Source organism: Pseudophryne corroboree, chromosome 1 (assembly GCF_028390025.1).
Source record: "Pseudophryne corroboree isolate aPseCor3 chromosome 1, aPseCor3.hap2, whole genome shotgun sequence".
NCBI classification, from domain to species: Eukaryota; Metazoa; Chordata; class Amphibia; order Anura; family Myobatrachidae; genus Pseudophryne; species Pseudophryne corroboree.
The window spans coordinates 977,782,104-977,926,282 of NC_086444.1; the positions used below are offsets into that span (position 1 = coordinate 977,782,104).

The 144,179-nt window shown below is 45.0% G+C and overlaps 1 protein-coding gene across 2 annotated transcripts; it reads right to left on the reverse strand.

Moving 5' to 3' along the window:
• Positions 1 to 38,175: 38,175 nt before the first annotated feature.
• Positions 38,176 to 107,781, reverse strand: FHDC1 (FH2 domain containing 1). Of its 2 annotated transcripts, none has more exons than XM_063920533.1 (12): positions 107,500 to 107,781; positions 96,970 to 97,575; positions 82,297 to 82,358; positions 72,492 to 72,594; positions 63,615 to 63,700; positions 61,897 to 61,997; positions 56,712 to 56,782; positions 56,490 to 56,597; positions 55,207 to 55,277; positions 51,490 to 51,607; positions 44,463 to 44,627; positions 38,176 to 42,929 (listed from the first exon to the last, which is right to left on the reverse strand). In XM_063920533.1, exons 2-12 carry the CDS (start codon positions 97,456 to 97,458, stop codon positions 40,956 to 40,958), a joined length of 3,348 nt encoding a protein of 1,115 aa, XP_063776603.1. In that variant the 5' UTR covers positions 97,459 to 97,575; positions 107,500 to 107,781; the 3' UTR covers positions 38,176 to 40,955. The 2 variants fall into 2 exon arrangements, with proteins under 2 accessions (XP_063776603.1, XP_063776604.1); XM_063920534.1 differs by lacking the exon at positions 107,500 to 107,781 and adding an exon at positions 106,565 to 106,691.
• Positions 107,782 to 144,179: the final 36,398 nt, after the last annotated feature.

Below are 144,179 nucleotides of genomic sequence, written 5' to 3' on the forward strand. Positions count from 1 at the left end.
GACTCCTGTATTTCTTCTAATTCAAGCTGTGAGTGCTGCCAATACGGTCTATATTGTACATTATTCAAGGAGGGCACCGGCAAGTTGCAAGCTAAGAGGCGAGTGCTGAATATACATCAATTTATTGTATTCCTGCATATTTGCACATTAAGGTACCCCTGTGTGACACTCTGAACTGGACCCCCTTAATTTGTACTACAAAGGGTATGCATTGCAGGCAACTGTCGGACTGGATAAGACATGAGTAAGGTCCCCTATTTTTCCCCTTGCTGAGCTTCGATAACTACACCATCCTGTTAATGCTGAAGGGGTTAACACTCCCTTCTGCTGTTGTCTGGGAGACATCAGCAGGACCAGTGAGCAGACAGGCACTAGGACCCTTGGACTTACTTATAATGGAGGAGTGAGTGAGAAGGCTAATGGAGTTTTGATTGGCTGTGGCAGAGTGGGAAAAAGGGGAGGCGGGGTTCGCACCAGTGTGTGTTAAAGGAGACACGCTGTGGAGAGTGGAGCTGCCGCTGAGGAGCCTACTGTGAGGAGAAAAGCCGTGGAGAGCGGAGCCGCTGCTGAGGAGACCCGCCATAGAGAGCCGAGCTGCCGCTGAGGAGACCGCTGTGAGAGCCGCCAGCGCTGCAGTGACACTAGCCTGGCCAGTACTGAGAGAAGCTGCCGGGAAAGGTCTCAGGTGATAGAGAGGAGTGGGTGAGGCCGCTGATAGCAGGTACCTACCTCTGACAAACAGACACTCCAGCCAGTTAGAAACCCAGAGTCAACCAGCTCCGCATACACAGCTGAATAGGGGTCAGGAGAGAGAGAGAGAGAGAGAGAGAGAGAGATATCTCGGCAGCCAGTACACTGTGAGGCTGTGACTACAACCCCAGCCCCTACCAGCAGCCACAAGGAGAGGAGCGAGTAGCAGGTACCCACTGTTGTTACAGGTACTCAGGGGTGTATCTTCCTATTGGCCAGGATGGCACTTGCCAGGGGCGCCGGCCAAGAGGGGGGCGCCGCCCAGCAGTGCCACCCGTGCCAGAGGGTAGAAAGACATAGTAGTTCTCACTGAGTACATCCCTTTGTAGAGATGTGCCCTGTGGGCACATCAGTGGTGCTGTCACTGGCTGGGGACAGCGCTGGGGCAGCTTGTCTGTCCCCAGCGCTGGGTGCGTGGCGGCGGTGGGTGTCCAGTGCGGGGATTACCCTTTTCCCTGCACCGGACCGGAGGCTGCGGAGGGCTTTGAATGTTGGCGCCCTCTGGGAGCCAATCGCGGCTCCCGGAGCGGCGGCCAGTCAGAGAGGGACGCGGCGAGCCAATCGGCGCTCAACGTGTCATAGGCCCCGCCCCCGGCGTCTGACGTCAGATGCCGGGCGGGAGCCGAAGAGGTGCAGAAGCGCGCCGAAGAGCGGGAGAGAAGTGGCCGGGACTCGGAGGGAGAAGACCGCGCGGGTGAGCGGAGGAGACGCCGCGAGGAGAAGAAGAAGACGGCCGTGGAAAGAGGAGCTCCGGTGGCCACTGAAGAGGCCGGAAGACGTCGGGCTCCTGCAAGAAGATGTCCAGCGGTGGCTGGACGCGGAGGAGCGGAGGCGACGATGCTGGCCAGGACGGGTCAGCGGCACAAGAGGGCACCGGAGATCCCTGGATCAGGTGAGGCCTCAGTGAGGCTACCCTCACCCCCTCCCCTTTTCCTCCCTAGACCATCAGGGACGGGCATTAGGCCCGAGGGCACAATTCGGGCACTAGGCCTGGGCGCAGATAGGAGGTTGGGGGTCATCATTGCCTTAGGTGGTTTGGGCATTAGGCCCAAGCTACCAGGAAGCGGCGCAGTAGGCGGGCACCAGGCCCGGGGACAATTCAGGCAATAGGCCTGTGGGAACATTAGAGGGCATTAGGCCCTAGTGTATTTGGGCAGTAGGTACATATAAGGTGACCCTGGGCACAAGGCCCAGGTCACCCAAAGGGTAACAAGTTAGGCGGGCGCTAGGCCCGTGGGTGAAGTCAGGCCTCCGGCCTGTGTGCAGCTAGGGGGCGCTAGGCCCAGTGAATAAGACCCCCGAGGTGAATAAAGGTGGCACTGGGCGCTAGGCCCAGGCCACCCTGAGGTATTTAGGTAGGCAGGCCTGAGGCCCACATAAGGGAAGGTACAGGAGGTGGGTAGGCCGTGCGGCGCCCATCCCCTTTCCAGCGGGGGGGGGATTTAAAGGGACAGCACCGTGTGATCTTGTATTCCGATATTGTGATGTAGGTTGTTACCGTGCAGGGCAAAGTAACATAGTAACATAGTAACATAGTAACATAGTATCTGAGGTTGAAAAAAGACAATTGTCCATCGAGTTCAACCTATTTGTGGTCTCCTATGCATGATGATTTGACTAAAATTTCTGACTGATGCTGCTGTCAGCCGTTGCATTTTATCCCTATTTATAGTAACTATAATGCATAACTATGCACCATACCCCTGGATATCCTTATCCATTAGGAATTTATCTAACCCATTCTTAAAGGTGTTGACAGATTCCGCCATTACAACTCCCTCGGGCAGGGAATTCCAAACACGTATTGTCCTTACCGTGAAAAAGCCTTTACGCCGTATTGTGCGGAATCTCCTCTCCTCTAACCTGAGCGAGTGTCCACGAGTCCTCTGTGTTGATCTAACCAAAAACAGGTCCCGCGCAAGATCTGTGTATTGTCCCCTTATATATTTGTAGATGTTGATCATATCCCCTCTTAGTCTCCGCTTTTCCAATGTAAGTATATGCATTGTTTAAGTTGTGCATAGTTGTGTTGCACCACCCACACGAGCTAGTTTGAGTGCTCTGTTTATGTAGCTAGTGTAGCGGACGCACACTAGGGTAGTTCTTAGCCCTGCACGGCTGTTTCTCTTTGCCTCCTTACAGGGACCTGTAAGTGGAGAAGATCGTAGTGCAAGACTTGTGACGGTGAGTAGCATCCGTGTACGTTTGTCCCTTGTCTGTCCCCGAGCGCCGGAGTCGGGATTGCTTACGGACGTGAGAATCCTTTTCATCACACTACGTGCGAGAGCGCGAGTGTGTGAAAGCTGGGTGGCTGAGGCTTTGTGCCAGTGATGACCTTTCACCCAACCGGTGAAGGTCGCGGTCACCCCTGGGGTATCCCCTTTTCCAGTGGAAGAAGGGTCGATACCCCCTTTAAGGTAAACTATTCTCTCCTCAGCTCGGTCGTCGGTCAGCTCCGAAAGAGAATCGCCGTGTCCGGATCCGATTGAAGATTGCCAGGTCCGTTGAAGGTTCCGGTACCTGAAGGTGAGAGAAAGCGGCGCCTGGTGAGTACCGAGACTACACCTGCACGGCAGCAGGCACCACCACACGCGCAGCCACTGAAGAGGCCGGAAGACGTCGGGCTCCTGCAAGAAGATGTCCAGCGGCGGCTGGACGCGGAGGAGCGGAGGCGACGCCGCTGGCCAGGACGGGTCAGCGGCAGAAGAGGGCACCGGAGATCCCTGGATCAGGTGAGGCCTCAGTGAGGCTACCCTCACCCCCTCCCCTTTTCCTCCCTAGACCATCAGGGACGGGCATTAGGCCCGAGGGCACAATTCGGGCACTAGGCCTGGGCGCAGATAGGAGGTTGGGGGTCATCATTGCCTTAGGTGGTTTGGGCATTAGGCCCAAGCTACCAGGAAGCGGCGCAGTAGGCGGGCACCAGGCCCGGGGACAATTCAGGCAATAGGCCTGTGGGAACATTAGAGGGCATTAGGCCCTAGTGTATTTGGGCAGTAGGTACATATAAGGTGACCCTGGGCACAAGGCCCAGGTCACCCAAAGGGTAACAAGTTAGGCGGGCGCTAGGCCCGTGGGTGAAGTCAGGCCTCCGGCCTGTGTGCAGCTAGGGGGCGCTAGGCCCAGTGAATAAGACCCCCGAGGTGAATAAAGGTGGCACTGGGCGCTAGGCCCAGGCCACCCTGAGGTATTTAGGTAGGCAGGCCTGAGGCCCACATAAGGGAAGGTACAGGAGGTGGGTAGGCCGTGCGGCGCCCATCTCCTTTCCAGCGGGGGGGGGGGGGATTTAAAGGGACAGCACCCAGGGCCGTCTTTTTGTATGGGCTCAATGGGCTCTTGCCCAAGGGCCCCAGGAGTATAAGGGCCCTAGGCTGATAGCTGAGGGTCCCCTCTTTCCAGGGGTACCAGATGTTTGAAAATCGGACCTGGGGAACCGGAGATATCCGACTTGAAAGCAGTGGTCCCAATCCAAACCTGTTAATTGCTCCTCCCAGCCACATATCTCGGGTTCTGTCTGACTTAGAGTTTTTCTGAGGGTATACTCCAAAAGCTGAGACTCTTCACTTTCTGTGGACACTGGCAGCTTGTCTCTATTATGGCCAGAACCAGAGATATCAGCCTTCAAGCAGCTGGTCCCTGCTCCAGCTCCAGACGCCGAATATGCAGTTTTAGATTTTCATTGGTGGATTGCTCTGGTTCCTGAACTCTGATCCCCAAGTCCTCAGAACCTTCTGAAAGGTGAGACTCTCTAGTTTTTTAAACCCATTCAAAGCTAAGAAATACATTTTCAGGAACTTGAGATATCTGCAGCCAGGCAAGCTGCTCTCCAACCAGAAAATTATAAATATTAAGCCCACTCCACTATTAACCCCTCCCCTACAACCCTGGAAGTCATGTACCGGAGCTTCTTCATTCAGCCCAATGCCCCCTTTTACAGTTTAGCCCTATCTGTGCAGTAAAGGAGTAATTAGCAGAAATTACTGTTCCAGGTCCTGCATGCTGAGCGGAAGATAGAACACCCACTACGGCCCGCGGGACATCAAAGCTGCCGCTGCTAGCATCCCCCACCCCTACTGCTGGAGGATGGGTAGGGGGCCCAGTGCATTGCTGTGCCCAGGGGCCTACACTGCTGTTAAGACGGCCCTGACAGCACCGTGTGATCTTGTATTCCGATATTGTGATGTAGGTTGTTACCGTGTAGGGCAAAGTGTATGCATTGTTTAAGTTGTGCATAGTTGTGTTGCACCACCCACACAAGCTAGTTTGAGGGCTCTGTTTATGTAGCTAGTGTAGCGGACGCACACTAGGGTAGTTCTTGGCCCTGCACGGCTGTTTCTCTTTGCCTCCTTACAGGGACCTGTAAGTGGAGAAGATCGGAGTGCAAGACTTGTGACGGTGAGTAGCATCCGTGTACGTTTGTCCCTTGTCTGTCCCCGAGCGCCGGAGTCGGGATTGCTTACGGACGTGAGAATCCTTTTCATCACACTACGTGCGAGAGCGCGAGTGTGTGAAAGCTGGGTGGCTGAGGCTTTGTGCCAGTGATGACCTTTCACCCAACCGGTGAAGGTCGCGGTCACCCCTGGGGTATCCCCTTTTCCAGTGGAAGAAGGGTCGATACCCCCTTTAAGGTAAACTATTCTCTCCTCAGCTCGGTCGTCAGTCAGCTCCGAGAGGGAATCGCCGTGTCCGGATCCGATTGAAGATTGCCAGGTCCGTTGAAGGTTCCGGTACCTGAAGGTGAGAGAGAGCGGCGCCTGGTGAGTACCGAGACTACACCTGCACGGCAGCAGGCACCACCACACGCGCAGCCGCACCTCTTACACCTTAGCAGTGCTCATCCACTGCCGGACTCTCAGAAGCGTATTGCACTCTGACACTCTCTGTGACTACAGTCACAATGATGGTGAATATAGCCGGGGAGCGGGGCACTTACAGGTATGGGAAGGGGCGAGGCACCTCCTCTTCCTCATCCGCTCCCCTGCTCATTGGTCCCACGCAGTCTGTTACTAAACACCAGCCACTACAATCAGCACCAGTCAGCAGTGCAGCATGAGCATACCTGTACATTTTCTGCGGTACCATAGCTGCACTGCATGGTCTATCCTCGCAGTCTGGATTACAGGTTACAAAGGGCTCTTTATGGAGAGGTATCTAGACCAGTGACTGCCTGTCCAGCTGTGTTGAGACTACAAGTCCCAGCACACCTTGTCAATTGGATTTGCTGGGACATGTAGTGCAATCACACGTAGAGAGGGGTTTTTAACTATGTATGTGTGCATATATCCCCTTGGTGCCCCTGTCCACACCCTCCTTGTAATTCCCCCTTAGTGTCACTGCTCTCACCATCCCTGTAACTGCCCCCTCCGTGACCCTGCTCATACACTCCTGTTTCTCTTACGTCCTAGAGGATGCTGGGGACTCCAAAAGGACCATGGGGTATAGATGGGATCCGCAGGAGCTTGGGCACACTGAAAAGACTGGGTGTGAACTGGCTCCTCCCTCTATGCCCCTCCTTCAGACCTCAGTTAGACTTTGTGCCCAGGACTGACTGGACACTCTCTAAGTGAGCTCTCCTGACTTTCTCTAGAAAATACTTTTGTTAGGTTTTTTTATTTTCCGGGAGACCTGCTGGCTACAGGCTCCCTGCATCGAGGGACTGAGGGGAGAGAAGTCAGACCTACTTCTGCTTAGTTAAGGGCTCTGCTTCTTAGGCTACTGGACACCATTAGCTCCAGAGGGTTCGATCGCTTGGTTCGCCTAGCTGCTTGTTCCCGGAGCCGCCCCGTCACCCCCCTCACAGAAGCCAGAAGAAAGAAGCCGGGTGAGTATGTGAAGATCCGAAGACTTCAGACGGCAGAAGACTTCAGTAACGAGGTACCGCGCAGCGGTAGCGCTGCGCTCCATGCTCCCACACACATCACCAATGGCACTTGCGGGTGCAGGGCGCTGGGGGGGAGCGCCCTGGGCAGCATGTTACTGGGTCTAGCAGGGCTGGCAGAAGGCATTTCGGTGCCCGGGCACCGTTTTTCAGTACCCCCGCCAGCATTTCAGATTTGAATTTTAGCGGGCTGAAGTGCGCCGGGAAGGGGCGGGGCTTAGCCGCACAGCTCACCAGCGCCATTTTCTCTCATCCACAGCCGCTGCATGAGACGCTGGCCCGGGACCTCCAAGCTCCACTTCAAGTAACAGGGAGCACAGATATTTGGTGCATATTTATTGGATTTAACAGCAGCGCTTTGCATATATATCATTTGGTGGGATATATGGGCACTGGGGTGTGAGCTGGCATACTCCCTCTGTGTTTTCTCTAGCCAGGCTTCCTTGTGGGTCTGTCCCCTGGCTGAGGCAGTGTGTGTGTCGGTACTATGTGTCGGCATGTCTGAAGCTGAGTGTTACTCCCCAGGGGAGGTTGCTGGGGGCACAGATGCGGGTCTGGAGATGGCTCTGTCGGCACAGCCGACACCTGATTTGCTTACAATGTTAAGTGCACTTAATTCAAATGTGGCCTCATTGTCTAAAACAGGGGTGGGGAACCTCCGGCCCGCGGGCCTTATCCGGCCCGAAGAGGCATCTTGACCGGCCCGGAGGCAGCCGCCGAGTGTAAAGCCGTTTGCGGCACACGGCTTCCTGGAAGATGTAGTTTTCTCTACACTGTGCACTGTATTCAATGTACAGTGTGAGTAAACTACATCTCCCATGATGTAGTGCGCGGCAGACGGCTCAGAGAGGTATGAGGCAGCTGTGTAAAGCCGTTCCCGGTGCATGGCTTCCTGGGAGATGTCGTTTTCTCACACTGTGCACTGTATTCAGTGTACATTGTGAGAGAACTACATCTCCCTTGATGCCGCAGCTGCCTTTCCCATGGGCCTTTGCTCCGCGCCCGTCTCCAGCATTGCAGGTAGCAGCGCGGCCACCTTGAGGGAAGACCGGTGCATACTCAGGAGCCGCCGGTAAGAATACATACAGTGCAAGGGGGAGGGAGTGTAACTGTTAGCGTTAGTGTGGTACAGAACAGGGGAGGGAGTGTCAGTGTGTTACAGGGCAGGGGAGGGAGTGTGTCAGTGTGTGGTACAGCGCAGGGGAGGGAGTGTGAGTGTCAGTGTGTTACAGGGCAGGGGAGGGAGTGTGTCAGTGTGTGGTACAGCGCAGGGGAGGGAGTGTGAGTGTCAGTGTGTTACAGGGCATGGGAGGGAGTGTGAGTGTCAGTGTGTGGTACAGCGCAGGGGAGGGAGTGTGTCAGTGTGTGGTACAGCGCAGGGGAGGGAGTGTGAGTGTCAGTGTGTTACAGGGCATGGGAGGGAGTGTGAGTGTCAGTGTGTGGTACAGCGCAGGGGAGGGAGTGTGAGTGTCAGTGTGTGTTACAGGGCAGAGGAGGGAGTGTGAGTGTCAGTGTGTGTTACAGGGCATGGGAGGGAGTGTGAGTGTCAGTGTCTGTTACAGGACAGGTGATGGAGTGTGAGTGTCAGTGTGTTACAGGGCATGGGAGGGAGTGTGAGTGTCAGTGTGTGTAACAGGGCAGGGGAGGGAGTGTGAGTGTCAGTGTGTTACAGGGCAGGAGAGGGAGTGTGAGTGTCAGTGTGTTACAGGGCAGGGGAGGGAGTGTGAGTGTCAGTGTGTTACAGGGCAGGGGAGGGAGTGTGAGTGTCAGTGTGTGTTACAGGGCAGGGGAGGGAGTGTGAGTGTCAGTGTGTTACAGGGCAGGGGCGGGAGTGTGAGTGTCAGTGTGTGTTACAGGGCAGGGGAGGGAGTGTCAGTGTGTTGCAGGGGAGGGTGTGTTGGGGTCAGTGTGTGGTACAGTGCAGGGAGAGGGAATGTGAGTGGAGTGTCAGTGTGGTTCAACGCAGGGGAAGGGAGTGTGAGTGGAATCAGTGAGCGAGGGGTATTTCTGTGGGCAAGAAGTTTCAATGTAGAAAATACTCTTGCTTTGAGAAGGGGATTTAATGCCACGCCTACTTTCCTAGGAGAGTGCGTGCATGGGGGTGGGGGGTGCTTAAAAAATGGCCCGCGAATGATGTCGAAAAAATCCAAATGGCCCTTGGCATGAAAAAGGTTCCCCATCCCTGGTCTAAAAGATTAGATAAATCGGAGTCTCAGACACAGGTGTGGAGGAAATCCATGGAGGATGCTTTGTCTCAGGTGCAGGCCCCGTCAGGGTCACAAAAGCAGTGGTTTACCTAGTTGGTAGATACGGATACCGACACGAATTCTTATTCCGATGTCGACTTCACTGAGGCTACTCTACACCCAAGGCTAGATAAGAGTATTCAGTACATGATTGTGGCTATTAAAGATGTTTTACATATCTCTGACGAACCTGCGGTGCAGGAAACAAGGATTTGTTTGTTTAAAGGGAAAAAACCTGAGGTGAAGTTTCCCCCCTCTCATGAAATGAATGCTCTTTGTGAAAAGACTTGGGAGTCGCCGGACAAGAGGTGGCAGATTCCCAAGAGAATTTTCATGTCGTATCCTTTCCCCTCTGATGACAGGGAAAAATGTGAGTCGTCTCCGAATGTCGACAAGGCTCTATCCCGTTTGTCTAAGAAGGTGGCGCTTCCATCCCCTGACACGGCAGCTCTCAAGGATCCGGCGGATCGCAAGCTGGAGACGTCTCTGAAGTCCATTTTCGCTAATACGGGTGCATTGCTCAGACCTGCTGTGGCGTCGGTATGGGTGGGTAGTGCTATTGCTAAATGGGCTTAAAATTTAGCTCCTGATATGGATACTCTTGATAAAGATAATGTTCTTTTGACTCTTGGTTATATCAAGGACGCTGCAGATTACCTGAAGAATGCGGCGAGGGATGTTGGTCTCTTGGGATCAAGAGACAATGCCATGGCAATCTCGGCCAGGAGGGCGCTGTGGATCCATCAATGGAATGCTGATACCGACTCCAAGAAAGCTATGGAAGCTCTCCCCTTCAAAGGTAGTGTCCTGTTTGGTGACGGCTTGGCTGAACTGGTGTCTACTGCGACTACGGGTAAGTCATCTTTTCTTCCTTATGTTCCACACAGCAGAAAAAGGCACCCCATCAGCGGGTGGTCTTCAGTATGCCGACTGTCGGGGTCCCGGCGCACAGTATACCGGCACCGGGATTCCGACAACCGGCATACCGACACTTATTCTCCTGCGTGGGGGTCCACGACCCCCCTGGAGGGAGAATAAAATAGCGTGGCGTGCGTAGCGTGGCGAGCGCAGCGAGCCCGCAACGGGATCATTTGCGCTCACCACACTGTCGGTAAGCCGGCGGTCGGGCTCCCGGCACCAGTATGCTGGTCGCCAGGAGCCTGACCGCCGGCATATCGTAGTGAACCCCCATCAGCAGATGCAGTCCTTTCGTCCAAATAAATACAAGCGTGGTAAAGCTTCGTCCTTCCTCTCTTCAAAGGGTAGAGGAAGGGGAAGAAAGTCGCCTGCAGTATCAGGCGCCCAGGACCAAAAGTCCTCCCCCGCCTCTACCAAGTCCACCGCATGACGCTGGGACTTCCCTGGGGGAGTCTGGACCGGTGAGGGGCCGTCTGCGGAGCTTCAGTCAGGTCTGGGTTTAATCAGGCCTAGATCCTTGGGTCCTAGAGATAGTATCAGTTTCAGGAGATGCCCCCTCACCGGTTTTTCATTTCGGCCTTACCAGTGTCTTTTCCGGACAGGGAGGTGGTGAAGGCAGCAATACAAAAGTTGTGTCAACAGAGGGTCATTGTTCCCGTCCCCCCGTCCCAACGGGGGGAGGGGTTCTACTCGATCCTCTTTGTGGTACCGAAACCAGATGGTTCGGTCAGACCGATTCTGAACCTGAAATCCTTCAATCCATACTTAAAAGTTTAAGTTCAAGATGGAATCTTTTCGAGCTGTGATTTCCAGCCTAGAAGGGGGGGATTTTATGGCGTCAGTTGACATAAAGGATGCCTACTTACACGTCCCGATATATCCTCCGCATCAAGCTTTCCTCAGGATTGCGATACAGGATTCTCATTACGAATTTCAGACGTTGCCGTTTGGTGAAAATCCTCGGGCCGTGGAAAGCCCAAAGTCATGGCAGAAATGATGGTTCTCCTTCGCAAGCAAGGGATACAATTATCCCGTACTTGGACGATCTCCTGATAAAGGCGAGGTCCAAGGAACAATTGTTGAGAAATGTGGATTTGTCTCTGTCGGTTCTGCGACAACACGGTTGGGTGCTAAATTTGCCAAAGTCTCAGTTGATTCAGACCACTCGCCTGCCCTTTCTGGGCATGATTCTAGACACAGAGTTACGGAGGGTGTTTCTACCGGAAGACAAAGCTCTGGAACTACAGACAATGGTCAGGGAGCTTCTGAGGCCGACAAGTGTGTCGATTCATCAATGTACTCGTGTTCTGGGGAAAATGTTTGCGGCGTATGAGGCTATTTCGTTTGGCAGGTTTCATGCCCTGGTGTTTCAGTGGGATCTGCTGAGCAAATGGTCCGGGTCTCACCTGCACATGCACCGGAAGATAAGTCTATCTTCCAGGGCCAGGATTTCTCTCCTGTGGTGGCTACAAAGTTCTCACCTCCTAGGACGCCGGTTCGGAATCCAGGACTGGGTCCTACTGACGACAGATGCAAGTCTCCGAGGCTGGGGCGCAGTCACCCAAGGAAGAAATTTCCAGGGGAAATGGTCGCTCCAGGAATCTTGTCTCCACATAAATGTTCTCGAGTTGAGAGCCATTAACAATGGCCTGCTACAAGCAAAAAGCCTTCTTCAGGGTCGACCTGTCCTGATCCAGTCGGACAACATAACAGCGGTGGCGCATTTCAACCGTCAAGGCGGAACAAGGAGCAGAGCGGCTATGGCGGAGGCCACAAGAATCCTTCGCTGGGCGGAACAACACGTGAGCGCTCTGTCAGCAGTCTTCCTTCCGGGAGTGGACAACTGGGAAGCAGACTTCCTCAGCAGACACGATCTCCATCCAGGAGAGTGGGCTCTTCACCAATAGGTATTTGCAGAAGTGACGAAGCGTTGGGGAATTCCGCTGATCGATATGATGGCATCTCGCCTCAACAAGAAGCTTCCGCGGTATTGTTCCAGGTCAAGGGACCCCCAAGCCAGTGCAGTGGACGACCTGGTGACTCCGTGGGTGTTTCAGTCGGTGTATGTGTTCCCTCCGCTTCCTCTCATTCCAAAGGTGCTGGGAATCATTCAACGAGCAAGGGTTCAGGCGATTCTCGTCGTTCCAGATTGGCCAAGAAGGGCCTGGTATCCGGATCTTCAGGAATTACTTGTGGAAGATCCTTGGCCGCTTCCTCTAAGAGAAGACCTGTTATTGCAGGGACCATGCGTGTTTCTGGACTTACCGCGGCTGCGTTTGACAGCATGGAAGTTGAGCGCCAAATTTTAGCTCGAAAAGGTATTCCCGGGGAGGTCATCCCCACTCTCCTTAAGGCTAGGAAGGAGGTTGCGGCTAAACATTATCACCGTATTTGGATAAAGTATGTTTCGTGGTGTGAGACCAAAACTGCTCCTGCGGAGGAATTTCACTTGGGTCGGTTTCTCCATTTTTTGCAAGCAGGCGTTGATGCAGGCCTGAAATTGGGTTCCATCAAAGTGCAGATTTTGGCTTTATCTATTTTCTTTCAAAAGGAATTGCCCGTCCTTCCAGAGGTTCAGACTTTTGTGAAGGGTGTGATGCATATCTATCCTCCGTTTGTGCCCCCTGTGGCGCCATGGGATCTTGATGTGGTCTTGCAGTTTCTTATGTCTTCCTGGTTTGAACCTTTGCGTAAGGTTGAGTTAAAGTTTCTCACTTGGAAGGTAGTCATGCTGTTGTCTCTGGCGTCTGCCAGGCGAGTGTCAGAGTTGGCGGCATTATCTTACAAGAGTCCGTACTTGATCTTCCATTCGGATAGAGCGGAATTGAGGACTCGTCAACAATTTCTGCCGAAGATGGTTTCTTCGTTTCACATTAACCAACCTATTGTGGTACCTGTGGCTACGGATGCTGTGGCAGTTCCAAAGTATCTTGATGTCGTGAGAGCTTTGAAAATTTACGTAGCCAGAACGGCTGTTGCCAGGAAAACGGAGGCGCTGTTTGTCCTGTATGCTTCCAACAAGATTGGTCATCCTGCTTCTAAGCAGACAATCGCATGCTGGATTTGTAGTACGATTCAGCAAGCTCATTCTTCGGCTGGGCTACTGGTACCAAAGTCAGTAAAGGCCCATTCTACCAGGAAAGTGGGCTCATCTTGGGCGGCTGCCTGAGGGGTCTTGGCACTTCAGCTTTGCTGAGCAGCTACGTGGTCAGGTTCAAACACCTTTGCTAAGTTTTACAAGTTTGATACCCTGGCTGAGGAGGATCTCATGTTTGCTCAATCGGTGCTGCAGAGTCGTCCGCACTCTCCCGCCCGTTCTGGAGCTTTGGTATAAACCCCATGGTCCTTTTGGAGTCCTCTAGGACGTAAGAGAAAATAGGATTTTAGTACCTACTGGTAAATCCTTTTCTCCTAGTCCGTAGAGGATGCTGGGCGCCCATCCCAGTGCGGACTGTTACTTGCAGTGTATTCTTGCTGGTTAAATTTGTTTACACACGGGTTGTGTATTTGTTGTTTTCAGCTTGTTGCTGTTGTTAATTCATACTGTTATCTGGTTTCTGTTACTCCGGTTGTACGGTATGTTTGTGGTGTGGGCTGGTATGTTCTCGCCCTTAGTTTAAACAAAAATCCTTTCCTCGAAATGTCCGTCTCTCCTGGGCACAGTTCTTATAACTGAGGTCTGGAGGAGGGGCATAGAGGGAGGAGCCAGTTCACACCCAGTCAAAGTCTTTTCAGTGTGCCCAAGCTCCTGCGGATCCCGTCTATACCCCATGGTCCTTTTGGAGTACCCAGCATCCTCTACGGACTAGAAAAGGATTTACCGGTAGGTACTAAAATCCTATTAATTCCCTCTCAGTGTCCCTGCCCGCACCCTTTTCATAATTCCCCCTCAGTATCCTTGCCCGCACCCTCCCCGTAATTTCCTCTCAGTATCCCTACCAGCACCCTAACCGCAATTCCCCCTCAGTGTCCCTACCTGCACACTCCTCGTAATTCCCCCACAGTCTCCCTGCCTGCACACTCCTCGTAATTCCCCCTCAGTCTCCCTGCCTGCACTCTCCCTGTAATTCCATCTCAGTATCCCTGCCCGCACGCTCCTCGTAATTCCTTCTCAGTGTCTCTGCTGGCACCCTCCCCGTAATTCCATCTCAGTGTCCCTGACCGCACCCTCCTCATAATTCCTCCTCAGCAGGGCCGTAACTATGCGTGTGCCAGCGGTGCATGGCACACAGCGCACATGCACTGTGGGCGCAGTACCGCTGGTAACACCCGTAGCTCCACAATGCGAGCCTGCGGTAGTTAAAGTGCAGCCGCGGGCAGTAAAGCTCTGCCCCCACCCTCGGAAACATGATCTTACAGTACAGCCAGACCACTCGCCCACCCTCCACCAGAGGTTATAATGAGCCGCGGCAATACTGCCCGATCCCCTCGGCCGCCGCCACCACCGTAGGTTAAAGTGAGCTGCGGGTTGCTGTAGTACCCGATCCTCCCCTCACCTCGCACCCGCTCCTGCCAGAGTTACAATGCAGTCCATACAACGGCATGTCCTACCCCTCCTGCCTGGAGGTTACAGTGACGATCTTCTGCACTCCTGTAGACCTGTAATCCCAGGGGACATGCCAGCTGAAAATCTCTAGAGCTACAACCACACACAGCAGCAGTAAGCGGCCAGCGAGCTCCTGGACTGCACCTAAGCAGCCCCTCTGCCCCTGCCTGTGCTTGTCAGTGAGCGGCCCGGTCTCCGGGCAACGGATTAACAGTGCCCCATGAGATCAGGATCATGCAGCAGCCACACAACTACAACTGTGTGAGCAGAACAGCAGCAAGTGGTAGGGACTCTTCATGCCAGCCCTTAGAAAGGTGAGAGAAGTACCTGGGTCCTGATTCTGTGGAACCACAAGTCCCATCATGCCCTGACAGACATTACATGATAGAGCATGCTTGGACTTGTGGTTCCACCATAGCTGGAGAGCAGACATTGCCTACCTCCGAGTTCTCATGATTTTTGTACAGGGCCATAGCTAGGTGTGTGCCGAGTGTTCTCGGCCCACAGTACATAGGCACTGAGGACAGAGAACTGCATGTAATGTGTAAAAGGGAGCTCTGTCTGCCGTAACGTGTAAAAGGGAGCTCTGCCTGCCGTAAGGTGTAAAAGGGAGCTCTGCCTGCCGTAAGGTGTAAAAGGGAGCTCTGCCTGCCGTAAGGTGTAATAGGGGCTCTACCTGGAGTAATGTGTAAAATGGGGCTCTACCTGGAGTAATGTGTGTAAGTGGCGTTATTTGATTAATGGAGACCACCGTACAGCGTAATATGAATTGGTATTATTTTGTTGTCACGCCCCTAACACATAAAGCCACACCCCTATAGTTTTGGCGCACACTTACAGAGCGCACTAGCCCTATTTTAAATATGGTGGTGGCGGGGGGGTGCTGAGGCTGTTTCTTGCACACAGTGCTAAAATGTCTAGTTACGGCATTGCTCCGCAGTGTCCCTGCCTGCACCCTCCCCATAATTCCATCTCTGTGTCCCTGCCCGCACCCTCCACGTAATTCCTCTTCAGTGTCCCTTCCTGCACCCTTCCTGTAATTGCCCCTCAGTGTCCCTGACCTCAGCCTCCCTGTAGCCCCTCCCTCTCATTTTCCCTACCCAAACCCACCCTGTAATTCCCCCTTAGTGTCCCTGACCTCCGTTTTCCAGTGACTCCCCGCTCAGTGTACCTGCCCACACCCTACTGTAATTCCACCTCAGTGTCCCTGCCTGTACCCTCCCCGTAATTTCCCCTCAGAGTTCCTGCCTGCACACTCCTGTAATTCCCCCTCAGTGTCCCTGCACACACCCTCCCTGTAATTGCCCCTCAGTGTCCCTGACCTCAGCCTCCCTGTAATCCCTCCACCTCATTGTCCCTACCTGCACCCTCCCTGTAATTCTCCCTCAGTGTCCCTGACCTCAGCCTATCTGTAACTCCCTCCCTCTGTGTCCCTGGGTGGGGGAGGTGGGGGCGCCAGTTCCTTACTTTACCAGGGGCACTCAGACCCCTAGATACACTCCTGCAGGTACTTGTTCATTCTTTACCCCCGGTCGGCTCACACGTGGTGGGGCCTGCTATTACAAGGGTCCCCATAACACCCTCCAATCAGTGACTGACTAGATACAGCGTGGCCACAGAAAAGGGGCTCTGATGAGAACTGTGCAGATATCATTAGGAGTACTTTACTAACGTGTCCCCCTGTTGTGATGTACTGAATTGTAATTACTTGTTGATCCAAAACCCGGCACTGGAATGGAACTCTTGTTCTCCTTCTGCCAGCCTTAGCCGCCAAATACTCCTCAGTAATTGACATTAAGTGGTGTTTTATTCAGACTAGCGTTACCTCCTTTGACTTACCTTTTTGTGGATACAAATACCCCGAACACCATTATTCATCGTTGCTCATATTTAGGAATTACCCATCTTGCACGCCTTCCTGCAAATACTTACCTGGTGTCCGCTGACGCCATCTTAGGAAAACACCATTACCGTGTAGGCTTTATTAAACCCGAGACACTGATATTACACGGAGACCACCGTGCAGGAACTGAACGTTACAACTTGGCGTCCAGCGACACTCTGTGGACAGTCTATACGGGTGTGTAAATTTAGTACCAAACCAGTTCTTACCTGGCAATTCTTAAAGTTGGTAATTATACTGCAATGGTTGATTTTTGCTATTACCACATGCCTTAATACTAATGCTTGTGTTGCTGATGCCTAATGTATATGTTTCACTATTAATGCAATTGACCTTATAGCGGTGACTAATCGATTTGCCTTTCTCATACGTCCTAGAGGATGCTGGGGTCCACTTCAGTATCATGGGGTATAGACGGTTCCGCAGGAGCCATGGGCACTTTAAGACTTTTCCAGAGTGTGAACTGGCTCCTCCCTCTATGCCCCTCCTCCAGACCTCAGTTTAGAAAATGTGCCCAGACAGACTGGTCACACTCTAGTGGAGCTCTACTGAGTTTCACTGAAAGACTTTATGTTAGGTTTTTTATTTTCAGGGAGACTGCTGGCAACAGTCTCCCTGCTTCGTGGGACTTAGGGGGAAGAAGTAGGAACCAACTTCCTAAAGAGTTTCATGGCTCTGCTTCTTGCTGACAGGACACCATTAGCTCCCGAAGGGTACTGAACACTAGCTGCGGCTATGCGCTCACTCCCACAGCACGCCGTCACCCCCCTAACAGAGCCAGAAGACACGTGAGTATTATTACCGGAGATCCGCAGAGGGACCTCCGGTCAACGTGATGGCTCAAGGTACCGCGCAGCGAGCGGGAACGCTGCACGGACATGCTATCCATACACAGCGCACAGCAGGGTGCAGGGCTACTCTGACTGGCAAAAAGGTAGCATATTATGCCGTGGCACAATCCTACACCCCCACCAGTATAAAAAATACCTCATGTTTTCTGAGGGGAAGTGCGCCATTGAGGAGGAAGCCCTGCCCCCTGCAGTCAGCCAGCACACTGCTCAGTGCCATTTTCTCCAAGCAAGCTGCAGGGGAAGAAACGCTGGTCCTCCTCCACTTCTGAATCAAGTATCAGGGTGTATATATAGGGGGGCAGAGTGAAAAGTGGTGCTTAAAATCGTCATATAAAGCGCTAAAGGTCTCTGTAGATACACAGTGATTTTTTACATTGGCGCCGAGTTGTGAGCTGGCAAGTCCCTTCTGTGTCATTCTGACAGATTTTACTGTGGGTCTGTCCCCTATAAGCCCCGGAGTGTCTGTGGTGTGTTTGTGCACGTGTGTGACATGTCTGAGGCAGGGAGTTCTTCCCCTGAGGGAACCATTTTAGTGACACAGTTGTAATGTGGTGCGCTGCCGGCACACCACGAGCCTGAATGGGTGAAAGAATTACGTGATAGTGTGAATCATATCAGTAAGAGATTAGATAAATCTGAGTCTCATGCAGAAAGTTGGAGAAAATCTGTCGAAGATGTGATTTTTCAGAGTTCTGCTTTTTCATCCACAGGGGACGCCTCTGGGTCACATAAAAGGTCTTCTGATGGCAAAAGACAGAGGTGTCTGTTCAATATTAATCCTTCTGGATCTCTCGGCAGCATTTGATACCGTGGACCATGAGCTTCTGATTGAGCAACTGATACATTTCTGTGGTCTGGATGGCACAGTCCTAAGCTGGTTCAAATCATTTCTCACAGGCAGGTCACAGAGAGTATCATCTGGATTATACTCATCACCACCAGTGCCATTGCCATGTAGTGTCCCACAAGGTTCTATACTATCCCCCATGCTTTTTGCAGTATACATGCTCCCATTGGGCGAAATAATCAGGCGCCATGGCCTGGTCTACCACTGCTATGCAGATGATACACAACTGTACTTGTCCTTTGCTCCGGGCACTGATAACCCAATAGCAACCCTAAATGGCTGTCTAGCTGAACTACAGGAGTGAATGAGCGCCAGTTGGCTGCGACTGAACCCGGATAAAACAGAGGTCCTTATGATACGACCGCAACATCAAAGGACAAGACTGCAGCATAGCCAACCAACTGGACTCGGGGATTCAGAATTACATACCAGTGATCGTGTGCGGAATCTTGGCGTTGTCCTGGATGGTGGCTTGACACTTAAACATCAGATATCAGCCACAATCAAATCCTCATTCTTTCACCAGAGGAACATGCCAGAATCAAGCACTTAATACCCTCAGATGATATGCCAAAAGTCATACATGCATTTGTATCATCTCGTTTAGACTACTGTAATGCCCTCTACCTTGGTCTACCAGCAAAAGAATTGCAGCGCTTACAGCTGGTGCAAAACACAGCTGCCAGGCTATTAACCAACCAGCCCCGTTCTAGCCACATAACACCCATGCTCTACTCCCTTCACTGGCTGCCTGTACGATGGCGAATCATCTTCAAGATTGGCTTACTGAGTTTCAAAGCATTACATGACCAAGGCCCAAGGTACCTGAAACAACTTCTGACCCCATACTGCCCCACTCGATTACTGCGATCTGTAGATGAAGGACTTTTAGCAGTACCTAGAATCTACCGTAATTCATCTGGGGGGGTCGAGCTTTTAGTCATGCGGCTCCGACTCTATGGAACTCACTTCCCCGCACAGTGCGAGAGGCCCCAACTATAGAATCCTTCAAAAGTAGACTCAAGACTTTTCTGTTTACTCAAGCATTTCCATAATGTCCCTTTTAGTATCTTCATGCTTCTGTATTTTATGAAAATGTACTTCATTATTTTCTGTACTATATTATGCTATGTATCTGTTAAGCGCCTTGAGTCCTATTGGAGAAAGAGCGCTATATAAATAAAATTAATATTATTATTAATTATTATTATTATTTGCACATGTAGTGCAAACTGATACCGGCACAGACTCTGACTCCTGTGTCGCCACTAGTGATTCCAGGGGAATAGATCCAAAGTTAGCAAAAAACATATAATACATGATTATTGCTATAAAGGAGGTGTTAGAAGTTACGGAGTCCCCTCCTTTACCACAGGAGAAGGATTACTTTTATAAAGAAAAGTAAAGTAACTTTTCCTCCTTCTCATGAGCTGAACAGTCTCTTTAGGCGAATCCTGAAAAGAAATTCCAGATTCCCAAAAGAATTCAGGTAGCTTATCCTTTCCCTGCAGAGGACAGGAAAAGGTGGGAGTCACCCCCCGTTTTGGACAGTGCCCTGTCACGTTAAACAAAAAAGGTGAGATTCTCCCTGCACCTGGGACGGCTTCTCTTAAGGAGGCGGCAGACCACAAGTTGGAGACTACGTTGAAATCTATTTATGTGGCCAATGGGACACTACTCAAACCTACCATTGCCTGTGTGTGGGTGAGTAGTGCTATTGAAAAGTGGTCGGAAAACTTGTCATCAGACATTGACACAATAGGCAGAGACGAGATTCTCCTAAAGTTAGGTCATATCAAGGACGCTGCTGCGTACATGCTAGAAGCAATGAAAAATATTGGTCTCTTGGGATCAAGAGCCGCTACCATGGCGATCTCAGCACGAAGGGCGTTGTGGATTCGCCAATGGAATGCTGACACAGATTCCAAAAGGAATATGGAGGCTCTCCCGTATAAAGGCGAGGCCTTGTTTGGAGATGGCCTGGATGTCTTAGTTTCTGCAGCTACCACAAGGAAGTTGACATTCTTGCCTAACACTCCTGCGCCGGCAAAAAAAAAAAACTCTCTCAGATGCAGTCCTTTCGGCCCAATAAATACAAAAAGGGTAAAAGTTCCCCCTTTCTTTGCGGGTAAATGAAGGGGAAAAGGAAAAAAGTCTGCAGCGACTCCAGGATCGAAGGTGCAGAAATCAACCTCTGCTTCTGCCAAATCTTTAGCATGATGCTGGGGCTCCCTTGCGGGAGTCCGCTCAGGTGGAGGCACGTCTGAAACTTTTCAGTCAGTTCTGGGTTCAATCTGTCCTGGACCAGTGGGTCTTACAAATAGTGCCCCACGGGTACAAACTGGAGTTTCAAGACAAACCCCATGGCGATTTTTCAAATTGGCCAAACCTGCTTCTGTCCCAGACAGGGAGGTGGTAGCAGCAGCAACACAAAAATTGTGTCAGGATCAAGTCATTGTCCTGGTTCCCTTGTCGCAACAAGGAGAAGGGTTTTATTCAAGCCTCTTCGTAGTTCTGAAGCTGGACGGCTCGATCAGACCGATTCTAGACCTGAAAATACTGAATCTCTACTTGCAAAGGTTCAAGTTCAAGTTGGAATTCCTGAGGGCAGTGATTTCCAGTCTAGAGGCAGGAAGATGCCTACTTACATGTTCCCATTTATCCTCCACATCAAGCTTATCTGAGATTCGCAGTACAGGATTGTCATTACCAATTTCAGACGTTGCCGTTCGGACTCTCCACGGCACCGAGGGTATTTACCAAGGTGATGGCGGAGATGATGGTCCTCCTTCGACAGCAAGGAGTCAATATAATTCCTTACCTGGACAATCTCCTGATAAAAGCAAGGTCCAGGGAAAGTTTTGCGCAGCACATTACACTCTCCCTGACAGTACTTCAACAACACGGTTGGATTATAAATTTTCCAAAGTCACAGTCGGAACAGACGACAAGATTGTCCTTTCTAGGGATGATACTGGACACAGAAGTACAGAGAGTATTTCTTCCAGTAGAAAAGGCTCTGGAAATCTAGAGAATGGTCAAACAGATTCTGAAACCAACAAGAGTGTCGATTCATCAATGCATTTGGGTGTTGGGGAAGATGGTAGCGGCCTACAGGGCCCTACAATTTGGCCGATTCCATGCCAGAGTATTCCAGTTGGACATGTTGGACAAGTGGTCCGGATCCCATCTACATATGCATCAGAGGATAATCCTGTCATCCAAACCCAGAATTTTGCTCCTGTGGTGGCTAAACAGTTCTCACCTCCTAGAGGTAACCACGGATGCAAGTCTCCGAGGCTGGGGAGCAGTCACACAGGGGGAAAGTTCCAAGGAAGATGGTCAAGTCAAGAAACTTGTCTTCACATAAATGTTCTGGAGTTGAGAGCCATTTACAATGGCCTTCTACAAGCGGTGCATCTTCTTCAAGATCAACCCGTACAGATCCAGTCGGACAATGTAACAGCAGTCGCGTACATAAACCGTCAGGGCGGAACGAAAAGCAGAGCGGCGATGGCAGAGGTGACAAAGATCCTCCTCTGGGCAGAAAGACATGCAAGAGCTCTGTTGGCAATTTTCATTCTGGGAGTGGACAACTGGGAGGCAGACTTCCTCAGCAGACACGATCTCCATCCAGGAGAATGGGGCCTCCACCAAGAAGTCTTCGCAGAGGTGACAGGTCTTTGGGGGGTTCCTCAAGTAGACATGATGGCATCTCGTCTCAAGAAGCTTCAGAGATATTGTTCCAGGTTGAGAGACCTGCAAGCAATAGCAGTGGATGCACTAGTGACCCAGTGGGTGTTCTGGTTGGTATGTCTTCCCTCCACTTCCACTAATTCCAAAAGTTCTCAAGATCATAAGAAGAACAAGGGTTCGAGCAATCCTCATTGTCCCAGACTGGACAAGGAGGGCTTGGTATCCAGATCTTCAGGAGTTGCTCATAGAAGATCCTCAGCCTTTTCCTCTTCGCGAGGACCTGCTGCAGCAGGGGCCGTGCGTGTATCAAGACTTACCGCGGCTACGTTTGACGGCATGGCTGTTGAGCGCCGGATCCTAGCCCAAAAGTGGTCATGCTGTTGGCCTTGGCATCTGCAAGGAGGGTGTCTGAGTTAGGGCCTTGTCTCACAAGAGCCCGTACTTGATCTTCCATGAAGATAGGGCTGAGTTAAGAGCTCATCAGCAATTTCTTCTAAAGGTGGTTTCTTCTTTCCATATTAACCAACCTATTGTAGTGCCAGTGGCTACTGACACATTCGCTGGTTCGAAATCTCTGGATGTTGTCAGAGCTTTGAGAATTTATGTTGCAAGAACAGCTCGGATACGGAAAACAGAGGCTCTGTTTGTCTTGTATGCTCCCAACAAGATTGGGTGTCCTGCTTCTAAGCAGACTATTGCGCGCTGGATCAGAGGAACGATTCAACATGCTCATTCCACAGCAGGATTGCCGGTACCGAATTCGGTGAATGCCCATTCTACAAGAAAGGTGGGCTCATCCTGGGCGGCTGCCCGGGGGGTCTCGGCATTACAGCTTTGCCGAGCAACTACTTGGTCAGGGTCAAACACGATTGCTAAATTTTACAAGTTAGACACCTTGGCCGATGAAGACCTAAAGTCTGGTCAATCAGTGCTGCAGGGTCATCCACACTCTCCCGCCTGTACTGGAGCTTTGGTATAACCCCATGGTACTGAAGTGGACCCCAGCATCCTCTAGGACGTATGAGAAAACAGGATTTTAATACCTACCGGTAAATCCTTTTTTTCCTAGTCTGTAGAGGATGCTGGGCACCCAACCCAGTGCGTACTTTACCTGCAGTAGTTATTTTGTTATAGTTACATAAGTGTTGTGTTAAATATATTTTCAGCATGTTGCTGCAATAGTTCATGCCCATTGGCATGTGTTATGTTGAATGCCATGTTGTGCGGCATGGTTGAAGTGTGAGCTGGTATGAATCTCACCGTTGGCTTAAAAGTAAATCCTTTTCTCGAAATGTCCGTCTCCTTGGGCACAGTTCCTATACTGAGGTCTGGAGGAGGGGCATGGAGGGAGGAGCCAGTTCACACTCTTGAAAAGTTTTAAAGTGCCCATGGCTCCTGCGGAACCGTCTATACCCCATGGTACTGAAGTGGACCCCAGCATCCTCTACGGAGTAGGAGAAAAGGATTTACCGGTAGGTATTAAAATCCTGTTTTTCCTTTGTCTGCGGGATTCTCTTTGGGGTGTCCATCTTTCTGCCACAGGCTCCTGAAGAATAAGCCGCAAGAGGTCCTGAACCAGCTGGAGAAAGCAGGTATGACTCTACACCATCACAGAGGCAGACATTACATATTTACGATACTATGTTGTACCCTCCCGCTTGAAGGCGATGTTCCCTGATACCTTGGAAATATGCTGGAGGGGATGATCTGATGAGGCACCTTTATCCAGATTTGATAGTCCTATCTGAAGATAGCTGCCATTTGGCAGGAAGTTCTACATAGCCTCTCACATCTCTTGGAGGCCTCTATCACTTCTGACCCCAAATATTTCTTTCTTCCCCTGGGGCTTCCTACGTTATCTTGACATTAAAATAAGCTTGTGTGGCATGTTGTTTCTGCCATGAGGTGTAAGATTGCAGCTGACTGGAAATCACCAACCCCCTCTCCCCTACATTTGGTTTTGGCCCGCATCTGGTACGTCTACAAGATGGACTTTATGACTTGCATAATCAACAATTCGGCCAAATCCTTCAATAAGGTCGGGAGTCCTTGGTTGGCTTCCCAAAATGCCCCGCCCCCATTTTCATAGGCAATGATCTTCATTGATCTCTACTACTATGCATGCCCCCCTACCACCTCTACTTCTTTTCCTGTTATTTTTTATTTATTTTATTTTCTCTATTCTTTAAAAGTACTCTGTCTCTTCCCATTTTATAATTTGGCTACACCATTGTATGCGAGATGTCCTTCTCATTCCTTGATATTCTAAAATTGGATCACATCTAAGTCTTTTACAGAATTGACCTGTTATAAGTTGTGTATTTTCTTTCTGCGTTTTTGATTTATGCACATTGTGGTCAATGTACTCAACTGTGATCTGTCTAATATACAGCATTTAAAAAATAAATAAATAAATGAAAGTAGCAGTGGTCAATGGGATGGCATTGTAATCCCGGCAAGAGGGATCCCGACACTCAGAGTCCTGACTGATCCCGGTGAGTATTTTAGCCGTACCCCTGCCTCTAACGCACCCAGGGCAGTAGAGAGCCTGGCTGGGCCCGGGTGCTTTTCAGAGGGCATGGCATGACGATGTGCGCTCCCACACGCTGTCAGCGGCATCTTCCGTTGGACCTGCATGCAGGCATGATGAGCGACATCAGCAGCGAGGGACATGCTACCGAATGCAGATTGGCCCCACAACCATCATCGGCAAGTATGTATGTACCCTGACGACATCCCGCTGGGTACATATTGAGTTCCCAGCTTAACCCTTCCCCCTAGTGCCTAACCCCAGTACTTACCGTCGGATCCATTGAGATTCTGACCATCGGGATGCCTATGTCGGCATTCTGCCGGGATCCTGACCACATCCCATGATGGTCAACGCCTGCCAAGACAATTTGAAATTACTGATATATTTAAAACTTTATAGTTTGCTTTGAGCAGAGCGCCAGGATACCACAATGTCTGCAAGAAGGAATTGTACTGACCGCATACCTCTACAGACTGCATGTGGATAGTAAATTAGTATGTTTTCATTTACCAATACACCTATATATCACAAAGTCTTCTTTTACTCAGTGGTGCAAGTAGAATTTTTTTTTCTTAGTGGCCATGAGTCACGAGGGGTGTGGTCACATGAAACTAGGGGAGTGGCTACATGACAATAGGGGCATGACCACATTATGCCACACACACTAATGCCCATTACACATTATGCCAGACACCGTAACACCCATTACACATTATGCCATACACCATAATGCCCATTACATATTATGCCACACACAGTTATGCCACGGACACCATTTTGCAAAAGTACCCCTCATAAATTATGCCCCAGCAGTGGCCTGGTGGTACTGCATACCACCACATTTCTTAATGGTACTCCGTACCACCCTACTTTCAGCACTGCTTATACTATTTATAATCTGGATATTGTATACAGAAGACATAAGCAAGAATAAAAAAAATAGCAAATTATATTTACCGATAATTTAGTTTCTTTAAGATACTTCATGGCAGCCATTACTCTAGGATTGCATCCCATCCCCCTAGTTCTAGCCAGGAAGTTTTCACACTTCAGGGACCGCCCACTTAGGGTATATGGACCTCCCCTTCCTCCTCAGTCTTTTGAGTGTCTCCTCACATTCAGTTCCTGTCAAAAAAAAAATCACACTAAAAAAAGGAGGGTATATTATAGGCTGCCATTAAGTATCTTAAAGAAACAAAATTAACGGTAAATATAATTTGCTACTTCATGGCAGCCATTACTCTGGGATACACGAAAGCATAATATAGGAAGGGTAACAAATAGTCCAACAGACAGAAATTCATGCTTAATGACCCAAAGTTATTCCTTCATTGCAATGCCCCTTCAAGGACATCACTGTCAAAGTGGGCGCCGGCCAAATCCAGAGCATGGTGACTAGAGAAAGTGTGAACAGACAGCCAGGTGGCTACTGTACATGTCTTTCGTTGATACCAAAGCATCCTTAAACTAGGGGAGTTGCAACAACACTGGTTGAGTGTGCCTCCAGATTTTATGGAATTTTATGACCACTTTCTTCATACACAAACATAATTAGCTCCTTGATCCACCTGACAATAGTTTGCTTCATGGGTGCAACACCTTTCTTTATGTCCACTTGTAAAACAAAAACTTTGTTTTCCAAAAGATTTTCACTCCTATCCAAATAGACATAAAGTGCTTGTAATAAGTTCAGCATATGCAAACTTTCTTCCTTCTCACTTTTTAGGTTGTGGGAAAGATGAGGACAAAAAAAAAAAATATATCCTGGTTTAATGAAACGCTGACACTATCTTTGGTAAAAAGCTGTATTTGTTCTTAGAACATTTTTATCTGTCAAGATATTAAGATATGGGCAGAAAGGCCCATAACACTAGTAATTCACTGACCCTTATGACTGAAATTCAGATTCAGATCCCATAGGTCTAGGACTGATTTGACTTGAGGCCATATTCCTTTCCATAGCTTGACAGAAACCTTTGACAAAATTATCTTCAGACAGATTCCTATCCAGCAACATGCTCAAGGCTGCTATCTGTACCTTAATGGTTGATACAGTCAGACCCTTCTAAACCCATCATATAGAAACTAATATTTGGGGTGTTTCAACTCTCATGACATCAAATTCAGATTCGGCCCATGAGACAAAGGTATTCCAAATCCTATAATAAATTAGCGGATAACTTCTTTCTTGCTTGCATAAGAAACTGAATAACTTGTTTAGACAATTCTTTCCTTCTTAATAGTTCACATTCAATTTCCATATCATAAAATTAAAAATTTTCAAGTTTAGATAGAATATAGGACCCGGGTATAATAGACCTGGTGTGAGTGGTAACATCCACAGACTCTCTGCTGCCATACTCACCATTGTTGGTAACCACACTCTCCTTGGCCGGTAAGGAAGAATTATCACTTCTACTTGCTTTTTTTTTTTTATATGACAAAAGCAATAGTAGGAATAAAGGAGGGGACATATACTCCAGTGTGAAATTCCATGTTAGGGAGAACATGTCTAATCCGCTTGTTCACAGCAAAGAAGAGGGTTTTTAGTTGTTGTGTGTCCATTAGATCCACCTGGGACCGTCCAAACCTTATTACAATCTCTTGAAATATCTTTGCGTCCACCTCCTATTCTCCTCGCAACACCTCATGTCTGCTGAGAAAGTCTGCAACAAAGTTGTCTTTTCCTAGTACATACAGAGCTTACAGAGAACTGAGATGACACTCTGCCCAGTCTAAAAATTCTTGTCTTGTCTTTTAGATATATTGATGCTGTAGAATGCTCCGCTTGATAAATGACTTGATGGGTAATATCCACCCCATCATAAATGATCCCAAATATATATAATTTTTATTGTGAATAAAGCGACTTGTACCACATTTCTAACAAACAATAGTAAAAGGGAATTGGTGCTTTAATTTTAGATTTGACATCCTCAGTAAATCTTAAAACAGTTAAAATAGATTTCAGTGTTTCCATAGGAAACCTTATCTTCACCAAGCTGTCTTGAGATCCAGATTAGTTCTGAACCCCCTGTATACTTTTCTAAAAGAAATAGGAGTGTAAAAACCTTCATTTATCTTGGATGACTTGACAAAATCTCCACAGCCTTTGAGCTAATTTCTGTATACTGTCATAGCACCATGACTTTCAAGTTCACAACTGTAACTTCAGTTTTCACAAAATGATTCCTTCTTAGAACCCCAGCAATTCCATCCGATATCTTTGAGATACTACAGCCTGAACTCATCTGTTCTGCACAGATTCCTGCCAATGCCTGACAAATTTCAGAAGACTGCCCCCTATTGGCACAGATGCAGGAGACCCATAGTAGTTATCATCAACTGCCTCTTCTGAAGGTTTGGCAAAAGGACTGCCTCAGCATTCCTGTAGAATATCTACCACCATAGTACCATGCGGGCACAAAACGTCTGGCTTCTAAAACATTGCTGCATAGAAGATGGCATAGGATACCTCCTGAGGTAACGTTCAGCCTGCTACCAAACAGCAGGGAACTTTCATAAGCAAAGAAAACATACTATTACTTCCATGTAGATCTGCTGCCCGTAAATGTACCACAGAGCTGTAATTTCAACACATTCTATGAGAAAACATATAGCTATTATATATCTGTATATAAAGTCTTGAAATTTTCTCTTCCAAGACTGTTCATGACAGTCCAAGTCTCAATGCACTAAACTTACAGCACCTTGTAATTCCCAGATGGTCTCCCATCCCAATACTAACCATGCCCAACACTGATTAGCTGCCAGGAACTGAAGAGATTGGGCATGTGCAGTGTATTGAAGCTGTGACAATGAAGCTTTAGTAACATCAGATTTATAAAAAGCCTGTATACAGTATATGCAAATTATATTATATTATATAGACACACTTTTTTAATTGATTTATTTATTTATTTTCAATGCTACAATACAGCCCTGCTGGTTTCGGGGGACTGCGAGGACCAGTTTCCACGATCGGCTTTCCCAGTACTAGCTTATGAAACAACCTCTGCTGCTGCAGCATCAGCTATAGGTATTGTTCATCAGTTTAGGAACTGCTCATCATAAACAGATACAGACTGTATGATAAATTCTCTTGGTATTACCAGGCATTTATCAACATTCTGCCATCATAATCAAAGTCCATACTAACTATGTAGGTTCAGACGTTTTATAATATACACTGCTTAGCTTCTAAGATCAGACAGATTAGGCACATCCAGTTTGGTATGGCTGAAGTTTGGTATATTTTACTTGATGGACTGTACACATGCTGGTGCAGATAAAATTAACAAATCCAGGGTGTAGCCCACAACTCCTTAATTGGTAATTAGCCCAATTAGACAACACACAGAATATGAGGTGTGCTGAATGAACTATAAGGAGAGTGACCTTTAACCACTTCAATACAGTTACAGCTTCTTGCATCCTGGCTTCTATACACAGCACAAATATATGCAGGTGACACAATGCAGCATATGATGGTAACTAGACTATATATCCTAACACTATATTAATAAAGTGCCCTCTATGAGGACTTACCTCTTTTTTTGGGCACATACAGGCTTTTGGGGAGAAGGCTCTCATTCATATTGCCATAGGCTTGTAACATAAATTGGAGGGACAAGTGGCTCTATTATTTCTTGGTGCACGGGACCACTCTGCCTCTGACCCCTAACTTGGGGCGGGCGTAAATTCAGATCATCTTCCTGGGACAGCCACCAGCCATCACATGCACCTCTGCCGGCTGCTCTGCAGTGCCAGAACCAGGAAGCATAGAAATATATGTGGCTGCAAATGGAGAGAGGAAAGCCAGCAGCGATCCGGCTTTGTAAAACATACAGAAAGGCCCTTACTTGACTGGCCTTAAAAACTGCCATGTACCAGCCTCTCCATCCAGACTGCGGCTACCAAGAGACGCATACGCTGGGTATAGATAATGAGGTAAGCCCTTGGAACAAAATAACCAACAACTACACTGTTCTAAGTAGGAGACAGGGAAAAAGACTGAGGAGGAAGGGGAGGAGTAGCTCTATATACCCTAAGTGGGCGCTCCCTGAAGTGTGAAAAAACTTCCTGTCTAGAACTAGGGGGATGGGATGCAATACCAGAGTAATGGCTGCCATGAAGTAGTGCAGAAGAAACAACAGTAATCTGTATTGTTTTACTAGTTTGCAGCAATTAAATATGATGATGAGCATTGTAAAAAAAAAAAAAATATTAGTATTTTTAGAAAAAAGTTTTCAACAACTGTAAAATACTTTTAGGCAACAGAGGCGTAATAAAATATATACGTCACACAATATCCATTAACCTGCATGAACGTTCTGATCTCTTTAAGCTCCTACAACAACCAGGTGCACTCTGTACCATAAATACAATTTTTTTTCTATCACTCATCATACTCGTTTTGATATAAAGGTCTGGTACAAAATAAATGTGTCATTTTTTTGTACAAGGTTCATCTGAAAATCAACCTCACGTGCGTTTTCCTTTATGCTTATTTTAGACATTCTTGGACCAAAATGGCAATCTCTTCTGTATTGTCTCTGAGAATATTATGGTGGTGTTTGGCCATGAAGTCTCAGCTACCCTTCACCATTTCTTTATGCATTTGGGGGGTAATTCAGACCTAACCGCTGGGTAGCAATTTTTGCTGTCCTGCATTCAGATAGTCACCTCCTACAGGGGGAGTGTATTTTCGCTTTGCAAGTTTGCGATCGCATGTGTAGCAGAGCTGCACAAACTGATTTTGTACAGTCTCTGCGTAGCCCAGGACTTACTCAGCCGCTGTGATCACATCAGCCAGATTTGACGTCAGACACCCTCCATTCCAACTCTTGGACACGCCTGCATTTTTCCAGACACTCCTTGAAAACAGTCAGTTGCCACCCACAAAACACCTTCTTCCTGTTAATCTCCTTGTGAATGCCCATGTGATCGGATCCTTCGCACAAACCAATCACTGACCGGCGATCCCCGTTGCTGCAGTCTGTCACACCTGTGCATTGCGGTGAATATGCATGCGCAGTTCAGGCCTGATCGCCCGCTGTGCAAAAATGCACAGCAGCGATTAGGTCTGAATTACCCCCTTAGTGCTACCATCCCATATCATATCTTTTTTGAGAAAATCTGATTAATTACTGTACATTTATAATGTGTTTTTTTTCCATTATAAATACTTCCCTAACAATATTTCAATTAAAAGACCTACTGTACCTTTTGCAGTACTGGATATCTGTTCAGTTTGATGCTGTGTGTTTGTGTCTAGGGGTGTTCCTTGCCAGCCCTGCGCAAAACATGATAAGCTGGGTGTATATTATTAATTTATACAGAATAGTGTACATGTGGTGTTCACACTTGAACAACATGACGTATGTACCACTACCTGTACATTCCGTCACAAGGAATCCTCAGTCCCCTGGCCATCCAGTGTTTGTAGTAAAGCTAGTTCTTGGCCCTATTCCCTAGGCATTTGTTGTCGTACTAAAGTAGAATGTAACTACAGTCAGCAAACATAATGGGGACCCATGATACTGTGACATACTATTAATATCAGGAGGTCATATACTCACTTTTTATATTTCAACAAATCAAAACAACCTTTCTGAATTTGTTCCTTTTGGCGCTTTCGGACATAGGAGGTTATTCAGTTTGGATTGCAGATTCTGCTAAAAAGCTAAATCTGCAATCCTTTTTTTGCACATGAGGGGGGCCGCCCCATTGCAGAGCAAGACCACCCAGTAGCTGTGACCACAATTTAATTGTGGTCACAGCAAATGTGAATGACCTCCTGCCTCTGCAGCCTGACTGTGAAGGAATGCAGCCCGCTGCCATTTTTGTACATCGGAGCGGCTGTATGTGACATCACGCAGCCACCCTGAAAACATCGCCGACCCACCCCTATTCTCCCCGCGCCACCCCTGCAACAGTCAGTCGCTGCCCTCCGTCCCGCCTCTACCTGTCAATCAAGTAGAGGCTATCGCATTGGCCGGATCACACACACGCAGGACAGGATCTGCGCGGACACATTAGCGCCAAGCACAGGGATATTGCGGCCACATTGCTTAGCGCCAGCAGGCGATTATTCAGGTCGCTTAATGATGCGACTTGAGTAACTCCATAATTTGTTTGTAGCATTTTAATGAGTCACATCATGATTTTACTTTTGCAGTTACGGACTCTTTTGTAGCATTTTTCAGCACAATCCATATGCTGTAGACTCTTCTCCACCAGCTGCAGAGACATGGCATTCATGACAGCCATAATTACAACATCCAGGGGCGGATTGGCCATAGGGCTCACCAGGAAGATTCCTGGTAGGCCGACGTGTCTGTGGGGCCCGTTTTGTGTGTTATGTGGCCCCACCTCCCACATAACAGGCAGCCCACCACACTCAGTACACTGCATTGTCCCCATTCATTCTGTTAATCCATCTCTGCAGTACAGCAACTCTGCCATCCAGTGATGCTGCCATATCTACACAGTATGTTATACCTTGTGCTGCCTATGTCAGACCAATTCTACAAAATTTTACAGGGCCACTTTTAGTTCTCAATCCGCCCCTGGTCTCAGACACAACTGCAGCAAGACCACAATTGCGTACAATCAGGCCCTATGAAGAGGGATCCTGCCCCCCTCATCAGGCTGCACCCCCATTAGGGCTGCTTCCATAAATTTCCCAGGCTGGTTCTCCATCCCAGTCCGCCCCTGACAACATCCATTCTAAACGGGTAATATTCATACACTTGCTGGACAACTATCTGGATTTGTATGCACTCATACGTATCTTTCTCAATTACCTTGATTGTTGCTTAATGACTGAGTCATGTATAGGGTAATACCCATTTGCTGAAAAATTATCTGGATCCACATGAACTCACACATCCTTTAAACTAGGCCTGGCTAACTTAAACTATTATGACTGGTCCTTATTGATTGCACTGACTGCTATAATTAGTTGTTTTGGAATAATAATTCTGTACGTGTCTGTGTTTTCGTTTTTTAAGCGATTTTGTTGTTTACAGTACATCATAGTATTAAATATTGTGCTTTTATCAACCAAGACGTATTCTATTGTGAGGTCCTTTTTGCTGTTCTCTTTTTTTCATGATTTCAGCAGTTGTGGCCTTTGTTTCGCACAAAACACGTGGAGGGCATGGTAAAAATAAGCTTCCCTATTAAAACATCATCATTAATCTATGATGGGCTGTATTTGTTTGTGGAGAAGTGTGGATGAAATTTCACAATGTGGATGCAAGATACCAAAAATAGTCTATATTAGTTTCTTTTTTTTTTTTTTTTTAACACATTGAATTGAGAGAATCACAGAAATATAACAGTAGACAAGACATACCAAGAAACCTGGTCAATTAGGTTACAGAAATAGTAGCAATGAACTATATCAACAACAAGATGGATCCAATTTTTTTTTAATTAAAGTAGCAAGAAGGCCGTCTCTCAACGACGGTGTGGTGATCCGTCAAAGAGAGTTGGGAACAGAGAATGGAAGAAAGAATAAAAATAGGAAAGTGGAAACAGAAAAGCAAGAAGGAGGAGGAAAAATAATAAGTCAAGTTGAAGGAACAGAATGGGAGATAGAAGCAGAGGGGTGATCTCCAGTCTCAAGAATTTGAGGTGCATTATTTTTAGTTTATCAGGTTACAAATGGGGAGGAAGTCAGTTAGGAGGTTAGCCAGAGAGACCAAACTTTATCAAATAGTTTAGAGGAATTCCAAATAACAGCAGTCATATATTCCATTTTGTACACATACCAACTTCAGGAGATTATCACCTACAGAGGAGAGGGAGTTAAACTATTCCAGTCCACTGCTATTTGGCATGTCATAGTAGAAACTACATGCCGAAATAGTTTATTTTGGTGTCGATTGAGGTTAGGGAGAGTCAAGGGGAGCAGAAAATACTGGGGCTCAGGAGAAATAGAGGCCTCGAATAGCTGCAAGAGCAAGGTAATAAGCTTCCGCCAAATTTTTACATTTTTTGGACAGGACCACCAAATGTGCAAAAAAGAGCTTACATCAGATCAGTTTATTTCTACTTGGAACTGAAACAAATATTCTTTAAGTTTTATATGTCATTTAAGATTGTCTCCCAAAAATCATCAGTTCTCTACAAACACAATTTAATGGAAAGAGAAAACTGTTAAAATGAAAAAAAGTTTATTCTCATGGAGTTGTACCTGTAGAGTCATTTAATACATTGTTCACTGTTCTAAACGTGAAGTGAAGCATTAATGTCACATATGCCAACGCAGATAACTCAGAACTAGGATAGAAGCTAGTAACATGAAAATAGTCTTTCATGAGGTTCCAGTACATCAGTTTAGATGATCTGCCTGATTTGATATAGTACAATTAATATTTTTGACTCATCAGTGGGTTGCTATAGCCCCGTCCCTTGATATTCTCTTCAGGCTAACATCCCATTGTGCCTCTCTAGCCTGATGGGTGTCTTCTGCAACCTTCCTATCTCTGACGCCCCCCCCATTTTCTTTCATCCCTGTCCCCTTCCACCTCCCCCTTAGCTTTCATTTGGGCCCCTCCTCCTCCCCTCTTTTCTCTTTCATCTCTCCCATCCTAGCATCTCTGTTCCCTTACCCTCCCCTCCTCCTTCCTTCTCTCTCTCATATCACCCTCCCCCACCACTCTTTCCTTAATACCCCTCCACTAGTTGAGGGAGGATGTGACTGGTAATGTGGGGTGGGAATCAGCTCCAGGCAATCAAAGCGATGGCTAGTGGAGAAGTGAGAATGTGTCTAGGCAGGGCCGAATTAAGGCAGGTGGGGGCCCAGGGTCAATTAAATTGTAGGAGCCACCACTACCATACATGGATGACCATCCCGGAGTAGCACTTGAGCAGAAAACATGGCAGGCAGTGCCTGTGTCTCGCAGGATTTAACTTCACTATCCCGTGAGACTGCATGTACACGAAGCTGGAGCTCCTCTGCAGCAGCTGTTAATAAACAAATGAGCCTAACCCACCAATATGCCCAGCTATAATTGTTTTGCTTGATGTTAATACAATTTGGGTCTAATTCAGTAAGGATCGTAGAAGTTATCCTTACTGCATTTTCCCAATGGTCAGGAACTGCGCACGCGCAGGACCAGTTCCTGTAATCGCATCGCAGGATGCGAAAGCCTCAGCCTGTCCTTTCACAAGGAGGGACAGGGGCAGGAACGGCCAGCATGGCCGGAAATGTGGGTGTGTCGCTCCCATTTTCCCGAGAGTGCCGTACCCAAGGACTCTGTCGTGAGATGCAGTTTTCTTGGCCTCGAAAGCTGCCCTGCGACGGCAAGCCTGCCGTCATGATGCTCATCCCATATGCAGTTGCGGCAAGGAGGTGCTGTGCCCCTCTTCCTGCATTTCCATTGCTAAGGATAGCATTTGCAAAGCTAATTGCAATCCTTACTGAATTAGGCCCTTTGTACTCTATTTTTTTAATTCTCAATTTCACTTTCCTTTATCCTGTCAGTGTCCTCTAAATTTATTCCAGCTGGCTAGTACAAAGTTCGCATTGGTGACACTAGTAAGTGTGTATATATTATACTAACAGTATGTACATGGTCAGTTTAATGCCAAAGCCATATTTATAGTAACATACAAGTATACAAATATACCTACATACCAACATCTTGTCTTCATTGGAATTCTAAAATGTGCAACAAAGACCATAACAAAAAATGAAGCACAATAATAATTTGCTCTTGCCAGTGTCTTTACCTCAGTGTTAAGAGTTGTACTATACATAATAAATAGGATATTTTATTATTCTTTATTTATATGGCGCCACAAGGGTTCCGCAGCGCCCAATTACAAAGTATATAAACAAATATTCAAACAGGAAAACAGCAACTTACAGTTGATGACAATAAAGGACAAGTACAGGGTAAACAAACATAGCTACATCAGCAGATGACACTGGAATAAGTATCAGGTGGCAGAAGACCGCTGGATTTTGTGCAGTTGAAGATTATTAAAGTAAGAAAAAGGATAAGCACATGAGGGAAGAGGGCCCTGCTCGTGAGAGCTTACATTCTAAAGGGGAGGGGTAGACAGACAGGGGTGACACAGATGGGGTACATAGAGAGCGTGGAACAGAGGATTAGGATGAGTTTTGTCTGAGTTTGGTGAAGAAGTGGGTCTTGACAGCCCGTTTGAAGTTTTGTAGAGAGGTGGAGAGTCTGAGGGGGAGAGGTAGGGAATTCCAGAGAAGTGGTGCAGCACGTGAAAAATCTTGGAGGAAGTAATCCGTAGGCAGGAGAGTCAGCGTGCATTAGCAGAGCGAAGAGGGTGGGTGGGAGTGTAAAGGGAGGTAAGGTCATAGATTTAGATGGTAGAGGAGTGGGTGAGGGCTTTGTAAGCGAGTGTGAGAAGCTTGAAATGGATTCTGAAAGGGAAGGGAAGCCAGTGAAGTAACCAGCCTCCTCCCATCCCTTACCACCCCTCCCACCAACTCTGACATCTTTCTCCCATGCATCTGGAGAGGAAGTCATGGCCCTCATTCGTTCCTGTGCCTCACCACTTGACCCAATCCCCTCCCGCCTCCTCCGCTACCTCTCTCCTTCTGCCTGTTCCCATCTTTCCCACCTTCTCAATCTCTCCCTCTCATCAGGCACTGTCCTCTCTGCCTTCAAGCATGCACTCATCTCTCCTATTCTTAAAAACCCTACCCTTGATCCACTCTCTCCAACTACCGACCCATCTCTCTCCTCCCTTTTGCCTCCAAACTCCTTGAGTGTATTTTCTACAACCGCCTTACTTCTTTTCTTTCCTCACACTCACTGCTTGACCCATTCCAGTCTGTCTTCCATCCTCTCCATGCTGCTAAATCTAAGGGACACTACTCTCTACTTATTCTACTTGATCTCTCTGCTGCTTTTGACACTGTGGACCATCCTCTCCTACTGCAAATCCTTCCCTCCATTGGTCTGCGTGATACTGCCCTCTCTTGGCTGTCTTCCTACCTCTCTGACCGTTCATTCTCGGTCTCCTCTCATGACTCCACCTCCCCCTCACTTCCACTAACTGTAGGTGTACCCCAAGGTTCTGTCCTTGGTCCTCTTCTCTTCTCTCTCTATACATCCTCACTAGGTAAGCTCATTAGTTCTTTTGGTTTCCAATATCATCTCTATGCTGATGACACGCAAATCTATCTTTCCTCTCCAGACCTCTCCCCTGCTCTCCTCACTCGTATCTCCAACTGTCTCTCTGCTACCTCTTCCTGGATGTCCCTGCGCTTTCTTAAACTTAACATGTCTAAGACCGAGCTGATCATCTTCCCACCCTCCCGCATAACCTCACCTCCTGCAATCTTGTTATCTATTGATGGCACTACTATCTCCTCTAGCCCTCAAGTGTACTGTCTTGGATATGCACGGCTTTAAAATGTACCAAAATTCAGTCAAGTGAACGGGTATCTACTGACAGTGTAGAATTCTTATTGCTTACACACTTTCATAATCAAACGTTGTATGAACACCTCTATAGCATATTATACCCTCCAGTATTAAAAAGGCACCAAGTGATGAAGGCGCTCCACTCCTCAGCCGCCGGCTTACTTTCTTAGCCACTGCGCAAGACCTCTCCGCCACTATAAAGATTAAAGAAATGCCAAAAGTGGTTGCACAGAGTATTGGCTACATGCCTGTGCAAAGCCATGCTGAATTCAAGAAATAGCAGAAGTCTTAGGAGAGAGACACAAACTTGTAGTTCGATAAATAAGGTAACATGACCTCTCATTGCATAAATTTATTCAACTCACACATATATACATATAATAAATAGTACTGTATGGCCTTGGTACAGATTATTTTTCCACATAACCCCCACGTGTCTAAACATTTGTTCCACCAAGGTATCTTGGCATAGAAGAAATCAGGTTCAAGCGCCTAAAGTCAGGACATGACTTCAACATTATGCACAGTACCCCCTGATGTTTATCAGCAATATCACTAACTCAAATGTATCTGTCCTCCTTAATCAGACCTTCAATGTGGCACAAAACGGTCATCTGTGGTGGATGTGCTTGGCTGGCCAGATCGCTGCTCATCTTGAACATCTGTCCTGTCATTATCAATGGGAGTGCATCAAATCCAAACTGGTTTCTGTTACATGACGTTACCACAATACACCTTGACAAGTTGGTGATGAATTTCAGCTGCTGATGTGCCCTTTAGATGCAGAAATCTGATCACACTACGCACCAGAATGTATGACCATGTTTCCACCAGCCCCACCTTCTTACAACTGATGTTAGGACAGTAAGACTGATATGAGGCACAGTATAATGGCCGTGAGGGGAAGCAGTGACCTACCTGCTCTGGCCAGGCGGGAAAATTAGTATAAAACAAAACATTACACCAGAGCCGGCCTTAACCAATATGATGCCCTAGGCAAAATTTTGGCTGGTGCCCCCTAGTACCGCCACTAGTTCTGCAGGAGATGCCTGGCATGAGTCATCTGGCAGCTCTGCTTACGTCTGGCGCCTTTTGTTTATGAAAATGCATCTTATTTGCATTACTATGTGGCTAGGATGCACAAGCAGCTTCTGCTGATTAAAATAATATGCAGCATGCCTATATTCTATGTGTGACTGCGGCTGTATCTGCATACAAAATGTTACATTGCAGTGTATTCCTGGAAATCACTGTAATGTAGCATTTCGTATGCAGATACAGCCGCAGTCACACACCGAATATAGGCATGCTGCATATCATTTTAATCAGCAGAAGCTGCTGGTGCCCCTAAGCATACCAAATGCCCTAGGCATTTGCCTAGTTTGCCTATGCCTAAGGCCGGCTCTGCATTACACACGTGATAGGTTTTATTACCTTACTTATTGAACTACCTCGTATTATTGTGGGTAAATAGGGACCAAGGACAGAAATAGGTGTTAAAAGGAAAACAATATAAGGGCAGTGGCTCTTACTCCGATGGTGGTGGGCGGGGCAGAATGAAAGAAAAACTGAACAATGCAAAAGTATTTTCACTTGAGAAGTTTATTAGCAAACTATTCTGAAATATGTAAAGATCCATTAAATACATCTTGCCTTTGTACAATGTACCTTCTAGTATACAAATTTACAATATTAAACATATTTAAATAATCTTTTGGTCAGTAAATGATAGTAACACATACAAATGAGAGAACTGATGAAGGTAAGTGGATAGAAGAACAACTGTGTATCCTGTTCCTGAGTATCTGCTTTATTTATATACACTTTTATTATGGATAACTACGTTGTAAAAAATAATTTGTAATCTGTAACCTGTAGGTTATATTTTAGCCTGACAGAACAGGGGTTCATCTGAAATAATCATTACGCTTAAATATTTCTTACCTTTTTCTTTACATAACATTTATAATCCACAATCTCATGAGCAAAGGTTTATATATTGTAATAGAAAGATGTTCAATTCATCCACTTCAGCAAAATGAATCTAAACTATTGTAATATATTGGATTAGCATATGCAAATGAGTGGTCTAAATTTAAATAAAGGTGTTATAGTTAAGAAATGCACAGCTCTGAGCCTATGGCCCACCACATAATGCCATTAATAACTTCAACGTTACTCTACATCAAGCTTTCCCAACCACGGTCCTCAAGGCACACTAACAGTGCATGTTTTAGTGATATCCAGGCTTCAGCACAGGTGGCTTAATTAGTAGCTAAGTTATTTTGATTTAACCATCTGTGCTGCAGCCTGGATATCACTAAAACCCGCACTGTTGGTGTGCCTTGAGGACCGTGGTTGGGAATGCCTGCTCTACATATAGCATAAAACTACTCCACCTCTCCCCAACTAGAAAGGGTCCAGAGACCATTGTAGTTCATAAGGCACTCAAACCACTAATGCCTCTAGTAATCATTCTCCTGCAGTAAGAGACAAGAAAACGATGAATTCTCCTTTTTTCAATCAGTCCTTTCAAGTCTTAAGAGCATAGTTGTATTTGTATGTAACAAAATATAGCAAAAAATAAAAATAAAAATCCCAGGCTAGAGAAACAGTGGTGTTCTGGTTTTCAGAATCAGGTCTTTCTGTTAGTTGGGAGAAGAGAGATTTTACAACATATTTACGGCCATGGTGGAGTGCTTCATTAAGTAGTGTACAAAGGAGGTGGTGGAAGTTACATGTAACAGAAGATCAATGGCAGACCATAATAACCAAGCGCTATCCATCTCTAACTAATGATGTTTTCCTCTAAGTGTTTCAGTCTCTGACATGCTTTGTATGTATTCTTTTTTGTACATTACAACCAATATGTGTCTACATAGCAGCATTTTGATGCAATAAAGTAAAAACTGAGAGTCTGAGGAGAACATCTTAATGAAAACTTGTACTCTCATCATTCAAAGCACTATTAAATATTTATAATAGCATACCAAATATACAAACCCTGTCAAGTCAGCTTATAATGCACACTGGTAGCTTTGCCAGCAAAGTTCATAGATAATAAACAGCTCTTGATTTTTAGTTTTTATATTCAGCGTTTTTAAGTATATTTTGGCAAAAGCAAGAAGCATTTGCCCACTCTTTCCAGACTTACAGACACCACTAACATAACAGGATTCACACGTATAATCGTTCCATAATGTACTGTACATTGCCAGTGAAAGCCCACCTAGGTAAGAGGATCCCTCATACAAGTCACATGTGCTTTGGCATTCTGTGTGGTGAGGGTAATGGGTATTACAAGGTGAATATAGGTGTGGCTTCATATAGGACAGCAGCTGGTTTCTTGGGATTTCTTACTGTTCTATAGAGGCCCAATGGCTATGACATCTGTAAACGTATGGTGGGCAGTACCATGTCCAGCACTGTGACAGGAAAACACTGACAACATGCATCACTCCTAAAAATGCAATTCATAAATTCTGAAATACACAAGAAGTACCAACAGAAGGTGAATGGAATAGGATTAGTATTGTGAACTTGTGTGTTCCTCTTTGTTTGGCCAACAGGGAGAGGAAGATGTAGAACAAGGTTATACTGTATTATTATCAAAGCTTAGATGATAGAAGTCTAGCAGCAGGATTCACATGTGACAGAGTACAATTATGGGAAACATGGAATGGTTGAAGTGCTCTCAACAAATGTTCAGGCTTAAAATATCGCCTGGTAACACCTTTCATCTGCATAATAAATCCATGGCACTTGTGTGTTCTTGAAAGCGGATAGCTCGGAATTTAAATTCAGAAGCATCAATGAGTCATCCTCTTGTGTTCCTTTGTGCAGTAGTGAAACACACCTGTGGCAGTCATTACTTTATAACGTACAGCAAAAGAAGAGACTCCACCCAGCAGAGTCCTTATTATCTGAGCTAATGGCAACATAATCAAGTACACCATTAGCTGGAAGCAGCCAGCCATATATAGTCAGTGAGTAACTTGTACTTTTGGGAGGTGAAAAACCAGAGCTCTTTTTGTTCAGCTTAACAATCCCCTGTGAAATGTCAGTTATCCGGTCACTCATGCCTGTAGATGAATATTTATTTTAAGATAAACTCCCTTCCAGCTGAGCTCCAGAGGAGCACATTTTATTACAGCACAAATTCCTTCATGAGGCTGCATAATGTGCTCCCAGAAAAGGGTAATTGGCAATCCCAGTCATCACAGTCTACATCACAAAGATACAAAAAGTTGCTGTACTTCTCATGAGCACAACGCGTCAGAAAAAAAGGGGGGCGTGGTTAAAAAAACCCAAAACCCTTCCTTTGTTCAGTCGCCCAAACAGGGGTTGTCGATCATTTACAAATACCTACTTCAGCAAAGGCTTCAGAATTTTACCTAGTGTTGCTTTTCCTGTATCCTTAAATTTCAAAGAGGACTTTTCAACTACAGTCTTTTCTTTTTGGACAGTCTCTGTTTTATAGGTATTGACCGTTTCGGTCACCTTCCCGCTTGTTCTCATGCTATTTACCCTTTTAAATGTACCCACGCTGCCATTTTCCTTGGGCCCCGAATCTCTAGTTACCAGTTCATACTTTCCTGCAGAATGGCGTAAAGATGATGATCTATTTACTGTTGCCGTTTTTATTGGGGTAGAAGCTGGAGGTTCTGGTATTGCCCGTCGTGACGAGGCTACAGTGTTTCTGGCAAAACTTGGAGTAGATGAAGAGGTTTTAAAGGTGTTGTTTGGTGAAGGTTTACTTGTTTCAGCAGTAGTTGGCTGTTTTGGAGTTGTACGACAGATCTTGGTTTCATCAGGCTTTGGTTTACTTATATTTCTAACTGGTTTAGCTGCCGGTTTTCTAACAGAACTTTTGCGCTCAATTTGGTCCCTTTGAAACCGTGAGCTGTTGGATATAAAACTTGTTCCTCTTTGAAACTTAGGCTCATCTGTAGTTGTGCTGTTCTTGGGAGAGGCTTTTGGCATATTATCAGTTTTTCCTCGGAATGTTTGCTTCAGATCTGACTTTATATCATCACGCATTGGACTCCTGAGTTCTGTACGTTTTATACTTCCTTGCTTGTTGGACTTTGAAATAGGGACAACTTTGCGCATTGTCTCATGCTCAGAGTCATTCAGCATACGCACAGGCTTGGTTGTAGCGGTGTTACTCGATCGAGTTGTCTTTGTGAAGCTTGGGGTTCTTTCTTTCAAAGAGTTATACTTCCTGGGCTCTTTACCTTTCACTGTACTCTCCTTTGAAATGCTGTTTTTTCTAGTGCCGCGATCTATGCCGTTAGGCTGATTTGAAGAAGATAAGTTTGTTCCTACTTCTACACCATTTGACTTCAAACTTTTTACTACATTTGAATTCCCTTTCTCATATATCATATCTTGTCCCTCAGAACAAGAGCTATCTGTGGCATCTTCAACATAAAATGTTCCGTGCTCCTGCTGATCAGAAATAGATGTATTTTCTGACATAGGCACATCGGCACTGGGAAAATGAGCTTCTGTTGTATCAGTAATCTCATTTGTGGTACTTTGTGAATTGCTGAGATTGTCTTTGAGGCTTTTGAATGATGGTAATGTATTGTCATCTGCAAGGCTAAAGGAATGCAAACTCAAATCTTCAAGGTGTTCTAAATCTGTAATGCACGTAGCAGTGTGCTCATTTGAAGATCCTTGAGGCTCAAACTGTTGTAACTTTTTCACAAGTTCTCTTTCCTCAACTGTGACTGTTAAGGGACTTAACCGAGTATTACTGTGCAGAGTTTCTACTTTGTTCTGGTAGGTTGGTTGTTGATTGTTGTTACGGTCTAGATTACTCATCTTATAATGCATATTAGCAATGGGAGTATGGTCAGCTAGCTCATCTTCCATACTAATAAGTACCGTAGGCAACACATGGGAATTTCTGCCCGCTTCATTTTTATTTAAGTGCTTAATGTTTAGGTCCTGATCTTTTATCTCTTTGGAATCCATCCATACTATGGTGGGTCTTGACTGATGAGTGCGAGTTCGTGGTAGGCTGTTAAATTTGTTTGTTTGGTCATCCTGGGGGGCTTCCAAATACATCTGAAGTTCTCTGTCTGCTGTGACGCCTAAGGAGAGGCGGGAACGCCTAGAACTGGAGTTTCTACTTAATGGACTCTGCGGTCTTTGCTGCAAAAATGGTAAAACTTCTTCAAGTCCCTTTTTAGTCAGTAACTCCACATCACTTTCACTGCTACTTCTTCCAAACCCTCCATTCTCTACACAGACCCAGGAATGGCGCTTCATCGGTAATTCTTTCAGTCTCTTCAGCTGTCGTAGGTCTTTCATTTCACGGTCATTATTCTCCTAGAATGATAGTAAAACAAATAAATGTAAAGATTCAGGGTTTGGTAAAAATACCTGCAACTCATTAAACATGCCATCTTAATACACCAACATATATTCTGGAAAATACTCTGATACTGGATATTTTTGGCAAAACTTGAAAAAAATAAAATAAAAAAATAAATAGCATTTCAGAAAAAAAATATACCACCCAAATCAGTTGATCTAGTATTACATTTAAGACGGGATGCAGCAACAATTAAAATGTGGACAAAATGCATTTTTTGGCGGTTTGGCCGCTTACCACATATGCACCAAGCTCCAGACTGCGATACATTCTGGAGCTTGCATGTGATGGGCAATGCCATCTTTAGATGTCGTTGTCTTATAAATGACTATAGGCTTCTCTCCATCGTTCCCCCTGAGAGAGATCCAATCGGAACCATCTCAACATCCCCCACTGTGCGTACATCTGCCGACGCATGTGCAGAAGTCCCCACGCCACAAAGCTCATCAGGAGAGCAGTTCTTTGCTGAAATATTTATGCATACAGCATTAATAATCGCTTATATGCATGCGATGAGTGGCGAGATGCATTGCATTCATAGTGCGTTGCATCATGCATCCTGCCCTTAACTAGAAAACCACTTTCATATGGAAAAGGTTTAAACCAACATCAGCCAGCTCTCAGCATCTGTAACAAATCTACATACAGTATATCTTACAGATGTGTGTGCCTAAATATAAAAGGGCCTGTTTTAGAGCTACCTGCAATGTGGATGTTCAAGTAGCGCACGTGATTTAAAATTCCTAAAAACTCCTACGGCGCATGCATCACACATAGGGCCAGACTCAATTAGCTGCAGGGTTTACAGTGCGGCTAAAGCTCAGCCCTGATCTACTGAAGTAAGTGCCGCATCCTTGTGCGGTATGCCCTTAGACGGTGAACTTAACACAAATCTGTGTTAAATGTACCCTCTGGGACTTAACGCGAAGGGTAATCCATAGGTTCAAAGCACTTAACCTGGAACCTATGGGTTAATGCGCATTAACTGCAGCTAGCTGAATCTGAACCAGTGTATGCACAAAAGGCACGGTTGTGATTAAGATGCAGCAAAATATCTTGGAAAAGTGATGGCCGCTCCTGGGCATTTACTGTGAGATAGCTTATCTTATGGGCATGTTACGGTAGTGTTGCAGGTGTGTCTGGTTGTGTACAGAGATGCTCAATCGCCTACATAGGAGTCTATACACGGATGAAGAAACTGCTGTACCTGCCATAGGGGTGTATGTTGGTGCGTCTGAAGATGCGCCAATTAGTATTTCAGCATCTACAGACGCTGACAGTGGGCATCTCGATCCTTGCACAATCGGATGTACAAATGTAAGCCAGGGAAGGGCTTTCTACCGGCACTTGCATAGAGTCGCAGACAGGCAATTGCCCATAGATGTGTCCACATCTGAATCAGCCCCAAAGTCTACACACAAAGGCTTCTATGTAGATATGTGAAAGCAAAAATCCTTCAGCGCCCAAGAGCAGCCATAGTATCTCACCTTTACAGCTTTGTTGAACTTGTCACAAAAATCTCTAAAAATCTGGAAACATTCATCTAGTTTCATGGTCTCCTTGTCTTCACAGAAGAAATCAATAAGGGCATGCCCCTCTTTCTGTAACTCCAATCTCTGCTTGTCCAGTTCTTTCAGCTCTTTCACAGCACCCTGGAACAAATGAAGACAAGCACACCATTGGTAATATGCACATACAATAAATTGAAATCCTTTATGACCACAGCTATTCACCTATTACATTTGCTGTTTTACTAAACCCCCTCCATCCGTCTGTCAGGGTGAATGGTGTTCATCTTTAACTACCTAATAATAAAATATATATTTTTTAAACACAGTATACCATAAAAATATCAATTTGTATGGCATACTACACATGAACGTGAACTTTAGACTACTGGACATCAAAGGCTGTGCCATAGATGGTTAATGGTATAAAAGCCATTGATAGCGAGTGCTGTTCATGTGCAGACCTCTGCAACTGGAAAGATACCACCAATATATTGTCAACATCAGGCACCCCATTGATAGTAAGTTAATACTGCCACAATATCGATGGAAAACTAGTTACCATTAGGCATAGACCATTGATGGTCAATAACCATCCCTACTTGAAACATTTTTAAACTATTTAGGACTAATATAAATTGACCACTTCTAATCAGTGATCGATGCAGGATGGCCATAATAAAACATATTCCTAAGTTTGCTCAATTCTTAATATTGTTATTTAAAAACTATTGTAATTTTTTGCTATAACGGTGCATCAATATCATTAAAATCGAATCGGGGCACTCTGGGGGCATAGGCTCTGCTATGTTCACATGTCCCTGGCAGCTACTCTGCTCTGTAGCCGTCATGTATGCAGTGGGGCCTGGGCAGTACGGCATTTAAAATTTCCCCAGCAGCTGCTACTCTCTGCATCCTCTAGGAACACACTGGGGGCAGAGGTGCTTTGTGGTGACATCTTCCCGCGGGCTGTCCGATCACAGTCGACACACACTAAGGAAGTATCCGTGTGTGTACGGGGCTAGAAGGACCCTCTGAGACTATGGTCATTTCTGACTGGTTGCATCAGATACAACCATGTTAGGGAAAGCCCAGCACATGGTTAAATAGCTCAAGGCTGGCCTATTGTGAAATAAACTGTTAAAAGGACAAAAAGCACAAAAATATTAATTAGCCTTTCGATAAACACAAAGTTTCTCTAACCCTCTATTCTGACAATTTACTTTAGTACAAGAAAAGAAAAAAATAAATTACGCTGTAGTTTACATCTAAAATTTGAACAATATAAGAACATTGCATTCAGTTTGTTTGATTTGTTTTATACAGAAGGATGAACATTAGTTTAGTGTTCATTCTATGCATGGCATATTCTAAAAAAATTTTAAGGGCAAAATTTTAGCTGTGAAGTGTCGCTACACCTACTATAGCAAAACATCACATCTAAAAATGTTCCCTTAAAAATTAAAATATGTCCTGCTCACTGATTAGGTGCAGGGTGCTAGAATTAACACTATTAGTTGCTCAATTTGAATTTCAGTTGGTGAATTCCTGCTTCCATTGGTTTCCCTCCTCATTACATGTTCCTTGCACTATTCAGACCAGTCCTTATTAAAATAACTGCTATTTCCCAGAAGATCTGACTACTGCTCCGATTGGCTTCAAGTTGTTCTATTGTTGTCTAGGAATAAGAAGATTTATGGTAGACTTACCATGGTTAAATCTCTTTCTGCGAGGTACACTGGATTCCACAGGGAATAACATCAGGGTGTAGAGTTGGATCTTGATCTGAGGCACCAACAGGCTAAAGCTTCGACTGTTCCCAGGATGCACTGCACCGCCTCCTCTATAGCCCCGACTCCAGGCACTGGAGCTCAGTTTTGTTAACCAGTCCAATGCAGTAGCGGTAAGAGACGGTAGAACCACATTCTCACGACAGGAGAAGGGACTAGCAGCTAATGCCATACAAACCCAAAGAAGCTAAGTGCGTCACGGTGGGCGCCCTGTGAAATCCAGTGTACATCGCAGAAAGAGATTTAACAATGGTAAGTCTACCATAAATCTCCTTTTCTGCAGCGGAGTACACTGGTATTCCACAGGGAATAACATCGGGGATGTCCTAAAGCAGTTCCTCATGGGAGGGGACGCACTGTAGCGGGCACAAGAACCCAGCGTCCAAAGGAAGCATCCTGGGAGGCGGAAGTATCAAAAGGCATAGAACCTAATGAATGTTGACTGAGGACCATGTAGCCGCCTTGCACAATTTTTCTGCGGAAGCGCCACGGTGGGCTGCACAAAAAGGTCCAACCGACCGAGTAGAATGGGCTTTGATAGCAGCAGGAGCTGGGAGCCCAGCCTGCGCATAAGCTTGAGCAATCACCATTCTAATCCATCTGGCCAAGTTTGTTTATTCGCAGGCCAGCCACGTTTGTGAAAACCAAAGAGTACAAAAAGGGAATCTGACCTCCTGATACAGGCAGTCCTTTCCACATAGATACGGAGAGCCCATACCACGTCCAAAGATCTTTCTTTGGAGGACAAACCAGAAGAGATGAAGGCCGGAACCACAATCTCGTGGTTAAGGTGAAAAGATGATACCTCCTTAAGTAAATAACCAGGGTGAGTTCGAAGAACTGCCTGGTCACGGTAAAAAATCAGAAAGGGTGGGCGATAGGACAAAGCGCCTAAGTCCGACACCCTCCTAGCAGAGGCAATAGCCAACAGAAACACGACCTTAAAAGGAAGGCATTTAAGGTCCACAGGCTCAAAAGGAGACTCTTGCAGGGCATTTAAGACTACAGACAGATCCCATGGAGCTACAGGAGGGACACAGGGGGTCATTCCGACCCGTTCGCACGCAGCAGTTTGTCGCTGCGGTGTGAACGGGTCTGGAATGCGCATGCGCGGCGGCTGCACTGCACACGCGCGTCATTGCCCGGTGACCGGGGTCGCCGGTTACGTTGCGGACAACGAAGAAAGCGGTCGCAGAGGCGACCGTAAGAAGATTGACAGAAAGAAGGCATTCCCGGGTGTCACCAGACCGTTGCCTGCCGTTTTTCGGAGGAGTGGTGAAGAAAACGCAGGCGTGTCCAGGAGAATGGAGGGCGGATGTCTGACGTCAAAGCCAGCCCCAGCATCGCTGAGATCGTCGCACAGGGCAAGTATGTCCAGGGCTAGTCTTGTTCTGCATGAAATTTTTTTAGCTTAGCAGGGCTGCACAAGCGATCGCAGCCCTGCAAAGCTAAAAATACACTCCCCCATAGGCGTGGACTAGTTGATCGCAGCAGCAGCAAAAAGTTGCTGGCTGCGATCAACTTGGAATGACCACCATAGGGAGGCTGAATCCGAGGTACAGCCTGAGTGAAAGTGTGACCGTCAGGAAGAGATGCAATTTTTCTCTGAAACCACACCGACAAGGCAGATACATGAACCTTGAGGGAGGCCAGATGAAGGCCCAAGTCTAGATCTTGTTGTAGAAAAGCCAAAAGTCTGGAAGTTTTGAAAGAATATGCATCATAATTCTTAGCAGCACACCATGTGAAGTAAGAATTCCAGACCCTGTTATAAATACGAGCCGAAGCTGGTTTACGAATTTCAACATAGTTTGAATGACCGCCTCAGAGAATCCTTTGGCTCTCAGGAGTGATGCTTCAAAAGCCACGCCGTCAAAGCCAGTCTGGCCAGGTCTGGGTAGACACCAGGGCCCTGAACGAGGAGGTCTGGGCGTTGAGGAAGTAGAAGAGGATGCTCTATTGAGATACCCTGCAGGTCTGAGGATCAATGCCGTCTGGGCCACGTTTGAGTGACTAGGAGTAGTCTTCCTCCTTCTTACTTGAACTTCCGTATTACCCTGGGCAGGAGTGACACTGGAGGGAACACGTATGGCAGCCAAAAGTTCCATGGAATTGCCAGTGCGTCCACGAATGCTTCTCGAGGATCCCTTGTCCTTGCTCTGGAAGACCTAAACCTTGTGATTGTGTCGAGATGCCATCAGGTCTACATCTGGTAGGCCCCACTTGTCCACTAGGAGTTGAAAGACTTCGGGATGAAGACTCCACTCTCTGGCGTGTACGTCCTGACGACTGAGGAAGTCTGCTTCCCAGTTGAGGACTCCCGGAATGAACACTGCCGATATGGCTGGCAGATGGCGTTCCGCCCATTGGAAGATTTTTGACACTTCCATCATTGCCATGTGGCTTCGAGTGCCGCCATGATGATTTATGTACGCCACCGTGGTGGCGTTGTCTGATTGTAATTGAACAGGCCTGTTCTGTAACAGAGGCAGGGCCAGTGTCAACGCATTGAACACTGTCCGCAATTCCAGAATGTTTATCGGGAGGAGAGAGATTCCTCCCTGGTTCACCGACCCTGGAGAGAGTGTTGTTCCAACACCGCACCCCAACCTCGCAAACTGGTGTCCGTTGTCAGGAGGACCCAGTTGGAGATCAAGAAGGGATGGTCCATCCTCAACTGTTGGTCCTGTAGCCACCAATTTCAGTGACCGATGAACCTCCGGAGACAAGGAGATCATTTGCGACCTGATCCGATGAGGCAGGCCATCCCATTTGGAAAGGATTAACCTCTGCAGAGGGCGAGAATGAAATTGAGCATACTCTACCATGTCGAAAGCCGACACCATGAGGCCTAGTACTTGCATCGCCGAGTGAATCGACACTCTCTGGCGAGAAAGGAAGCATCTGATCTTGTCCTGAAGTTTAAGGACCTTCTCCGGAGACAGAAACAGTCTTTGGCTGTGTGTGTCCAGCAGCGCCGCCAGATGCACCATGCTCCGAGCAGGGACCAACGAGGACTTCTTCCAATTGATGAGCCACCCGTGGGCTTGTAGGAATTGGCCCGACATCTCCAGTTGACTGAGGAGGACATATTGGGAGTTCGCCAGAATCAGCAAGTCGTCCAGATACGGCAGGATCCCGATTCCCTGACGACGGAGGAAAACCGTCATCATGGCCATGACCTTCGTGAAAATCCGGGTGCTGTGGCCAGTCCAAATCGCAGAGCCCGGAAATGAAAATGAAGGTTGCCAATAGCAAACCGCAGATATTGCTGATGTGAAATGGCAATAGGTATGGTGGGGGGAGGGGCTACAGGTCAGCACCTTATACCCTCTGCTGGACTTCACCACCGGGTACTGTGGAGCATATTACAAACAGATTTTTGGTAAATCAGACCTGTGCTCCCTGCACTGGTGGATATAGTGGGATGCCTGTACGGCCACAGTGCCAACGTCAGCGGTGCGGCCCATCTCCTGGGACCGCGTCCGGATCGTGATTTACCGGCAGGTCCCACCTGGGGGACCCTCTTACCTCCTCCCTGTCGTGCAGCCACGCGATCCAGGAGAGCAGCAGCGGTGGTGGTGTGCCTAGACACCAGTGTGTCCCAGCTGCAAGTACCCGGGAACCAGGCCGCGGGAGTATACAGCGCCGCTGAGGGAGGGGATGGAGCCGCAGCACAGCATGTCAGAATGACATAAACAGTGCTGCGGCCCTTGAAGTCTTCTTAAAAAGCTCTTTTCAGGGATGCCTAGCGCAGCCCCCCGTTAGTGACCTGCACTGCAGGCACCAACTTACAAACTGAGCTCCAGTACCTGGAGGCGGGGCTATAGAGGAGGCGGTGCAGTGCATCCTGGGAACAGTCAAAGCTTTAGCCTGTTGGTGCCTCGGATCAAGATCCAACTCTACACCCCGATGTTATTCCCTGTGGAATCCAGTATACCCCGCTGCAGAAAATCATATACCGTATATACTCGAGTATAAGCCGACTTTTTCAGCACTTTTTTTTGTGCTGAAAAAGCCACCTCGGCTTATACTCGAGTCAGCGTTATATGCCCCACAGTGCCATGTGTGCCAGATATGCCCCACAGTGCCATGTGTGCCAGATATGCCCCACAGTGCTAGATACTTACCCTCCGTCGCTCCCGCACTGTCGTCTGAAGGAGGGACACGGAGAGCGCAGCGCGCGGCTCTCCTGTGTCCCTCCTGCATCTCCGGCGGCAGCGGCGTCTGTGTGGTAAAGGAAGTGCACGAACCGGCACTTCCTTTAACACACGCCGCTGCCGCAAGAGGGACACAGGAGAGCCGCGCGCTGCGCTCTCCGTGTCACTCCTTCAGACGACAGCGCGGGAGCGACGGAGGGTAAGTATCTAGCACTGTGGGGCATATCTGGCACATCTGGCACTGTGGGGCATATCTGGCACTGTGGGGCATATCTGGCACTATGAGGTCTGTGTACGGGTAGAGCTGTATTTCCCACCCTAGGCTTATACTCGAGTCAATAAGTTTTCCCAGGTTTTTGTGGTAAAATTAGGTGCCTCGGCTTATATTCGGATCGACTTATACTTGAGTATATACGGTAGATGAGCATGAGATGAAGAACGATAACAATAAGGGTACTCACCAGATGGCTAAAAGAATCTTAAAAATATAATGCATCACAAAGCATATTAGCCAAAATAAATAATTCTATGAATAACTAAATTTAAATTGAATAGGTGGATGGTATTTCAAGGAACAAAAAAAAAATAGCAAGTTAAAAGAAAAATGCTGATCTCAATATCACAGCTGAAGAAATTGGAGAATGATTCTTCTCCACATACTTTTCCAAATCACTATAATAGGGTGTGTGATTTTATTGTATTGAGGCTTTGCTGATGCTTTTTGTACCTATTTTTAGGCCATTATCTACTGTATAATGAGAAAGGAACATTGATACCTTTCCTTCCTCACACTTAATGTTGCCTTGTGATCGGATTACAAGTGAGTGATAGATAGATGTCATAACAGCCACATAGTTTGTGTCTACTCCCATCTGTTATGTATTTATGTATTTCTACATAGTGTTTGCAATGTGTTCAGGAAGGAAGAATTTGAGGCAAAATAGTGAATGTAACATATGCCACAAAAAAAGAGATGGCATGTGTTTAATGCACATTTCAGTACTAGGAGACAGGAAACATTGTCATTAAGAGTAAGGGGTGAATACGCCAATATACCTGGAGAAAGTCTTCCATTTGCTGTACCAGTTCAGGGTCCTTTTTTATTTGGTCTTTCAGAGTTTTTGTTTTTGTTGATAGTGCATGGAACTCTGCTTCTACGTTGTCTATGGATAACCTACAAGACAGCGCAAAACAAATATCATAGGTAACAGAGCAGTAATTATGCAGTCCATAATGTTTGAATAGGTCAGCAAGCACCTGAATGTCAAACACAGCCATGCCTGTTTGTCAAACCCAAACACTAGATAAATTGGTGGAAGTTAGGTCACAGAACAGGGAGTTTGTTACCAGATTAGCAAGAGCTCATTTTTCACTGACAGTCCTTAGTAAAAATGCTCTGAAGCCATAAAACTTACTGATCCTTGCAGCCAATAAAGGTTTATTTATTTTACAAAGCTAACCAGTAACACATTATCACTTTCAATTTATTTTTTATTTTAGGCCTTTATACCAAATAAGAATGTGTTATAAATACTTTGGTTACTGACAAAACCAATAAAGCATAATTCAATAATGAAACTAATTGTTTTCCATTTTCCCTTGCCTCAAATAACACTACCAGCCTCCCTTAATTACAATGGAACAAGTCTGCTTCCTGCTGAAGGAACAAAAACACACATTAATTTCTAGCATTACAGAGCACCTATACAATTCAACCCAGCACATCTGGCGATATAAATGGACTTCATATCTCCACTGAACAGTACATCAAACAGAATGTGGAGTCTGCGGCTTAGCAAAGTGTGGGATAAAGTGAATTGCTGCTTCTCACCATGCCAGCGAATACTCCCTCGCTTTTCTGAAACATAGTTTGCTCAGTGCCAAGTACAAGCTGAGCTTTTGTGCATAAATCAGCCCTTTGACCCTACTCGCTCTGTCATAGTAACAAGTGAAAGCTTCCCCCAGTATTAATGTGGGAAAGCCAATCACCTTAGGTTACATTCTTGCTCTTTAATTCTTAGAAACTTTTCCGTGGGCCATAAAACCAAAACGTCGTCCTACAGTATCTGAAAATGCTGTACAAGTAATATCTATAACCGCATCTTTGTGAATGACAGAAATGGGCAGGTGTGGGATTTCATGTAGATAGTAACAATAGTTTCATATGCAACAATGAAAAAAATATGTACTACAGACTGGAAGCAGATGCTAAATACCAGGAGAAGTTATGCATTTTATCATAGCGACAATTATACATATACTCTACCTCTCTACAGATTATAAACATAGGAACACCAGTAAAGAAGACAGAACAAAAACCTATTTAAAACATAAAATAACAAAACAAATGGATTAACTAAATAACAAATGTTTTGATGCAATACCTGATATACTCCAAGTAATCTAAGCAAACAAATACCACAACACTAGGCCATTATATGCAATACATGTGTCCTCTTACATCCTTGCTGCAGTCACACTAATGATATGCAGCATGCCTATATTCTGTGTGTAATTGTGGCTCTACCTGCATCCGAAATGCCACGTTACAGTGTTTTCCATGAAAACACTGTAGCATAGCATTTTGTATGCAAATACAGTGGCAGTCACACACAGGATATAGGCATGCTGCATTTTATTTTAATCAGCAGAAGCTACTTGCTCTTACTATTACATTATTTTGCAGAAGAAAACGTAAGACAAGCTGGAGAACACTGTGCTGTATGGCAATATACATTGTACTACCTGTTCAGTAAGACATACTTGAAGTATTCCAAACTGCCCAAAGGTCCAGTAAGCTATAATATAATTCTGTGCTGCTGCTTAACATTACCTAGGCTCCTCAGATAGACTAATGAAGCCAAGTCACTCACAGGTTTTTTGCACTGACATTCTGGTACTCCGTATTATTATTAATAAACTCATGACTCATGAGGTAATGTGTTCAGTTCCTGACAAAGGTCGTATCTGTGCCAAGTTTGTATGTCCACTCTGTGTGTGAGTGGGTTTCCTCTTGGTAATCTAGTTTCTTACCACACTCTACCCCGAGTACATACAGTTGCTAGTGTTCACTCTATCACACTGCACCTAATCATTGAGGAGGGCACATTTTAATTTTGGGCAAAATTTTAGACGCGATGTATAGCACCTGTAGTGATACATCACATCTAAACTTTTGCACTTCTAAATTAAAATATGCCCTGCTTACTGATAAGGTGTAGGGTGCTAGAATGAACATTAAGTTACATAACCGACCATCATATTAATTAGCACCCCATGCATTATACCTAATCTTATGCAATATTATGTGTATAATATAATGACAACAGTGTGTTCCTAAAATAAAAATACAGGACATGCTGGCTGCCAACACAGGTAGTGATCCAGCACAAAGCCAACTGTTCAGGTGAAGCTGGAAAAGAAGAACTTTCCTCCTGTGCACGTGTCCGGCCACACGTGTACTAATCACAGCAATCTTTCAGACTATCCAAGCTCTTAACATAAAACATCCGGATCACTCAATAAAACAGATCACCAAGCCACCCTAAGAAAGCAATATGAGCCCAGAATAAGCTTCCAAAACATTGTATACTGCCATCATTATCAACATTTCTGTAATAACTACTTGCTGGGACACATTGCTGCTGGACAAGGGCATGTACTAACCACGTTTACACATTATGGGCAGAGAAAAGCACATCTGCAGTGGCGCTCCCACTTGTTGTCCATGGCTCTGTGCTCCTTCGTGCGGACTTAACTGGCAGGATCCAGGAGGACAACAAGGGCAATGCACACACCATTCCCAAAGAACACAGGAAGGAGAATAGCTGTAAATAAAACATGCCGCAAAAAGCTCCTAGCCTAATTACTGGACTGGAGCTCAGGAAGAGACCCAACACAGCACCATGCACTAAATACATGGGTGATTCTACTCACAACAAGTCAGGACCACTGAACATGGTCATACTGTAATAATAATAAGATTTTAAACCTACCGGTAAATCTTTTTCTCCTAGTCCGTAGAGGATGCTAGGGACTATGTAAGGACCAAGGAGGTATTAAATACACTGACAAATAATAACCCATATTACTAGTGCCAGAGCCGTAACTACGTGTGTGCCAGGCACACAGCACAGTCGCCCTGAGGACGCAACTGGCTGCACCCCCATGTCTTTAGTCAGCGGCAGTGTAATGAGTCAAACTGACTCCTTACAAGCCGCCTGAGAGGAGAGGAGCAGCAGCTCCGGAGGCAGGGGAGAAGGAGGAGGAGGGAGGGGGACTCGGGAGCCGAAGCAGCGCACTGTAATTGGTGGCGGCGCTGCTGCAGCTGTCCCTCTCCTTCCATATAGGATGGCCGCCACCACTGTGAATGCTGTGATGCGCTTCCCTCATCCCAGCATTCACAGCAGCAACGGCCAGCCAATGTGAAAGGAGAGAGACAGCTGCAGCAGTGCCACCACCAATTACAGTGCGCTGCTGTGGCTCCCGAGTACCCGTCTCTCCTCCTCCCCTGCCCGGGATCTGCCAGCAGCTACACAGAGGAGCCTGACTGCCTGAGCCAGCGGAGAGACAGTAAGTATTTATCGTCTGTCTGTCGTAATGTGTAAAAATGGAGACGCAGTTTTTTTATTTTTTGATTGGTACGAGATGTTCTATCATAGAAGCAAAAATGTAAAATTATTAGTATAAGACAAATTCAATAAAAACAGTGTCAAGTTCCTATGTAAGCACTCCAGAGTTCATGGCAGAATTACTGACAGTCAGCCCTCTTACCTGGCTGCTTCATTAACATGCTGCAGCTGCGCAGAGAAGGTCAGTAGTGCAGCATCTTTCTTTTGTGCTTCCTACAAAACATTACAATAAGAAAAAAGTGGGCAATGAGTGATAATAAATAGTGTTTCGGACTGGAAATTAAATGGAAATGTTTAATAAACAGCAAGCATCATACCAATATCACAGTTGGAATAATATATATATATAGCTTCCTAACAATACCAAAAACCTACAGTCATGAACACATTGCTGCTGAATGTGCAGGTCGATAATCTCTTGTAATGGGGTCACATGACTACTGCACCAATAACGTTACTTTAATAAGTATTTAAAAAATTCATTCTTGCATGCATCTGGGAACAAGGCAAGAGTTAGACAGTCGTGCTGAAGGCTAATGGAAGAACGGAGGGTGCATTCTCATCTGCACAACGCAGGGAGGTCACGATCCGTGTGAAGTAGACAAAGGTTCCAAGCAGGCTCTAGTGGGAACGGTAAGCAGGTAAGAGTCCTATAATGTATAAGACATATAAGGGGCATGTGGAGAGATCTGATGGGCATGTCAGGGACACATGGCTGGTGTCTGATGGGCATGTCAAGGGCATGTGGGTGGGTGGGTGGGGGGTCTGAGGTTATGTGAGAATTTCTGAATGTATGTACATGCCATGTGGGGGAGCTAACAGGCATGTTGGAAAGGTCTGATGGGCATATGAGGAGATCTTAGAGTCCTTGTTCCTTTGTTAGCTATAGACTTTTAAGCATTGCTGATCTATTATATTTAGATAACTATTGTTTCACAAATATTTTTTTACTGCCCTCAGCCCAAGCTATTGGATGGCTGATACTTTACCCAGTACCTATCCTATTGCAAGTAACCCCAACCTCTACTATGTTGACTAGATGGGCTATGTGGTTCTTATCTGCCGTCAAATTCTTTGTTTCTAGGTCACTCTAGCCATTTGATCAGAGGGTGCACTACAAAAGATAAGCATAACCCATCATTTCTACCCAACTTCAGACTGCCTACTTCTGCTCCTTCACTGAGGTAACAAATCCACATTTGGTCCTGCCTGTGTCTCATTGTCTCCTTGTCTAATGAAGCATTGTTCTGTGGGAACTCATTGGGGCTGTGTAGAAATATCTTTAGCAAGAGGGGTTCCCAAAGCAAAATAGTTTAAGAACCTCTGAGCCACATGTATCACAGGTGTCTGTCATTAGTATCAATCAACAAGGTGAGCCATATAAACAGACTCAATAATGGACTCTAAAAGGATGTAAGTACATACCAGAGCCACAAAATGCAAGAGATTCATTCCAGGCTTATTTGCCTTTGTGTCTGCGAGCCTCAGTAAGGATGATAACTTAAAGCCAACAGCGTTTCCAGCATAACCCCCCTATTGAAAACACAAAACATTAGGGTTAGTTAAAAAACAAAAAAACCACAGAAGAACAATTTGAGATTTCATCTGCAGACACGTGCAAGATGAGAGATAAGTCATGAAACTTACCGCATTCATGATGTTCCCAGCCTGCAGGACCAAGAACAAGATGGAATGTAGCTGGTCACATGACATGAGTTCTGCACAGAAAAGGAAACAATTCACTATGGAATGCTCCATATAAGCTAAACATTACTCAGGGCTTCACACCAACTAGCATTTTATCACTGACCAAAGGGGAAATGAGTTTGTGTGATGGCAATTTCATCTGTAACTAATCCAGCACAGTGGAATAGTACAAATATCAGTACTGGAAATGATACTCTTGTTTGTACATGTGTAACGTAATGCTTCACACTGCCGTGGAAACTGTAATTTATACCCATCTTATTATTCTCAGACTCAACAGCAGACAGGATGCTCTAATACTGTAGTAAAAAGGAGCATAAGCATAGTAGGCATTATTTAGTATGTGGTCATCGCCTCTCATATTTCCAATATAAATGCTCACAGAAATGTTATGTATGCTGAGGTAGGGAGAGCTATTTTCAGGGCTAGTAAAGTCCAGGTAGAGACAGACACTAAATATATAATATATAACCCACCAAAAGACTGATCCAACACTCTAATCTGTACAGAAAATGATCCAATACATTGAATGCTAGGATGTATATACAAAGGGTTTTTATGAAGTAATGGTCATGCCTTGATAATTTTATGAATTTGTCAAAGTTTTAAGATGGGGGGATTCAATTGCTGGCTAATGCCTTCGCCCAGCCGAATCGGCGCGGCACTGCAGCGTGATCTTGCACAAAAAAAAAGTGCGCACGAGAAGGGGGTGCTGTTGCAGGCGTTTACATGCAGCGGGAACAACAATTTGCACCCTTCGTCCAGAGATGAATTGCCCCCAAAATATCTTAATGTCTCCCCACATTTTATATCACTTCACTGGTGCTATAAAATATATAAAATAAGGCTATATAAAATAATACTTACCAAGCCAATAATAAGAGGTTATTATTAGGACTGCATTTACACACCACTGTATGTACAAAGTCTGTGTTTTACATGTATGTGTTTTACATATAACGCCCTACATATAACGCCCTACATAAAACTACATTATAATGTATAATTTCCATTATGGAAGTCGCCCTCACTACAGTAATCAAGCAATTTAGTTAAACAGTGTTTACAATTCCATTATGGAAAGAAAGCATTTCTAATCCAAGATATAGATACCGAATATAAATATATGTTCTATGCCATATTTATTTTTTTGCATGTAACCTCTATAAATTTTAAGTGTGATTCACTCTATCCTCCCATGTTATACACACCCTAACAAAATGTGGGTCAGGCCCCTGCCATAATCCCAAATTATAACTCAGAAAGCCATGTAGTCCTCGGCATTGTAATTAATGTGCATATTGTACATGGGTGTGCTTCACTATTTGTAAAGGAGAACTGGATCAGTCTGTCTGCCCAATTGTATTTGAGTAATACTCATTCACTTAAAGTATAAATAAACATAGTAACAGACACCCAAGAATTACAACATGAACACAATAGGCACTGCCTTCATTTCCTAAATTAGTTGATTTGAATTTTTTTTCCATAATCACAGCACTTTAATGTATTGACTTACACCGATAAGTTCTAATAACATGCTTTTTCTTTATATATGGTTTCAGTGCTTTTTTCACCACATTATTGAATCAGGAGACAGATATGCTTTTTGTTACTGCCCTGGGACGTGCAACCTGCTACATACTATTGTAGCAGGGACGTGCAGTCAGGGGAGGCAGTGCCTCCCCTGTCATTAATGATTAAAATAATATAAAGCAGATACTTATGACACATAATTATGTGTCACGAGTATCTGCTGTAGCCTTTACATTATTGTAATAATTTCTACCTTATAAAAAATGGTTTTTAATGTGTTTCAGAGGCACCGCTCTCGGTGCCTCCAGCTAACAACGTGAAAGAGTCGGAAGCGGGGGGCGGGGCCGAGCATCAGGCAGTAAAAGCCCATTAACAAAATCCCTATAAGCGGCACCTACTGGAAGTGCCGCTTTGACACGCCCCTGACTCTAAGTTATATATGATTGGCCAGTGGCAGCGCCCCCACCCCCGTCATCTAAGATTCTTTTTTATTATTTGCATATGCAGCCCCCCCCCCCCCCCCCCCCCCACTAGCCCGTCTCCCAGCAATGCACAGCAACGGGAAGCAGAGGGCAGTCCTCTAAACGGACGGGGAAATGGGGCAGCGCAGTGTCGGTTTGAGGGAGGTGCAGGTGTTAAGTATCTCCTAGCCCCCCTATCAAAGGAGCCCCCGATCGGCTCTGCAGCGCAGAGATGATTACAGGATCCAGCAGCAGCACTCCCAGCAGCGGCCGTACAGAGGAGAGAGAGCTGCTGCTGCTGAAGGTGGAGTCTGGAGAGAAGAACCATCCCCGACTCCTGCAGGCTGAACCCGCGGCGGCTGCGGCTTTTCATGCTCCTCTCCTCTGCTCTGGTGGCGCCGTGACAGCGCTGTGCAGCCGACACTGGGGGATGAGACTTCATGACGTCTCATCCCCTGAGAAGGCAACGAGGATCAAAAGACACCTGCTGGAGTCGGGACTCTGGAGCTGGACTTAGAAAAGTCTGCACCGAGGTCAGTCAGAGGGGAGGGAGGGGAGCAGAAAGGGGGGGGGGGGGGGGGGTCGTCAAACTGGGGGTATCATTACATATATTTGATGAGGTGGGAGTGAAAGGTTGATTAAATATGTAAACGGTGGGAGTGAGAGGGGTTACTAAATATTTATTTTGTGGGAGGGTCATTAAATATATAAGGGGTGGGGTTGAGGGGGGGCACTAAATATATAAGGGGAGAGGGTGTATATATACATTGACTCGCCACTCATATCCAGCATCCTGGTGGGTACCCTCCAGTGCAGGGGTTAAAGAAAGAGATCTGGCGTCACTCATGGTCACAGTATAAATAATAAGGCGGTTACATCTGTATACTACTCAACGTTTCAATTTTATGAAAAAATATTCAGCCGACGTCAAGCTCACTGCGAATAGGCGCCATTCTGACGTCAGTGGCAGTCTGGGACAGTAGGAAGCATAACTGCACATGGGGCTTGGTGAAGAGTATTTAAGGTAGGCCACAGTCATCTTATTTTAATCTTGCTGAATTTTTTTTAAATCAAATTGAAACATTGAGAAGTTTATAGGTGTAACCACCTTATCAATACTTATACACTGACATATATATATATATATATATATATATATATATATATATATATATATATATGACTTGCACAGGGGGCAGAGGCCCGGCGGGCACATCCAGAGGCACGGTGCTGACATGAGGTACAGGGCCCCCTGTCTGAAGTGCCCAAGGCCCCCTGAAGGCTTAATTCAGCCTTGGGGCAGCTATCTCCTCTCCTCTCTTACTCCGGCTCCAGCAGCCTGCGGTACACTCACCGGCAGCCCTCTAGAAGTGGAACAGCTGGAGGACGAGCAGCTCCACCACAGAGAGCAGATTTGTTAATTCCTATCTCTGTTATCGGCATGAGCCGCATCTAGCTGTGATTTATGGGGGAGATATGCGGGTACTTTATTTTGACATGGGCTAAGCTCACCCATGCTGTATTGGGGACCCAAGGCTGTACTGCGTATGTTGTGTGCTGTATGCATACTGCTGACAGAGTCGGACATTAATGTACTCTCCCTAATATCACCCTATCTCAGTCACCCTCAACTGTCACTCACAGCTGGCACCAACTGTTGTTACCACCTCCCTGTCACCCACAGCTGGTACCGTCTGCTGGCACCCTGTCTCTGTCACCCACTGCTGTCACCCTCTCCTGCCATCACACTCTCCCTGTCACCCACAGTTAGCACCGACTGTTGGCACCCTCTCACTGTTACCTTCTTCTTGTTACCAGCTCCCTGACATCACCCTCTCCCTGTCACCCACTGCTGTCACCCTCTCCCTGTCACCAACTGTATCTCCCCTGCATCACTGTCTCCCCATCACTATCTCTCTCCTGTCACCCTCTGCCTTTCCACACGGCACGCCTCTTGTTGTGAGGGCACACTCTCACTGCAAGACCACAACCAGTTTTCTGGGAGCGCGTTTGCCTTCAAGGCATGCAGGGTCAGTGGCGATAGCGCGCTTCAGCTCGGAGGCGGTAGCGGGCATCGTTGGTACTCGGCGGACATTTTGGCTGCAGTGCCTCACCAGTCACTGACCTCACCGCACGCCACTGTATTGTAGTTGTTGTAAACTGCACCGGAAAACTGGGTCTTATGTGAAAACAGCAAAAGTAGAGAACTCCTTTAACAGATACACTAGGCACATTGCAAATGGGATGTTGCTTCTACCAGCAGCAACAGAAAGGGAAAGCTCCATCTCATCTTATTATTTAATGGAGATGCCACGGTATGTCAACAAAACAAGTAGTGCATTCCTCCTTCACTTTTCCAATGCAATGCTTTGTATCCTTGTGATCCACACATATAGCCAATTTACTATTGATTGTAATTTATTTTCCTATTGTACCCAGCTTATTATTTACAGTCCCTATTCCAAATTGTATGGAGTTCCCTCACTCCAATATGGCATCCAATGGGTTAGGTTTACACAAGACTAAAACTTATTATAAATGTATGTAGGTATGATTACACAAAGGAGGACGGCTTTTCCTAAGAGTCCCTGGTTCATTACTACAACACTGCACAGAAGACTCATTCTGTCACCTTTAGGTGTGCTATGGAACCAGATGCGACGGCACTACCAAAGGCATAGATGTGTTTCTTTTATATTTCTATATATTATGACCAATTATTTTTTCCATAACGTTTCCATTAAATGCATTAGGAAGTGTAAGAGCAATGACTCACAGATCTATATTTCTTATAGTTGTTTCTTAGACTGTTTTCAATAAGTCATGTTTCATCACTGTGAGTGGGACACATATTGTACAACAGGTGCCCCAGCAATGTTCCCAATCATCTTTGCCAGTCCCCACATGGCATCAGAAGTGCTAGACACACAATGTGACATGGCACAGTCACACACAATATTCAGATGGGGTTCGGTATGGTTATGATTACAAAATATAACGTGCTAGGTAGTATGTACATGTCCTGAAAGGAAATCTCGAGGAGGTAGTTGAAAAGTGGTGTTCTAGAACACTCAGACGGAAATTTGGAGGAGAAAAACATTTGTTGCCATATTCACTCAATAACTTACCTTTTGTAGCAATCCTGATAACCATCATGTCTTTATTTAACGAGGAATAAGAAGGTGAAAATTCTTTTTTCAGCACCATGGCTTCTATTCGCAAGGAATAACTGGGATAACAAAAAACACAACTATGCATGAGATTCAGTACAAGTAAATCATTATACTGTTACATAGTAGTGAATTTATCTAGAAGATAAGTACATAACTACACTGTACTTACAATGAACATTTTTACAATACACATCTTTATTTGTCTAGTAGGCTCAAATTCAACAAATACGTTTTTCACTGGACCATAAATGCTCTAAATACCGGGGAAGGCTTAACTAAAATATATTCTGTGCTGCTGTTAACATTAAATGCTTGAATTGGCAAAGTACACCTGCACTTGTTGCAGGTTGGGGCTGAAATGCCGGCGGGCCCCTTAACCCTCTTACCTTTACCCTCCTTTACTGTAGCCTAATCCCCTCTCCCTACCAAAGCCTAAACCTAACCCCTCCCACATACATACATACATACATACATACATACATACACAGCCTGAACCAAACCTTCCCTGGGGTGCCTAACCCTCCCCTCCACCCACTTCCCGCAGCCTAAACCTAACTCCCCCTTCCCGTAGCCTAAACCTAACACTACAGTTTTCAAGTTCGGGATAACGCTGTCCACTTTCTGACCGTCGGGATACTGTGCACCGGTATATCGATACCATCCCGGGCATAGCCAGATTAAGGGGGGATGCAGGGCATACTGTACACGGGGCCCCCCTTTGTCAGGAGGTCCCCCAGCCAGAGCACATTGACATCACTAGCTTTCCCTCTTAAGCAGCAGCAGAACCAGCAACCAGAATGCGAGCAGGACAGTATGCGGTGCAGGCAGAGACACAGGAATATCATGTTTCATGAGCTACCAGACGGAGCTTTCTGACCAAAGGAGAGATTGGAGGGTAGAGAGTGCTATAAGTGACACAGGGATCCAAGCTTCTCATCCCTGCCTGGGTGTCTGAGTCCTGTGTAAAGTATTATGCAACTAAACCATTTGGGACTAGAGATAGAGACACATACACAGAGTCCTACAGAGTCCTATCCCATTGTGTAAGTAGTACAGAGGCTGCTGCTATTCTTACATGTGACCAGATACATTTTATTTTATTTTTCTGTGTGTATTTTAAAGGTTAAGTTGTCTTTATTCCACTACAAGAAAAAGTGTATAAAAAATAGTTGTCTTTCAATTAGGTGGAGTTATAAACAGTACCCAGGAATTATAAAACTATTAGTTAAAATGAATATACACCATTCATTTAAATGTAATAACAATCTATACAGTACCTCCCACAATGCCCCATTCTAGGAGGGACAAAATGTTGGGAGGTATGCACAATTTAATATACATCCCCCACATTCCATCGGGGGTCCCCCTGTCTTAAGTGCCACAGGCACCCCCAAGGCTTAATCTGGCCCTGATCCCGGGCATGCTATACTTTTCCTGCATAATAAACATGCCCCAAACCTACAAATGTTTAAAATGTCTTTGATTTTGTCTATGCTGGTTTGTACCCTGTTTTGAAGAATTAATTTAAATGCTCCTTGAAATGATAATCATAGTTACGGAATCTGAAGCATAGCAATTGACTCATGGTGTAGACAAACAGGCTTGGATGGCTGCATATGACAAAGAGGTCCCTAAACAATTACAGGAGTAACATTTTCTCATTTTAAACTTACTTTGGCACCTGTATCAACATGTACATAAACGAATCAGTCATAGACAATTTCGTAATTTCTCCACTATATGCTTTTAGCTTCTTTACCTATTAATAATGAAAATAAAAATCAAGATTATTTCAGGAGACAAAAGTGTAAACGATGCATAGACATTAATGCTATAAGATCATTTGATAATTCCAGAAGGTATTTTATTAAACAGAAAAGGATACCTCTATTGTTCCCAATATGAAGGGACACTCCTAAATTGTACAGTATACTAATCCGATAATAGTTCCTGCAAATTCCTTTTTTCTACCCAACACAGGTTTTATTTACACATTAAAAACACACACACACACACACACCTCTGTAAAGTTATTTGTAATCCCTGTTCCAGCCATCACGATCATCGCTACATGTTAAGGCAAGATAAAATATAAAAGAAATAACTATTTCTAATTGAACATAATCCCTCATGTAGAATAAAGACTACAATGGGCCTCAATAAGAGGATTTCATTTACAGTGTATTATTATAGAATTATCTATACAGGCATATGTCGTATTTGTCATGCAAATCATTTTACAAATGTATGAATAAAATTTGGATTTACTACACGCAACATGCTAAGAATGGCAAAAAAAAAAGAGGGGGGGCGTGGCCTGGCAAGCAGGGGAGAAAGTTCTCTGAACAGCCTCTACTGGTCAGTCCACATATTGCGACTTGCTTATATCAAATTCTATCTCATATTATGTGTCGGCACGCCACTGTTGTGTCTATTTTTCTATTCTGATTATGGACAAATTAGTGGGCAAACCGCCGCGGGGCACTCGTAGCAACCAGAAAGGCAAAGGTCGAGGCCGTGATAATTCTTCATCGGGATCTCATCCTAGTCCCCGTAGCCAACCTGTATCTATTTCTGCAATGGATTCTGCTAAATCCTCTACGACTAATGAGATAACGGATATCCTGTCTGCGTTACTGGACCAAAAATTGGCTCCTCTGAAAAACTTGCTTGACTCTGCTCTCACTCAATTGAATCAACATTCCCAGTGGCACTCTGAAGCTGAACAGAGATTATCTGATTTGGAGGATGATCTCACAAAGGCCAGGACGGCATTGTCTGACCAAGAAAAATTTGTTGCATCTATTCAGGATAAGCTTGAGGATCTTGAAAACCGAAGTTGGAGAAACAATGTGCACCTTATCGGCCTCCTGGTGTCGGTGAAACCTCATGACGCTCGTCTCTCAGTGGATCATCATGAGGATCCTCAATTACGCCAACAAGGTCATGTTATTAGACGCTTACAGAAAATGTGCTGATCTGAGGTATCAAGATAATAAGTTGTTGCTATTCCAAAACTTTTCTTACATGGTTGCTTCCAAATGGAGAGAATTCTCACCTGTCTGCAAGAGTCTTTTTGAATTGGGCCACCGTTTTGCAATCCTTTATCCTGCTAAATTGAGACTCAAGCATGCGGGGAAGGCTTACTTCTTTGAAACTCCAAAAGCGGCCAAGAACTTCGTTGACTCGTTGTTCTCGCAGTCTTCTACTAGGGTGGACGATGAGTATTGATATTCAATGGCCGTAATTACTTTTGTCTCCTCGACTAGTTACCATTCAGGTTCTTGATAATATATGTGGGTTATACCACTGGTTATTGTGTTCTTGGACTATTTTAGTATACACTAGTACATTGTTTAATATACGCAAGTGTGTCTTCCTAGATATTTTCGTTTCCTTATCTGTTTACCCTCTAATCTCTATTTTTTCTTGGACTTCCTCCTCCCTTCTCTAACTCTTACTACGTCTCTATCTCAGCTTTACTTTCTCCCTTTTTTTCTCCTGTCTTATTTGTTATCACTTTGTTTGTTCATTGAGTGGTTTCATAGCTCGGTTCACCGATTTTTACATGTTCTTGGTCGGACACTGTTAAGTTACTTGGACAGGCAGGGTAGGTCTGTTTTTGAAAATTATTTTGGTTTCATGGCCTAGGGTCGGCATAGGGTAAATGATAACATCCGCTGCCACTTCCACTAGAGTACGGACAACTCTTAAATTTGTAACTTAGAATGTTGAGGGTTTAAATACCCCGATTAAGAGAAGAAAAATCTCTTTTCTTAAACGTCTAAAGCCCGATATTGTCCTCTTACACGAAATTCACTGGAAAGCCACCGATCTCAATGTAGTGAGATATTCCTGGGTAGGGGAATTCAAAGCGGCCTCTTATTCGGCTAAATGAAGGGGGGTTCTGATCTGTAGAATTCATCCATTTCGAATGTTATATACACAACCTGAGGCTCACTTAACCATAAATGGTCTGAACTCATCCTCTTTTACACTATGTAAAGGGACACGCCAAGGCTGCCCTCTTTCCCCCTTGCTGTTTAATTTGGCCCTAGACCCGTTGATACGTAACTTTGTACAGGATCCCTCATGGCAAGATGTTATGGTCGGTGACTACGACATTAAAATTTCTGCTTTTGCTGATGACCTCTTATTGTATTTCAGTGAAAAAATAAATGCCCGCATATACCACTTTTTAAACGGAAACAACCTCCATCACTTGGTGGTATTAATCTCCCTTGTCCGGAGGGCTACTCCTTGGCCGCCAATTATAGATATGCTATAGATTGGATAAGGGGTGGTAACAACTTTGTTAATCAAGCCTTAGAACAAGCTCTCACACTTCAGAATTCCTTGACACACGTATTACACTTTACTGACAATTCTGCACTTCCTGACCTACACCATAATCCGCTCAGGCCTTTCCCTGGCAAATTCCTCATTCCAGCCTTTATTGCTCAATCCGCAATTCCAGGGTGGAGAAGTTAATGAGGTTGTTCGTGCTTGGCATCTCCAGGGACTCTGCATACTGTTTACATTTTTGAATGTGGAATGTTCAGCGATCTTAAGGGCCCCATACACTTACGCAACATGTCCGTCTGACATGTCGCAGGCGATCACCCCGGTAGCCTCGCCCAAGATACATCGTATGCTGTCCTTTTGCATACAATGTATCTTGGGCGATCCCAGCCATGCCTGCGGGGTCGGACATGATTGAATGTGCAGCACATTCAATCTGGAGGATCCGATCCGATGCTCACGGGAACGCGCATCTGATCAGATCGTAAACACCTCCAAAATGCCCAATTCAATCCGATATATGAGGCCGAATGCCCAAAATCGGATGAAATCTAGCATTATCGTCCTAGTGTATGGGGCCCTTAAACCTTATCTCAACTGAAAGAAAAATACCCCGCTCTTCATTTACCTTTCTTTGCTTACTTTCAAGTCTGTAGTTTTGTTACTAGCAAACTATCACATCTAAGTTCCCCTGATCTCACCTTTTCCCTAAATGGCCTGGTACGGCAGTGTCCAGGTTCTCCCTATTCTACTTCTCTAAGTTATTCTCACACTAGGCAGAGGTTGGAGTTATCTAAACTTACAACCAGACTGGTCAAATGGACTGAAACCTTTCCAAACACTGATCTACCTACAGTGATTCGGTGGTGTAATGTGCTCAACAAGCAACTGGTTTCATCGTCTTATGCAGAAAAGCATTTTAAAATATTACATAGCGCATAGTACACCCCCCGACTTCGGTTTCTTACGGGCGTATCAGATAATTCCCTATGTTTTAAATGTAATTCCCCAGATGCTGTCTTTGGGCGTGCACAGTGGTACAAACATTTTGGACTGATGTACAGACCTATATTAATATTTAACTCCGTATCCCTTTTGACATCTCCATGGTTTGGGCTTTCTGGAATCATTTTACTACTCGGGATCCCTCATTCTCCAAAGAGACTAAATTGTTGGCTCGAGTGGCAGCAGCCGCAAAGAAAACAATTTTATCCCAATGGATACATTCAGATCCGATACCCTTGTCCCTCATGTTTAACCTATTTTTATCAAATGGATTGGGGTTGATTGTTCCCTAGATCAGGCATGTCCAAACTGCGGCCCTCCAGCTGTTGAGAAACTACACATCCCAGCATGCCCTGACACAGCTTTAGCATTCTCTGACAGCAAAACTGTGTCAGGACATGCTGGGATATGTAGTTTCACAACAGCTGGAGGGCCGCAGTTTGGACATGCCTGCCCTAGATGCAGAGTCCTGCTCCTCTAAATTATTTCTAAATTTGGTTTCCCTACTTTCTCACACTACCTACTGCCACCAAGGAATATGTACGCAAGGTAGTACGGTTAATGACGTGGTATAATACGGGATCTCTCAACATACCTCCATTTTAAACTATCTGGTTCATTTTCTGCTTTAGTGGATTAACTTTGTGACTCACTATTTGCCTATTCGGTTTATTGTATTCCAAGTTTCTGTCTCCTTCTCTTTGCCGTTTCTGTACCTTACAGTGGTTGTTGTTTTTATGTGTATAATGAAATACAACAACTTGTACTTATATTGTGTGTCTTTTCTCAATAAATACATAAAAAAAAAAAAAAAAAATATGAATGCCAAAAAAAAAAAAAAAAGAAAGAACAAAAATAAATTAATAGAGAAACCTCCCTGGAGCCCCAACCACCACCGCTCTCACAATTGGAATAAACGTGTCTTTTTTGGGACTGGAAAGCTCACATATGATGATGTATTAATGGTTACCTCTGGACTTTTGATAAAGCCAAATGATACAGTAAAAAAAATATATATACAAGTCATCAATTTTCTATACATGATCTCCATTACTTGCTGCATTGATTTGTCTCCCATTGGCAGAGACACTTGCAGCAAAACAGCTCCTATTACAATGTATTTCCATTAAAAGGGTACTAAATATTCAACTGCTGCAGGCTTGGACAACCTGCGCTGTTATATAACTACAGGTTTCAGCACACCCTGTTCACTAGGAGCTGGCAAGGCCTGAACTACGGCAAATGAAAGCCAACACTATTCTCCACTACCCGTTCTAGGCCATGCCCTCTATAACTGAACATCATGAAACATTCGTTATGTAAGAAGCATGTCTTCTCATTTATTAGTTTGCTCTTGCATTTCAACATGAACAGCATATATAGCAGAATATCAGTGCGATCATAATAATCTAGCAGTGGTCCCCAAATGCGGTCCTCAAGGCACCCCAACAGTCCTGGTTTTAAGGACATCCATGCAAAGGGCACAGGTGATTTAATCAGTACCTCAGTCAGTTTGATTATACCATCTGTGCAAAAGCAGGGATATCCCTAAATCCTGGACTGCTGGGATGCCTTGAGTACTGCATTTGGGAACCACTGCAATATACCATAGATAAAACATGCACTTTCACATATTGAACTTGCATAAGAGAAAGCGCAGCCAAAAAGAGGGCTATTAAAAACCTTACTACATTTATAGCTTTTCCAAGAAAGGATATTAAAATGAATGGGGAGGGAGTGCTCATAAATCACCTAGGCTCATAGTAGAAGCTTACTTAAGCACGTGGCATTGCACAACGGCAGTCACTAGGTACAGTACTATGGGTACTATGAACACACGTTGCTAATACAGTGATAACAGACAAAGCTTCAGGGCAAGGCTGCAGCTAGCACATAAAAAGTGACAAGCTTTATGCAGTAGGATTAAACTAAACTAGATTTGAAATCCTAGAGGGATATAGCCAGTCTCCATTCCCTCCTGTAACTGTTCAGTGATTATCATATTATTCTGGAGTGGTAACGCATACGAGGACTTAATTCACATTTTGGTATTTATACCATCAGTCGTGGATTAATTATAAACAGCAACCATATGTAAATAAATGGCTGCATAAAGGGCAAAACAATGGCTCATTATTGGCTGATGAGGTCCTAAAACCAAACTGGAAAATCGGTAAGACCAGTCTATAAAATGCACATGTTTATACATCACGATTATGTACATCATAATTATTGAGTACACATTTATAGAAAAGCACTTATTAGGTGCAATCAAGCAGCCTTCCAAAACCTCTCCCAAAGCTACTGTATGGAAAACTCAAGTACACAGCAATAAAAGGGACCCAGTGCGGTATTCTTTTACAGATACAGTCTTCCATATTCAAAATCCGAACACACAGAATATTCCAAGATATTTATTTATTTTAGCATGACTGCGACAGTTGAGACCTTTGCTTTCTGATGTTTCAATGCGTACAAACTTTGTTGCACAAAGTTATTAGAAAATATTGTATAAAATTACTTTCAGGCTGTGTATACAAGGTGTATGTGGCAAAATGGGATGTTTACTTGCCTCCAGCGATATAAAAGACTTGTATGTAATGTCTAATGTAATGGAGTCTGTGACACAACATGGATGCCAGCCTGTCCTCTAAGTGAACTTATAGCTACACAGATATGGGAGTAGAGGACAGATGTATAGTGGGGAGTCAGAGGTTAGTTTATGGCCCTTACCTTATCTAAAGGCCCATACACACTTGACGATGCACACGTTGTTAACGACCGTCATTAACGACTTTCCTTGAACTTCCCTTGAACAGCTGAGCAAACGACATGAGCATACACACAACCAACGACCAAAGACCATTCATCGTTGAAGCATCCAAGCTGAACAGTTTATTAAAATAATGAGCTGGGAACAGGGCTGGTGAACAGTGGCTTGGTCGTTGGTCGTTCACACCATACACATTCAACGACGTCTCTGGTCGGTAACGACCATAGTGAAAATTGAGCATACATGCTCCACAGATAAGCGAGGGTCGTTAACGTCCCGCGGGGCCGCGCATCGGTGGTCGTCGGATGCATACACACTTGACGATATAATGAGCGACGTCGTTGATGAGGGCTGAAATGAACGACGTCGCTCATTTTATCGTCAAGTGTGTATGGGCCTTTAGAAGCTATAAACTATAGTTAGAAGAAACGTTTCAGAAAAGCCAGGCCAGGTCAAAAAACCTGACCTCTTGAAACTTAAAAGAAAGACAGCTGTTGAAAGTGAAACCAAAAGGAAGTCTGGTTTCTCACTGGTACACAGCATTGAGAGAGAAAGTTAAGGAAACGGTGGGGGCTGCAGCTGTGAGGGGGCTATATCTGCCCCTCTCACACATACAGTGTTGTTCATTTCTGAGGGAAACAGCCAAGAGCTGGGAATGCGCCATTTCTCCTACAGTGTGAAATTCCCCTGCACAGAATGCCTACCTGCTGTTGAGCAAGGTAGGTTTCTGGAATTATCCTCCCTTTTGTTTTATTTGAAACTGTATCCTAATCTGTGTGTACTTTTAAATATTTCTAATAATCTCTGTAACTCTTTTTTTGTAACTGAAAGCTCTGAAGATATTCTTGAAATTAAACATCTAATTTCTAGTTCTGGTCTGTGTTCTTATGCGCAAAGGCCACATGGTCCATGCTATTATTTTGTGACGTATTAATAACTGTGTGTGTAGGCCGAAGCGAAGACAGCCTTGCATTAAGTCGCTAAAATCGTCTTGCTGGTGGCAGTGTCGCGTTTAAAGTAATCCAGTAGTCACGGACGGCGAGTCTCGAATTGGCGTATCTGGAGACCCGGCCGGTGGTCGTGACAGTGTATATGAAACAAATTAATTTTGTGTTAAGTATATACACAAACTTTGTTTCATGGCAAAATTACCTTCAGGCTATGTGTATATGATATATAAATGCATTCTGTGTTTACACTTAGGTCCCGTCCCCAAGATATATCATTGTGGTATGGAAAACATTCCAAAATACAGAGAAATCTGATAACCAAAATACTTCTGGTCCCAAGAATTTTGTATATGGGAGACTCGAACTTGTAGTGAGAAAATGCGACTGCACCATAACCGTTTATTGGCAGTGTAACATCTGAAACAGGGAGAAATTTCTATGGGAAAAAGAAAGTAACCCCTACATCTTTTACATACTGCAGAAAAGTAGGCTTACCATCACTGCAGATTAGCTCACATTTTGACTTTAAGCCTTCATGCATGAAAATAATTAGGCCATGATGCCAGTGGGGTATTGCTTTTTTTTTTTTTTAAAAACCAAACACAACATTTCCTGTCTCTAACATAGACATTATCTTGTCTAAGAGGAAGGGTGTCAGCAGCTAATGGAAACGAACAGTGGAATGAGGTGACGGAGCAGGATATGCTTTTTCCCACTTAAATATTGATTATATATTATTTGAGGTTTTAACAATGTAAAATGAGAGGTAAGCAAATTTACTTTATTTACATCATAATAAAAACAGTATAACATTTTAGGTAGGAGACATTTCAGCTAAGTAAATCTTGATAATTTGATGTATAAGCATCATAATTGAAAAACTATGCTTTTAACTTCACACTTCCCTAGCATGGTGTTGGGTTAAAGCATAAAAACACGTGACCATTCTCTCAACTGGACATACACAGACACACTAATGCCCCCTACACACTCAGCGATCCACCGCCGAGCTGCCCGACGGCGGATACGGCCGACGGGCGACCTGGCGGCGGGGGGAAGTGAAGCTCCATAGCAGTACATGCTATTAAGGACGATATTGTCCATATTGGCCTGCATGCATAAGCAACCCCGCAAACAACAATACATGAGCGCGGGGCCGCGCATCGCTCATCGTTGGTGCCTACACACTGAACGATATGGATGAGTTCTTGTTCATTAATGAACGAGAATGTTTATATCATTAAAATAAATCTTTAAGTGTGTAGGGCCCTTTAGAGAAAGTCTGCTGGATAGGGCTCTACCTCTATCAATGGAAAAACCAAGGGTCATGTCATTAGTGAGATTACGAAGACTGTATCGCTAACACCGTCAATGGCAAAAGGTGCAGAAAACCTGCACAAGTCTCCTTAACGATGCACCAGTTGTTCCAACAGATAGCCGAGCAACTTAAAGTGGTATACAACAATTGCATAACAAATTATTGATAGTACATGGACTACATTTATTTAAAAAGGTCTTACCTCTTCTTGTTCTGGAGACAACTTAAGCAGTTCTTGAAGAGCTTCAGAGTCATATAAATCACACCTCCCCTTATAAATATCTTCAATGATATGCTCAGGAGACCTGTTTGCACAAACATTCAAAACATAGATTTCAGTAAAGATGAGTATGCCTATTTATATATGTCCTATTAGAAAAAACATGATTGTTGAAAAAGCCGCATTCTGGAACATATTCAGGAATAGTTGAGACAAATAAGGAGATTTATGGTAGACTTACCATGGTTAAATCTATTTCTGCGAGGTACACAGGATTCCACAGGGAATACATCGGGGGTGTAAAGTTGGATCTAGATCCGAGGCACCAACAGGCTAAAGCTTTGACTGTTCCCAGGATGCACTGCACCGCCTCCTCTATAACCCCGCATCTGGGCACTGGAGCTCAGTTTCGTTAACCGGTCCAATGCAGCAGCAGGTAAAAGAGATGGCAGATATTAGTCACATAGAACCACATCCTCATGACAGAAGGAGGGACTAGCGGCTAATGCCATACAAACCCAAAGAAGCTAAATGCGTCAGGGTGGACGCCCTGTGGAATCCAGTGTACCTCGCAGAAAGATTTAACTATGGTAAGTCTACCATGAATCTCCTTTTCTGCAGCGGGGTACACTGGGATTCCACAGGGAATACATTGGGGATGTCCTAAAGCAGTTCCTCATGGGAGGGGACGCACCGTAGCGGGCACAAGAACCCGGCGTCCAAAGGAAGTATCCTGGGAGGCGGAAGTATCAAAAGGCATAGAACCTAATGAACGTGTTCACGGAGGACCATGTAGCCGCCTTGCACAACTGTTCTGCGGACGCACCAAGATGGGCCACCCAAGAAGGTCCAACAGGCCGAGCAGAATGGGCTTTGATAGCAGCAGGCGCTGTGAGTCCAGCCTGCGTATAAGCTTGAGCAATCACCATTCTAATCCATCTGCCCAAGGTTTGCTTATTCGCAGGCCAGCCACGTTTGTGAAAACCAAAAAGAACAAGAAGGGTATCTGACCTCCGGATAGAGGCAATCATCCCCACATAGATACGGAGAGCCCATACCACATCCAAAGACCGTTCTTTGGAAGACAAACCAAAAGAGATAAAAGCCGGAACCACAAAATCTTGGTTAAGATGGAAAAAAAGATACCACTTTAGGTAGATAACAGGGGCGGGTTCGAACTACTGCCCAGACACGGGGAAAAATCAAAAAGGGTGGACGACAGGATAAAGCGCCTAAGTCCAACACCCTCCTAGCAGAGGCAAAAGCCAGCAGAAACACGACCTTAAGCGTAAGGCATTTAAGGTCCACAGACTCAAGAGGTTAAAATTGAGACTCTTGTAGGACATTTAAGACAACATACAGATCCCATGTAGCCACAGGAGGGACATAGGGAGGCTGAATCCGTAAAACACCCTGAGTGAAAGTAGAACATCAGGAGTAGACGCAATTTTTCTCTGAAACCACACCGACAAGGCAGATAGATGAACCTTGAGGGAGGCCAGATGAAGGCCTAAATCTAGGCCTTGTTGCAGAAAAGCCAAAAGCCTGGAAGCTTTGAACGAATAGGCATCATAATTCTTAGCAGCACATAATGTGAAGTAAGAGTTCCATACCCTGTAATAAATCAGTGCAGAAGCCGGTTTGCGGGACTTCAACATAGTTTAAATAACCGCCTCGGCGAATCCTTTGACTCTCAGGAGTGAAGCTTCAAGATTCGTGCCATCAAAGCCAGACTGGCCAGGTCCGGGTAGACACAAGGGCCCTGAACGAGGAGGTCTGGGTGTTGAGGAAGTAGAAGAGGACGCTCTATCGAGAGACCTTGCAGGTCTGAGAATCAATGCCGTCTGGGCCATGCTGGAGCGTCTAGAAGTAGTATTCCTCTTTCTTGCTTGAACTTCCGTAATACCCTGGACAGGAGTAACACGTATGGCAGCCAAAAGTTCCATGGAATTGCCAGCGCATCCACGAACACTGCTTGAGGATCCCTTGTCCATGACCGGAACCTTGTGATTGTGTTGAGACGCCATCAGGTCTACATCTGGTAGGCCCCACTTGTCCATTAGGAGTTGAGAGACTTCAGGATGAAAACTCCACTCTCCGGTGTGAACCTCCTGATGACTGAGGAAATCTGCTTCCCAGTTAAAGACTCCGGGAATGAACACTGCCGATATTGCTGGCAGATGGCGTTCCGCCCAACGTAGGATTTTTGACACTTCCAACATTGCCCTGCGGCTTCGAGTGCCACCATGGTGGCGTTGTCTGATTGTAATTGAACAGGTCTGTTCTGTACCAGAGGCAGGGTAAGTGTCAACGCATTGAACACAGCCCGCAATTCCAGAATGTTTATCGGGAGGAGAGATTCCTCCCTGGACCACCGACCCTGGGGAGTGTTGCTCCAACACCGCGCCCCAACCCTGCAGACTGGTGTCCTTTGTCAGGAGGACCCAGTTGGAGATTCAGAAGGGACGGCCCCTGCTCAACTGTTGGTCCTGTAGCCACCAGCTCAGCAGTGACAGACAAACCTCCGGAGACAAAGGGATCATTTGAGACCTGATCCGATGGGGAAGGCCGTGAAACTTGGAAAGGGTTAACCTCTGCAGAGGGCGGGAATGAAATGGAGCATACTCTACCACGTCAAAAGCAGACACCATGAGGCCTAGTACTTGCATCGCTGAGTTATCGACACTCTTGGGCGAGAGAGGAAGTATCTGATCCTGTCCTGAAGCTTCAGGACTTTCTCTGGATACAGGAACAATCTCTGGCTGTGTGTGTCCACCAGTGTCCCCAGGTGCACCATGCTCCGAGCAGGGACCAGCAAGGACTATTTCCAGTTGATGAGCCACCCGTGGGCCTATAGCAGTTGGATCGTCAGTTTCAGATGACTGAGGAGGACATCTTGGGAGTTCGGCAGGATCAGCAAGTTGTCCAGATACGGCAGGATCCCGATTCCCTGACGGCGGAGAAGGGCCGTCATCACGGCCATGACCTTGGTGAAAATCCGAGGGGCAGTGGCCAGTCCAAATGGCAGAGCCTGGAACTGATAATGGAGGTTGCCAATAGCAAACCGCAAATATTGTTGATGAGAGATGGCAATAGGTATATGCAGGTAAACATCCTGTATGTCCAGGGATACCATATAGTCTTCGGGTTCCATGGCCAGTACAATAGAGCACAGAGTTTCCATACGGAATTTGGACACTCACAAATTTGTTCAATGCTTTGAGGTGTAGTATAGGACAGAAGGATCCATTTGGCTTCGGAACTAGAAACAGGGTCGAATATCCCCTGCCTCTCTGGGACAGAGGTACAGCCACTACCACTCCAGTGCACAGGAGGGATTGCACAACCAAGTGTAGAACTTGCACTTTCAACGGATCCGAAGGGATAACAGTCGAGCAGGACTGGCGAGGGGACGTCTCTTGAAAGAGATTGCGTACCAGTGAGAGACAACTTCCTGCACCCAGGCATCCGAAGTGGTCTTTAACCAGGCCTGAGCGAACTGCAGAAGTCGGCATCCCACCCTAGGGTCCCCCAGGGAGAGGCCCGCCCCGTCATGCAGCAGGCTTGTTTAGTTTGGAAGCAGGCTGACGGGCGGCCCAGGATTGTTTAGGTTTGGGCTTAGTTGATTTGGAAGTACGAGCCTGTCTCGGGTACGCCTGACCATTTGCCTTCCATGGGAGGTCAAAAGGAACGAAAAGTGGTACCCTTTGCCTTCGGTGCAGAAGGATTAGTACTTGGGAGAAACGAAGTCTTAGCAGTTGCCAAGTCAGTCACAAGCTTATTCAGATCCTCCCCAAAAAGGATGACTCCCTTAAAAGGAAGCACCTCCAAGGTCTTTTTGGAGTCTAGGTCCACCTTCCAGGACCTGAATAGGTATAGACGTAGTAGACGCCTTGGATGCCATTACACCTGCCTCAGAGGCAGTCTTCTGAATATAGTGGGATGCTATGGTAATATGAGACAGATATTGTCTGGCAGTGTCAGAAATATCCTGAGGAAGCTCATCCTCAATTGCCTGAAACCATGCTTCAATTCCTTTCGCGGCCCAGGAGGTTGCTATAGTGGGTCTATGTACAGCACCATAAAGAGAGTAAATAGACTTCAGGCATCCCTCCACACGCTTATCAGTCAGTTCCTTCAGTGAGGTGACAGTGGTGACAGGCAGAGTAGATGACACCACTAGACGGGCGACATGAGAATCCACCGACGGTGGAGTTTCCCACTTGTTACTCAACTCCGCAGGGATAGGATAAAGAGCCAGCAGCTTTTTAGACAGGGAAAATGTATTTCCTGGAGATGATCAGGATTCCTGACATATGTCAATTAAATGGTCAGAATGTGGAAAGGCTACTTTAGTAACCTTCTGACGTTTGAACTTATCAAGTTTCTTAGACGCAGTAGTGGGATCAATCTCATCATCAATTTGGAGAATCAGCTTAATAGCCTCCACTAGGTCAGAAACATCAACCTGGGTTGTAGATTCCTCATCAGAAGCAACTGTATCAGTGTCTGATGAATTAGTATATTCCCCATCCTCATCAGAAGAATTATCCAAAATATTAGTGGAATGTGAGGAAGAAATGGCCCGCTTAGATGACCTCTTGACCAGAGAGGGGCATGGGGTAGACTTTTGTTTAAACAATAGATTGATTTAATTGTTGTAACTGGGTAGACAGAGTGTCCGCCCAGGGCGGATTAACTACAGGGGCAATATGTGACTGCAATGGCACAGGAGGTCCAACAGGGGGCGTAAGACGTGTCACAAGCATATTCAGCATACTTGAGAACGCTACCCAAGGTAGTTCCTGATTGGCCATAGGTGCTGCAGGCTGACTGGGAGATGTATGGCACCCAGTGCCTGAACCATCAGCTAAAACTTCCCCCTCAGGTAAATCCTTGGTACCAGCACTGCATGATGCAGACGCGTCTGCGGATTTCCCGCCCGAAGTGGCATACATTACAGGGAATGCAGCCTTACAGTGTAACAGTACAATACAGCCAGACAAACACAATACCTGCAAATAACCCCCTTATTTATGTGACAGTAAATACAGGGCACAAACAGAGGATTAAAGCGGTAGGAGGCAACTCTGAAATACACAGTAAAAAAAAACAAACAGTGTATAAATTTTTTTATATATATATATATATATATATATATATATATATATATATATATATAAAAACACGTGTGATACACTAGAATGAAATGCACACAGCAGCACACTCAGTCACAGATACAGTGCAAAAGTTATTATACATAAACAAAACTGCACTGGACTGGTAAAACTATATATAAACATGAATGAATATACATATAACAGTGCACAGTAGATACTGGATGTATATCACAGAATACTTATACTACATATTCAGGAAGCAGTACACTTGTTCTTAACCAACACTGTCTAAAATGACATGCAGAATACTTAAGTGCCTGTAAATGCACAGCACTGATGAGACAGGCGGCTTTACAGAGTAGACAGTGCCTTGCAGTCCCGGAGATCAGCCCAACTACTTGTGTAAAGATGGCACCAAAATCTCTGTCAGGGAGTGAGGGAGAGTGAAATGCAGCTCCAGGGCGGGAACACCAGCAGTAGATGGCGCCCGGAGCTGGGGGAAGGGCTACAGGTCAGAGCCTTATCCCCTATGCTGGTCCTCACCACCGAGTACTGTGGAGCCTATGTAAAACGGATTTTAGTAAATCCGACCTGTGCTCCCTGCCCTGGTGGATATAGTGGGGTCCCTGTGCAGTACAGTGTCCACGCCAGCGGCGCGGTCCATATCCTAGGACTGCGAGTTACCGACGGGGAACCCTCTTACCTCCTCCCCGATGTGCAGCTCCAGGAGAGCGTCAGCGGTGGTGTGCCTTTAGACCGGTGCAAGTACCAGTGAACCCGGCTGCGGGAGTATGAAGCACTGCTGGGGAGGTGATGGAGCCGTAGCACAGAATGTCAGAATTACATAAACAGTGCTGCGGCCCTTAAAGGACTTCATCAGGGGTTCATGTCAATGGATATTGGAAGAGTTATGGGGCAAATAACCAATTTATCGGTAATGTTGTTCCCACAAGTAAATCAATATATTAAAATCAAATAATAATAGCGCTGAGTGCACTGGTATTCCCCGTTGGTCAAGCCCTCATAGAAGTGCAAATTAGGGGATTGTACCGCTGTATTCGCTATCGGCTACAACCACACTTAAAATGATCAGGCTTTGTGAATTGACAGGCTCTCCTGAACTGCTGTTCAGGAGAGCCTGTCAATTCACAAAGCCTGATCATGTCTTCTACAAAATTGGAATCTGTATTTTAAACATGTTTGTTGCTCGAATTGTATGTGGCAATTTATGTTCACTAAAGTGCACTGTGCATGGATAATTTGTGAATAAATTGAACGTTTTTTTATTATATTGTGGTCAAAATTTGGAAGAGTATTCCTATTTAACAACACATACAGCTCCCCGAGACATTCTGTATGTATATATATATATATATATATATATATATATATATATATATATATATATATATATATATATATATATACACACACACACACATATATATATATATATATATAAATGAGAGAGAGAGAGAGAGAGAGAGAGAGAGAGAGAGAGAGAGAGAGAGAGAGAGAGAGAGAGAGAGAGAGAGAGAGAGAGAGAGAGAGAGAGAGGGGGGGGGTGCTCTTAGTTTATTTTTATCAATTAACAGATTGCAAGTGGATGAACAGAAATCTAAATCAATGCAGTATTTGCAGCACAAAGAAATGGGCAACGTTGATGGACGTTCACGCAGTCCATCAATGAAGGACAAATCAAGCTCATTTCTCTTTGAAATTAAAATGTCCAGCAGTGCCAGCAGCTCAGAAGTGGCTGAAACCAGTGGGTCCCAGGTGCACCCATCTACTGTTCAGAGAAGTCTGGGCAGGAGTGGACTTGCAAGAAGACCACTTCTGGCGGCCAAAAAGCCATACCTTCGATGTGGAAACAAGAACAAGTGACTCAACAATGCACGAAAACATAGGAACTGAGGTGCATAAAATGGCAGCAGGTGCTCTGGACTGATTAGTCAAATTTTAAATATCTGGCTATAACAGAAGGCAGTTTGTTTACCAAAGGGCTGAAGAGCGGTACAATAATGAGTGTCTGCAGGCAACAGTGAAGCATGGTGAAGGTTCCTTGCAAGTTTGAGGCTGGATTTCAGCAAATGGAGTTGGAGATTTGGTCAGGAATAATGGTGTCCTCAATACTGAGAAATACAGACAGGTACTTATCTATCATGCAGTAACATCAGGGAGGTGTCTGACTACAAATTTATTCTGCAGCAAGACAACAACCCCAAACATAAAGCCAATGTCATTAAGAACTATCTTCATCATAAAGAAGAAAAAGGAATCCTGGAAGTGATGATATGGCTCCACAGTTCCCCAATCTCAACATCATCGAGTCTGTCTGGGATTACATGAAGTGACAGAAGGATTTGGGCAAGTCTGTGGTTAGTTCTCCAAGATGTTTGGAACAACCTCTCTGCCGAATTCCTTCAAATACTGTGTGCAAGTGTACCTAGAAAAATTGATGCCGTTTTGAAGGCAAAGGGTGGTCATGTCAAACATTCACGTGATTTAGATTTTTTGCATAGTATTGTGTGTGTGTGTATATTATATATATATATATATATATATATATATATATCTCTATCTATCATGTCCATGTACAATGCTTAATTTATACGGTTTTATAAAATATGATGTTTCCACTGTACCATGGCAGTGTTCGTACAAAATAGAAAGGAATGGACTTGGGGGGTAATTCAAGTCTGATAGCTGGGCTGCGTTTTTTGCTGTCCTGTGATCAGATAGTCGCCGCCTACAGGGGGAGTGTATTTTCGCTGTGCAAGTGTGCGATCCTATGTGTTAGCAGAGCTGCTAAAAATCAGTTTGTGCAGTCTTTGCACAGCCCAGGACTTACTCTTCCAGTGCGATTGAATCCTGCTGATCAGGGCCAGAGCTGATGTCAGACACCCTCCCTGAAAACGCTTGGGCACGCCTGCGTTTTTCCAGACACTCCCTGTAAATGGTCAGTTACCACCCACAAACAGCTTCCTTTCAATCACCTTGTGAACGCCTGTAGGAATGGATCCTTCGCACCATCCGGTCGCTGACTGGCGATGCTCATTGTAGCTGTCCAATGCGCCTACGCATTGCAGTGCATACGCATGCGCAGTTTGGACCTGATCGCACAGCAACGATCAGATATGAATTACCCCCTTGGTTCACTTTATCTGTGAATACACACACACATACACAGGGGCATATTAGGAGAAGGGGAGGTCTTCAGTTTGCCGGCTGTTGGAATGCCGGCGCACAGTATACCGGCGCCGGAATGCTAACACACGGCATACTGACACCTTTTGTCCCTCTTGGGGGTCCACGACCTCCCGGAGGGAAAATAGATAGTGTGGCGCGCGTAGAGAGCCTGCAAGGGGCTCATTTGTGCTCGCCCAGCTGTCGGTATGCCAGCAGTCGGGGTTCTGGCGCCGGTGTGCTGGCCGCCGGCATACCATACTACACCCAGGAGAAGAGGGGGCCCGTGTGCAGTCTCCGTCCAGGCTCCCTCCTCTATAGCCAGCAGCACAGAAATGAGCTCTAGAAAACTTTTGCGCAGTGGGCATTTTCCAGCCAATCTTCCTACTGCACATGCACGAAACACCTGGAAAATGTCCGACCAAACATTTTCCCGGTGATTTGTGCTGCGCTGCCGACGACGTGGTACTCCTGAGAGGCAAGTACTGAAGGAATGGTGCAGGGTGTGCGGTGTGGGCCTCCCTAGTCCCAGGGGCCCTGCAACTATTATAGATATGCCACTGCGCACACAAATATATTACACATGTATTTTCACACAAATACTTTGTGCACATTTATGATACCAGATATAGTGCAACAATGTGTGAATAACTCAGGGCACTGGAGGGCTCTTGCGGCAACTGACCCCGATGGCTATCCATGTCCCTTTGTACTGCAGCCTAGTGCTGATGCGTTATGTCAATATCACGTCAAACGTTAGGTGCCGCTGGAGAATATCGGATATTTTTTTCAGAATGCCACTAGTTACATTTTGAGGAACATTACAAAAATAAATTAAAAAATAACTTTTTCAGAGGAAACAAAGTTTAGTTTTGCACATTAAAAAAGAAGGGAGGCAATAGTCATCAATATCCTAGTAGTGGAAAAGTAAAGGCAGCCCTACAACATTGGGGGAAATGAATAGCAAAAATAATAAGTCATTTGTTTTAATACAGTCATCCGGACAAACTCTAACATAAAGCCAACATCATAAGTTTGGACCATACAGTATACTGGAGCAGCCTGGAATGACATTTGCTTTCCTGTTCCGAGTACACTAAAGCTAGGTACATAACTATACAATTATCGGGCTGATTGGCCCTATAATTGTATAGATGGTGTACGCAGGAGTATTAGCCGCTAAATGGCTTAAAACGCCCTGCAAACGGTCGGATTGAGAGGTCGCATCTTACGAGCAGTTTCATTTTTAAGATGCCCGACCTCCCGATCCACTGAACATACACATCGAGCTAGAAATAGCTCAGCGTGAATGGAGTGCATAATCATTCCGACGATTATCTGATCTGCCAAATGATTCGAACAGTGTGTACCAGGGCTTAAGTCATCGCTACTAACCAGCTACAGAAGAGAATCATATCAGTGATATGTTGCAGCAATAACATACATTATATTTCAGTTTTCACATGCGATGTAAAGCTTACTTTTTGAACTGCTTCAAATATATCCCAATATTCATGCTTCGTTTTGAATCCAAAAGAGAAACCTATAAAGATATAAAGATATTAGGTGATTTAAAGTTTGGTCAGAAATGAAACAGCACATTAGCGTTTTATAGAAACAAACTAAATCTCTGAAACTCAACAATGAATGAATAGGTCAATAAACCTTACAGAGCTGGTGTTATGTAACGTGCGGAGTATCTGTGACTAACATATGAATTAAATATGATCACCAGTAGCAGACCATCCTGTAACAGATACAGGTGCCAACCCAGAAATCCCTTTAACAATAAATGTTGATCTGTTTCACAATGAAACCTACTCAATGAAGAGGGAGCTTTAATTACTAGATATCTTAACAGCTCTGCCAAATTAAAAATGAACAACCACTACTCCTGTGTCCAACACACAAGCAAGAGTTATAGTAAGCACCATGAACAAATGAAATTATTTATGGGCAATGTAAAAGGCAAAACCAGTGCTTGTGGGTTTCCATCATAAAATATGTGGACAAACAGAAGCGAATCCTGTCCCTCACCATATAACTGAAGCCAAGGCTGATATATAAACACAATTTACGTAATTCCCCCCCCCCCCCACCCAGAATTTCTCAAAAAGAAATTGTTGGCCTAGGGGTGCTGTAATAAAATAATATCTAATACGCTAGGGGACCGTGACTCACATTTTTTTTTGAGAACCACTGCTCTAACCATAACAAATCAAAGCAGAAGCTATCAGTCCTTTAAGTTATTACGTAATGGCTAAAAGCTCATTATCATTTTAATTAAGGGTCTGTGTACCCTTCCCCTATTATCATCTTCCTGCAGTGCCATTAGTTTCCAGTGCGTTGTCTGTAAAAACCCTCAAACACCACCTTCTTTATCTACTAAATGGACGGCAAATCTAACACTAATACAGTAACTGTGTACAGTGCAATGGGACGTGTGAAATTACACATTAGCTTAAAAACCCCATCCATATTAATAAAAGTATTAAATAATTTGTCAAAAATTTAAACAAACAAGAAAAAATTAAAAACAAGGATTATGGTAAGCTAGGTTACCAGTTGAGCACCCTAGGGATCTGTACTTGGACCAGTGCTCTTAAATATCTATGTTGGTGACATTGCAAATGGTATTGAAGGGAAGGTATGCTTTTTTTGCAGAGGACACAAAGATATGCAACAGGGTAGACATAGCAGGAGGGGTAAAACAAAATGATAGAGATCTATGTAGACTTTAGGAATGATCAAGAACATGGCAACTGCAAAATCATGCACTTCAGTCTAAAAAACCCAAAGGCTACATATAGGAGCCGATTCAATTGTTTTTTCCCATGGCTACCACTAGGGGGCGCAAAATGGAGCAAATGAATTGCTGCTCCATTTAGACGCCCCGGTAGCCGCGGGAATGACATTTCTTCTCTCAGCCTCCTGAGGAGCGAGAAGAAAAGTGCACTTTGGGTGTCCGAACGTGAATTTGGATGACCAAAGCTGGACTTTAGATGGGTTTAGTTGTTTTACATGCCTGAACTCCGGCTGTTTGGGTGCGACATGCGCAATATGTATGGGTGTCCAAACAACAGTTGAATAGTAACAATTGAATTCTTTGGGTGTCTAAACATTCCCATTTAGACGCCCAAAACAATTGAATCAGCTCTATAGTATCAAGAGTACTATAATGGAAACTAGAGAGGAGGAAAGGGACCTACGAGTCCCTATTTGGTTGCCTAGGGAGAGGAATTAGCATCAGGAAAAACAAAGTAATAATGCCACTGTATAGGTCCATTGGTACGCTATCATCTAGGATACTGTGCTCCGTTCTGGAGGCCGTATCTACAGAAGGATATAAATACATTAGAGACTGTACAAAAAAGGGCAACTAAAATGCTGCATGGTCTACATCACAAAACTTACCTGGAAAGACCATAAGTTCTTAACATGTATAGTCTGGGTCAGAGAAGGGAAAAGTGGGACATGATAGAAACTGTCAAAAATATCAAGGGTTTTAACAAGGTTCAGGCGGGAAACATTCTTCAAAGAAAGAAGTATTGAAACTGGAGGGGAGGTAGGTTCAGGGGAAATTTAAAGGAAAAACTACTTTACAGAAAAGGGTAGTGGATTAGTGGAATAGCATCCCGCCAGAGGTGGTTGAGACTAAGGGGGTCATTCCGAGTTGATCGCTAGCTGCCGTTGTTTGCAGCGCTCAGGCTAAAAAGCGGCATTTCTGCGCATGCGTATGGACCGCAATGCGCACGAGCGACGTATGGGTACAAAGTCCTTTGTGGTTTTGCACAGGTTCTAGTGACGTTTTCATTCGCACTGGAGGCCGTAAGAAGATTGACAGGAAGGGGGCATTTCTGGGTGTCAACTGACCGTTTTCAGGGAGTGCTTAGAAAAACGCAGGCATGCCAGGAAAAACGCAGGCGTGGCTGGCCGAACGCTGGGCGGGTGCGTGACGTCAAAGCCAACCCACCAACGTTAGAATCAACGCACATGAAGAGTAACTACAGGGCTGGTCTCGTTTTGCACAAAATGTTTTTCAGGCGCTCTGCTGCACAGGCGTTCACACTTCTGCAAACCGAAAATACACTCCCCGGTGGGCAGCGACAATGCGTTTGCACGGCTGATAAAAACTGCTAGCGAGCGATCAACTCGGAATGACCACCCAAGTCAGTAGAGCAATTTAAACATGCTTTGGATAAGCATATGAATATTCTTGCGAAAGATCACTGGAGCAGATGTATTAAGCCTGGAGAAATGATAAAGCACTGATAAGTGTAAGGTGATAATGCACCGGCTCATCTGGCTCATGCACTTTCATCCTGGCTCCTAGATTTTAGAAAAATTTGTCAAGCCCTGTTCTGAGCTGTCTCATACCCAAAGCCATAAATGCGTCCCTTAGACAGTCATTTATGACATATCAGTAGTATAGAAGGGAACACAATAGAAGAAAAGAAAAGCACCTTATACCAAAACACTAAAAAGCAACTCATAGTAACAACAGTCCTGCAGTTTCCTGCATAATGAATAGGGTGAGTGAGGGTTATTTGATTGAACTGCAACAGTTTTGCATGTCCATATTCTAAGCGTTTCATTAAGCTCCATAAACTTTGTACACTCATGATTTACAAATGTGACTTCAACATAAATTTAATGTTTTAGTCCTTCTTTTAAGCATCAATCTAAGCGACAGACCAAATTATAGTCTAGTGAGTGGGTGTTTATTAAGCTTACAAATGATAAAAGATGACACAGACAGTTTCATAAACTCAACATAAGCAGTAGGAATTTATTAAACTCTCTACATGCCAAGGCCTGCTTACTAACAGGTACACTTAAATTAATTAACTATAAAAGCTTGAACATTATATTGAAAAAACAAGTGATTAATTATGCTTAGTAATCCTTTACTTTCACTTGTTTGTTTCAGAGATGGCTTTAGGTAAAGATGTGCTTTGTGGTTAAGTCACGTGTCATCAAGGGATGCCAGAGATAATACAATAAACAGTAAATAAGCATTCAAGAGAACATCCGCATCTTGCAATCTGGTTATGAAAAACAGTTGTTAATTCACAATAAGTACACAGTGTGCAGATCGATTACCCACCTATACAAGTTATGAATACTGTTAGCGGCGCTACCCATAATTTGTCAGGTTTTAAAGGACAACTCTTGTAGCAACAATGATGCGAGATAATGAACACAAGTAAAGAATAATATTCTATCAAACTGTATTTGCAGCACTACTTAGATGAGCCAATGTATCTTTTGTTCCCTGGGAAAGTATACAATAATCCCCTTACATAACAAAAAGAATATCAGTTATAAAATATATATATATATATATATATTATATATATATATATATATATATATTATATTATGTGTGGCTACCAGTAACTTACATTGCATCAATATAGTGCTATAAAGGGTTAATCTAACCAATTCCCAGATCTGTAGACAATATGGCGGAAAGTAGTACGTTGGTGAAAGCCCTGGGAGCATGCTATGTGCTGTTGCATCCCACCCCTGCTAGAGGTGAATCTACATTTCTGCTGTTCCTTCCCTTAGCCAGTAGGGGGTTGTGTGTGGCATCCTCAAACACCCAATGCAGCACTGGCATTGAGGAACGGCAGCGGACAGCTTCACAGAGGTTGCCTGCTGCTTCACCTAATCATAGGCTGGCTCTCCATGTGGGGGCACCACATACATTGGAGTTTTAGATGCTCCCTAACTATTGGCACCCTAGGCAACTGCCTAGGCTCGTCTACTGGTACTGTTGCCCCAGGGCCTATTTACAGTGAATCAGCGTTCAGTGGGCCAGATTGTGATTTGGGTGTGGGTTGAAAGTATTTTCCAAGTAGACAGATAGGGGTCGATTCAATTCTTTGACAGGTGAATAGCACCAGGAATTAGCTCCCGATGCTATTCAATACAGTGCCAAGTGACACTGAATTGTCAGGAATTCTTCTCTCACCCCCAGGGGATGCGAGAGGAAATCCGACTTGAGCTGAATAGCAACGGGAGCTAATTCCCGGCACTATTCAACTGTCAGAGAATTGAATCGACCCCATAGGAGTTCAAATGGCTCAAATGTTGATATCTAGGGACTTCAGAATTGCCAATTTTTCAACAATTCTTTTGACCAAAAAGTAGAATAAAAAAAACAAAAAAACAAAAAAAAACACACATCAATATCTATGCAAAATAAACACACTTGTTTAAGCATCCAGATCCTAAGTGCTGTACTATTTCTACAACCTGTTAAGTGTTTTTTTTTTGTTTCGTTTTTTTATTCTTTAGGCTTGGAGTGCCCACCTTTCCTACTTTTGATATGTATTTTATAAAAATTCCTCAGAGCAATTTAATTAGCATTATGACCATCTACTGTCTGATGGACTTCACTCTTTAGGCTCTTTGATGACTGTGGTTACAGGTATTGCTGGAACTACATCTGTTGCAAGTAGTGCTTACAGGTTCCTTTTCACCCTGAGGAACTGTAGCTGTTGCAACATCAGTAGTTCCACCATTGAGCAGAGACCTGCCACAGGAGAGAAGACTGTCGAAGTCGAAAATATTACACACACCATGTGCAAACACCACATAGAGTGGCCTCTGTGTAAGCGCGTTCTCGCTGTGTGTACGCATAAACGCAAGCTACGTACATTGGTTCACGAGCCTTGCATATTGGCACCTGGTATGAGTATATACAGTAGCACACGCATTCGCACAGAAAAGCTACAAAGACATATTCAATTCATATAGTGCACAATTTACACATAGTCTCCACACACATTGCCAGCAAGTTACATTTACTCAAAGGGCAGAACAATGGAAATATTCAGCTTTACAGGATGTGAGGGGACAGAACCAGGTTAGGACTTAGTGTTTGGTATCCAGATGTGCAGTATTTTGAGACCTATGTACCGGTTGTTATGTGCAGTTAATCGCATGTTTCTGCGCATAAATATGCGCAGAACTGTAATATTCACCAATACTGTAATTACTGTACTCATGATATTCGGCGGGAACCCGGTGGTGGAGACCTGCAAGCACACCTGGACAAAGCATCGCCCACTCATTCAAACCAACCTATGACCCCTCATGTACTGTAAATGACCTGCCCCTTGACCTATGGAAGAAGAGCTTACATTTTCTATTGTATTGTATTTGGACCTATTGTATAAAAGAAAGGTTCCCTGACCAGACACCAGTCTATTCTCTGGAGGTCATCTTGTTAAGACTGACCGAGACCTGGATCCGGGAGCGCTGGCGAACAAACGTATGTACTATTGTTTGTAGCTCTTCTCTGTAATATTGTTGTATTTTCTACTTGTATCTTTTTGAATAAATATTGTTGGTGCGTTGAACCACAACATAACATTTAACTACTGGTGTCGCATTCCATTCTTGTTTGGGGAAGAAGGTGTATTCAGCCACGCGTGTCGCTGCATTCTGCGTACAGCGTGTCTGCGCGTATACGCAACGTGCATACACATCTTAGGGGTTATTGTTTACGTAAGCGGCCGCAGCGGTCCGAACCACAGTGTTATTAGGTATTGCTTTTCCTTGTAAGTTAATTAAACTTAACAAGACCACCACATAGCATGACGCGCATTTCCCAGAAGTTATGAATAATACACATCACAGCGTTAACCGATGCAGACATGGACAAGAATTGGCAGCCCTCTGCTCAGCAATGTAATGACACTTAAATCTTACAGAAATACAAGCACTGACTCACACTGTACAATCACTCAGCACCCACTACGAGTCCCAATTAAAACAGGATTTGTGTGACGGCTGAGCTATTTTAGTGCATGTGACGGCACATACCAGACAACGATGCCTGACAACAGAGAGCTCAGCCAGATATTGTGCACAAAAAGGTGTAAGACTTGCATTAGGTATAATCTGCCAAATGGTCATTTGCGGAGGTACAGTGTAGATATTTAGAGACATGCTTTAATAAGAAGGAGGTGGGAAAGACATTCAGCACATACTGTATGTGGTCTGGTAAGTTACCAGTAACATAAAACAATGTCACTAAAGCAAGGGTCCTAGGCATGATGATGCCACAAAGGCTGCTGGACTCCCAAGTAGGCCCACACCCACTGCTATTTCAATACATTTTTACAAAAAGTTTTATTGCAGCTTTATTGCACCCCAATGAAAAAGGAGGACCGGCGGGGAGTTTTAATGACTGAGCTGGCAATAGATGTGTCAGGCTCTCTGCGACGTTACCCTAGTAACGCTTTGCAATGTACACAGGGTCATCAGTACAATCCTAGTAAAGTGTACCCATCTCCTTCAAGCAGTGGGAGCAGTACTCTGCAGGCTGAACCTATTCATTCAGTAGGAACTCACACATCACAGAGGTACACTGTGTACGGAGGGGTACTGTAGCATCTTAACAATTAATAGAAACAAGATAAACCAAAAACATTTAAGAAAGAAAGAAGGTAAGAATAAAATGTGTGGAAAATGCTCCTAAACATACCCAAGAAATGTGTTTTACTGTAATTGATATTCGATTACACTGTTGTTTGACAAACTAAAAAAGTCTATTAACTTGAAAACAGGACTAACTTAGATACAGCAATGGAATTACACATAACTAGTGCTGACAGTTTACAAAGTGATTATCAATGAGACTCGAGATATAGATGCCAAAAGGGGTGTCACTTGATGCTGGCCACTGGAAACAGTGTCGTCGGAATCAAACAAAAACACACAACTTCCCTTGAGTAAAATGTAGAAAAAGCACAGAATACTGTTCCAGGCAAGATATTCTGACATTGTGCATTGATAAACCGTGTCAGTATATAGGAGGTGTGGAAACTATTATCTGCAACGCTATTATCTGGTTACGGTTACATTTAAAAAACTCACGGCCTCAGCTCTCTCCTGCATTAGTGACGGTGGAAGAAAATGGTCAGTGATGAGGTCTCTGTGCAAGAATTTATCACAGAACAGCAACAAAGTAGTTACTTTTTGTCAGTCTGGTTTGAACCCTTTATGTATAATGGATTTTCCCAAAAAATTTTATTCATTTTTTTTTTTATTTTTTTTTTTAAAGATACTGATTAGGATAAAGGGATCACATTTTAATATGCTCAGGAGTTTACATGCAACTGACAACTTTATATATAGTTTATTACTTTGTAGCTTCTATAGTACTTGTAGAAGTGTAATATGCTTTTGTGACACCTGCACAAATACAGTATCATTCATTAGGAAGAGCAACTGGCGAGTAGATCTCTGTGGTTTTTAAAATCATTTGTTGCTGTAACATGCTGCTCTGGGAAATGCAAACCCAAGTGTATGAATCACCTTGTAGCACCACACGCAAGAAGCCAGAATAAATTGTTCTTAACACCCTGTACATATTCCAACATGTGCAACGCCTGTTCTCGTCTCCACCTTCACACAGAATCACACCTAAGACCACGTTACTGCATTAAAAGACCATAAACAACACAAATCACATGGCTCGAACCAGCAATCTGAACTGTATTCCTAATAGAATTCATTATGAGAAAGCCCAAACAGGAACCTGTCCATATATTCTATATTGAAATCATATTTTATTCGAGGACAAAGCATTTACTAACAAGTACACCATGTACACACTGCTGAGCCTGGAAATACACCTTCAAATTTAATTGAAATCCTGAAGGATATAAACTTGATCAAGCAGAAAATTTATGAAAATGAACACATACTAATGCTATGCTTAAAAAGGAAAATACGTTAATAGGGGATGGGCTGTACCTGACTGATCACATACATTTTCTACCACTAGCCCGAAGAGCGTGACACTATGGTCACTCCTACTCACAGAAGATGTCACAGCACTGTATGGGAGCACCAACTGACCACATCAAACGGAACAACCTGACACTCTTCGGGCCAAAACACCCACTCTCGTGGCCAAGGTTCCATGGGGCAATTCAGTTGTGTGCGATAGCGCTGATGTGCTTTCTAGAACACCATACAACAGCCACCAATATCCATAAAGGTGCACAGGGCAAGGAAATAGGTGGTAATGTGCAACCGTAATGTAAGGCACTGTGCGGTAACTCATCATCATGCAGAACTGAGGTGACTTCCAAGTGTTTAGTTCAGCTGTGGGGAACTGGACCCCACCAAACTATTGTGGATCTTTAATAAGCTGATGTAAAAGCAAATGATGTGTTGTATCCTAAAACAACTAAATTGCAGATTAAATTAGTGTGACTAAAGAAGACTTCATAAAGCTGGTATTTGGTTGGTATTGGTTACAGCACATAATTACCCTTTGTAATAGTAATACCCTTTACCCTAGTAATAACATTGGTGTTATTAAATAAGACTACAAGTTGCAATGAACCCACAGAATGCGTATTTGTCCTGGAGAAGGGTAACACAATAAGAATATTAAAAACCACTTGATACATTCTGGAGATTAATTGCACAAAATCCCAGGCACCATATGGATGAGGGGAAAATATTTTCACAAAAGATATATGCTTTTATATGCACATTATATAATATTTACATTTATATGTAAACTGCATGTTAAGTCTCCGGTATCCTAAATTCCAAAATATTTCAAAAGCTGAAGGTTTTGGGGGCAACAACAATGGCACATGACACTGACATCATGTGACGGGGTAGAAAGCATTGCCAGAGGAGTACAGGTGGGCAGAGCATAAGCTCTCTCCTTGCAGCCTCCCCCCTGCAGAATTGTGCAGAAGACCCACTTCCTGGTCCCTCAAATATTTCTGATGTTTTGCGTATGCTGAGAATTAAAGCCTGTCGTCGTTTTGTGGTTGCTGTAGTTTAACAGCTGGTACAGAATTCTGGTGATGCCATTTACTGCGGAGTTAACCTGAACACATTTTTTTCACTGTATTAATGTTATGCCCTATGTTTAACAATGTACTGTTAAGCACTTATATATGAAAAGTGCAAAAAAAATTATGCTTCTCCTTATCAGAAGTTTTAAAGCAGAAACTTTGTTTCACGCACAAAATAAAAAAATATATTGTGTAAAATTACCTGCAGGTTAGGTGTATAAGAAACATAAATGGATTCTGTAATCAGAGTTGGGTCCCATCCTCAAGATAGCTCATTATGAAAATAATCAGAAATACGGAAAAATCGGAAACCCAAAATGCGTCTGGTCCCTGGCACTTCGGACATGGGAGATTCAACCTGTATACATATTAGCTTCAACCCCTTCAAGAGTCACAGGTTGATCTGTATTACAAACAACACAACGGTTGTTCCAGACAGTATTTTTATTAAGAATCCAGTAGGCACATAAAATAAAAAATCTGAAAATTGACTTTACTTTTAATAAATAAAAGCTGACAAATGCTGCTTTCGCGAGTATTCAAGACTTTAGGATAAAGTTATAGAAATGTACAAAATAGGAAAAAAGGCTATAAAATAATATCTAAGTGTTTCGATATCCCAGTGAGTGGTATTGCGTCAATTGTGAGGAAATATAAACTGTGTCAAACTACACAGGCACTGACCAGACAAGGCCGTCCCTTGGAACTCAATGCAAGTGCAAGATGTAGAGTCAAACTATCACTTTGATGGAGCTACACATAGTTTAGTGGCCGACTGTTGGATAAGATTTGTGATCAAATGAGATCAATGTGATCAAAATTGATCTTTTTGGCCCCAGTTCAAAAAAATCTATGCATGGCATAAGCCTAGCACTGCCCAATTCTCAGCAAACTTCATGCTAACAGTAAAGCATGGGGCTGGCAGTATCATAATGTGGGGTTGCTTTTCTTCAGTGGGAACTGAGCATATTGTTAAACTCGAAGGAATGACAGATGGTGCAAAATACAGAGAAATACTGTCTGCAAAACAATCTGCTTCAGTTTGCTAGAAAACTAAAGCTGGCACAAAGTTCACCTTTCAGCAGGTCAATAATCCTAAGTAGAAGGCCAACGTAACAGTGGCATAGTTGAGCAACAGAAAGGAGTATGTTTTCAAAACTCCAAATATCAACCCAATTAAGAATGTGGCACTACTTGGAAAATGCAGGCCACATGCATCATCCAAACAACCTGGAACAAATCTGTAAGGAAGAAGGAGCATAAACCAACAGAATTAAAGCTGTTATTGCAACAAAAGGTGGTTTTACCAAACACTAGTCTGCAGGGGTTGAATACTCATGCAGGCTGCATTTTTCAGTGTTGATTAATAATTACAAATAAATAAAAACCTAAGAAAAAATAAATTTTAAGCTTGAAAACTGACATTAAGAGCCTTCTTACAATAGTAACAAAAATGTCAACTGTAATACAGACAAGTTCACTGACTTTTTAAGGGGCTGTCTTGTCAACATGGACAGAGACGGGATCACAAAGTTTACACTATACTGTACCCATTTTAAATAAATAAAAATCCAAATACACGTGAAATAAAGAAGAAGCAAGCACACTTACAAGGCAATATCTCAATGGCGTGACAAGGTGGGTGCGGCCCGCACCCGGGTGTCACCAAAGTGCCAACTCCCTGCTCAGTGACAGGAGCCGGGTGCTGCACTGTAACATTACGTGCAGCAACCCAGCTCCTGTCACCCTGCAGAAGCCAGCACTGCAGGCACACCAGTCTCCGGGGGCAGATGCATCTCCCGGAGTGCTAAAAACGGGTATCGGGATGCTTATCCACACCACCTCCCATGAAGCCACGCCCCTTTTGCGGCAGCACCAGGTGCACTAACGCCTCTGCAATAACTTGATTATTATTCATTTCCACTTTTAAAAACAATGGTGGGAAAAGTATCATGTTGATATATGCGGGCCTGTAGCATTGCACTCCTTATATATATCTACTACTCCTCTTCTTCCAATTACCTCAGAATACTGGGTTAGATGATTTATATGCCCCTGTTGGGATTACGGCAGTCAGGATGCCGAGGTTGGTATTCTGACCGCCGGCATCCCGTATCTTACCTGCCTCCAGATATACAAATGCCAAACAGCCGCTAAGCCATTGCAATAATCAAGCCTGACAATAACAACAGTATGCAGTATGGAATACACAACCCCTGGAGGTTATTACCCAAAATGCTTACACCAACCCTGCATTATGCTTTCTGTGTGCTTTTTTTTTGTTTGTCTGTGTGGTTTATCTTTTGATGTAATACTTAAATCTTCTGTATTATGTGCATTGTTTGAGTTCTAGTTGGCGCCGCGGATGGCGGCCTCGGTGCTGCTCTACCAAGCAGCCTTCGTTTTTAGTCTTACGTGTATAATATGTCGAGTCTATTGTACAGTTGCAATGTGCAGTATCAACTCATATGTGTAATGTTTGTAATGTATGCTATGTTCTTCCCCCTTCTTATGCTATGTATTCCCCCTTCATGTTGCTGCTTGGCGATGCATTGTACCACAAAGAATTCCTAGTGTACGTGAGTACACCTGGCCAATAAAGCAGATTCTGATTCTGATGCAGACTAATAAAGTTAATTTGCCGTCTGTTTTCAAACTACTGTTTGTCACGATCCTAAGCACGGCGATTCCCCAGATACGCCAATCTGCAAATCCCTGCCACGTGACACCGTTACTGGATACCTGAGCGCGTGTGTTCATTTCACAGAAAATCACTGCCACCAGCCAAAGTACAAATGTTTAGGGTATGACCCAAGGCAAACTTATGGCTTTTGCCTGCACCTAGAATTATTAATATTTTGGTAACGTCTCTTTCAGAGAGTTGGGTTGGATACACAACAGAAACCAGATCTAAAATTAGATTATTTAATTCAAGTAAAACACTTCAAAGCTTATGTTACAGAGAAAAAGAAAGTTACAAGAATATAATGATAAAAAGTCAAAGTCACAGCAGAAAGACAACTTCAAGAAAATAAAAATAGGAAGATAAAAACCCACCGATCCTAGCATGCATGCAGAGTAGAACGATGAGGTAAAGTGAAGCCGCTTCGGATATATCAAACATTACAGAGCCAGAATGTTCTCCTGACCCACTTCTTTGATAATGGACAACTTACACTCTGTGGGTCTCCTATTTAAAAAAACATGCTGCCCCTTCAACCCCCCTCCCTCTGGAGTGTTACTGTTAACCCTTCCATAATATAAGCTACCTGCCTTCATGGACCAGCTTTGACCCAGTGGATGTAGAGGACATTGCTGAAATTGCTCAGATTTTGCGTCCCACCACCTGTGATCTGGACCCTGCCTCAAACAAGCTTCTAATAGGTTGTATGGATATAATTGGTCCTGTCTTTGCAAAAAATTTTCAATGCTCTTTGCAGACCGGCATTTTTCCTGGACCCCTAAAGGAAGCAATTGTTAGACCGCTTCTTAAAAAACCTAATTTAGATCCCGACTGCATGACCAACTACAGACCGGTATCAAAGCTTCCTTTCCTAGGAAAGGTTATTGAGAAAGTGGTTGCAAATCAACTGGAAACCCGCCTGACAACCCATGATATTTATGATCCATTCCAATCAGGATTCAGGAGAAGACATAGCACTGAAACAGCCCTGGTGTGTGTGTTAAATGATCTTGTGATGGCAAGAGACAGAGGTAACTGTTCAATATTAATCCTTCTGGATCTCTCGGCAGCATTTGATACCGTGGACCATGGGCTTCTGATTGAGCAACTGATACATTTCTGTGGTCTGGATGGCACAGTCCTAAGCTGGTTCAAATAATTTCTCACAGGCAGGTCACAGAGAGTATTGTCTGGATTATACTCATCACCACCAGTGCCATTGCCATGTGGTGTCCCACAAGGTTCTATACTATCCCCCATGCTTTTTGCAGTATACATGCTCGTATTGGGCGAAATAATCAGGCGCCATGGCCTGGTCTACCACTGCTATGCAGATGATACACAACTGTACTTGTCCTTTGCTCCGGGCACTGATAACCCAATAGCAACCCCAAATGGCTGTCTAGCTGAGCTACAGGAGTGGATGAGCGCCAGTTGGCTGCGACTGAACCCGGATATAACAGAGGTCCTTATGATACGACCGCAACATCAAAGGACAAGACTGCAGCATAGCCAATCAACTGGACTTACACTCGGGGATTCAGAATTACAGACCAGCGATCGTGTGCGGAATCTTGGCGTTGTCCTGGATGGTGGCTTGACACTTAAACATCAGATATCAGCCACAATCAAATCCTAATTCTTTCACCTGAGGAACATAGCCAGAATCAAGCACCTAATTCCCTCAGATGATATGCCAAAAGTCATACATGCATTTGTATCATCTCGATTAGACTACTGTAATGCCCTCTACCTTGGTCTCCCAGCAAAAGAATTGCACCGCTTACAGCTGGTGCAAAACACAGCTGCCAGGCTGTTAACCAACCAGCCCCTTTCTAGCCACATAACACCCATACTTTACTCGCTTCACTGGCTGCCTGTAAAATGGCGAATCATCTTCAAGATTGGCTTACTGAGTTTCAAAGCATTACATGATCAGGGCCCAAGGTACCTGAAGCAGCTTCTGACCCCATACTGCCCCACTCGATCACTGCGATCTGTAGATGAAAGACTTTTAGCAGTACCTAGAATATCCCGTAACTCATCTGGGGGCCAAGCTTTTAGTCATGCGGCTCCGACTCTATGGAACTCACTTCCCCGCACAGTGCGAGAGGCCCCAACTATAGAATCCTTCAAAAGTAGACTCAAGACTTTTCTGTTTACTCAAGCATTTCCATAATGTCCCTTTTAGTATCTTCATGCTTCTGTATTTTATGAAAATGCACTTCATTATTTTCTGTACTATATTATGCTATGTACTGTATCTGTTAAGCGCCTTGAGTCTTATTGGAGAAAGAGCACTATATAAATAAAATTATTATTATTATTACTACTGAGGTTTTTAAAACTACCAACTTGTAAGTCTTGCTGCACCAAATTATTCCCTCTCTTATTTTGTCACTTATTTTAAAAAAGGTATTAGTCCAAGTATTACAGTACCATACAGTGATATCTCTACTGAACACAGACCCAAGGGTGTTGTCATCAAACAGGACTACACAGCTATATATTTATAATTCTGCTACATAAAATATTCCTTAAACGCCAAAAGGGAATCCATAAACGTGCTCAGACGTTCAAACTGCAACTGAAATTAAAGTAGACATTTTGAAGGGATATTAAAAAATTACCTCATCCTTTGCGTCACGGAAAGAGGTTTTAGAACTCCCGCCTCTTCTGACGACTCCAGACTTTACTTCCTCTTGTTGCCCAAACAGTTCCTCGATTGTCTTTGTATCAATTTGATACTGATGCTGTCTAGCAGCTATAGTCCAAATGTTGGTTTTACCCCTTACTTGCTCTTCAGGTATGGTTTTCCAGAAAAAGCTCCGCAGCCTTTTCTTTTTATGGTTGTGGGCATGTCCATGACTACCATTGTATAGAAACGAAGGAGGTGGTGGAACCCCTGGTGGTGGAGGAGGTGGCGGTGGTACTGGCTGAGATCCATGATTTTGAAAGGAAGGTAATGGTGGTGGCGGAGGAGGTGGCGGTGGAGGAGGTGGTGGTGGTGGTGGTGCTAGTACTGGCAATGGATGGTCAAGCATTAACTCTGTGATGACCACACTGCACTCACCATTTTCTTTATCATTGACCAAGGAGACACAGTTCATAACATGCATCTTGATGCTGGCTTCTCTTCATATAGTGCATCATCAATGGTACAATATAGAGCAATAGAAAGGCATCCTAAGTCCAAGTCTTCACTCAATATCACATGTAAGCTTCAATTTTAAAACCTGAAAAAGAAAATAAATTGTGAGGGTTACAAGCTTTATTATACCTGAGAGATACTGGCAAGAAAGAAAAGGAGGTAAAGCAATATAGACATCACAACTCATGTTAAATGGTAATCCTGATTTAGCAGAACCATGTAAAATGTAGATTGTTACCGAGGAGCATAGTTTACACATTATAGAGTTTGCAACTACTTTGTAAAATATACTGGCTTATGGTCAAAGCATGTAAATATATGTATACATTAAAACCATTTAGATACAGGACAAATTGTGGTTAAACAAAATCTTGTTCACTGCATTCCATAACAGTAGTAATGAAAGACAAAAATATATGCAGGGAAAACAGTTCCCTACAGTCCTCCTTTAGTAGTGGTATACAGTCACGTACTGTACTGTGGTTTATAGAGCATGGTAGAAAGACATTGGGTGCAAAGGTGACAACAATGCAAAAACTCTGAAAGATCACTTTCCCATAATGTCAATCTTTAACCTTGTAAGAAATGAGCATTGTGTATAGACAACCACATTCATCCTGGAAACGTACCTACTGTTTCTCAGTCACATGTTGTGTATACAGTAAAAAACAAACACGTCCAAAGAAACACACACACACACACACACACACACACACACACACACACATCCATCTGGGCGTTACTGGAGATTCCTTTATGTAACCTAAAGGCCAGGATGAACAACCTTTAATCCTCAAGCAGTTATATCTCACAAAAAGATGCACTACCTGGAGACCTCTAAATAAAGGAATACTCTGTCGATGAAAGAGTTAGTGCAAGTTTGCTGTAACTACACCTGTATTGTATGCACAGAGGAAAAAACTGGATATGCACGTATGTAAATTGCTGCTTGGTCATCATTATCAGTGAGAATATGCGTCAGACCTATCCTTGGCGCAAGAGATCCACTTGAAAACAGGCACATCTTCCTATATGCAGAACACGTCATAGCCCAAAATTCTAATAATTGTCTATATTGTTACAGTTTATAAGATTTCAGAACTTACCAACTACTATTCATTTGTGTCCTTTTTTTTTTATATACTGTATATGTGATTGATTCACAAGCTATGGTTATATATTAAATACAATACATTTTATCCTAACCGCAGTTTACACTTTTTTATTAATCCGAAAGCCCCAAGAGCTATTTTTATCTCTTACCCTTGTACATTTATCAAGGAGCTTCACAAACTCCTTTAAAAGCTGCTATTTGTTCTGCCAGTACAGCCCCTTCTCTTGGTATTACAGCCCAAAATTCTGTCTACAAGCCCTCAATACACCAATACCAAACTTTGCATATGTGCAAACACCCCATTATCATTCAGTCAGCACCATTGTCATCCAGACAGCTGGAAGTGGTCCAACGGAGTTGCATATGACTGAATCACGGGTAGTCATGTGGGCTTGGCTACGCAGTGTGAAAATAAGATACATCTACAAACCTGATTTACAACATGGTATCGAACTTCAATATGTATATTTTTTTATTACACAAAAATAGACCCAATTATAGTACAAGTTGCTACTCTACGAAAAAGAACTTTGGGAAATTGAGGGGAAAAAAAGAAAAAAAAAAAAAAAAAGACAGATTTGTGGACACAGTTCATGCGTGCCTGTGTATCATGCTCAATCCAACCACAGTAACTACTTGCAAATCACATGGTTAAACCTGACAAGGTTATCTAGGTCTGGCACAGTTTTTGCTACTAGCAAACTTTCATTAATGATTCTGATTTTTCTTGAGTAAAAGGTTCCTGTTGTGACCACATTAGCAGCAGAAGGAGCAATATATTATTTTATTTGGATCCAAAGTGAACATTGCTGGAAAATCTATATAGACCATTCATCTCACATGTGTATCAATCATGCTTTAGATTTCTATTTTGGGACCCCTTCTTGTCTAAGCCCAAGTCAGACATATTTATACAGAAATGTACGGGTAAACACAAGACAATGTCACCATGAGCCTCATCTTATATTAGTACACTTAGGGTCCAATGTATTAAGCCCGGAGAAGTGATAAAGCAGTGATAAGTGGAAGGTGATAACGCACCGCCATTCAGCTCCTAACTGTCATTTTTCAAACCCATATTGATTGGCTGGTGCGTTATCACCGTCCACTTATCACTGCTTTACCACTTCTCCACCGCCATTATTTCCGGGTTTTCCAAGCTTTTTTTTTTTTTTAAGCATACCTTGTGGTTAGGAACACAGCTGTTCAGACAGGCACCTATGACTAGTCTCAGCACTTTTTAAAGTGGCCTTGATCTGTGTATAGCCGATGATGTGCGGGTATTGTCAGCTTACAGGTGGGAGTTTTCTATCCTAAGAAACAGTGCAAACACATCTAAAAACATCTGGTTATAGAACCCTACATCCTGTGCCTGTATTGTAAATCCAATATTGTCCGCTTTTGTCATGGAAGCTTTGGAAAAAACTTATCTTCCCTAATTCTCTGTGTGTGGTCACCGAGCAACTGATTTTGCAGTTGCTAATGACAAATGGAACACAAGTGCTATAAGAAATGTAAATAGAGTTTACTACAAAAACCAATAGTGTGGCAGCTAACAAAAAAAAAAAAAAAAAAAAAAGAAATGAGGTTTCAAACAGAAAAGGAAAGAACCTTAATACTTGTAAAAGTATTGGGGAAAGCATACAGTACAATAACCTAAAAACAAAAGAAAAGGAACTTTATGACAAAATGTCAAAAACAATCCTGATTACTTGTATCCTGTTAAAATGGACAGTCTATTTGAAACATCTCAGTTACTGATGGGTAGCTATTTGCCTAATGATGGAGTAATTACTGTACAGGCTAGAGCAAATACAATTCACCTGTAGTTCCCACTGCCAATATCCACAGCACTGTAGCTAATAGGACAGACAACTTTTATTCTCTCAGCTCTCTTGCCTTAACAAAAATAATTCACATTAGCTGTCCAAATGCAGGTGCAAAGATACGTTATTAGCATTACATATACTGTATTTTGCCAAAGAACAATAAAAGAAGAACATAGACGGACTTTGGTGCAAGTAGAGAGACTGTGGGGAAAGGGCAGGTCTCCGTTTTCTGGAAAATAACTATTCGGGTTGTTGGGATGACAGTCACTTCCACAAACCATTTCTAGATTTCTGCCTGTGTTAGGAATAAATACCTTCTAGTAGAAGGTTTTTAATTAGCCAAAGAAACTGTGTTTCTTGGCAAAGCTATCAAATACTCTACAGGACAAGACAGAAGATAAGAAAAACTCAGTTTCAGACACCATAGGCCAGAGGGGTTTGGAGAACCCCTGAGGTTTTTAGTGATAACTGGTAGTCTCTGGGAGAGGAGGGACATGCGGTTTTTTGCAGCCTCCTCATCACAAAGGCACCAGCCCTGTGTTGACCAGCCTGGGGCTAGGCTTCACTATAGCAGTGTCTCCAATATTTACTGGAAACCAGATCAGACTGCCAAGCGTTGTGGGTGGTTAGGGAATTTGGTTTGGAGGGAACACATTGCCTGTTATTTGTTTAGCACTGATCCAGGTCTTTTCCCAATTATTTCAGTGGTGATTCTGCATGTAGAGCAGTGTGTTCCCAAACCAGGTACCGTCAGGGGCGGATTTAGGGGTAAAGCTGCCCCCAGTCACAACAGTAATGTGTGCCCCTACCCTGCCTAATTTTATGATAGCCAATTTATTAGAATAATAAAAAAAAGCCGCTATGACTTTTTTATTTTTTATTCTGTATACATATTTACTAAGTAGAGCAGCTTACAGGGACAATATGTGCATATCCTCCCCATTTACAGTCCATTCAAAATGACATATGGTATAGTACGGTGGAAATATTTTGCATTTACTGGTACTTTTTGCACTGACAGTACCAACACAAGCATCCAAGTACAGTCCCCAAACAAGTGCTGCATCTGCCTAATGAGAAATTCGCCACTAGGTGCCCTGAGGACTGAGTTTGGGAGCCACTGAAGTATAGCAAAAGATAGAAGGACCACTGAAATAAATATGCCACTCAAATATAAAGGAAAAGTTCCAGGGTTTTTTGTTTTAAATTGATGGATATTGCTACAAATTGCATAAGTATTAAAGAAAATCTCTGTTTAACAGGTTAGACAGTAGGTACATTGAATTCCCAAAGAGAAGTAAACCTTATTTTACAGTACTTTCAACATGTTATATAAACGTACTTGTGAATTTACTATTTTTTGGAATGAAGTTAATCAGTATGTTCATATTTCCAAATACTGTATCAAAAGTTTAACATGCAAGATTGTGGCATTAGCTAATTAATGATACCTTTCACCATGATAAGTGGGTTAAATAATTATACTTTTCCTACTTTGCCATGGCTGTGTGGCAACCTCATAATTTTGTATTATTTGCTAAGCTCTGTTGTGACATGCAGTACCGGACAGTGGAGAAACAGCATACATAAAACCAGTGTCATGCAAGGTAGCAACAAGATGAGTGTGCTGTAAAATACAGGACTCAAGGGCCTTACTCCTGAAAGCATACAATTTACTGAGGGTGGAGATTGGGTATGATGGCAGAAGCAGCTTGGCATTTGGGACAACAACACTAGATTCACTTTAAGATAAACAAAATCATTCTAATACAAACCTCCTCATCTTTACATAGAATCTAGATTTAGGAGTTTCTCTGTGACACGAATGTGATTGAAGCTGGGTTCACGCGCAAGGAGATTAATCTGACGATATATCATTCCGATGCGGATCGCAATGATATATTGGCCACATCACTCCCTGGGTGATCCTGACATCCGTGCTACATGCCTAAAGGGATGACCCAGGGAACGACGGCATGTATTTTAAATGCGGCGGGCAACGATATATTGCACCATCGTCCACTGCATCATGCAGTGTGTACGGACGGTGCAAATGTTTTGTGACGTCACTGAGTACACACATCGTTTAGTGTATGTCCAGCATTAGGCTACAAGCATAACACCTTCTTACTTCTCCACAGACAAAGAGTATAAGGCTATAGGACATGTACTGTATGTCTCAGAGCTACATTCTTAAACAATTTTACATAAAAAAAAAATAAAAAAAAAAAGAGAGCAGGTAAAGTCAAGATATCAGAATTCTGCTTTGATCTCTAAACATAACATAGGTATGACAGCTTAAGTAAAACCCACTCAATAAGTGTCAGACAGACACAATTTAAAAAAAAAAAGAGTGGAAAATATTTAACCAAGAAGGAAAACAGAACACTGGAAATCCTCCCTCTATTCTGAAAGCCTGTGGCATCTCCTCCTGCCATCACAGCTACATAATGAAAAGGAATGATTGTGCAGGTAAGAACCTGGTGATACCTCTTGTCCAGATCCCCAAACCAATTAGAACATCCTGCCTTCAGATAAGGAACAAGTGCAGAGTCAGGGAGGGACTGCGCAGCGGAACAAACAAAGGAAAAACCATCAAGATGACACTCTACCGTGACTTGAAAAACAAAGTTAAGTCTTTAAATCCTTTTGTGTTCACATGGCCACGGAACGTGTGAAGAGAGAACAATACCACTATACCTTACTAAGGAAACTAAACAAATCCATAAGAAAAAGGAACAGACGCTAATAAAGTAAAGCCACAAACAATGTGTTGTCCTAAGGGGTTTTCCAGATTATTGTTTAGATATTTTGGCACATTACCTCCCTGCCATTTAACTTGCATAAGACTGAAGCTGGGCACACACTGTACAATAATCTATTAGCAATAGAGGATCTGACAGAGGATAGTATAATGTGTACACATGTACAATTCCTTTTATTTCATCTTCTAGGTAGTTCATTAGTTTTCTTCACAATTACTTAAGACAGATAAATAGGAGGATGTATAGTGTGTATGCTTGACTATCAGAGGGTTTTTGCTACAAGGAAAAATTGTGAGTTTGCATCATCTGAAGAAACAACTAACAATTTACAGTGTGTACCCAGCTTTAGGGGGAGATGTACTTAAACTAGGTACATACTGATCAATTGTTTCTTGACTAGGACAATTATTCGCCTAGAGCAGGCCTGGCCAACCTGTGGCTGACCAGCTGTTGTGAAACTAGAAGTACCATCACGCCTTGCCACAGTTTTGCTATTAAGGATTGCTAAAACTGTGGCAAGCTATGCTGGGATGTGTAGTTTCACAACAGCTGGAGAGCCACAAGTTGGCCAGGCCTGGCCTAGAGAAAAGTTCCTGATATATGTGCTACAGGTTATTTATTTTTGAAAAATCAGCCAATTTTCCGAGGAATCGGCTGATGGGGAAAAAATCAGATTTGCCCACACATTACCCAATTTTTCCACCTGGACATAAGGTCAGATTATGGAAAATGCATTATGGAGGAGAGTTATCGACAAAACGATCGTTCATACACTCTATACAATACATTAGGCCAAATACCTGATTACTGGCAAATCGGACAAATAATTGTTTAGTGTGTACTTAGCTTAAGCCTTGGAGAGTAATAAAGTGGAGAGAGATAAAGTACCAGCCAATCAGCTCGTAACTGCCATGTTATAAACTTGTGCTTGAAACGTGGCAACAGGTGTGCAGCAGCTATTTACATCTAGCCTATTGGGACAACTATTGCAGCTTAGCAGCAGGATTAGTTTTCTTGTTTATTAGAACATATGCCCCATTGTGTGCTTGGAACTGTAAGTGTAGTATAACCTGAAGACCGCTGTAATCCAGTATGCCAATGCTAGAGAAAGACACCCCCCCCCCCTCCCCCAGGGCACTTAATTTTACCCTTCACTCATAATGTATGAAAATGCTGATGTGGATAAATAAATGCCATCCTGCTGATCATTCATTTTCAGTCAAGTACAGGTTCTGATTATTGTATATAGTCAGGCGCGGATTTATGGGTATGGGCGCCCCTAGGCACAACAGTAATAGCCGCCCCCCGCCTGCCTTATTTTAATTTTTTTTATTGGCTGCCTATAAGCTCTCATTTGAGGATAGCCAATTTAATATAACACTAAAAAATAAAAAAAAGTCTTTTTTATTTTTATTTTTTTACAGGGGGCAGTATGTTTACATGCCATTTAAGATGGCATATGGTACAGTCAGGGCCGGTTCTGCGGCTTTGCGCGCCCCGGGCGGCAATGGGGGCATGGCTTTGTGCAGGGGGCGTGGTCATTTACGCTCCCTGTACAGACTGAAATGTGCCCCCCCGCTGACCGCTGCCAAGCCCTTCGTGGAGAGGTCCTTTAATGGCGGTGCGCGATGACGCCATTGCGCACCGCACAGTAAAGGACTTCTCCACGAAGGGAAACTCTAGTTTCCCTTCACAGCGGCCAGCGGCAGCGGGGGGGCACAGCAGCAGCGGATCTTGCCCTGGTGCGGCGCCCTCCGGAAGGCGGCGCCCCGGGTAAAAGTCCTGCTTGCCCGTGGCAAGATCCGCTACTGGGTACAGTACAGTGAAAATATTTTACTGCTACTCTTGGGGTTGACATTACCAACACAAGCATCCAAGTGCCTCCCCCAAAACAAGTGCTGCCCCTAGGCACTTGTCTCACATGACTAATGGGAAATTTGGCACTGTCTATAGGGGTAGCTGTAATCATTTATATTAATCAGGTAATACAATGTATGCATTATAAACCCAATCAGTTTGCTTATTTGCAGTTGCGATACACTGTATGTGCCATATAAGGCAGATTGTTTATTCAAAATAAAAGGTGTCAGAAGCAGCCAAACAAAATAATAGTCTGCCAATCTGTTCTGTAGTTGGCAGCTGAACACAAAGGAATTACAGAAACAGACCTACATGCCCAATACTACAAAACCTTGGTGACATTTATGTTGTGCTCCTGACAAATACCCCTATCTACAATGCAAAATGTAACCCCATCCACTTCCCTCTTTTATGCAAGTCTGTCACCACAGGTATACACCAAGATTCTCAAAGGTCTCCTCAATTAACCTCAACAGATCTTGTTTTGCAGATTCCCTTAATCATACACAAGTGAATTTGTCTGAATTACTTATTGGCTAACTATATACCATGTTACCATACTCGGAAATTCTCAAAGTATGACCTGCTGGGGTGCCCAAGAAATGACTGGGAAACTCCAGAGCATTTCAATTTCCTTCATAGTACTCCTGCTTGTCTGCAATTCTGAACCCTTTGATCTTTCTTGCTTATGGTTATTTTTACTAATTCTACTTTGACATAAAAAATAAAATAATCATGCAGAAGGTTTAATCTTACCAAGGGTACTTTTACCATCATCCAAGAAAACCTACTCTCCATTCAGACTGAGTCCTGGAAGCAGCACACAGCACAGCATCTGACAAACACACATACATATTACATATACACACACAAATGAACTATGCAAAACAGCTGGGCCATAGACAAAGATGCTGTCAGCTTCTGTGTGAAGAAGACCTGTTCGTGTAAAAGACTTTTCCTGAGAAGAAACAATTACGCCGCAGATGAAAATAACACATACCTGATAATAAAAAGCCCACTCACTATGAATGTGCACAGATACCATCAGATAACTGCTTTAAATCTATACATAAACATACACTAAAAGGACAGAATAACAAACACCACATTCCTAGCAGAAGAGATGAACAGATAGCTCCCAACTTTCACTTGCTCCTGACTTGTTAAATTACATGATATCATTTACTGTTTGTTTTTGTGTGTGCATGTGGGGGATGGTTATAACAAACCCCCCCCCCCCCCCCCCCCCCTTCCCTCCCATCACCACCACTAAATAACAAGGCACTGCAAACATCACAGGTATAGGTAACATGGCCTGTCACATACTGTAATTACTTTATGCAGTATACACTATGTATACTTGTACTGGGGCCAGGCTGCATACACTGTATTACAGGCAACAGCACTAACAATTGGGGAAGAAGAAAAAACGTTCTCTCATAGCCAGTTTGTCTGTCTCCTACTAGCATCCCTATGGCGGTATCGTACAGGGGGGAGGGCACTTACCTGCCCAGTTAGATGAATGTACCCGCACACTGGCAGCATCTCAGGGACATGGCAGGCTCCCTGTTACTGGCTGCGGGAAGGGCAGGGGCTGCTGCCCAGATGCAGGCTACACAACAGGTTGCTGGCAGCTTTCCTGGGAGAAGCAACAGTAGTAACGCCGCCGGGATGAGCTCACCCGGGCCAGCTCTCCTCCCCCCAGCCAGACTCTCTCCCTTCCCCTCCCATCACCTTACAATGCAAGCCCTTATTGATGTCACTTGCCTGCTCTGTCACTGAATGCTCCTGGGTGGCGGTCAGCATCCAGCGTCCCTCCCCCAGTCTCTATGGCTGGGAGCAGGGGGACTACATAGCTCCTACTTGGATTCAATGGGGAATAACGAGTGGAAACCATGGCTACGCGTCGCCAGTGCCCCAGCATGCCAGAGGCATCAGTCAGAGAGCACCGGGGGCTGCAGCCCAGCACACATGGCACTGTCACACAGGGCAAATGTCATTTGTACTGCATCAGCTGGCAGTAACACTACCTCGCAGCCATGTCCTGCACTGGGAGGCCAGGTAGCAGCACCGGCGGCATATCACCTGCTCTGCTGCCCTGTGCGGCGCTCTATTACACACTGCACTAGCAGCATGCCACACCTGGCCAGCAGTCAGAGCACGGAGACCGGGCAGTGTGCAGGAAAAGTTCATCAAGCAAAAAAAACTGCAGCCACTGCCTCGGTAATGCAATGCAGCCAGGCGGGAGCTCCCCGCACCACCCTTGCGTGAGGTGCAGGTGCAGCTCCTTGTGACCTCTCTCACATAGTTACCATGTATATCCCACAGAGCTACCTGTACAGCGCCGGTGACTGCAGCATGGAAGCACCGGACACTCCCGGGAGCACCGCGAGTACTACGGGTGCCGGTGACTGCAATGTACAGGAGGAGAGTCACATTACCTGTCCTGCTCCGGCACCTCCATGGGGGATGACTGGCTCCAGTGACTGCTGAGGACAGGAAGGAGGAATAAATAATCCAGCAATACTGCGTCCAGTGATAGAGAGATCCAAAGCTCCGTCCCCAGGGAGCTGCTCCAGTATCTGCTGCTGCCTGTGTGTATAATGACGGCGGTGCTGCTGGTATCATTGACTGCTGCTACTGCTGGCAGAGCCCGGGCCGCGCATGCGCAGAGCAGGGGGCGGTGCTGCTGCCAGCAGGTATATTACTGTGTATACAGAGCCCTATCCTGTGTAGGTACACTATACACATCCCTGTTATCCTGTGCAACCTCCAATCGGGATGGGTCAGTTATTGCTCTCCTCTCTTTCCACTAGGACTAGGACTGTCATTTACTATCAGGACCGGTGATGTCACCCGGCTTTTATTCAGTTTCCCCTTACGGGATTGATTTATTTTACTCAACCCATGGGGAGTTCTTATCATTCAATCACAGAAACCAAAGTCCAGATTAGTGTTTGTTAAACACTTGTATTCCCTTTATCAAATTGTTAAGACAACTATTACAGTAATTGAATTTATGACTGTGAACACAAACTGAAGCTATACATGGGCAGATCCCTTCACCTGAGTGATTGAGTGGTTTTACACAAAATGAGGACCCGGTCTAGGTGGTAGTATTTATTAAGAACATTCTATGAAATGAGAGGTAGAAGCTGATTTATTTCTGTGGGCAACTTGTGGTCCACTCCTCACTACTTGTTTCTATACATCACCCCACAATGACAGGAGGTCTGGCCACACAGTAATACTGCTCTGTTTGCACAGTGTATAGCACATAATCACCTGTCATTTCAAAGTGATTACCTTATTATTACAGAATATGGCCCTATTCAGAGGTGGCACAAATCAGGTCAGTGCTGTGTCTTCAGCTGAGAAGATATGCAAATCTTTGTAAGATGCCCGTCTGCAACTTTTCATATCCAAAGAAAGACACAGCGTTGTTTGCACAATGAGTACATTGGTTGCCACATTGGACCTCTCAGCAACCCTAAGCATGTCCATTACAAGGACCAGAAGCACTGCATCTAATGAGGCAATAACTGGCTGTGCCCAGGATCTCCATCTGAGGAAGGAGACTTCCTGGCCTCTTTGCCATAGACACTGCAGCTGGTTTGGGGTTGTGCAGCCAGCTGATAGTGTCGCAGATGATCCAATGTTACATCCAAGAACACAACTCAGATCAGTAATGGGTGCAATACCATATTAGTGCTATCACTGCTGCTTCCATGTAAGCCACAGCGATAGCTACTTGGTCCAGATGTGAATCCGGCCCAGTGAGAAAATAACGTGTGGTACATGAGTTTGCCGTTCATTCATAATGTTGATACAGTATGTTGATGGGGTCTCAGTCAGTGGTGAATTTCCCAGTAGGCACGTGTCTAGGAGCGGCACTTGCTGGGGGGCAGTACTTGGATGCTTGTGCTGGTACTGTCAGAAAGAAATGTACCTGTAACTGCTAAATATTTCCACTGTACTGTACCATATGCCATCTTGAATGGAGTGTAAATGGGTAAGACTAGCACATACTGATGCTGTAAGCTGTCCTACTTAGTGTATACATAATTAAAAATGAAAAAATGTAATAGTTAGTGGCTTTTTTTGTTATTCTGTTAATTTCGCTATCATCAAATGATGGATTATAACCAATCTATTAAATTAATAAAAATAGACGGGGGTGAGGACGGAGGGCGGCTGTTACTGTTGTGCCTAGGAGTACCCTCACCCCTAAAACCGCCCCTGGTTTCAGTGTTGATATTTGGTATGCCAACTATCACAATATCAACTCTGACAGTGAGAAAGTTGACAGTACTATTTTACATTTTGGACATGTTGCATGTCAGCATTATAATTGTGTCAACATTCTGAAAGAATATGTGACATTCTGAATGCCACATATTCTGAACCATTTGATTACAGTTTCAACAGAGTGATAACAGTATGTGCATGCCACAATCTCATGCCTACATATTATGCTTCTTTTCCTATTTTATTACAATGGTGAAATAGATGTTGGTAATTCTAAAGAAAAAAGTTAAAAGGCAAAAAATAAAAGCAACATAAAATATTTCTAGATTGACCCCTAAACAGAGTTGCCCTGGGTAAGTGCATTGTTTGCCTATATGGTAAGAATATCTTTTACCACCCCATATTGGTTGGGGCAGTTGTAGGCAGGTTGGTTGTAAAGTTGCATTCTTGGCTGGAGCAAGATTTACAACACTTAGCAGATTTTCTTGGGTGTGGTTCGTTGCGTCGACAGTAACTAGGTCGACCACTTTTGGTCAACAGTGACTAGGTCGACACCTGAAATAGGTTGACATGGTCATTAGGTCGACATGGAAAAAGTTGACATGGAAAAAGGTTGACATGAGGTTTTTTTTTTTTTAAATTGGTGTCGTTTTCTTCATAAAGTGGCCGGGAACTCCAATTAGTGCACCGTGTCGGGCAAGGTGCCTCGCTGCGCTCGGTACAGGTTACTATTCCCAATCATTGTCCACGTGGATTGTAAAGTATGAAAAAGTAAAAAAATGGATAAAAAAAACCTCATGTCAATCTTTTCATGTGTTGACCTTTGCCATGTCGACCTAATGCATGTCGACCAATAGTGGTCGACATAATGACCAGATACCGACTTTCTCATATGCCAAGTGAATGCTTTCTCCAGTGGAAAGTCCATACTGTTGGATAAAGTAGTGTTTGAGTAAAATGTACTTCATGGCTGTCATCCTTCAGTAAATATACCCATTGGCGGAACAAAAGGTCACATTTTAAGTAGACAGTTAAAAATAATCAGATCTAGTAATCAGGAAGCACAGGATGGTCACCACAGGGCTTTCACATTTACATTCACCCAAACTATCCACTATGTATTCTACGCACACTAGTCTAAACATTAATGTGAACAAGTCAACTGTGGTAACTCTGCTTGCTGAAAGCTCAGACATACAGTACTTCCCAAACTGTAGGCATACCCATGCACTCCTTCATACACTTTATATTAATGAGCAGAAAAAACAGGGTGGGTTTAACCGCACAGGATCACTCCTAGCCCTATTAACCCTCTAGGATGAGTAGGAATGCTTAGAATTGCATAAGGAGATAGAAATACAAATGAATAACCAAATTCCTTTAATTTGATGGATGATGTTACGTCAGCAAAATCAATAATACAGGGATTGGTGATGCTCTCCAGAGTCAGAAAAAAACTTATATTGGTGTGAGGGAAAAAGAAGACTATATACTAGGGTCACTCTTAACTATAATACGAAAAAGAATCCAGAACAGTATCAGTGTTTGATCAGTCTAAAATCTACTATTTATTAGATATGCATTAAAATAAAAGGAACAACACAGACACACATACACATACAAAAAGGGAAAACTATGTTCCTGGACAGCGAATAAATGCTTTTTTGCAAATAAGATAGGGAAATGTTACCAGTATCAGACACATGTAATGAGTATTGTTATGGTTCCATCTAGAACAACATTCAGCTTAGAAACAAAGTGTCAAATCCACTATAAGTAACACAGAGACAAAATTGTCTCACTCCTTGAATGCCAGAGAATAATTCCCTTTAGTAGCAGAATCACTTCTTCTGTATCAGATACAGGGTCGGACGACACGTTACGGGGGGTACACGCACAAGTAAGGCGCCACAGTGAAGAAGGCGCCAGCAGCCTGGACCACACTCCATCACGCCGCACTCAGGCTGTCTGACTACTTCTGCCCGGGTGCCCGCCAGCGCTGTCAGTGGCTCTCTCCTCCTGCGGGGCGTGGACTGCGGCCATACTACACTGGCCGCCCAAGCCCGCGCCTCTGCCAGTCAGAGGCTGCCTGAGAAGCTGCTGCGAGGCGGGAGAGGAGAGGACGGGCAGCTGAGCCACACATCGAGCCGGAAGGGGGTGGGCTAGGGGGACAGTAACCCTGGGCCCTCCTTGTCAGGCGTTCCCTCACCGGAGCTGCTGCACGGGGACGAGCTCCGCTGCCATCAACACTCATCAGCAGCACCGCAGTTGTCCACAGCAGCGGCGCAGGGAGCTGCCGCGGCGGAGGTGCCTGGAGAGAAATAACCTGTGCCGGTTTGCCCTCACCTACTCCGCTGGCGCTGATGACAAGCAGACACTGGCGCTGTGCATTTGAAGATCGGTGACAGGGAGAGGGAGACTGGACTGACTGATATATCCATCCATCTAGATAGATATCTATATACATAGATATCTATATAGATTTATCTCTATATCTATATATACGACCTGCACTGCTGCATTCATAGAGGTGCAGGAAGACGAGGCACACATACAGCGTGCACCGCAACACCAGGGGGGCAGTGTTGATATGAGGGTCCCCTCTCTTAGATGCCCCGGGCCCCCCAAAGGCTTAATCCAGCCCTTGGCGTGGGGTGGGCTGCCTGCGGCTTGAGCCAGAACCCGAGGAAAAGCCTGCCTGTCCTACCAAGTCCTGCCCTCCTGACCTAATAAGAAGGTCTGTATTTATGTAGTTTCTCTCATCATAAAAGTTTTTCAATGAGCAGTATGGGATGAGATGTCTTAAAGGAAATCTGTCACTGTGTAATAGCTGTCAGTCTGACACAATTACAGACAAGCAAACATAGGTTTAGTGTGTGTGTACATCTCTGAAAAGCAAGTCTGTCTAGCTGTCAGTCATTGCCTGCCCAGAGAAGCCTCTTCCTCCTAGCATGGTGGCCTGCAGCAGAGAAGAGCACGGTGGGCATAGGAACTTTGGGAGTAATTCCAAGTTGATCGCAGCAGGATTTTTGTTAGCAGTTGGGCAAAACCATGTGCACTCAGGGCCGGCTCTAAGCATGTTCGAATAGAGCGGCCGCGCAGGGCGCCACCCTTAATGGGCGCCGCGCGCTGGCGCCGCCATATTCGAAGCTGGAGCCGGCCCTGTGTGTGCAGCGTTGTCCCGTCCGTGTGTGCGCTATGCGCGCTGCGCGGCGCCGGTGTCTAACGTCAGACGCCGGTGCCGCGCATAGCGCACACAAGTGGCCGCCCGCCCACCCGCACCCGGACCCTCACTCAGACCCTCACTCTCCCGCCCGCCAGCACTCCCGCCAGCACTCCTCCTCCCCCTCTCAGCGCCTCAGGTATTTGGTGGGGGGGGGGGGGTCGCACATTTATGGATCGCACTGTGGGGGCATTTATCTGGCACTGTGGGGGGCATTTCTGGCACACTGGGGGCATATCTGGCACACTGGGGGCATATCTGGCTCTGTGGGGGCATTTCTGGCACTGTGGGGGGCATATCTGGCTCACTGGGGGCATATCTGGCTCTGTGGAGGCATTTATCTGACACTGTGGGGGCATTTATCTGACACTGTGGGGGCATTTCTGGCACCGTGGGGGCATTTCTGGCACACTGGGGGCATATCTGGCACTGTGGGGGGCATATCTGGCACACTGGGGGCATATCTGGCACTGTCGGGGGCATATCTGGCACTGTCGGGGGCATTTCTGGCACTGTCGGGGGCATATCTGGCACTGTGGGGGCATTTATCTGGCACTGTGGGGGGCATTTATCTGGCACTGTGGGGGGCATTCATTTATCTGGCACTGTGGGGGGCATTCATTTATCTGGCACTGCGGGGGGGGAACATTTATCTGTGCACTGTGAGGGGCATTAATGTATCTGGCACTGTGGGGGCATTTCTGGCACTGTGGGGGCATATCTGCGCTGTGGGGGCATTTATGTATCTGTACTGTGGGGGCATGTATGTATCTGGCACTGTGGGGGCATTTCTGTGTCTGGCACTGGGGGGGCATATCGGCACTGTGGGGGTATTTATGTATCTGGCACTGTGGGGGTATATCTGCACTGTGGGGGCACTTATTTATCTGGCACTGGGGGCATTTATTTATCTGGCACTGTGGGGGGCATTTATTTATCTGGCACTGTGGGGGCATATCTGGCACTGGGGGCATTAATGTATCTGGCACTGTGGGGGCATATCTGGCACTGGGGGCATTAATGTATCTGACACTGTGGGGGGCAATAATGCATCTGGCACTGTGTGGGCACTTATGCATCTGGCACTGGGGGCATTTATGCATCTGGCAATGTGTGGGCATTTATGTATCTGGCACTGGGGGCATTTATGTATCTGGCCCTGTGGGGGCATATCTGGCACTGTGGGGGCAATTTTATATATGGCACTGTGGGGACATATCTGGCACTGTGTGGGCATTTTTATATCTGGCACTGTGGGGGCACTTATGTATCTGGCACTGTGTGGGCATTTATGTATCTGGCACTGTGGGGGGCATATCTGCACTGTGGAGGCATTTATGTATCTGGCACTTTGGGGGCATTTATGTATCTGAACTGTGGGTGCATATCTGGCACTGTGTGGCCATTTATGTAGCTGGCACTGCTGGGGGGCATGTCACGTGTAGCTGGCACTGCTGGGGGGGGCATGTCGCGTGTAGCTGGCACTGCTGGGGCGCATGTCGCGTGTAGCTGGCACTGCTGGGGGGCATGTCACGTGTAGCTGGCACTGCTGGGGGGCATGTCACGTGTAGCTGGCACTGCTCGGGGGCATGTCACGTGTAGCTGGCACTGCTGGGGGGCATGTCATGTAGTGTTCCCGCTAGGCGTCTGTGGCTAGGCAATGTGTCTCAGTGCTCTCCCTGGTGCAATGCGTCTCAGTGCTGTGCCTGGCGCAAAGTGTATAGGAGGTTCTACCTGGTGCAGTGTGTATTAGCTGCACTACTGTGTGGTGTAATGCAAATTGCCACTATTATGTGGCCACGTACCTTCCCCACGAAGTAACTCCCTTAATTTTTGCTGCACGCCTTCGGCGCGCACTGTCCATTCTTTGACATATAGGTATGGGAACAACAAGCAGTATGTACATCATTTTGCCCTCCTAACTTAAAAATGTGCCCTCCCTGTGATCAGCACCATGCCCTAAAAAGTGAACACTATCATGTGTAGCTGGCACTGCTGGGGGGCATGTCATGTGTAGCTGGCACTGCTGCGGGGCATGTCATGTGTAGCTGGCACTGCTGCGGGGCATGTCATGTGTAGCTGGCACTGCTGCGGGGCATGTCATGTGTAGCTGGCACTGCTGGGGGGCATGTCATGTCTATCTGGCACTGCACATTATGTGTATCTGGCACTATACTGGAGACATTGTGTGTAAGGAACACTACTGTGGGGGATCGGTATGAAATACCTCCAATCAAAATCCCGACGTTCAAAATCCCGACACCAATTGACCGATGGTCAAAATCCCGACAAGGTCAAAAGCCCGAACTTGGACAAAATACCGACATTTAAAATACCGACAAGGTCAAAAAAAATACCGACATGTAAAATGCCGACAGGTCAAAATACCGACATGCGGTTTTTGTTGTTTTTGTGTGTGTATGTCGACATAAGTCAACATGGACACCATATAAAGTGTACCGCGTCCCCTCGCATGGCTCGCTGCGCTCGCCATGCTTCGGGCACGGTGCCTCGCTGCGCTCGGCACACTATTATATTCCCCCTCCAGGTCCACTGGGATGGTAAAGTATGAACAAGTCGGTTTCAATGAAAAAAATCATGAAAAACTCATGTCGGTATTTTGACCTGTCGGCATTTTACATGTCGGTATTTTGACCTTGTCGGTATTTTAAATGTCGGTATTTTGTCCATGTCGGGATTTTGACCTTGTCGGGATTTTGGCCATCGGTCAATTGGTGTCGGGATTTTGATTGGAGGTAAACTGACTGCATCCCTACTGTGGCTATGTGTAAGGCTGCAAATTGTGTGAAAATATGTTTATAGTTTGATGATATGAAGGTATGAGGCCACGCCCACTTTTCCAGAGGCCACGCCCACTTTTCCGGGAGCGCGCGCGCCTTCGACGCGCGCATGGGGGGGGGGGCGCTTTTACATTTTATCGCTCAGGGTGCTAGTAGGCCTGGAGCCGGCCCTGTGTGCACTGCAGGGGAGGCAGATATAACATGTGCAGAAAGAGTTAGATTTGGGTGGGTTATTTTGTTTCTGTGCAGGGTAAATACTGGCTGCTTTATTTTTACACTGCAAATTAGATTGCAGATTGAACACACCACGCCCAAATCTAACTCTCTCTGCACATGTTATATCTGCCTCCCCTGCCTTAATGCAAACTCTCCAGGTATTAGGTATTTCATTATGATTTAGCTCATAGGTGATGGTGTGCTGAGTGACGACACTGGGGAAGGTGATGGTTTGCTGAGTGACAACGCAGGGTTGGAGATGATGTTGTGCAGAGAGACGACGCAGGGGGAGGTGATGGTGTGACTGGGAGATGACATGAGAGGGAGATGATGGTGTGGCGGAGAGACGCAGGGGGCAGGATGTGAGTCTTGTTGAACCCCTGTTGTACAATGCTGACCTTGTTAAAATTCCTACACAAACAGTCATCTTCTGGATGATGTGATCTCCTACATAAATAGTGAATAGCGACTGAAGATGCCGTCTGCCTTAAAGGATACATTTCTCCAGAGGTTCCACAGTGTGAGAAACCATCATACAGGTAATGTGCATTTTGAATTGAAAAGAATGTTCCAAGTGTGATCAGAAACAGGCGGCATGTCATGTTGACACGCCCCATTTTCAGTGACCATGCCCATTCTGGTATGTGGCCATGCCCATTTTAGTGTCAGGACTCATGAGACAGTGCAGGTTTTCTATGTGTCACCTACTGTCTCTGTGTCACCTACTGTCTCCCTGTCACCCCAGCCGCCTCAGTCACCCACAGTCTCCCTGTCACCCCAGCCTCCCCTGTCACCCACTATCTCCCGGTCACCACGGCCTCCTCTGTCACCCACTATCTCCCTGTCACCCCAGCCCTTCTGATCTCTCAGCTGCCATAACACAGGCATGTTAGTATAGCAATTGGCATTTTATTGCTATCATACATCCAGAGACTCAAATCTTAACTTCTGATTGCAGCAGAAACACAGTGCGGGGTCACAGTCTGGTATTTGGTTATATGTTCTCTAATCTGTTGCATGAGAGTACAGTAAATGAGCAAGGATGACAGTCGCAACTTTTACACACAACCTGGTGTATTACATTTGTGTTTATGAATAATAATCATTTCTGACTATTTTTAACATCACTTGCTATTACCGACATTTCCTCTGTCTGGTTCTGGACTTGGTGCAGCACTTATGACTTAATAGTTTTAATATATGAAGTACAGGTCCCTTGAACTCTCTTGGTGGGGTTTGTCTTCTAAGAGCTGTAATCACTGACTCCCATATAATTACTGCTGTCCCTAGCACCGTTTTGGAGCTTTTTAAAATAGATTATATCCATATACAATAGTACTTTCCCAAAATAGAATGGCTTGTTATGTTCATACCTATTAATATTGCTGTGTCACAATGTAATCTCCATTTGTGACCTTCATGAGTAAAGGCTGTAAAATTCTGCAGTATGCACGTTATGGGTAAAGCAAGGTATGTAGATACATAGATGCCAGCTCTGTTGGTGAGGGCCCCTTACCAGATCACCTCCAGATTTGTGTGGGGTTAGGAAGTGTGGGCCTCACTCAGAAATGGTCACAGACGCCGTGTGTTTTGCTGCAGTCCCATCTTTGGCCAGTATTTACTAAAAATCTGAGTTTGGCCGATTTGTGTTTTTTTTTTCTAAGTCCCAATCCGGGAATTCACTAAGCACCAATCTCGGCAGTGTCTGGTCTTTTCGTAATGGTTTGAATGACAACGTTCCGAAATACGAATGAATAGACCATCGGTCAAACGCGGCTGTTATTTCCTAGAATACGGGCATTCACTATTCGTTCGTATTTGGGTGTTAATTTCTGAGTGCTCAAGTGCGGGTCTGTTGTTTTTCGATTCGTTAAAAAAAGCAGCAAAAAAATAGACCTGCTTTTTCCAGTCGAGTTTGGATAACCATGCACGGATCAGTGAGATCTGTGCATGGTTATCTATGGGAAAGGGTCTGTTTAGTGTAAAATCGGAATAAAAAATTGCGTGGGGTCCCCCCTCCTAAGCATAACCAGCCTCGGGCTCTTTGAGCCGGTCCTGGTTGAAAAAATTTTGGGGAAAAAATGACAGGGGTTCCCCTATATTTAATCAACCAGCACCGGGCTCTGCGCCTGGTCCTGGTTCCAATAATACGGGGGACAAAAAGCGTAGGGGTCCCCCGTATTTTTTAAACCAGCACCAGGCTCCACTAGCCAGGTACATAATGCCACAGCCGGGGGACACTTTTATACTGGTCCCTGCGGCCCTGGCATTACATACCCAACTAGTCACCCCTGGCTGGGGTACCCTGGAGGAGTGGGGACCCCTTCAATCAAGGGGTCCCCCCCTCCAGCCACCCAAGGGCCAGGGGTGAAGCCCAAGGCTGTCCCCCCCATCCAAGGGCAGCGGATGGGGGGCTGATAGCCTTGTGAAAAATTGTGAATATTGTTTTTAGTAGCAGTACTACAAGTCCCAGCAAGCCTCCCCCGCAAGCTGGTACTTTGAGAACCACAAGTACCAGCATGCGGTGGAAAACCGGGCCCGCTGATACCTGTAGTACTACTACTAAAAAAATACCCCCCAAAAAACAGGACACACACACACCGTGACAGTATAAGTTTATTACATACATGCACACCTCCATACATACATACTTACTTATGTTCCCACGAGGCTCGGTCCCCTTCTCCATGTAGAATCCTAGGGGTACCTGTGTTAAAAATTATACTCACATAATCCCGGTTAGAATCCGACCTTTGAATAATCCACGTACTTGGCAAAACAAAAAAACGGAAACCCGACCACGCACTGAAAGGGGTCCCATGTTTACACATGGGACCCCTTTCCCCGACTGCCAGGACCCCCCCTGACTCCTGTCAAAGAGGGTCCCTTCAGCCAATCAGGGAGCGCCACGTCGTGGCACTCTCCTGATTGGCTGTGTGCTCCTGTAGTGTCTGTCAGGCAGCACACGGCACAGATACAATGTAGCGCCTATGCGCTTCATTGTAGCCAATGGTGGGAACTTTGCGGTCAGAGGTTGACCGAAAGTAACCTCACCGCTGACCACAAAGTTCCCACCATTGGCTACAATGGAGCGCATAGGCGCTACATTGCATCTGTGCCGTGTGCTGCCTGACAGACACTACAGGAGCACACAGCCAATCAGGAGAGTGCCACGACGTGGCGCTCCCTGATTGGCTGAAGGGACCCTCTTTGACAGGAGTCAGGGGGGGTCCTGGCAGTCGGGGAAAGGGGTCCCATGTGTAAACATGGGACCCATTTCAGTGCGTGGTCAGGTTTCCGTTTTTTTGTTTTGCCAAGTACGTGGATTATTTAAAGGTCGGATTCTACCCTGGATTATGTGAGTATAATTTTTAACACAGGTACCCCTAGGATTCTATATGGAGAAGAGGATCGAGCCTCGTGGGAACATAGGTAAGTATGTATGTATGTATGGAGGTGTGCATGTATGTAATAAACTTATACTGTCACGGTGTGTGTGTCCTGTTTTTTTGGGGGTATTTTTTTAGTAGTAGTACTACAGGTATCAGCGGGCCCGGTTTTCCACCGCATGCTCCTCTGTCTCCCCTCCATCCCTCTGTTTCCTACCCCCACCTTTCCTGTTACCCCACTTTCATTCACTTCTGCCCTATGGTCCTGCTACCCCACAACTCAGCCCTGCTCCCTCTCTCCCTTCCCTGTCACCTGCCCACACCCCCATCCACATCACACTGGCCTCCCTCCCTGCCCACCTCCTGCAGTTTCCCCTCCTAGCTCAGGCACCCGTACCATCACTACTCTCTCATCATCCCTGCCCTCAAAGTTAATCCCAGCTCATCGCTACAGCAACCCTGAAAATCTCATTCACATCTCTCCCACAAACTCATACCCCCTATCCTGTGCACTCTGGAATGCCAGATCTGTTTGTAACAAACTGGTCCCCACTCATGACCTTTTCATTTCCAACTCCCTACACCTACTAGCCATTACTGAAACTTGGATTACACCCTCTGACACTACTTCTGCTGCTGCTCTCTCTGCTGGGGGCCTCACATTCACACACACACCCCGACCTGGGGGTCGCCATGGGGGTGGTGTTGGGGTCCTTTTACCTTCTAGTTACTCCTACCAACTCATACCACCAGAACCATCCCTTATATTCTCTACATTTGAGGTCCACGCCATACGCCTCTTCCAACCAGTCCATCTTAGAGTAGCTGTCATTTACCGCCCCCCTGGCACTGCTTCCAAATTCATCGACAACTTTGCTTCCTGGCTTCCTCACTTCCTCTCTTCTGACATTCCCACCATTATTCTAGGCGATTTCAACATCCCTATTGACATCCCCACACAATCCCCTGCCTCTAAACTCCTTAACCTCACCTCTTCACTTGGTCTCTCCCAGTGGACCTCCTCACCCTCCCATGTGAATGGGAGCTCACTGGATCTGGTCTTCACTCACCGCTGTGATATTTCTGATTTTTCCAACTCCCCATTTCCCCTCTCTGACCACCACCTGCTCTCCTTTAACCTATCTCTCTCGACTTCCCCATCTCTACCTCCTAAGGCTACCATCACTAAGCGTAACATTGAAGCTATTGACACCACATTCCTTTCCTCCCTGTTTGACTCACTTCTCTCTCCTATTCTCTCTCTCTCTCATGCCCTGAACAAGCCACTTCCACATACAATGCTTCCCTTACTTCTGCTCTTGACTCTGTTGCTCCACCAACCACTATTCACCCTCGCAAATTAACACCTCAACCCTGGCACACCAAATGCACCAGATATCTGCAAAAATGCTCACGTACTGCTGAGCGACACTGGAGGAAATCACGCTCTAAGGCAGACTTCCTCCATTTCAAACTTATGCTTTCATCCTTCAGTGCTGCCCTTTCTCTTGCTAAACAGTCATACTTCAAGAACCTCATCTCCTCCCAGTCTTCCAACCCCCGGCGCCTCTTTGCCACTCTCAACTCACTCCTCTGCCCACCTCCACCTCGTCTCCCTTCCTCACTCTCTGCTCTTGACTTTGCCACTTACTTCACATCCAAAATTGACTCCATACGTCAGGACATCACATCACACCAGACCATCAGTAACCAGCCTTCTCCCATCCCTTACCAACCCTCCCCATCCCTCGCACCAACTCTGTCATCTTTCTCCCATGCATCTGGAGAGGAAGTCATGGCCCTCATTCGTTCCTGTCCCCTCACCACCTCCCCACTTGACCCTATCCCCTCCCGCCTCCTCCGCTACCTCTCTTCTTCTGCTTGTTCCCATCTTTCCCACCTTCTCAATCTCTCCCTATCATCAGGCACTGTCCCCTCTGCCTTCAAGCATGCACTCATCTCTCCTATTCTTAAAAAACCTACCCTTGATCCAAACACTCTCTCCAACTACCGACCCATCTCTCTCCTCCCTTTTGCCTCCAAACTCCTTGAGCGTATTGTCTACAACCGCCTTACTTCCTTTCTTTCCTCACACTCACTGCTTGACCCATTCCAATCTGGCTTCCGTCCTCTCCCCTCCACTGAAACTGCCCTTACAAAAGTATGCAATGACCTCCATGCTGCTAAATCTAAGGGACACTACTCTCTACTTATTCTACTTGATCTCTCTGCTGCTTTTGACACTGTGGACCATCCTCTCCTACTGCAAATCCTTCACTCTATTGGTCTGCGTGACACTGCCCTCTCTTGGTTGTCGTCCTACCTTTCTAACCGTTCATTCTCTGTCTCCTCTCATGACTCCACCTCCCCCTCACTTCCACTAACTGTAGGGGTACCCCAAGGTTCTGTCCTTGGTCCTCTTCTCTTCTCTCTCTATACGTCCTCACTAGGTAAGCTCATTAGTTCTTTTGGTTTCCAATATCATCTTTATGCTGATGACACTCAAATCTATCTTTCCTCTCCAGACCTCTCCCCTACTCTCCTCACTCGTATCTCCAACTGTCTCTCTGCTATCTCTTCCTGGATGTCCCAGCGCTTTCTTAAACTTAACATGTCTAAGACCGAGCTGATCATCTTCCCTCCCTCCCGCATAACCTCACCTCCTACAATCTCATTATCTATTGATGGCACTACTATCTCCTCTACCCCCCAAGTGCGCTGTCTTGGAGTAATCCTTGACTTCTCCCTCTCCTTCAAACCACACATTCAGCACCTCTCACAAACCTGCCATTTTCATCTAAAAAATATTTCCAGGATCAGACCCTTTCTGACCCAGGATGCTACTAAGACTCTTATCCACTCACTGGTCATCTCCAGACTGGACTACTGTAATCTCCTCCTGACTGGCATTCCTGACAAATACCTCTCTCCACTCCAATCTATCCTCAATGCTGCTGCCCGGCTCATTTTCCTCACCAAACGCACTATGTCCACCTCTCCTCTCTTACTAGACCTTCACTGGCTCCCCTTCCCTTTCAGAATCCATTTCAAGCTTCTCACACTTGCTTACAAAGCCCTCACCCACTCCTCTCCCATCTACATCTCTGATCTTATCTCGCTTTACACTCCCACCCGTCCTCTTCGCTCTGCTAATGCTCGCCGACTCTCCTGCCTACGGATTACTTCCTCCCACTCCTACCTCCAAGATTTTTCACGCGCTGCACCACTTCTCTGGAATTCCCTACCTCTCCCCCTCAGACTCTCCACCTCTCTACAAAACTTCAAACGGGCTCTCAAGACCCACTTCTACACCAAACCCAGCCAAATCTCATCCTAAACCTCTGTTCCACGCTCTCTATGTACCCCATCTGTCTCACCCCTGTCTGTCTACCCCTCCCCGTTAGAATGTAAGCTCTCACGAGCAGGGCCCTCTTCCCTCATGTGCTTACCCTTTTCTTACTTTAATAATCTTCAACTGCACCAAATCCAGCAGTCTTCTGCCACCTGATACTTATTCCAGTGTCATCTGCTGATGTAGCTATGTTTATTTACCCTGTACTTGTCCTATATTGTCGTCAACTGTAAGTTGCTGTTTTCTTGTTTGATTATTTGTTTATGTACTCTGTAATTGGGCGCTGCGGAACCCTTGTGGTGCCATATAAATAAAGGATAATAATAATAATAATAATAATAATAATAATAATAATGCTGGTACTTGTGGTTCTCCAAGTACCAGCTTGCGGGGGAGGCTTGCTGGGACTTGTAGTACTGCTACTAAAAACAATATTCACAATTTTTCACAAGGCTATCAGCCCCCCATCCGCCGCCCTTGGATGGGGGGGACAGCCTCGGGCTTCACCCCTGGCCCTTGGGTGGCTGGAGGGGGGGGACCCCTTGATTGAAGGTGTCCCCACTCCTCCAGGGTACCCCGGCCAGGGGTGACTAGTTGGGTATGTAATGCCAGGGCCGCAGGGACCAGTATAAAAGTGTCCCCCGGCTGTGGCATTATGTACCTGGCTAGTGGAGCCCGGTGCTGGTTTCAAAAATACGGGGGACCTCTACGCTTTTTGTCCCCCGTATTTTTGGAACCAGGACCAGGCGCAGAGCTCGGTGCTGGTTGAAGAAATATGGGGGAACCCCTGTCATTTTTCCCCCCATATTTTTTCTACCAAGACCGGCTCAAAGAGCCCGAGGCTGGTTGTGCTTAGGAGGGGGGACCCCACGCAATTTTTTCAGATTTTTTAAGACTTTAAACAACTTTTTAAGGTACACAATGAAGCCCTGCACGGATCTCACAGATCCGTCCGGGATTCCTTGTGTTTTGTCAGGCAGTGTTTTACTCATCACTCCCGTAAAACACTGCCTGATATTACAAATCACATCGACATCGGAAAAAACGATTGTGCAATACTCGGCAGCTTAGTGAATAACCGTATCAGAATTCAAAAAGTTGCAGTAAAATGCACCCGATACCATTCGAGTTCAAACACCCTTAAAAACGGCAAAAACGCGAATATTAGTAAATAAACCCCTTTGTCGTTATGCTAACACCGCATCAGATTTATAAACAACTGAGACACTCACTTGCAGCGCCATCAGCCATTGCCTTTCTGTCACTGTGTATTTAGGTGCACCATTGAAACTGGCCCCAGTCCCATGTCAGGTGTAGTCTCTCTGTGTGTGTACGGTCTCCTGTGTGAGCACCTGTGCGACTTTGAACGCAGCCACTTTCAGCGACATGCCCAAAACATGCCCATGTTGGCTTCACCACCCCTGTTACCGCCCGAAAATCCCCACTATACATCTCAGACCCTGAGTCTGATTGTGTGCGTAGACAATCGGGGGACATGCGCAGTGTGACTCAGACAACTTTGTGCATATCGTCCACCTCTGAATCAGGCCCTTAACATTCTCACTGACGTTATTACCCATGCATTAATCTCCCCACACCAGTCCACACATAACATTAACCCATCCTAACACCAGCCCCACTCCCCACACTTACCTGCTCAATAGAGCATTGTGGCAGTGATGCAGCAGCAGTAATGTCTCCTAGGGTGGCTATTTGTACATTTGTTTTGGGACATAAGGTCCCAAAACAAATGTACAAAGCATCCCACTTTTCAGGCACTGTCCCATGATCCCACTTGCATGCCGCAATGTCCTACTTGGGGCAAGGGTTGGGGAACACTCGCTCACCCGCTAGTCTAACCAGCATGGCATTTGAGCTTGGGGTCAGCCCAGATGCTCAGGGAGTGCTGGGCCTGCCCTCAGAGTGTCAAAAACAGGGGTGTTTAGGAGGTATGCTATAACTCCCAACTTGTCATCTAGCTAAAGGTTATAGGGCCTAATTCAGACCTGATCGCTGCTGTGCGATTTTGCATGATAGGCAATTATCGATCATCTGCGCATACGCATGGATCACAGTACACATGCGTGACGCCAAACAGCGAAAGAATCGTGCGAAAATTTAGATCGCTAAGCGTATGCAAGTTGATTGACAGGAAGCAGACATTTGGGGGTGGTAACTGTCCATTTTTCCCGGGAGTGTCAGGAAAAATACAGGCGTTCCCAAGCGTTTTCTGGGAGGTTATGTGACATCAGCTCCGGACCCGTTCAGCCTGATTCAATCGCACTGTAGAAGTAAGTCCTGGGCTACGCACAGAATGGAAAAACCATTTGATGGTGAGTGAGATGCGAATAAATTTGCAGATGTCCGCTGTCTGGCGTAGTTTTCGCATGGCTTACGCATGCATTCGCACACTTGCATGAGGCAGGATTTCACTCTCTATGGACAGCGACTATCCGATCGCAGCCCTCTGCAAAATCGCTGAGGAGCGATCAGGTCTGACTTAGGCCCATAGAGACTATGAGGGTCATTTCCAATATAGAAGAACAGTAGGTGCTGGGCAAGAGCTTTTTCTTTCGCCTTTGTGACATCAATTTCCATTGTACAAAAGTATTGAAGTAATAATAATTGTAGCTCAGCCACAAGTTTCAATGGAATGTCTTTTGAATCATCTAGATGTATTTTATAGAGCAGGGTGCATTTTATAGGCATGTTTTTCTCCTTAGGTGCCAGTCATTCAACGTTACAGGCCAAAATTCTGTCATCCTTTTGACCCAACTATTGCTCTATCATGATCTCATTATTTACCTATTTTAGCGGAAGGTGAACTGTAATCTCTACTGATTGTTAGGACAGACTTGCTTATTAGAATTTATTTACTACAGTGCAGTACTTCTGTATTAGCCACCCCACCTCCCATTAAGGTATATTTATGATGCAGTGTCTTTTGCATGTTTGACCTCAGAACTTTTTGCACTTACTATCAATTTTGAGTTCAAAACCACAGCATATAAATGTATCCCTAGGAATTTGGGGGTAAATATAGTCCCTTGTCAGTGACTTGGATCAATAAAGTGTCCTTTATGAGTAAAGTGTTATCTGACTATATATAATTATTTTCCAATTATCTTCATTCTCTATATCCTCTAGACTGGTAGCAGAATATGCTGGCCCTACATACATTTTGATAAGAATCCCAATAGAATCGTAAAAACTACTGTCATTGGCCAGAATCTTCACCAGTCCCAAGAATAATTGGGTATCTTTACACTTTCTGAAAAGGTTACAGAACCCATGGCTGATAATGATAATGGGCCTAATTCAGACCTGATTGCAGCAGCAAATTTGTTCTCCAATGGCCAAAACCATGTGCACAGCAGATAGGGCAGATATAACATTTGCAGAGAGAGTTAGATTTGGGTGGGTTATTTTGTTTCTGTGCAGGGTAAATACTGGCTGCTTTATTTTTACACTGCAATATAGATTTCAGTTTGAACACACTCCACCCAAATCTAACTCTCTCTGCACGTTATATCTGCCCCTTCCTGCAGTGCACATGGTTTTGCCCATTAGAGAACAAATTTGCTGCTGCGATCAGGTCTGAATTAGGCCCAATGTTTGAAGAGGGATTCTCAAATTCTATAATTGTAATTATTATAATTTAAACTAATAAGTACCTACAATATATTTGCATGTGTATGGGCAGTAGTCAATTGATGTCAGATCCTTTCCGACGGAAAGGATCCGACAGTTCAAATCCGACTGGTTTTGGCATTTTTTGACAATGTAAAACCGACTTTTTTTAAAGTCGGAGTTGACATTGTCGAAAATGGGACTAAAACCTGTCGGATTTGGCCGTAAATCTGCCAAAACACGTGGCTCCGCGGCTAATCTGACAATCCACGTGTTTTCCGACAAGTCAGAGAAACGGCTGCCCCATTGAATAGGTTGAATCATGATTCGACCTAAAAAAATCGGAAACGGCCGTCTTTCAGACTAGACATCAGTTCCGACTTCAATTGAATACTGCCCTAAGTGGGAGAAGGGAGTACATTTCCATTTTCAGCTGATGTTATTTCACACTTTTAAATGTTATATACTCTTTTACTACCCAAATGTCACTGTGATTTATTTGATGTCATTACACAGGATTTCCTGGGAATTAGCCTAATACATTACTGTGCTGTGGATATCAGCGTTTGCTCTGCAAACATCTTACTGACCAAACACTTTAGTCTTATAGAAGAGCCTGCACAGATGGGGAGAGGACAATAGCTGATTTCAGTATTTATTTATACTTACTAAATAGTCAACTCATTAGGTAGCAGCCCAATCGGATTGTACAGAAATGTAATAAATGTGCTATATAATAGTTGTGGAGCATTAACCAATGTACACATGGAGAATCACAGAGCACAATCATTGTTCTTAATTTCCTGTTAGAACAGTAAAATAACATAACTTTTATTTTTACAGCTTCATGACAATAAGATGACAGTTTATAAGAGTGTGTTGGTGTGTGTGTGTGTGTGTGTGTGTGTGTGTGTGTGTGTGTGTGTGTGTGTATAAAATTATACATAGGGAACAGACTAGGAGTCAGGGAGAGTGATGTCAGAGGGATTGTAAGGTTGGTGCAGAAGTAGCGAAATCATGCAGCTTAATATTAATTAGGAAAATATATTTGCATTCCGCTGCTTTTACATGTATCTAGGAATTATCTTTGTAGAGTGTTTTTACTATATTGTGAATCCCATAAAAATCAGTATCAGGCTTCAGTAGCATTGGACGTGTTGCTAAGTGATGGTGGAGGTACTAAGGAGAAATGGTAGTATTGCTGTGGGATGCTAGAGGTACTAAGGAGGAATGGAACTGTTGTTGAGGGATGGTGGAAGTACTAAGGAGGAATGGAAGTGTTACTGAGGGATGGCGGAGATACTAAGGAGGAATGGAAGTATTGCTGTGGGATGGTGGAGGTACTAAGCAGGAATGGAAGTATTGCTGCGGGATGGTGGAGGTATTAAGGAGGAATGGAAGTGTTGCTGCAGAATGGTGGAGGTACTAAGGAGGAATGGAAGTGTTGCTGAGGGATGGTGGAGGTACTAAGAAGGAATGGAAGTGTTGCTGAGTGATGACGAGGTACTAAGGAGGAATGGAAGCATTGCTGAGTGATGGTGGAGGTACTGATGAAGAATGGAAGTGTTGCTGAGGGATGGTGGAGGTACTAAGGAGGAATGGAAATGTTGCTGAGGGATGATGGAGGTACTAAGGAGGAATGGAAATGTTGCTGAGGGATGATGGAGGTACTAAGGAAGAATGGAGTGTTGCTGACGGATGGTGGCGGTACTAAGGAGGAATGGAAGTGTTGCTGAGGGATGGCGGAGATACTAAAGAGGACTGAAGTGTTTCTGAGGGATGGTGAAGGTACTAAAAAGGAAAGGAAGTGTTGCTGAGGGATGGTGGAGATACTAAGGAGTAATAGAAGTGTTGCTGAGGGATGGTGGAGATACTAAGGAGTAATGGAAGTGTTGCTGAGGGATGGTGTAGGTACTAAGGAGGAATGGAAGCGTTGCTGAGGGATAATAGAGGTACTAAGGAGTAATATAAATGTGATGTGAACAGGAAGAGTTCCTCATGTGAGCACTCATAGGGGGTAATTCAATTAGCACCAATGGTGACGAGGTGTCAGTGTTTTGATTATTACTTCAGTACATTGTGGCCACCATCACACATTTTCACTAAGCCACACTTACACCAACTGCACATCGCCAGGAATTTAATTAACAAAGATTTACTGGGGGCAATTCAGTTATCAGGTATGTAAGGCTGCAATGTGCACATTACTGAGAATTAAGGTATAATGCATCACACAATTTCCTACACACCCTTACAAATGTTATGATGATGGTGGCAGTAAAGAGCCAGAAAAATTGTTGGCACACCACTACTTTGTGACTGGAAGATGTCCAATGTTGGTGACTGCAAAGTCTTGTCTGGCACCTCGCAATCATCGATGCTAAATGAATTGCCCTCTGAGTCTGATCTCTCTAGTTGCAGGTTTACTCTGGGGGGTGTCCTATATATTATAACTTTTTTTTAACCTTAAGTATATAAAATGTGATTGAAACAATTTGTTGGTCTAAACGGGAAGCAGTTAGTTTCCCGACGGATGGGATCCCAGCGGTCAGTATACCGACGCCGGGATCCTGAAGGAGGATGCAATGCCGGCATCTACATACCATTTCCACTCGGGATGCCGCGTCACATTACCGACAGCCAGCATCCAGATTGTCCTCACAGCGCGGGTTTAGGTTTAGGCAGGAGAAGGGTGGTTAGCGTTAGGGAGCAGGGACGGAAGGGTTAGGGATGGGACGGGGGGATGGAGGGTTAGGTTTAGGCACTTAGAGGGGGAGGTTAGGGTTAGGCATCAAGCAGGGCCGGCTCCAGGCACGTTCGAATTGAGCGGCCGCGCGGGGCGCCACCCTTAATGGGCGCCGCCATTTTCGTTCCTGGGGCCGGCCCTGTGCTGCGCTGCCCGGCCTTAAACTATTGTGTGCTTACGCGCTGTGCGGCGCTGGCATCTGACGTCAGACGCCAGCGCAGCGCACATAGCGCACACCACCCGCACCGCCGCCACACCGCCCGCGGCCCTGCGCCCTGCTCCCTCAGACAGCAGCACTCCTCCCCCTCCCAGCGCAGCAGGTATTGGGGGCATTTATGGATGGCATTATGTGGGGGCTGCACTGTGGGGTCATATCTGCACTGTGGGGGCATTCATTTATCTAGCACTGTGCGGGCATTTATTTATCAGTCACTGTGGGGGCATTTATTTATCAGGCGCTGTGGGGGCATTTATTTATCTGGCACTGTAGGAGCATATCTGGCACTGGGGGCATTTATTTATCTGGCACTGGGGGCGTTTATGTATCTTGCACTGTGGGGGCATTTATGTATCTGGCACTGTGGGGGCATATCTGCACTGTGGGGGCATTAATGTATCTGGCACTGTGGGGGAATATCTGGCACTGTGGGGGCATATCTGGCACTGGGGGCATTAATGTATCTATCACTGTGGGGGCATATCTGGGACTGGGGGCATTAATGTATCTGGCACTGTGGGGGCATATCTGGCACTGGGGGCATTAATGTATCTGGCACGGGGGCAATAATGTATCTGGCACTGTGGGGGGCATTAATGTATCTGGCACTGTGGGGGGCATTAATGTATCTGGCACTGTGGGGGCATTAATGTATCTGGCACTGCAGGGGCATATCTGGCACTGTGGGGGGCATTAATGTATCTGACACTGTGGGGGGCAATAATGTATCTGGCACTGTGTGGGCACTTATGCATCTGGCACTGGGGGCATTTATGTATCTGGCACTGGGGGCATTTATGTATCTGGCCCTGTGGGGGCATTTTTATATCTGGCACTGTGGGGACATATCTGGCACTGTGTGGGCATTTTTATATCTGGCACTGTGGGGACATATCTGGCACTGTGGGCACTTATGTATCTGGCACTGTGTGGGCACTTATGTATCTGGCACTGTGTGGGCACTTATGTATCTGGCACTGTGGGGGCATTTATGTATCTGGCACTGTGGGGGGCATATCTGCACTGTGGGGGCATTTATGTATCTGGCACTTTGGGGGCATTTATGTATCTGAACTGTGGGTGCATATCTGGCACTGTGTGGCCATTTATGTAGCTGGCACTGCTGGGGGGGCATGTCACGTGTAGCTGGCACTGCTGGGGGGGCATGTCACGTGTAGCTGGCACTGCTGGGGGGGCATGTCACGTGTAGCTGGCACTGCTGGGGGGGCATGTCACGTGTAGCTGGCACTGCTGGGGTGCATGTCACGTGTAGCTGGCACTGCTGGGGAGCATGTCACGTGTAGCTGGCACTGCTGGGGGGCATGTCATGTAGTGTTCCCGCTAGGCGTCTGTGGCTAGGCAATGTGTCTCAGTGCTCTCCCTGGTGCAATGTGTCTCAGTGCTGTGCCTGGCGCAAAGTGTATAGGAGGTTCTACCTGGTGCAGTGTGTATTAGCTGCACTACTGTGTGGTGTAATGCAAATTGCCACTATTATGTGGCCACGTACCTTCCCCACAAAGTAACTCCCCTTAATTTTTGCTGCGCGCCTTCGGCGCGCACTGTCCATGCTTTGGCATATAGGTATGGGAACAACAAGCAGAATGTACATCATTTTGCCCTCCTAACTTAAAAATGTGCCCTCCCTGTGATCAGCACCATGCCCTATAAAGTGAACACTATCATGTGTAGCTGGCACTGCTGGGGGGCATGTCATGTGTAGCTGGCACTGCTGCGGGGCATGTCATGTCTAGCTGGCACTGCTGCGGGGCATGTCATGTGTAGCTGGCACTGATGCGGGGCATGTCATGTCTAGCTGGCACTGCTGCGGGGCATGTCATGTGTAGCTGGCACTGCTGGGGGGCATGTCATGTCTATCTGGCACTGCACATTATGTGTATCTGGCACTATACTGGAGACATTGTGTGTAAGGAACACTACTGTGGCTATGTGTAAGGCTGCTAATTGTGTGAAAATATATTTATAGTTTGATGATATGAAGTTACGAGGCCACGCCCACTTTTCCAGCGACCACGCCCACTTTTCCGGGAGCGCCTTCGGCGCGCGCATGGGGAGGGGGGGGGGCGCTTTTACATTTTCTCGCTCAGGGTGCTAGTAGGCCTGAAGCCGGCCCTGGAATCAACGGAGGGTTAGATTTAGGCTGCAGGGAAGGGAAGGTTAGGGTTAGGCACCAAGCAGGAAGGTTTAGGCACCACCGAGGAGGGTTAGGGTTAGGCACCCCCAAGGGAGAGTTAGGGTAGGGAAAGGGTGAGGGTTAGGGGCCTTAATGCAGAGTTGTCGGGATTCTGATGGACGGGATGCCACTGTTGGTATATGGACAGCTGCCATCCCTTCCATCGGCAAATAATACTGATCCCCTCTTAAATGTGTGATTATTAAGTGCTTGTACCCATTACATTTACTCTCTTTTCTCATACCCCTTGTCAGTTGTTGTTATTATTATGTACGATAATTTTTTAGTGCAAAATTAAGTAAATAGGTCCATTTAAGATTATGGAGTTTAATCTCTCTATTAGTACTTACATGATGATATATGTCCTCTTTTCCTGCACACATTAATCTATGTATACCAACTAAAGTTGTCCCTTTCACAGGACCCTGCATCTACTAAAGTTCTAATTACACTAGTCCAGAGGTTCTCAAACGTGGTTCTCAAGGCACCCCAACGGTCCAGGTTTTAATTATATACAAGGCTCAGCACAGATGGTTAAATCAAATTGACTGAGGTACTAATTAAGTCACCTGTGGCCAAGCATGGATATACTTAAAGCCTGGACCATTGGGGTGCCTAGAGGACCGCAATTGAGAACCTCTGACCCAGTCCCTAATTAGTAAAATAGCTATGAATTAGGTGGTAGTACCAAAGTGGTTAGAATTATGAATTGAATATAAAATACTTCAGATACTTATTATAAAAGGGGATGCTAGTATATTTTACATTCTACATAAAGGAACACATGAAACAAACCAGAACACTTCACATTGCACATCAGTACAAAGGACAGGATTGTTAATTCACGTGCACAAACAGGTTTCTGGTGTCTGATTTTCTCAATCTGCTGCAAATATTTATACGTTTCTAACACACAGTGTATTAATTGGCTTCTGAAACTTTCTGCATTTTCATAGTTATTCTTCCAGCAACCAGTCACAATTATTTCTACCCACATGTATTTCCAATGCTGAGTAGAGCTGCCATCATCTGTATCAGAAGTGCACTGAGGACCGCATGGAGTATAGCTAGCCTATAGAATATAGCAAAGTGTGGTTCCACAATCAGAACGTCTGATCCAATAAAAAGAAGTTCTGATCAATACTAATCATATTAGACAGGTTGCAATATGACTTAATCTAGGCCTTTGTGTGTGGTCATCTCTCTGCTGCTTTAACAGATCTGGGTGAGAAAGTGATCAGACCAAATTGCAAACTATAAGATCTCGCCCAACCTAGCCACATTTCACATTGATTCTGCTGGTTGGGTATCAGGTGGCAGGATCAGCCAGTGTATCGCCACCTTAAAATCACTGTGGTGGCTAGAGACTTTTTTTTTTTAGATGTACCAAGCTTTCTAAAAAGCTGACAAGTGGGGAAGAGCTGCCCATAACAGTACATCCAATTAAATAACAGGTAGATACTGATTGGTTAGTAAGCAACTTCTCTACTCGTTAGAAGGCTTGAAGAATATATCTCTTAGAGCCATAACCATCTTAAAGACTGTGGCAAAGAAACTCAGACTGCAGCTGACATGACACAATTTAGGGGGAATCCATTTTACTAGTCACATAGAGAGCCCTTAGGACGGACTGCTCTGCTGGGCAACTGTTAAGTACTGGTATACTGTAGACTGATTAACATATCACTGAAGGACTGTGGGACTGAGGAGCTGCAAATGTACAGGCCCAGGACCACAATTGTATTTCATGGTGTTATAGGGACGGACAAAGGGTCCAGATTTCTTTCAGTGATTCACTATGCGATTGAGATCATTCTTCGCACACACATGGGCCGTATTAGGCGGACACTGCTCAAAAAATATGCAGTTTTAGATTTTATGTTTACACTTGTTTGACTGATAAAACAAAGAAAACCACTTAATCCAGATTGTATTAACAATAAATGTTTGCTACACAATCATGGACAGTTACTTTTAAGCAAAAAATATTTAGGAATTTAATAATTCTCTCAGTTTACCGCAGTGGTGTTTTTTCAATATACTACAGTTCTGAGCCCCTTTTCAAATGTCAAGCATGGTGCTTCAAACCACATTATACAATCATTTCACTTTAATTGTATAAAGTGCATCATAGTGAAGGAACACTTTCTTCCTTTAAAACCACTAATTACTCTGTCTATATACTTTTTACTCTATTTGAAAAGCGCAAGTCATTTTTTTTAACCTGATCAAACAGCATTTTCAGAAAAGCACACGACATCTTCTGATAGTAAGACGCCATGCAAAGCATGCTTTGTGACTGTGCAAACAGACAGCTCCCATTTTTTACCCATGGCAGTGAGATGCAAATAAGCAATGTAGAAGGAATCATACCTCTAAATTGTCGTCTATACAATGCCAATTAAAGGTGTGTCCTTGTTAAAGGGCAGACAAGAGCCATTTCCAGCAATCATTCAGTTTTCCAGCGCCACACTATTAATGACCTTATACTACACACTGTGATAACATTTGCTTTGTAGTGATTCAATGTGCCACTCATATACAAACACAGATTTGCTGCCAGTTGCAGATAATATGCAGCAACTTGTTCGAGGTGATAAAGGCCGAGTGATATCGTCAATACTTGGCATTAGAGGCCACCTCCATTTCTTTTTTTATTGCCCTGTAAGGGCGCTACGGTACATAAACCTCATACAATTCCATTCCTGATATGACTCACTTTCCTGTGTTTTCTATGAATATACATCCTGGAGATGATGCTCATATCACCTGTTACTTCTGCAACCTTGTCAGGCCCTGGCCACTTGATCTCATACGAAAATATTCTGTGATACGTTTTGCTTTAATTAAAAGAGATCTCTGTGTAGGTTGAACTACACAACAAGACAAAACACAATCCTATTCCGCATAATGCTCTCTGGAATACAGGTTGAGTATCACGTATCCAAAATGCTTGGGACCAGAAGTATTTTGGATATCGGATTTTTCCGTATTTTGGAATAATTGCATACTATAATGAGATATCATGGCGATGGGACCCAAGTCTAAGCAGTGAATGCATTTATATTTCATATACACCTTATACACACAGCCTGAAGGTAATTTCAGCCAATATTTTTAATAACGTTGTGTGTGTACATTCACACAATTCATTTATGTTTCATATACACCTTATACACACAGCCAGAAGGTCATTTAATACTATATTTTTAATAACTTTGTGTATTAAACAAAGTCTGTGTACATTGAGCCATCAGAAAACAAAGGTTTTAATATCTCAGTCTCACTGCAAAAATGCCGTATTTCGGAATATTCCATATTTCGGAATATTTGGATATGGGATACTTAACCTGTATTTCCATTTTGATGCTCATGAATTCTAGAAAACAGACTGACCTGAACAATCAGCGATGCAGTATTATCTCAGGCAGGGCAACATTTAATAAGTAGTGTCACTGATTCCGCAGAGGACTGGCAGTTAAGGGGTCCATACATCAGCAATCGATTGGTGCAGTTTGCCAATTTGCAGACGATTGTACAAATAAATCTGCAATATATGGGGTTAACAGATCGCAGATTTTCAGCCACAAATTGTTTGGGATTGTTAAAATAGTTTTTTCAACATGTTTAATTTCACAGATCAATTGGGACTGTGGATTGCTGGTGTATGGGTAACAATCATCAGACCTGCAGATTGTTTCTAGTAAACTGATGAGTCTTTCAAGATTGGCAGATCTGAAAATCATTGAAAAATATCTAATGCATGGGCAAAGTCAGATGGATTGTAAAAGCAATACATCAGAGAAAAAAATCTCAGTATCTGTGAAACAATAAATTGCGATTGCAGATGTACTGTACCTAAGCAGTTAGTGGCAGTGTCTTGAGCACCCAAGCAAAAAAATTGCAAAGAACAGTCACTTACCTTAGAAACTTTAAATTCACAATGTTTCATAGATTATGGCCTTGCTTAAATATGATATAGATATAGACTGTATATATATATATATATATATATAAAATTTGGGGATTAATTTTAGATAAACAGAAACCATTACATACAGTAAAATGGTAATAAAGTCACTTAAAATGTTTATCATTTAGCCAAGCGGAGTTAGTACTAGTGTTTTTAACTGCGACTTCGCTCGCATGGATGTCTGTTTGTGCTCAGTGTAACTAATTTTACAAAGACAGTAGTGCCATCTAATATTGTGATGTATATTTTATATTGTACACATTGATCACAAAATTTGTTTGTAAACAATATTTGCAGTTTTTCCTTCAAGGATTACCACAAAACGATGCTTGGGGCTACTAACTCATGAGCAAGCCACGTAAAACTACCCATTGGAGAAGCATCTGGTCCTGAGATCTACACCTGCAGCCCTGAACGTTTGCCCCTGCAACCTACTGATCCTCATAGTGAAGCAGGCACTTACAGGAAACTGCAGGCGCTTCAATTAATTAGGAAAATTGTTGGGGATAAGGAGCATACGTGGTATAAACACAGTCTCACCTGCGCCACATCCTATTAGAATCTCTGCCTCAATTAGGTTTCTCTGCAGAGCAGTCACTTTAAGTCAGGTTCCATTGTATTACATGGGCAGAGTCAAGTACACAGAAGCATGATAGGAACATCAATTTTCAGTTCTAGTGTCAAGCGTTTGGTTTCTCCTTTATTGCTCCTCTCCCTGATGTCACATCAAGATCAAACATACTGTACCTGTTTCTTTCTAGGTCACTAAGCTATACAAGAGTGAAAACGCCATCCAAATTAATCCAGTAGTTTATGTGTGATGCCGGTGTTAACACAGACAAAAATTCAGAAATTTTCTCTTTCGTCTCCATAGTTCATAAACAGTCCCTAGTAGTATATTCCCCCCCCCCCCCCCCCCAAAAAAAAAGAAATGCTATGTACAGACACAACCCTTACAGTTAGATATATATCTAATCTAATCTATCTATCTATCTAGGCTGTAACTAGGTGTGTGCGCAGGGGGCACTACACATAGTGCTGCAGGGTAGGGGGCGCTGTTGGCAGCACTTGTCAATTATGTTTTAATTACTTTTACTTGTAGCTTTCCCCCTTTTTGGAGCCCAGTATCTCCTGACCACCCCTGTCTCCTACCCTGATGCCTTCTGTTGCTAATACCTATACAACAGTTATGAACCCAACTTGATATTTCTTTGTTATTCAGTTATCTGTCATTTATTACATTTCAAGATGCTGACACACCTGGGATTTGAACCCATTGCCAGTGGCATTGCAGTCAGACATTCTTTCCTTTAAGCTATCTGTCCTTGCATAGAGGTAGATAATTCTTAGCTAGAGAATTCTAACTATTTGAAGCTTACCTTGTACTTTGTGAAATAAATGATCAGCAATGCAGCTGAACAGATCTATGTAGTGTGTGGCTACAAGAAATTGGATGTGTGGCTGCACACTACATAGATCTGCTCAATTGCAATGCTGATAATTTTTCTACAAAGTACCAGTAGCTTCATATAATGTTTATAGTATTGTAACCGAATAACAGTGAGCTCTCAAGTTAAGTGCACGAATGTGGTATAGAGGATTTGTGCCCACTAAAAACCTTTTAGTGTGTGTGTGTGTGTGCTGGCTCCTCCCCTCTATGCCCTTCCTACCAGACTGCTCGAGGAGACAGACATAACATGAGAGAAGAACAATACAACAGTGGTGAGGCAACAAGCCAACACACAACCAGAAACGAAAGGAGGGCACTAACCAGAACAGAGGATAGCAACACCAACCTAACCAGGGTAGCACAGCCATCCCAACAACATAAGGGACCGCAACCGTGGCCAACCAAATACTTACTCAGGTAAGCAGGAATTGAAGCACTGAGGCAGGCGCCCAGTATCCACTACGGGCTACGAGAAAAGGAATTACCAGTAGGTATCAAATTCCTATTTTCTCTTACGTCCTAGTGGACACTGGGGTCTTGTACTTTAGTACCATGGGGAAGTCCCAAAGCTCCAAGACGGGTGGGACAGTGCTGAGACTCTTGTAAAACCGCCTGACCAAACTGAAGGTCATCCATGGCCAAGGTATCGAACCCATAGAATTTAACAAACGTGTTCGAACCAGACCATGTTGCAGCTCGGCACAATTGAAGGGCTGATACATCCCGGGCAGCCACCCAGGAAGACGCCACCAACCTCATTGAGTGAGACTGAACAGACGTCGGCAAGGGCAGTGCCGCCGAAGTATAGGCCTGTTGAATGGTCAAACAAAAACGTTTTATTCTCTTATACTGCGCCTTCTAGATTAGCAGCTGGTCCTTCCCTCGTGGTGTACACCTGCACCAATTACCAATACATACAAACAAGTGAGGTTAGGCTCTCAGCGCTGATCCCAACATTAGAGATAGAAATACATTTTAAAAGGTCACAAACACCGTTTTTAGGGGTTGTTTCAGGGGTTTCCCATAAGTGTCTCTCTCCTCTCTTATAGACTGACACTTACTTTTTAACCCCTTGAAGCGTTCATCAAAAGGTTTCTTTTTAAACGTCCCTGGGAACGTAACTGAAGAAACCAGGGACGTTTAAAAAGAAACCTTTTGATGAACGCTTCAAGGGGTTAAAAAGTAAGTGTCAGTCTATAAGAGAGGAGAGAGACACTTATGGGAAACCCCTGAAACAACCCCTAAAAACGGTGTTTGTGACCTTTTAAAATTTATTTCTATCTCTAATGTTGGGATCAGCGCTGAGAGCCTAACCTCACTTGTTTGTATCTGTTGAATGGTCAACCTGAGCCAGCAAGCAATAGATTGCGTAGAAGCCGGTCGACCAATCTTGGAGGCATCGTAAAGGACAAACAGTGAGTCAGATTTCCAATGACGGGCCGTCCTTTTGACATAAATCTTCAGAGCCCTGATCACATCCAAGGACTCAGGACCAATGGAAGCGTCAGACAACACTGGAACCACAATAGGTTGATTCACATGAAAAGCTGACACCACTTTCGGCAAAAACTGAGGACGGGTCCTAAGTTCCGCCCTGTCTGCATGAAATATCAAATAAGGGCTCTTACAGGATAAGGCCCCCAATTCAGAGACACGTCTGACAGACGCCAATGCTAATAACATCACCATTTCCAGGTGAGAAATTTTAACTCCACCCTATGTAAGGGTTCAAACCAGTCCGATTGGAGAAAGGACAGAACCACATTGAGGTCCCACGGAGCCGTGGGAGGCACAAAGGGTGGTTGCATGTGAAGAACTCCCTTTAGGAAAGCCTGTACTTCTGGCAACATGACAAGTTGTGTCTGGAAGAAAATAGAGAGCGCAGAAATCTGGACTTTGATGGAGCCTAACCGTAGGCCCATATCCACTCCTGCTTGCAGGAAAAGTAGAAAATTACCAATTCTAAATTCAATGGGAGAAACCTTTCTACCTTCACACCAGGAAACATACTTTTTTCCAGATACAATGATAATGTTTTGACGTAACCATCTTCCTGGCCTGGACCATGGTGGAAATTATCCGGGAGGGAAGACCCTTTCTAGCTAGAATTTCCCTCTCAACTTCCAAGCCGTCAAACGCAGCTGCTGTAAGTCTGGATAGATGAATGGTACCAATGGAGAAGATCGGAGACTGCGCTCACTATTGGGGAAAAGTAAGGAAAAGGTGGTGCTGCTAAACCTGGAGGTGTCCGGCCTCCCACTGTATTGTCAAATGGGTATGGTCAGCGCACTCAGATGGGAGGGTGTGTGTGGGTAAGGACAAGGGAATAAGGGGCCTACCACGGGGGAAATGAGTGTTTGATCAGAGGTGGTGATGTGTAATGTCAAATGAATGACCAATGATAGCCAGGGGTGCAGTAAAAGTAAGTTTTGTAATTTATTGATATAGTTCAAAAGTCACTATCAGGTGTGTCCTGCAGACCACCATTTATGTAGTATACCCTCCTAAATGGTATACTCTATCTCAGAGGACCCCTAAGGGGTGAATGTCAGGCGTACCTTTTAGGGGTTCACCTTTACCATAGGTGTGTGTAATTTATGTGATTCTTCATTTTGTGTGAGGTAATCACTGTACGTGGGGTGAACGGACCTTACTGAAGAAGTTCATTTTGGAGCGGCAGAGGCCAGGGATCCTCCAGAGCCATGGTTAGGAGGTTCGAGTACCACGCCCGTCAAGGCCAATCCGGTGCAATTATAATTGCTTGAACGCTTTCCCTTTTTAGTCTTTTGAGAACCCTTGGGATTAGCGGTAGAGGAGGGAACAGGTAAACAAACTGGTACATCCATGGAGTCGTCAGCACATCCACTGCAACAGCCTGCGTATCCCTCGTTCTGGAACAGTAACGGCATAGCTTCTTGTTGAGTCGAGAAGCCATCAGATCTATCTGCGGACAGCCCCACCGGTGAATTAACTGTTGAAAAACCTGGGGATGTAGGCCCCATTCCCCTGGATGGAGGCCGTGCCTGCTGAGGAAGTCTGCTTCCCAGTTGTCCACTCCTGGAATGAATATGGCTGAGATGGCCCTTGCGTTTTCCTCTGCCCAGAGGAGGATCTTTGACACCTCTCGCATTGCCGCTCTGCTTTTTGTTTCCCCTTGTCTGTTTATGTACGCCACCGCCGTGGCATTGTCCGACTGAACCTGGAGCGCCTGAACCTTCATGAGATGAGAAGCCTGTAGAAGAGCATTGAAAATTGCCCTGAGTTCCAGGATGTTAATCAGCAGAGCCAATTCCTGTCTCGACCATATCCCCTGGAACTGGGCCCCTTGGGTCACAACCCCCAACCCCGGAGGCTGGCATCTGTTGTCAGTAGAATCCACGAGTGGATATTGAAACTCCTGCCCTCTACTAGGTGAGGAACCTGTAGCCACCATAATAGGGAAATCCGGGCACTTGGATATAAGGTCACTTCCTGATGCATGTGAAGGTGAGACCCTGACCATTTGTCCAGCAGATCCAGCTGAAATGTTCGGGCATGAAATCTGCTTTATTGGATTGCCTTGTAAGCAGCCACCATCTTGCCCAGTAATCAGATGCAAAGATGTATGGATACCCTGCGAGGCCGGAGCACCAAGCGACCCATAGCCTGGATAGTCAAGGCCTTGTCCATCGGGAGAAACAACTTTTAAAACACTGCATCCAGTATTATTCCCAGGAACTAAAGACGTTGGGTCGGTTCCAGGTGAGATTTCTGAAAATTTAGGATCCACCCATGAACCGTAAGCAGGCGAATCGTCAGATCGATGCTGTGCAGCAGACGTTCCCTGGACACAGCCTTTATCAGGAGATCGTCCAAGTAGGGGACTATGTTTACTCCCATCATGCGCAGTTACAGCATAATTTCCGCCATGACCTTGGTGAAGACCCTCGGAGCTGTGGATAATCCGAAGGGTAAGGCCTGAAATTGGAAATGGTCGTCCAATATGGTGAACCTGAGGTAAGCCTGATGAGGGGGCCACGTGGGAATGTGTAGGTAAGCATCCTTGACGTCTAGAGACACCATCACCCGCAGGGACTCCATCTTGAATTTGAACACCCACAGATACAGGTTCAGATACTTCAGGTTCAAGATGGGGTGCACAGAACCGTCTGGTTTGGGAACGACAAAAAGACTGGAGTAAAAACCCCTGTTGTGTAATGGAGGAGGTACTGGAACCACCACCCCTGTCTGCAAAAGTTTTTGAATAGCCTCTTGCAAGGTAAATTTTGCTGCGGGTAAAGCTGGTAAACCCGACTAGAAAAATCTGTGAGTAGGGGGCTTTTGAAATTCCAGCCGGTATCCTTGGGAAATGAGGTCCCTCACCCAAGGATCCTGGCAGGACTCTGCCCACATGTGGGCGAAGTGTTGAAGACAAGCAAATACCTGAAAGTCACCTTGCTGCTGGGGCCAACAGTCATGCGGAAGGCTTAGCGGTAGGGGATCTGGTGGTCTGGTCCAGGGAGACAGCAGTTGCAGGTTTACGGGACTTACCACAAGATCCTCTGGAAGTGGTGGAGACCCCTCGGCCCCTGCCTCTGAACCTTGCCACACGAAAGGACTGCAAGGAGGGTCCTGTGTAAGAATGTCTAGCAGGTTGCGTAGCAGACCGCAGATAGGTAGACATACCTGCCATTGCTTGGGAGATCCATTTATTTAATTAATCTCCAAACAAGGCATCACCTGTAAAGGGAAGATTTTCTACACCCTTTTAGGAATCAGCGTCTGCTGACCACTGACGTAACCACAGAGCTCTGCGCGCTGAAACAGTCATAGCAGTAGTGCGGCCATTAATCTTACACAACTCCTTAATAGCCTCGCTCATAAAATTTGCAGCATCCTGTATATGTTGCAGCAGAGTAACGACCTCATCCCAGGGCAAAGTGTCTAAACCGCCAATAACGTTATCAGACCACTTGACTATCGCCCTGAAAATCCACCCACAAACAATTGTGGGGCGTTGTGCAGCGCCTTCCGCCTTATAGATTGCCTTGAGCGTGGTCTCAATTTTACGGTCAGCTGGCTATTTTAGGGATATAGCCCCTGGAACCAGCAGTACCAATTTCTTAGACATTATGGACACAGACGTATTGACTGATGGGGGGTTTTCCCATACCTTCCTGTCCTCATCAGTGAGGGGAAAAATAGAAAAAACCTCTGAGGAATTTAAAAAAATTTTTTATCAGGGTTTAACCATGCTTCCCTGGCCAGGGAGTTTAACTCTTTAGACACAGGAAAAGCTGCTGAGGTCTTTGGTCTAACGTTAAAATACAACTCCTCACCCAGCTCTGACTCCTGATCCAGTATGTGAAGAGCCTTTCTCACAGCAAAGACGAGGGCCTCCACCCCCTGGGGACAGAGAGCTGTCCTCGTCCATATCATCATCATTATCTACTGATCAGAATCAGACTGGAGCACCTGTGGCAGTGAGCATTTATGTGAAACCACAAGATGGAGCTAAGAAGCCTTCTTGGTATCTGCTGCCTTGGCCACACAATCAATAGAATGTTTCAACACCTGTCTCTCTTTTTTAGCTGCAGCTAATTCTGAATTAACATTCTGAATCATGCTTTTAAAGCTATCCAGCCAGTCAGGTGCCTGTGAACTGTGTCCTTGTGTAGATAAGAAACATTGTTCACACATGAGTGACCCCGCTGAAGACAGGGTTAAGTTACAAGCAGCACACATTACCATGTCCACAGACATCCTTCACAAATGTAAAACAGCGCAGCCCACTGACCATACACCTCCACACAGACCCTAGAGAGCCCCTGGAGTGACACCGAGGAGCGGACATCAGCACACAGAAAACACAGCAGTACAAAGTATAACTAAGTGTATGACCTGATAGTAGTGCAGCGGCGCTACCGCTGGCGTGCTCCCCCCTGTCTATGACCCCCTGGTACCAGTACAGTCCTGTAGCAGCATGGGTCTCTGGAGGAGCAGTGTGTATGCAGCCTTGTTCCGCAGCAGCAGGAAATGGCGCCTTCCTGTCTCAGGTCCCGCTCCGGGAAGCCCCGCCCCATGTAATGGCTTGCGGTCCCTGATCAACAGTTTATACTGGCTATGTTAGAAATACATCAGAATATGCAGACAGTACACACAAATCCTTTTTGGGACAGTGAGCACTGAGGGCCATCTGCCCTTTGCCAGTTTGTCCGCGGCGGGCACCGCAGCTCTGGGCCTGTGACCACCACACGACTTGCCGCCAAAACTGCACCGGGGACCTGCTAACCGGGTCCCCGGTGTAACACTCACCGCACCTGACGATCTTCGGCATCTGTTAGAGGGTGGAGGCTAGCTGCTGGAGTGGACACAGATACTAACGATGTGTGATCAGCACCTCAGGAGCTCAGTGTCCTGTCAGCTGGGATTATGAACCATTAACCCTCAGGAGGTTGGTTCGGTCCCCCCTCTAAGTCCCATGAAGCAGGTAGTCTGGTTGCCAACCAGAGTTACTTGAAAATAATAAACTAAATTAAAAGAAAAAAAATCTCTGGAGCTCAAGAGAAGTGCACCCGGCTCCTTGGGCACATTTTTCTAAACAGAGTCTGGTAGGAGGGGCATAGAGGGGAGGAGCCAGCACACACATACACACACTAAAAGGTTTTAAAGTGCCAGGCCCCAGTGGATCCGATCTATACCCCATGGTACTAAAGTACAAGACCCCAGTATCCACTAGGATGTAAGAGAAAGTATCAATGATTTAATGACAAAGTAAAAGGTTCACATACATCTAAGAAAGAAATCATATCTCCGGATGGCTCACAGTGTAAACGCTGTACGGCTGGTAGCAGCGGCGGCTCCGGCTCCAAGTCTCTCGCTAGCAGAACGCTTGTCTGCAGTGTATTAAAGCGTTTCCCAGCCTCAGATCTCCACTCTCCACGGACACAGAGTATGACGTGTCTCAGCTTCAGTCTACAGGCCGCGCCCAACCGGTTTCGTCGTTAGACTTTGTCCCACCCCTGATGAAGTCTAACGACGAAAACCGAGGCTGATGATTTTTTTTAGATATATGTGAACCTTTTACTTTGTCTTTAAATCATTGATACTTTTATACTCAGCTGGCGCGCCCTTCACTTTCTGTCTTTTACATGTGTCCGATGAAATTGTGTTAGGTTCAAACCAGAGAAGGCAGCACTAAACATCTATATTAAGGACAAAGAGCTTGCTTTGAAAGCTATAATAAGGACCTGAGTGGACTCTACGCAACATATATATATATATATATATATATATATATATATATATATATATATATATAGTGTGAATGTGCACAATCGCATGAGCTTTCTCTGGGATTAATCTGGACATGCATGCCCCTTCCCCACGAGAGAAAAATTGGGGTGAGGGGGTGCGCCAATTCTATTTCTGGCACAGGACACCAAGCAGTCTAGTTACGGCTCTGCTATATATACACTGCTCAAAAAAATAAAGGGAACACTAAAATAACACATCCTAGATCTGAATGAATGAAATATTCTTATTAAATACTTTGTTCTTTAAATAGTTGAATGTGCTGACAACAAAATCACACAAAAATTATCAATGGAAATCAAATTTATTAACCCATGGAGGTCTGGATTTGGAGTCACACTCAAAATTAAAGTGGAAAAACACACTACAGGCTGATCCAACTTTGATGTAAT

Coding starts and splice junctions, on each gene's coding strand:
- FHDC1 (XM_063920533.1), bottom strand. CDS start 97,458: ATGCATGTTATGAACTGTGTCTCCTTGGTCAATGATAAAGAAAATGGT. Junction 61,998..63,614: donor ATGTTGATACAGGTGCCAAA/GTAAGTTTAAAA, acceptor TTGTTATCCCAG/TTATTCCTTGCGAATAGAAG. Junction 56,598..56,711: donor CTGGGAACATCATGAATGCG/GTAAGTTTCATG, acceptor TGTTTTCAATAG/GGGGGTTATGCTGGAAACGC.